This window comes from Leopardus geoffroyi, chromosome D2 (genome assembly GCF_018350155.1).
Source record: "Leopardus geoffroyi isolate Oge1 chromosome D2, O.geoffroyi_Oge1_pat1.0, whole genome shotgun sequence".
NCBI lineage: Eukaryota > Metazoa > Chordata > Mammalia > Carnivora > Felidae > Leopardus > Leopardus geoffroyi.
This window is the reverse complement of record NC_059334.1, coordinates 79,447,015-79,590,309: the sequence shown is the minus strand read 5'-3', so window position 1 is coordinate 79,590,309 and position 143,295 is coordinate 79,447,015. Positions and strand designations below refer to the sequence as shown.

General features: G+C 47.8%; 3 protein-coding genes across 7 annotated transcripts; all 3 read right to left on the bottom strand.

Moving 5' to 3' along the window:
* Window positions 1–88,804: 88,804 nt before the first annotated feature.
* Window positions 88,805–100,027, bottom strand: BUB3 (BUB3 mitotic checkpoint protein). 4 transcript variants are annotated; one of them, XM_045439784.1, is made up of 8 exons: window positions 99,803–100,027; window positions 99,144–99,338; window positions 98,477–98,546; window positions 96,501–96,652; window positions 93,728–93,886; window positions 91,864–92,041; window positions 91,380–91,596; window positions 88,805–90,401 (listed from the first exon to the last, which is right to left on the bottom strand). In XM_045439784.1, the coding sequence occupies exons 2-8, from the start codon at window positions 99,336–99,338 to the stop codon at window positions 90,386–90,388; spliced, it is 987 nt and encodes a 328-aa protein (XP_045295740.1). In that variant the 5' UTR covers window positions 99,803–100,027; the 3' UTR covers window positions 88,805–90,385. The 4 variants fall into 4 exon arrangements, with proteins under 4 accessions (XP_045295740.1, XP_045295741.1, XP_045295739.1 ...); XM_045439785.1 differs by having other exon boundaries at window positions 88,805–89,151; window positions 99,803–99,914; XM_045439783.1 differs by having other exon boundaries at window positions 88,805–89,151; window positions 99,750–99,872.
* Window positions 100,028–103,602: 3,575 nt separating this feature from the next.
* Window positions 103,603–111,991, bottom strand: HMX2 (H6 family homeobox 2). 2 transcript variants are annotated; one of them, XM_045439781.1, is made up of 3 exons: window positions 111,885–111,991; window positions 105,624–105,892; window positions 103,603–104,688 (listed from the first exon to the last, which is right to left on the bottom strand). In XM_045439781.1, the coding sequence occupies exons 2-3, from the start codon at window positions 105,889–105,891 to the stop codon at window positions 104,135–104,137; spliced, it is 822 nt and encodes a 273-aa protein (XP_045295737.1). In that variant the 5' UTR covers window position 105,892; window positions 111,885–111,991; the 3' UTR covers window positions 103,603–104,134. The 2 variants fall into 2 exon arrangements, with proteins under 2 accessions (XP_045295737.1, XP_045295736.1); XM_045439780.1 differs by lacking the exon at window positions 111,885–111,991 and having other exon boundaries at window positions 105,624–108,315.
* A 2,962-nt stretch (window positions 111,992–114,953) lies between these two features.
* HMX3 (H6 family homeobox 3) lies at window positions 114,954–118,550 on the bottom strand. The gene is made up of 2 exons (XM_045439779.1): window positions 117,665–118,550; window positions 114,954–117,037 (listed from the first exon to the last, which is right to left on the bottom strand). Exons 1-2 carry the CDS (start codon window positions 118,062–118,064, stop codon window positions 116,364–116,366), a joined length of 1,074 nt encoding a protein of 357 aa, XP_045295735.1. The 5' UTR covers window positions 118,065–118,550; the 3' UTR covers window positions 114,954–116,363.
* Window positions 118,551–143,295: the final 24,745 nt, after the last annotated feature.

Here is a 143,295-nt window from a genome sequence, read left to right as displayed (position 1 = left end):
ATTTGTCCCTGTTGACACACCTAAGAGGTGGTGGGGTAGAATTCATCTACTTGAACAGTCAAAAGAGAAATAATGGAAGTTGACAAGCCCATGTCTTGAGAAACCCAACCCTGAGCTTAGTAATGAGAAACTAGAGAGACAAGACCATAGGAGCTTCTCCCATCTGTGGCCACACAAGCCTGTGCTGGGTAGGAATGGTGCTTTACTGGTGCAAATCACAAAAACAGTAAGGATGCATGGCATAGGGTGCAATTTGAATTTATCAGACCCAAACCGGAGAGTGTTTTGTTGTTTTACTTGTTCCCACTGACCCCCACAGAGATGGGGAAACTTTAAATCCCAGACATATGCTAAGAGCCTAAATAGATGGTTCAATTCTCAGAAGATGGGATAAAAAAAAAAAAGTAATATTATTATTTTATTACCAAAAACAAATAACAGACAAATAAAGTAAATGTAACAATTCTGGAGAATTGTCTGTTTAAGAAGTTGCAATTAAGTAAGTAAGTAAACATAACAATTCTGGATAATTATCTGTTTAAGAAGTTATAGACAAAATTCTTCTATTGGAAAGAAGAGTAGCTTCAGGCACTGAGCCTAGGAAATGTCTGGGGCTTGAGACCTTTTAGGGTCACGAACCATCCCAAATTTCCCTGAGAGTCACTGAGTTCCGGGAAACCAAAGATGAGTCGGTCATCCCACTGGTCGCCTTGAATTCAAGTGCACAACACAGCTAACTCTGTCCGACAACCTGGAGCATTTGATGTGGATACGATCCAAACTTAGGAATGAAACTAAAACCCACCTCCACAAGACCCACTTGGCTGCCTCTGCAACAAGAATTCTGGGATAAATGATATTTTTAAAGAACAATAAAAAGGTCACTCTTGAAATTGCGGCCTTTCTCAAAAACTGTGGGTCAGAGCCTCCGGCATCCCTGGGGACTATTTTTAATGGAGGAACACTTCTGGAATTCAAGTCAGGCTTAATGTACCCACTTTCACTTTGCTTCCCTGATCATGCTCATTATGAAAAGAAAAATTTTACCGAAGGACAGGCAACTTAAATCCCTATAATCATAGGTCCGTCCCATGAATTAAGACCAAGCCTGGGCAAATGTGCTGAGTGAGAAGAACAATTACCAAGTTCATGGCTCCAGGTTCTGTTTACCCTGATATTGTCCAGGACAATCATTTATTTCTTGCTGCCTTCTAAGTTTTATTAAGCTGTTCAGAAAAGTTTCAGCCATGCTTTATGGCCATGTGAACTGCCCGTGTATCCATTTCACAACTTGATTCATTCTGATTAAATTGTTCAACTGTTAATGAGTTTTAGATCGCAATATGGAGAGGCAAACAATTCAGAACATTAAGGCAGTAAAATATCTTAATATTTCACAAGTTCTTGCCGAAAACATAAAACAAAAGGCTCGTTTCTGGAAGGAGAGACTGTAATAATTACCCTCTGTAAAAATAAATGCGCTTGGCTCCCTATACATTATCCAAGCATCTGTGTAAGCACACTCACATGTAGAGAGCCAGATGGTACCTGGAAATCTCATAAATATCCTTAGAAATTCTGATATTTTCAAGCCAGTCGCAACAGACAAGATAACGGTTTTGACATATTTTTCCAAAGCATATCTGAGGCTAGACAAAAAATTGATTCTTACTCGCCTTACTTCATAGTCTAATGAGTTTTGCAATCTGGAGGCAATGGTGCAGGGTGAGGTGGTGAAAGATCTCAGGTACTGAGGGCTTCAGAGATGGATGGAAATTATGAATCAGGTCACCAAATACTGTTTCTCAAACAGTTCAACACCTCCACTTCTCCCTCCTCCCACCTCCTGCAGGCTCCCGGCCCACTGTCTGTTTTTCATGCAATGCAGTGTTTGTCTTGAGAGTGATCGAGTAAAGATTCACCAGCCTTAACCTTTGAACATTTTTCCTTGGAAATGCCCCCTTCCGGTGAACCCTCTGGAAGTATAAGCTTATGGCGAGTAGAGGCCACCAAATTTCTGAGAGTTGTGAGGCCTTGCGTGGGTCGCTTAAGCTCTAGAAGTTCAATCACTTCATTTGTATCATGGGAATTAAAACACATTATCATCCTAAATGCGAAAAGTTGAAATTGGTGATCCTCAGTTCCTTCCAGCTTCAGACGCCATGCCTGTAATATACACACGCCATACTGGTAATATACACAGGACTTCTTTTCAAAGCAACCTTTCAGTTGAGCAGCTGTTCAAACTTAGGAAAAGGGGAGGAGTTAGCATTTGACCACACAGGCTCGAGAGGCCTTTGCGCATGTTTCTTAAAGGAAAGGCATTTCGGAACCTGGAAAAGTCGTGCCTTGCAATCGCAGCCTGTGAGGGGCAGTGGGGCAACTCTGGTGCCAGCAAGGCCGGTGATGCTATGTTGCAGATGGGAAAACTGAGGCCAGAGAAAGCAAATGACCGGCCCACATCTGGGACCAGCCAAAGCAGGAGCGGCGATAAAGGAAAGCTGCTAAGGGATGGAACTCACAGCCCAGATACCTGGCCAGAGCTTTCCAGCACGCTGCTTCATCCATTCCCAGCTGATTGGGGGGAGGGGGGAATTTATTAGCAGCATTTTACAGATGAGAAATGTTAATGGATTCTTTCTCTTGGGCCATATCCTAGGAAAATGCAGAACTGAGACTGGAACTCAGATTTTCTGGCTCCAAAGACAATGTTTACTCCTCTATTCCATGTTGTCTTGTAGAGGAAAACTTGCATATGAATCTGTGCTAAGAAGAGTATGGAGACAAGACTGTGTACAGATCAAGACATCTTGGTACCTTCAAGTTTTATTTCCATCACTGCCATCATTTGGAGCTGGTGGGACCCTACCCCTGCATTTCCTGCTCTAAAGAATCCCCTATTCCACCCCAAAAGGAAAAAGCCCTAATTGACATGAGTTTTTAAATTAAATTAATATAAATCGATTTTGCTTTAAGAATTTGAAAGGACTGGGAAGCACCCTCCATCTGCCCATAGCGGCTTTGGCAGTGGTGATCTACCACGGTGAAAGGCAAGGCAGTTATGGGGGTAATTTCTATGGAATGAGCTGCCAGGCCGCAATATCCAAAATGGGACCTGAGTTATTGGGATCCGCCTTCCAGACTCCCGCGTAAAAATAGCAAGTGTCCCCTTTACTATGTTCTCCACCGTCCCTCCATCAGCCGCAGCCTTAGATATGGGACAACTGTATTTCGTCACAAGTCCTCTTTGAAACATCTTGATTGTCTCTAGAAAGAACCGCGAGTGCTTTTTGAAATCGTGCTAACTCCCAGATACCCGACAAGAGCATAACAGCACAACCTCTCACAGCATCTGTCCTGCCTTGAATTCTTGAGCATTCTTGGTCTTCACCTTCAAGTGGCCCATATTGGCCTACACTCGGGGCACGCCATGCCCAACCACAGAATTCTCCTGGAGACCATCCAAGATGGCGGCCAGGGTGCCCTCAGAGATACCACAGAGACCAGGCTTGCAAGAGAAAATCTTAGTTAGGAAAATATTAATAACAACAAAACAACCCATGGGCTGTATATAATTGTAGATACCCATTTCATTATAAATAAATGGAAAAAGTAAGATGGTTATGAGAAATGTTCCCTTCATGTAGTGTTTGTATGCTCCTGGAAGTCTTTTTTTTTTTTTCCTTCTCATGTTGGTAAAGACCAAGATATCTCAATAGCAACATAAACACCATATTGTCTACTAGTTACTATAGCAACTGCTATCCATGTAATTTGCTCATGCCTAAATTAAAGCTGCCTGGGGTAGCTTTAACTTGCATCTCTCACATATGACTTTTTGATGTTTTTCTTTAGTGAGAATTGTGTCTCTTCCATTGTAGGCAGCCTGGTATACCACTCTACCTGACCTGGAGCCAACTTTTGCCATTACGTGACTTTGTATACCCTATGACTTTTAGGTATTCATCAAAGAGAGAACATGCTTTCCTAATGGTATATGTGTCTATATGGCACATACCTAGTATATGTGTATATATAGCATATCACTCCATGAGAGTAGAGGAGGGGGGATGAAGGAGAAACAAATTTTCCATCTGAAAAGAACATGAGCATCTGCCCAGCAGCAATCTTCACTGCTCTTCAACTCGGCAATTCTTTCCTACCTCTTCATTCAACACATTGCAAAAGGGCATGAAGGAACAAGGACCCACTAAAGAAAAAGGCACAATGGCTACTCCCCTCTTCTCCGGCATCCTTCCTTTAGCCCCACCAAATAAACAAGTTGAGAAGTTCTTCAATTATTTGTCACTGTGGGCAATGTGGTGAATTCATGGTCCTAAATGCTAGCACTGGATAAAGGAGTTCATTGTTGAGACGGTTCTGGATGAGCCAGTAGCCAAGTCTTATCAGCTCTGTTATATATGCTTGTTTGTGCCCACTCTGGCATGAGCTGGGAGAGGAGCGTTGTCCTGAAGAAATCCGTAAATACACCTGCCTTTACATAACATTGCATTTCAAACTTAAGATTTATTGTGCTTTTCTTAAAGAACTCAAAATTTTCAGTGGCCCTATCAAGATATGCAACAAGTTTCTCAAAAACCACATTGGCACAAAGATGCTCACAATCACTCAATGAATTTTCGACCAGTAAACAGGCGCCAGGAGTTAAACCAAGATGGACTCCTTAGAAGAACTGACAGGATCACTGTCCAACATGGTAATCCTCAGGGCAGACAGTGGGAAAGTCTCTAAATGGCTGTTTGCGGGGTTTTCAAAGGGCTCTAGGTTCCGGTGTGGGGAACCTTCTCTATTTTAAAGGTGTGGGAACGGTGTGGGAAACCTTTAGTATTTCATAAGTGCTCCTGAAGCATTTCCAGGGTCATTGATTTACGCGTAGCATTTCTTTCAATAGGATCCTCTTTGCAAATAGTATTTCACATCTTCCTTTTTCTCCGGCAAAGCGTTATCTAAATCCGAGCGCATTCTGTGTCAGCTGCTTGCAGCAGCATGGCAGCTTGGAAACAGTCAGAAAAGCACCGCGTGCCTCCTGCTACAGCGAGCCTATTTGCCAGTTTAATCCTCCAGACTTCAGCCATTTCCCATTTGGTCCTTCACATCATCTCGGGCTAATCCGTCAAACATTTTAGACAGCCAAGCCAATCTCTGATCGCTGAGGACTTTGCCACAAGCACTATGTCTGTTAATAAGATTTTCATTTGGAAAGATGCCAGGGCGCCCATGTTTTCTATCGTATATAAATACTAAGACTGAATAGCTTCAGGTTTTGTTTAATGGTAACGTCAACTATTCAAAAAAAGCAAAAAGGTCTTCAAATGCTTGGCCCGACTGTGAAATGCCCCACTGACAGCCATTTGCAAGGGTAATGTTGTGGGAACAACATCCATCTTGGCAACGGCTTCATTAGCCCCATCTAGCTGACCTCTCCACGTAATGTTGTCAAATGTGACGGGCATCAGATTATTGGGAATATGGAGATCAATAAATATGCAACACCGGCGCTTAGAATGCTTCTGGCATCGGAGCCATACAAATGCCATCTAACATGGCTCAGACTCGCTGTCATCCGTCACCCCAGCTAGTAAATAGACAAGCTTAAGGGGAAGGCTATCCGTAATGGTAAAATATATGGGTGAAGATGAATTAGACAGGGAGCATGCAGTCAGGGTTCTGATGCATGACGGTTCCAAATGAAAAACACCAGGCAAACGCTCTGGAGCAACAACAGCCTGCCTTCTTGGGGGAATCGATGCAAATCCTTGCCGCGTGGTCAGAAGCTGCTCTGTGGTCCTGCTTCTGCGTTTTCGACGTCAGCTACCGAGGAAGTTCTGTCTGCACCTGGGATGCTCGCCAAAAACTTGGGAGTACCTCAAGTATACCAGAGACAGCCAGACCACCCACTCCTGGAAAGTTCCTGTGTGTGTCAACCACACCATCTCTTTCCCTATGATCTCCACCCAAGGCCCCCAAAATGCCTCCAGGGTCCAGTTACTCTAGCCTCAAACGCCTGCACTTTGCGGTCCCCAGAAGAGCAACCTGGTTAACTGCTAAAAGAAAATTCGACCCCAGCTGGTGGTCCTCAAGTTGCCCAGATAATCAGACCTTTGGAAACCACCTCTGATGACAAGTGCTCGGCCAGGCCACCCCATCTAAGACCTCTGCGTGCTGCCAGGAGCCGGATGCCATTGCCCGCTCTCTGCACATATCACTGCCCGGAGAGCCGAGCCTTGGGCCCTTGCTCTGCCCACCAACAGTGTTTTCCAGATACCCCAGGACAGGGCACCCCTGTTCATTAACCCTCCTCCCCCTCCAGAAAGTACTTGAGTCCAGCCAAGTACCCCTGGAAATTAAAGAAAAGCAAATTCTCGGAACGGCAAGCACAGAGGATGTAAGCCACACTTGGGCATACTATACGGAGACACCCTGTGCCAGAACAAACACGTTCCCCAAACCCGATTAATGTGGGTGACCAACGATGACCAACATGCATCCATCCCTCCAGGTTTTAAGAAATGTCACTCATCTCCACGGAAAAGAGAACAAACAAGAAACATAAAGGTATTTTTGAAGTATACTGTTACGAAGGTACTTGGCTAGTAATCTGCAGCCTAGGTACACACGATACCTTTTAGCACGGCTGTTTATCTCCCAGGGAGAATGCTGCCGTACTTACGATAAAGGCTCTGTTGGACCTCTTCATCAATAGCAAACCTTTAAGCACAGCACATCTCATAAATAGGAGTTCCACTAACACAGACTTCAAAAGGCTAGAACTTGATAATTCAAAAATAGAGCTATATTAAGTGTTCCAGCAGTCCATCCATAAAAGCCGTCGTATATTCTAAATGCCAGAGTCCTCCGAGCAACATGACAGGTCTATTAGAATAATAGCAGGGGGAAAGCATAATTACAAGTAATCATTGGCTGGAAAGGAGCTAGTTGTTTTTGTAGAGCAAAATGCCGCTCTGAGTCCCGCAGAAAATGCAGCCTGAGCAGCAGTGGCGAGGGCAGATAACCATCGAAAATAACCACGGCGAAAGCCCAGCACTATTTATTTCTATTTATTAAGAACTCTTTGTATACCTTAATGTTTTCCTGGTGAAATCATCTTAATTTGAGCCCCCCATTTTCTTTGGATAAGATTATTATGTAATTGCTACTTACCAGCCACTATTTTCTCTACATTTGTTGGTCAAACAGTTAGGGTGTCTGTCTTTTCCAGCCTGACAGATCATTCCGTCAAGCAGGAGCTTCTGGTTGGCTCCATGGAGCCATATTGAATATACACCATGAGCCAAGAAAAAACAAAGAAAGCTTGGCAACGCATTAACGTTTTCATCCCTAAAGTAATGACTCTAGCTACGAGAGCACAGGGCTGTTGCCTCATTAGAAAGGATGAGGCATGCGTGGGCTATTTCCTTACGGATGGGACTGGATGGGACTGCATCTGATACCAGGAACTTCATCCGTCTGGCAGCTTGTGTGGACCTTCCTCCTTAGTTAGAAGGATCCCCTACCCTTTGTCAAGCACTTTAAAGCTTCCAGAATGCAAGGAGGATAACAGACCCCATCTGAGCCTTGTCGAGCTCAGAAGGGAGTCAGGGCAGGGGCATTAGCTCCACCTTGCAGATGTGCAAGTTGAGGCTCAGGAAGGGAAGGGACTCCCCAGAGGTCGCACAGTTGATGATCTTCCCACTCTGTCATCCCGCCCCCACAGTAAGCTTCCTTTACACCTGATTCTCCATCTCACTTACTTTGTGGGACGTGCCAGCGAAGGCGAAAGCCACCTGCTTGGCGCTGTGGTGCAGGTGCCGATCAGGTCGCGACACACTGAAATGGGCCACATGCCCGGCCTCCAGACGCCAGGAAGACGGCGCAGAGGCTCACAACTGACATGGATGGCAGCCGTGCTCTCTGCATAAAAAGAGACACAATCGGGTCAGATTCGCCTGGGTCTTGGCATCATTCGCTTACCTAACATTTATTGATTTATGGACAGGGCACCAGAAGTGGAGGGAGGGGGGCAGGGAAGGGGAGTAGGGAGTGGAGGGAGAGACTGAAATCTAATTTGCAGCCCCGTGATGAGAAAAATGCACCTCTGGTGACCTCTAATAGCAGGTAGAGTCGATGTGGACCACGTGGGGACACACAGTGGGGAGCCGGTGACGTGTACAGGAAGGCACTTGGGACTCCAGCTCTTTCAACGACTTTCTAACCATCAGGATCTGGGCCATCGACTTAACCTTACTGAGCCGTGGTGTCCTCATCTGGAAAATGGGAGTGACCATACCACCCGCCTCACAGGGCTGTTGTACAAGCAGGAGGTGACCCAGGTCACACACCCAGCGTAGCGCACGCTACACGGGAAGCGCTCATTGTGTGGCCTTTCATTTGATGTGCCAAAGAAAGCCAGAGGAGGGAGTGACCCACAGTTCCTGGTTCTTGGGCCTCCTGGAGGCTGTGGGAGCCTACCTGGCCCTTAGAGGGTAGGAGGCATTTTCCCAAAAAGTTATCAGCCCAGGCCTTGTCATGGTGGTCCAGAAACTCAGCTGGCCTCCTGCCAGGGGTCCATTTTTAATAAAGCCAGGACAGAAGACCCTGTTGGAGCTCGGGGTGATTGGTACATTTGCTTCTCACATAGACTCCAAGTGATATTGTGGGAGGCAGGACTTAAAAGTCTTTGGGATTCAGTGGCATTTTAGCATTGCTTATCAAATTACAATACGCACGCCTTCCTCCCACTCAAAGCATTCGTGTTTCAAATTAACTTGGTCTTGAGATAGCAACACCAGGATATTATCAGAGCTTGCTCTGAAATCTCAAGCCAGTGGATACACGTAAAATTCAGGTTATTAAGGGATATCAGCTGGTGCAGAACTACATCTTCACCCTCTCTGGTGGAAAGGGTTCCCATAATGCTCAGCAAGACCGTATCATACAACCACGTGCACGCCGCAGAGATAAGACATCGGGAAAGAGGATGATGACGATGGTGGTGGTGGTGGTGGTGGTGGTGATGTGACTGACTATAATGACCAGGCACATGGGGGAGAAGGTTAAGCTCAAGGTTGGTTGGTCTTGAACAAAGGGTACAGTTGGGAAAGAAGGCTCACATCAGTGTGAGTCAGAAACGCTGGACGTGAACTGAGTGAACTGGTTTACTTCAGAGTCCTGAGACCTGAGACAAGGCACTTGCCTTCAGCTTCTGTAGGATGAGGGGTTCAGGCTAGACTAGCTGTGCATCTGCAGATTCAGAAGCCCCCCAAAAGGTTTTACTCTGGAGGAGATTGTCAACCCCCGAAATAACCACCTTAGGCATACCTTGGGCTTGGAAAACACACACCCAGAAGTTAACCCAAGAAAGCACGAATCCGTAACAAGGTTATAAATGCACACGCCTCCTGTTTCACTGAACGCCATGCGTGTCCCTGCCACTCGTTCCACGGAGACTAGCACGTCGCCTGGCCCTCCCCTCCTTGGCCCCACTATTGGGTTTGTAGGATGATTTCTGAAATCACCTCTTGAAGGAAAGCCTCATTACCCAGTGACATGTTGTAATCCCAGCCAATGCTTCCAGAAAAGTTTCAATGTCCATTACATTAGCTAGCCTTAAAATGGAATACAAATCCATTTTAATCAATATGTTGTAATAAATAGATATTAAGGCGCCATAGCACTAATGCACAGGTAGACTAATTAAAGCGCCCACATGTGCAGAGCTCACATACCTCAATTTTCTCTACAAAATCCTTATTGAACCACTACTTTAAAAAAAATAATTGCATTTGCAATTAGAAACACTGAAGTTACATTATCGATTTTCTGCTAAAAACCTTTTTAGTAAACAAGCACAAACTACATTCATTAAATGTAAGTGCTTGGAGCTATGGTGTGAAATTCAATTCAGCCATTATCATGAATTACGCTGATTATTGCTGTAATTATTTTCTCTTGGATACAACTGCATTTCTGTCCCTTGCTAGTTCTGTTGGACATATAACCATGTTCATTTTATAGCTAATAATACTCAACTGTAGTCCCGGCAATTACTATCACTTATACAAATCATTAAGTTAAGCTACGGGTACCTAGTAAGATTCAAAAAAATTAAGTAAAACATCCTTTTTTACCCTTGAAATAACTAATAGCATTAGAGAACAAGGAAAATTACAGATGTTAACTGATTGACGTTGCAAGCTTTAATCACCTGTACTTGACTTGTCAGAAATGTCTGCTGTCCTAAGCACACATTTTGAGAAGAAATTCACCAATAGAGGTTTTGAGGTGGGGGGGGGGCAGTTTTTTGCTTTTGGTTTTGGTTTTTAGAAATGAAGAGTCGATGGACTGGATTCTGTGTCTGCGGCATTCTCAGGGAGGAAAAAAGCCAAGATCATCCGGCATGTTGCAAGAAAATAGATTCTATACTTTAACCAGAGAAAAAAAAACCCAACAGCCTTACATTTTATGCATTTGTTTGCTTAAGACTCTTATTAACTAACCAGATTTTAAGAGAGAAAACTCACCTTTACTTTTTTTTTTCCAGAGGCAGCTGCAGCTTTATACAGTCTTAAAAGTGAACCCTCTAGGGGAAGAAGGTATTTTCAAAGGAGACCTCCCTTTCTCCCCTGGGGAGAGGGCATTGCACAGATGGGGCAAGATGCCATGCATCTGGGCAATATTCCCTCAAAGCAGATGTGGTCTCTGAGGGTTCTGAGGAGGAACACCCTCAGTAGGAATACTGGCAGGGTAGAAAGAGGGAGGGAAGGGATGGGGGAGTAGACTGTGACGTTTTCAAATTCGTGTGTACATGCATGTAAACGGAGATGGAAACAACCTAGGTTGTTGCCACAAGAGGGTTTGCAGACTGGGATCTACCCACGCTCGCCAGCCTGTAAGGCTCTTGTCCCATTTACCAAGGCCACGCTCCAGAAACCTCTAGAGGTTATAGCAGAAATCCTTCCTCCCATTAAGTTTAAGAGCCCTTTGGAAAGCGAGATTTCTGGGCCTCCTTGCTCAGCAGCCCTCAGGCTCCTTATCATCCGCCTGTATTTTTTTACTGTGCTCATCCCCAGGCACTGGAGGGCCCAACACTGGGTGAGGCCCAGAGACAAGATGTAAATGAAGCAGAGACCCCCAGGCTGGGTGAGGCCCAGAGACAAGATGTAAATGAAGCAGAGACCCCCAGGTAGGAGACTTCACCCCCGGGTAGAAATGGGAGTCACCTTCTCGAGAACTTCACCATTTTCTCAGTAAGCAAATTTGCAGTAACACACGCCATGTACCTCGTTCATTTTCTAAAATGTGGAGGAGAGAGGGAGGTGGCTTATAGAAATCCATAAACAAAATTTTAATGAATAAGAGTGAAGTTAAGGGGAAGTGGTGTGGATTGGAATCCAGAGGTGGGGTTCATACTCCTGGGTAAGCACCATAGGGACCTACAAGTTGCTAAAAGCCAGCCACAATTTTGGCCCAGAGCTTCCTAGTGGCCAAAGCAAAATGGAAAGCACAACCTTACAGACATAAGACTCACTGTTTCCAAACGAAGACATATATTTAGAAATAAGTAAAAATCTGAAACATCTGAAAAGAAAAACAGAAAAAAAAGTCTGAAAGGAAAAATGTAAACAAAACCCGATGTAAGATTCAGAAACCAAGAATTAAAGGCATCTTTTTAAAAGCCAGATATTACTTCTTTCCTAATTTTGCTTGGTTGTTTCATGTAATATAAACCTCTGAAGTGCATCAGTGGAAATTCCGATGCTATTTTTAACGATAAGGAGGATAAAAAGAAAGAAAATAGGACAAAATAGTGTTGTTGGCACATCTTAAAAGCTGAGCTTTAGTGCGTGTTCACAACATTACAGCAGATTTAAATAACTCAGAATTAACTGATTTATGCCATCATTTTGGACTAACTGGAATTTTTCCAAAGCAGATAAACGAATTTTCTGACCATTGTTGGTCATTTAAAGTATTAATTGGTATTACACGTTCAGTATAGAGAAGTCATCTTACATTCTTAAACATTTTTAAGAATATTTTTTTAAAGAATATTTCTTGCAGGGCGCCTGCGTGGCTCAGTCAGTTAAGTGTCTGACTCTTGATTTCTGTTCAGGTCATGATCTCACAGTTTGTTGAGATTAAGCCCCACGTCAGGTTCTGTGCTGTCAGCTCACAGCCTGCTTGGGATCCTCTCTCTCTGCCTCTCTCTCTCTCTCTCTCTCTCTCAAAAGAAATAAATAAACATTAAAAAAAATATTTCTTGCTTCTTCTGCTATTTGAGAAACTACCTGCAATAACTGAATATAATTTTTAAATAATCAGAAGTCAGATTTTTCAGCACCCTCCTTTTATCAATTTTAAATGAATGGGCATTCTTTAATTAATGGGATTGATAGCAATGGTATACATATATCAAAGGAAGCAGTGAAAGGAAGAGACAGGCACCACTCGAACACAGGCAGGGGCGTGCACGCGTATCTTGCACCCCCAGGGAAAAAGGGATTTTTTTTTTTTTTTTAAATACTACCAATTTGGCTCTATCCGGTTATCTGTCTGGCTTTGGGTGTCTCCTGGGGAACCACACTGAAGATTTCAATAGGTGGGCTTGAAAATTCAGAGCAGCAAAAATTAAATTCCTGGAGAGAGTCAAGAAGAACTTACTCATAAAGAGCCTTTTCCGCAGGAGCTCGGAAGCATGTAATACGACCTTCAAAGTAAAAACGGTTTGTTGCATTAGTTCTGCTCAGCTGACCATGAATACTAATTGCAGGAAGAATTGACTGTGCCCGATACCTGGGGGCAGGAACACACAAAAGTGGCTGGGCGAGGCAAACAATGAAGAAGGTAAAAAACCAGTATCCACACTCCTATTCAACTCCACGTGATCTGCACCCACACCCGAAATTACAATGAAGCCAGTATCTGCCTCTGGCCCCCCGGAGACTAGAGGAAAGAAGAGAGGCAGGCCGCAGAGGGATTGGGTTTGGGGGGATAAAAAATCATGCATGCTTTTGCTCCTGTATCTCTTGTTCAGACTTTCTTCTTTTACCCCCTTTTCTCTATTCGCTGTGAGGAGGAATTGTTGCAATTCCCACACAGGGTCAGGAGCTTGACTACTGCTGGCAGAGTTTTTTGGCACAGTTTATCTCCACATGAGAGACAACTGGTTGGTGGAAGGAAGCCTCGGGGTAAGATGGGCTTGACTATGAATTTCAGCACTGTAATTTAAATTTACACTGTAATTTACATCTGGAACCTGAGCCAGTCACTAAACCTCCCTGGGCCTCAGTTTCCTCATCTGTAACATGGAGACAAGAACGCCCAAGTCACAGAATTCTGAAGACAAGAAGAGAAGATGTGTTTACGGTGTCTCGCACATAGTAAGTCTTGAACAGACACTACCTTCTGAATATTTCCCACAGAAATATTCTGTGGAATATTCTGGCAACATCCCTGCCCCTTCCTGGAAAGAAGAGCCTCCAATCCACCCCCAGCCACAGCTAACTGGCCAAATTAGAACAGACTCAACCAACTAGATTCCGGCTTCCTGGAAGGTGGAATTGGGCTTGAGGTCCTTAAGGAGTCCCTGTAGGAGAGGGAGCTGGGGGCGGGGGGGGGGGGGGGGGACTGCTGCCTTGTGTTCCACAATAACGTGGAAAAAACCTGGCCATGCGCTGGAATCAGTTCATACGTGCTAGCTCACGAGAGCTGATTATTAAATCATCGGGGATTTTGCGAGCAAAATTTGCTAACATGACCACTATTAAAAATTAAATTATGGGGGCTCCTGGGTGGCTCGGTCAGTTGCACGTCCGACTCTTGATCTTGGCTCAGGTCATGATCTCGCAGTTCATGAGATCAAGCCCTGAGTCGGGCTCTGTGCTGACCGTGCAGAGCCTGCTTGGGATTCTCTCTCTCTCTGCCCCTCTCCCACTCTCTCTCTCTCTCTCAAAATAAACTTTAAAAAATTAAATTACGTAAACGTACGATTAATAAGCCATATTAAAAACAAAGGTAGTACTCAAAAAAACTCATCACTTCCTAACTATTTGACCTTATTATTACTTTACATTTTATTAGTATCTGTGCTCCCGAGAGCCCGATGGAAATGCTGTGCATTTCCAAATGCTGTTGAACACCTTTGCCCAACACCGCCTTCATGGGGGTGGCTGCGGATCAGCCGTGGTGGGAAGATTTGCGTAATGGGAACTGGCAACGCTCCGAATCCAGGCTTTGTCCCCGCCAGAGAGCAGGTCAGTGGACATCAACCTGAACAATGGAAACAAACTTGTACACAGAGGGAAAACGGTGAGGCAGCGACTCCGTGAGGAAGTGAGACAGCAGATGCGGAGTGAAGGCGGCAAGCTCTCCTATTCCAGGGCAACTCCTTCCCAGGGATCCCGCGGCACCGTTCTTGGGTTCTAGAAAAACAGCCCTTCGTGCTCACAGAGAATCCTTTGTGAGGCTGAAACTCGCTCAGGTTGGTTTCTGCATCCCAATCTTAACCAATGAACAAGACATAAAATCAACGAGAACACTGCACTCTCTTTTGGGGTCATTTTAATCTGTCCTTGGCTAAGCATAATAATAAAGCCCTAATCACTAGTCAACCACTGTTGAGATTTTTTTTTTTAAATCTCTGTATAATACACCACGTATCCTGGAGATATTCTTGCTATTTCTTCCTCATCGCCAAGAACAATCGTGCGAGAGTCTTGCTGGCTGGATCCCACAAGCCCTCTCTGACTTCCCAGCAGGACTTGGTGCTGCTCACACAGACATTTATGTGACTACTCCAAGCGGTGCGTTAATTATTGTGACACCACACCAATGATCCAATTAGGCCCTAAATGTTTACTTAAGAGAAAGCTCTGTTCCTCAAAGAAAGATTGGGTGGCTGGGGGGACATCTGAACGTCTGGCATGCTAGGGGATCCAAGAGCTTGCTTTTTCACAGATCAGGTGGGCCAATTACATTTCCCAGGAAGAAACAAAACACACACACACACGCACATGCACACACACAAAGAAAGAAAAAACGCTTTTAATCTTCAATGTTTCCTTCAAAGAAGCAGGGGCATCAACAGCTTGCTTGTTTCTTCGTCTCTGCCTCCCCCACCCCAACTTTCCCCCTTTGCTAAATTTTTGCTCGCTTTTCATAATGGTTCCTTCAAGAGTGAAGTCTGCAGCCTTTCAAACCTGTTGGTTTTCAAGATATTGAAATGGCAGGTGCCCCCTAAATGGAAAAGAAATGGTAATGGCAGGAGCCCGTGCAGAGTGGTTCTCCTCATTGAGCATGGCGGGCGGACTGTCTTGTGCCCGCACAAGGTAAACTTGAATACAAACAGCTCATGAAGGACACACAGAGATTGAAAAACGCATCGCCACCTCTCACACATACCACACACTCCTACCATTAACTAATGCCTTCTGAAGCAGGCAGAGGTAGGAATTGCTAAAAATGTACATCTCGGCGGCAAATTCAAGTTCAACTTTCTATCTCATCAAAATCCTAAATACGTTCAAATTCCCATTTGTTCATATGCCTGAATTAAGATTTGGAAAACAAGCTATTTAACCTGCCGTTTGACCTATTCAGTCGTCTGAACACAGGTGCGCCACCACAGAAATCATACAGAAGTATTTGGATTAATAGATGACAATCCATTTCTCAAGAGTCGTTAGGGTGACCACAGTTAAAGGCAGCTCTGCTAAAGCTCACTTTTTCCCCCTGCAAGCTTATTATTACTCATGTACGATTTCTATCCAGCTACAAGTTAGGGTTTTTCTTTATGACGAGGGTCAGTAAACCGCAGCCTCAGGCCAAATCCGGACTTGCCACCTAGTTTTGTACGTCCCACGAGCTCAGAACGGGTTTTAGTTTTTGCCTTTCTTAAAAGTTTTCTAACTACCAAAAGAGTTTCCGAGGACATATGGAAATCACATGAAATTCAATTCTCAGTATCCCTAAGCAATGTTTTATTGAAACACGATCCCATTCCCATTCGTTTATGTGTTATCTGTGGCTGCGTTCACACTTCAGGGGTAGAGTCGAGGAGTTGAGACAGAGATCGTATGGCCTGCCAAACCTAAAACACGGGTCATCTGCCCTTTACAGAAAAAAGGTTGCCAGCCCCCGCTTCAGGACACAGAGACTGGCCTGCACAAACCAAATTTGCACTCGAAGGGCCGATGATACCGTGAAAGCATTACGTAGCTTTTCCGCATTTCTTTCTTTTCCTAGGCTAGAATTGTTTCTGAATGGAGGGGCAGAGGTAACTTTTTGTGTGAGGGGTCTTGAAACAGTGCCAGTACACAGGGGGTACGAAATAAATACTCTCGTGTGGCCCTCGCTCCCTGCCTTCCTTCACAAGGGCTCACCCGCACTTGTGTTTTGCTCGTGTATTTTCGTGCTTGTCCTGAGCCAGCACTTCTGGTCATGAAGCCTGTCCCGACCCAAGATCTGATCGCTCTCAGCTTGGCAAAAGGACCTTGTCATGAGCCGGGCAAATATCACTGTAGAGATACCAACTATTGTTTCTTTGAAACCTCACGTGGATCACAGAAGATTTGGGGAAAAAAAACCCAAAACACTCTGATTTTTATTGAGTGTAAGTATGTATGGTAACACACTTATTGGTCAGATTTTGACCAAATAGACCTCTGGAGTTGGGTAAACTTCTAAAGAGCTGACAAATGTTGAGCCCAGATACCTGCAGTAGTGAGAGGGAGCAGCTGATCCATAAGAACTGGGAAGTTTTTTGAACTCGAGGCTTTTCTGAAGCCCACGGGATTTGCTGAGAATGACAACATTCCCACACTGGGAATGAGAACTCCTGAGCACAAATGTATACAACAATGACAGATGGCAGACGGTGGTCTTCTGTGGCCTTAGGAAAATCACTTCGCTTCTCTGAGCCTCAGAGTCCCTGGATGAAAAATGGGGTAATGATGGTCCCCACCTCTTAGGGTTTCCTTGAGGATGAAAGGCAGTCACTCATGCCCGTTGAACCCCAGAGCAGTGTCTGGAATAGAAGAAGCACTTAGTAAGTGTTGGCTGTCGTCACTGGAGTTGTTGGCGTTAATCTGAGGTCCAGGGATGAGCCCGCGTTACTGGGTCCGTCGTCCAGCGTGGCTCCCGTGCTAGACGTAAAAAGATCGAGAGTGGAGCAGGGTTCATCTCAGCATCCCCAGTGCCTGGGACACCAGGGGACCCATTAATGTCTGGCGAACAAACGTAGGGGTGGTCAGAAAGTGTGTAACTGAACTGCAATAGATTTGTCTCCACCAGTAAGCCAGCAGGTAGTAGGTGTGAACTTCCCGCGCCCAAGCAGAAACGGAGAGTTCACGGCCTTACCTGCAAAGGGCAGAGATGAATACACCTGACAAACATTAGTGAAGAGGGACGGCCACTCCCTCCATTTCCTGGATACGCCGCGTCACAGCTGCTATCCCTGTGGGGGGCATTCAACTCCCGGGCCGGACATCAAGTCAGACCTTGAGTGACCACTAGCTAGGGAGCGTACCAAGCTCACAGTAAGCCTGCAAGGTAAGAACTTGCATCAGCCCTGGTTTGCCAAGTGAGGAGACCGAAGCACAGAGAGGGTCAGTAACTTGCTTGCGGTCACACAGTTAATAAGTGGCCGAGGAAGGCTTCAAACTTGGAAGAGCCTGGCTTGAGAGCCCAAGACCTTGAAGATTACGTTGTATGGGGCCACTTGTACAGCAGGTGCCTGGGGAGCTGGGTCATGTCTTAGTCGTCGCTGTATGATCAGAGCCTGGCCCAGGGCCTGGATCACAGGAGGGTGTCAGCAACAGCTTATTGGTTAAGCAGGATCGGAGTATATTCACCTTCAGCCTAAAATGGGATCAGTTTCCCCCACCTCCACGCCCGTCTGCTGCCCACCACACCAGCCCCAGGTTCATGTGAGCAAGACAGCCCCCAGGCTCCAACACTACCCCCCACATCGTCTCATGTCTCGGCAAGCGTCTCTGAAAACAATTTGGCACAATATCCTGACCAGCCCTCGCTGGCGAGGACGGCGGGCATATCTGTCACCAACGAAAAAGCTGTATTTATGTCTTGGCAAAATCCATTCATTTCCTTTAAGTACCGGAATGCTCCAGGGAGTGTCACAGAGCCACCTAATGCAGCCGGTTCTCAGCTTTGCAGCTGAGTCTCTGCCTTGGCAGACAGATGTGGAAACTCACTGGTAATCCCAACAGCCAGGACAGGCAGATAAATCCCAAGTGGCCCGTCGGAGGACCAAGGGTATAAGTTCTGGCGGTTGAGATCAGTGGAACTCAGACTCCCAAGGTCCCCCTGGAGGCCCTCTTTAGCTCTCCTTGGTAATCATGACTCCCAACAATGCAGAAATGTTGGGGGTTTCACGGCTTCACCCCCAGGGTGTCTCACGCAAAGGAGCCCAACAGACCTCTTCCTTCCACGCGGACAGCCACTGCTTTCCAATCTGGCCACTGTTTCCACACTCCACACTTGGCCTTTCCTCCACACCCCTGATCGCGCTGCTCACTCACTTAGAAGGTTCTTTGCTCTCTTCCTTCTCTTTTCTTGGGTGTTTCATGGCAGCACCTTTCCTAGACATCTGTTCATATCCTCGATCAAAGGTCACCTCCTATGAGAAGCCTTCCTAGATCCCCAGAAACCTTACTGGAATTACTTTCTCAGATCATGGAGTATATACCTCTATTATAGCAGATATCAATCCATTCTGTAATTATTGATTTACCTGCCCCTCCTCCCATCTGTGAGTCCAGCACCATAGCCCCAGAACCCAGGTTGGAGCCTGAACCGGCGGGGGGGGGGGGGGGAGGAGGAGGGGCTGTTCAACAAGAACATGCTGAGTGAGTTAATGTCCACAGCCTCCCTGAACCTCACATGCATGCGGCTCCTTTATAAGCACTCACCATTCTCTTAACCGGCAGATGTGAATGTGTGCTGCCTCTTGGACTGGACCACAAATTCCTCGGAGAAACGATCAGGTCTTTCTTTTTCTTTTTCTTTTGTAATGTTTATTTATTTTTGAGAGAGGGTCAGAGTGCGAGTAGGGGAGGGGCAGAGGGAGAGGGAGAGGCAGAATCCGAAACAGGCTCCAGGCTCTGAGCTGGCAGCGCAGAGCCCCGCGCGGGGGCTCGAACTCACAGACCGCGAGATCATGACCTGAGCCAAAGTCAGAAACTCAACCAGCCACCCCGAGAAACGATCATGTCTTATAAAACGCCAGCCGCTGCCCCCACTACAGTGGCTGCACATACTATGCGCTCAGTGCAGTAGGCAACTCTATGCAAATTACAGTCTTGAAACCAAGATTTTAAGTTATCACAGCAAGTAAACTGAACTTCCTATTTAAGCACCAGGTTTTAGCCGGTCAGTGTTTTATGAGAGTGTTCTTAGGGTCACAGGGGATGGAGGTGGTTCCCAGGAAGCAGGAAAGTACACAGCACTCACCCTGATCCGTGCAGCAAGTCAGGGGTGGGGGTCTGGCCAAAAAAAAAAGAAAAGAAAAAGAAACAGAACAATTTTCCAAGGTTATTTTTTACCCATTCGATTATGCTGCCTGTTAAGAAAACATTGATCCCGGACAGACTGTTTAATTAATGACCTTTCTGTTAACTACCTTTGTTTCTCCTCAAACCACAGAGCCCTGAGGAATAGAAAGTGTTCGCTCTAAACTGTCTCTTTTGGAAACAAAAAGGATGCATTTCTTTGGAAACGTGCCTCCTTTGGAAAACTGGACCACGCTGATGGCAGTTGGGGCAAAGCACAAGGACGGTTAAACTCCACCTCAAGGCCACCAAAGCACGCCAGGCTGTGTGTCAGAATATGACACTCTGTCAGAAATCATTGCCAGATCTTCAGAATCTGGAAAAGTGTTGCTTTTGGCTTCCGTGGACAGTAGCAAGGAGAGAGGAGGTCATCATGCCCGCGTGACCCTAAACCCGCATTGTGTTGTGGGCCAGCGCTGTGCAGAGACTGTGGCGGAGGCTGGGTGGGCCGACCGCCCACCACGCATCCGCCGGGTTAGAGAGGCCAGTGGGACGAAACAGGCTCTCTGAAAAGAAACAAACAGAAATGGCCTGATTTACAGATTCCCATGGTGTAAATAACTCCACTGTGCCAATTCACGCTGTCCACGTGGAGCCCCGGACTCGGAGCTGGGCAGGGGCGCCCAGGATTGGTTCTCACAAGCCAGTGTGAGCTGCGATGAGCCAGTACCAGCTGGGGGTGGGCGGACATGAGTGGCTCCCGACCCCACTGGATGCGCCCTGCAGCCTGACAAGGACTCTGAGCATGACAGAAGTCCCTTGAGAAAACATCAGACCCACACTTGGAGCAGCAGGGGCCCAGGGAGGTCTGTGGAAGGAAACTGAGTCCTGAAGGCCAAACAGGAGGTAATCAAGGAAAGAAAAGGAAGGCGGTGAGGAAGGACATTCCAGGCAAAGGGAACAGCATAGACGAAGACCATGCGCAGAGGTAACAGAGAGCATCCATGCGGATTTCACCACCAGTCGGGAGGCACGAGAGAGAAGACCGGAGGAGAAGCAGCTTGCAAGGTGAAGACGAGTTCCCCTCATCTTGGGACGGGTGAGGATAGCGGCGCCACCCGGACATTCAGGCGGAAATGTCTAGAAGGCATCTGGGTCTACATGTGGAGAACTCAAGAGAGGGACCCGAGCTGCAAGCACACAAGGGTAATTTAAGCGCCAGAGGAGAGCCACGGTGCCGGGGCAGGTGTGGAAGTGAGAAGAAAAGAGCAGAGGAGACACCCTGCAGAGCCAAGTGACAGAAAGAGAATGTGCATGTTGCTAAGGACCCATTTGGTTGGCAGCAACACAACAGTCAACTCAAACAATGAAGGAAAATCCATGAGGCTGAAAGAAAGCCACGAGGCGCCAAGGCTTGACGAAGGGACTGAGCCAGGTCTGCGGCGACCCCTTTTCTTTCCATCACTCAGCTCGGCTTTCCTCAGTGTTGTTCACCCAAAGGCTGGCTCCTGGAGCTACATCTTGCCTCAACAAAGAAAGAGCATCTCCGCCCCAGTGCAAGCCCTGAGTCCTTCCATTTGAACGGGCTTGGATGGACGCCGACGCGTGAACCAGTCACCCTGGCCAGCGGCACAGGAGGTGCTGATCGGCTTAACCTAGGTCATGGGCCCCACCCTTTAAGACTTGGGGTGGTATCGGCCTCTCCTGAATTTTAGGACTCCAAGGAAACTAGGGCTGGGAGAGAAAGGCAACTTGATGCTCAGGGGCACAGAAAAGAGATCAGACTTCTAGATCCTAGAGGCCAGGGGAGAGAGGGAAAGGGGAAGGAAGGCGTCCAAAGGAGGTACAAACTTCCAGTTGCAAGATAAATAAGTCCCAGGGATGGACCATACAACATGACGGCATGCCCAGCTGGGTGGTACATAGGAAAGTTAAGAGGGGAGATCCCAGGGTGCCTGGGTAGCTCAGTGGCTTAAGCATCCGACTCTTGATTTCTCACAGTTCAAGGGTTCAAGCCCTATGTCGGGCTCTGCAGTGCAGGGCCTGCTTGGGATTCTTTCTCTCTCTCTCTCCTGCCCTCTCTCTCTCTCCCTCTCAAAATAAGTAAATAAACTTTAAAGAAAGAGAGTGGATCCCAAGAATTCTCATCACAAGGAGAATTTTTTTTCTTTTCTTTTTATTGTATCTGTATGAGATGATGGATGTTAACTAAATGTATTGTGGTGATCATTTCACAACATATATCAATCAAACCATCGTACTGGATGCCTTACTTATACAATGAGGCATGTTCATTATTTCTCAATAAAAGTAGGGGGGAAGTTATTAAAAATGCACAGGGAGCCCCCAAAAATGTCCATCGTCAGTGAACTAGCAGAAAGGTGGTTGGGATAGAAGACCCAAGGCCTAGCAAGAGAACCAGCCGAGAACAAAAAGTTCAGAAACCAGGGAGGAAAGGGTTTCAGGGAGAAAAGTTGTTACAAGGGCTCTGTGCCACCGAGAGGTCAAATAAGGAATAGGGATTAGAAGGTCTCCTGGGTCTGCTGATGAGGAAGGTAAGAACCTGCTTGCCAATCAGCAAATACTTCTCAAGACCCAACCCTTGCCAAACCCTGTACTAAATCCTGGGACAGAGTGGTGACCAAGTCTAGAGTCTGGTGGGTAGGCAGACACGAACACATAGGTAAGCACGGTCATCAAGGTGACGTGAAACATTTAGCAAGGACACCTAACACAGACTGGAGGACGCGGGAGAGAGTTACCAGAAAAAAGTCGCAGGTCAACTAACATGTGAAGGATAGTAGGAGTTGGGTGGGCAGAGGACAGAGAGTAGAGGGGTGGACTGGGAGTCAGGCTCGAGGCAAAAAAGAGCGTGTGCAAAAAGCTCAGAGATGAGAGGAAGGGTGTTGTTGATAGGGAGCTGCATGAAGCTAGGTATGGCTGATGCACAGAGGATGGGTCAACCGTCCCCCATCCAACGCCCTGGATGGAAGAGGCCAGAGCCTTTGGCACATCTCCAGAGGCCCGGCCCACCCAGGCCACAAATTACCTCTCCTCATGTAGAGTTTCAAGGCAACCTGTGGTGCCAGTTGTCCCAGGGATCTCAAGGGAGGAGATGCAAGGCATTTGACAGTAACCTCCCCAGAGACAGGGGTCATCCTCTCTTTCGTCCATTGTCACATCCCTGGCACCTAGGAGGGTGCCAGAGACACAGTAGGCTCTCAGCAAAAAAAAAAAAAAAAATAGTGGGGTGAATAAAGGAAGCAAACAAGGAAGGAAGGATACCATTGACTTCCCTGCCTGGGTCACCCTTGCAGTCACCCTATCAAAAACAATAAATAACACAGGTTAGTGAACATACCTGGTGATCACATTATTCCTAAAAGGTCCTAAGTTACCCTTGAGATCCTGTGTGGACTCTTTCATTTTGTTGTAAGTGTGGTCTTCGTTTGCCTGTCTCCCTTCATAATGAGGCCTCAGAGCAGGCAAGGATGGGGGTGGGAGAGGACGGAGATCTCATCTCCAAGCTCCACGTGATGCCTGCTATCTCCACGTGCTTTTTTCCACGTAATAAGAGTATTGTATCTTGAAACGGAGCTGGTCAGGATCTTTCCACCTTCCCTTTCAATGAGGCTGTAGTTTAATTAAAAGTAGAATAACATTTACATATATAATCATCACACCTCAACAAGAGGCAACTAAAAGCTTCTTGTGAATGCACACGCTGCCACCTGGGCATAGGTTTCGAGAAACATCCCTGAAGATCGGCTGGTTTTCTGTGTGGGTGATATCGGTAGGCTAGATCACTACAAAACTTTGACGAATTCGCGTATGTGTCGGAGGATTAAAGGAGGTTATTTTCTAGTGTTGGTTTCTCGTATCTGCAACAAAATCGATCAGGATCCTCTGTATCGTAATCATTTATGTGCACACAAATGTTTAGCGTTCTTCAGGCTCTTCCAGGCAGCACTCTTCTGTTTGATCCCTAGAACAACTCAGCCAGATGCGGAATGGGGAGGCATCGCCCCTCAACTATCAGTGAGGAAAAGAGAGGCCCTGCAAGGCAAGGTGACCCATCCAAGGTTAACGGGGTGACCAAGGGCCAATTCTTACTTCAGGGCCCTTTCTACCACTTTGTGTCATAAGACAATACATCCTATCGCTTTCGGGAATCATTGTTTGCCAAAAGTTAGGTACAGAGTGATGTTCTTAGTGAAGAAACCATAAGAGATGTGTATAAGATATTCATTACAGGACTTCAGGGAATGTTGGAAGGACCATGGCTTAGAGAATGGGCTCTTGAGTAAGGCTGCCTGGGTTCAAATTCAGGCTTTGCCACAGAATTGCCTGCGTGAACCATGGACCAGTTACTTCATATCCCTATCCCTGGTGGACATCACCTGGGGTTGCCTCCATTCCCTCAGGCTTCCAAGTCCTCCTGGATCCTGACCCCAATGCCCGCTTCCAGGGTGGCTAAAGCGATTTAAGCTAGGCCTATCAACTCGGTCCATCCCCCAGGCCGTGTCATTGATTCAGTCATGGCCATGTGACCCACGCTAGTCCAATCAGAGTGAGCCCCAGGATCTGGAGGGAATGCTGGGGCAGAGACACCCCGCTGGGTGTGAAGAAGGAAGCACAGAATCCTGGGAGTCGCAGGCAGTCGTCTTGGGCTCTGGAAAAGAATCCACCCAGGAAGAAAGTGGCCCCTGTAGAAGGCAGAGCAGACACAGAAAAAAAGTGGGAGCCTAACAACACTGTTCACTGGCTGACTCAAACCTATTAATTCTGGACCTTTCAGTTACTTGAAATAGTAAATTAGTATGTGAGCCATACTAATATGGGTTGCGTTACAAGTAACCAAAAACATCCTGACTGATTTACGTAGTCTCCAATGTAAAATAGCAATAAGTAATATTCATTCACCCTCACTAGTTCGTTGTGAGGCACAAATAAGGTAACACACAAGAATCCTCTGCACGGCCCCGTCCGTGGCAAGCCCTCTACTCCACCCACGGACAGCAGGAAACGTCTCGTCACCTTTTCCTCGCTGTGACATCTGGTTCTTTGTGCCAAAAAAGCCAAGCCTTTCCAATATAAATAGCACACGTAAGCCGAGGGCCCCAGACAGACTACACTTACCCACATTTTTACGCGTGGGCTCATTTAGGCTGTGTTACTTTAAAATCGTGTCATATTAGAAACTGCCGTGGCAGGAGGGCAGGGCTATTTTGTCACAATCACATTGCTCGTCGTTTCCAGGCATTTGGTGATTTTACTACCTTTCCCCCCGTATCCCCTGGGTTGGTGTCCTTAACCTATTATGTAATGATATTTCAGGGTGTGGGAGATGAATTGCTCTCTGCGTAAAATACGGCAGTGGATCTATACCCCTAAGCTCTGATAATTAGTTTTTAATGTAACTACAATTCTTTCGAGGAGATGTTTTTGCACTCTAAAATCTTCTTAAAAGCATCCCTTAGGCTGAAATTAAGTTGGCAGGAGTGTCATGGAGGCCCGTGGCGAGGGGTGAGTCGCGCTCAGGTTACCAGCCAACCTGACATGATGCATGGGCCTTGGGCAGAGAGGGGCCAGCCCTCCTCTTGCCTCCGCGGCCAGGCCCGCTCCAGCCCGCAGCCGCCAAGGCAAAGGGCGAGAATGCACTTCATCACCCAACATGACACCCAAGTAATGGTTACAAATGGCTTTTCGAGAAGGGGGAGGCGGAGCAGGGGGGCGGCTTAGAGAGAGGATGGAAGTGAGCTGGGGGCGGGGTGGGGAGGTGGGCACCTACCAAGGTCTCCTTTTTCTCTGCATCGGAGAGCTCCTCTCTGTCTAAACGATTGTGGGTTTCTCTTCTATTCGGTCAACGAATATTTATTTCAGTCAAGGCATTTAAAATTCATCAGGGACACAGCTGAGCTGTTCCTTAGGAGGAAATGCCAGATTCCTCCTACAAACGTTTAAGAGCTGCCGTGGCTTCCCAGCATCCTCCACTTCTTCCCCTCCTGGGCGAGCGGAAGCCCTCTCTCGCTTTGCCCCAGTATTCTCCAAATTCGGGTTTTTTGTTCTCTGCCAAGACCAACTGGCCGTTCTCTCTATACGCAGGATCACATACAGACCCAGGGGTCCCGTAGCTGGGACATCATGTGTCACACTATTGCTGTTAGCAGCTCTGCAGGTAGTTCACCCATGATATGTTCAGTTGGCTGCATAGACGAAGGCGAGCAGGAACCGGCATGAACATCAAGACCCAGAGGGGACAGGGTACCAGAGAAGGCTAAATTCTCTGTGAATTCCAAAGAAACTGCAAGTCCCCAAATGCCCAACAAATCTGTGAAAACATTTCCTTGCCCTTTGCCTAAAGCTACTTGTAGAAAAAAAAAAAAAAAAAAATGCAAGGTGGTTTGAAAATAATACAAACTAGGGCACTTTTAGATCTTCAGACACTCACAGAGGCCCTTTCTCTCGGCAGGTCAGGGGATGCTTAGCCCTGACAGCTCTTGTCAAAGTGTGGTGTGACCGTCCAGTCGGGGAGCCTGATGGGGGCAGGAGCCTCAGGACCACGGAGGCCTAGTCCGTCCTCGTGGGGTGAGGTCCCCACGACCGTGGACAGATTCCTAGAGACCCGGCCAGTCTTCCCTCTTCCTTGTCATTTTCTTCATGCCTCGGGCAGAAGGCCGCTCGCCAGATAGCGAACGCTGAGGCTCAGGAAGGAGCCCCTGGGCTTCCCCTCCACACCGGCCCGGTCCTGGCTCTGTCCCCTGCCTTGTCCTCTGGCCTGCTTGGGGCAGCCACTCTCACCCCTCCCCTCCAGGGGAAGCCAGACAGGAGCACAACACCCCTTCGAGCGTGCTCCAGGTTCAACACATGACAGCAGCAGGGAGAACACAGACTCTGGGCTGTGGCCAAATCTGCACCAGAAGGACTGACTGTCCACCATCTTTTCTCTGAATGGATGGCTCGGGGCACCTGGGTGGCTCAATCCATTAAGCGTCCGACTTCGGCTCAGGTCATGATCTCACAGTTGGCAAGTTCGAGCCCCGCGTCGGGCTCTGTGCTCAGAGCCTGGAGCCTGTTTCAGATTCTGAGTCTCCCTCTCTCTCTGCCCCTCCCCCCCCCCACGCTCTGTCTCTCTCTCCTTCAAAAATAAACAAACATCAAAAAAAATTAAAAAAAAAAAAAAGAATTGATAACTCTACACTAGTCACTGAACTACACTAGTCACAGAATCACGAACCTCGAGTCCTAGACTAGCGGTTCTTACGCCTGGTGGCTTTAGGATCACTTGGGGAACTTTCAAACATCCCAATGTTCAGGCCACACCCTGAACAATTGATTCAAAAGTCCCAAGGATGGCCCCACGACATGCAGCGCTATTTTCCTTTTTTAAGTCCTCCAGATGATTCCAAGGGAAAGTTCAAAATTGAGAACCACTGGCCTGAAGCCAACGTCTCTGAGAAGAGTTCAGCATCAGTTCAGGACATATGGGAAGCTCTGAAGAAGTCACTTTTTTTATTTTATATATATATATTATGTATATACATTATATATATATATATATACACACATATATATACATATATATACATTATATATATATATATATATATATATATATATATATACACACACACACACATATATATATTATATATATATAATTTGTTGTCAAATTGGTTTCGGTACAACACCCAGTGCTCATCCCAACAGGTGCCCTCCTCAATGCCCATCACCCATCACCCACTTTCCCCTCTCCCCTGCCCCCTATCAACCCTCAGTTTGTTCTCAGTATTCAAGAGTCTCTTATGGTTTGCCTCCTTCCCTCTCTGTAACTTTTTTCCCCCTTCCCCTCCCCGCTGCATGCGATCAAATTGTTCCCAAAGAGAAGGGGAAAAAATTCACCACCACAACCTACTGTCACCCACAGGAGGCTGTGAGAGAAAGTAAAAGTTAGAGAAAAACTCCAGCAAAAGACGGGCACCTAGGTGGCTCAGTCAGTTAAGTGACTGACTCTTGATATCAGCTCAGGTCACGATCTCCTGGTTTACGGGATTGACCCCAAGTCAGGCTCTGCGCTGACAGCACAGAGCCTGCTTGAGATTCTCTCTCTCTCTCTCTCTCTCTCTCTCTCTCTCTCTCTCTCTGCCCCTCCCCTGCTTGCAAAGGAGAAAAACATGCACATAATATATAAACTATGTCCTGAACTTATAAGAATCCCTCCCAGGTCACTAAACAGACAATGGTGGTACTTATGAACCTGTTAGGGACCTTCTGTTGACTTCTGAGTGGGATAGAACGATGGACTTCATCTAGTCCATCAGTTGAGGCCCATGCCATGTAACCCCACCCATGGGAGAACTCCCCTCCAAAAGAAGATACCATGGGTGGGTTTAGCTCTATTTGGAGTCTAAAGCAGGAAAGGAATATAGTTGCATCACTTGGGGCAGATGGATAATATGACCCTTTTCCATCTCAAAAGAAAAGGTGATTTTCAAAAAAGGAAACAGCAGAGTATTCATGGTTAATAAGAAACCGGGGTTGTACAAAGGCTCGGGATCATTCAAATTGGTTCAAGCCTTTAAGTGCAAATACATTCATCAGGACAGAAAGAGAACTTGTGGGTTTATTCTGAGAACGACTGTCAGTATTCACTGGAAAACAGGTTGAGATAGCATCGCCACTTTCAAAGAAGTCGTACCCTAGAAAGTCTGGGTTGATGAATTTGAATTTACAGCTTCCTAAAATTCTTATATGGATTAATTAATAAATAGCTGGCCCATCCAAATGGAGGTGGGGGGGAAGCACTCACTGTCAGGAATCAACATGGAGTCACTCCAGAATTCACTCTAAACAAAAATGTTTTGTGCGGGGTTGCTAGACAAATAGATCAGGAAAAAATACAGAAATGGTACTGTGGTATCACCAAGGCTACCTCCCTGGTAGCCTTGTGAACAAGGACACGGCATGTGCCTTGAGGATAATATCTGTACCTGGGATGAGGTGAACCCCCAAAGCCACAACCCCGCTACCTGGTCAGTCCCCCCTCAAAAGACTGCTGCTAAATGTGGGAAGGCTCAAGTACCTGGGCCCATCCTAGTCACGGAGTGTCATCCTTCTCTCCCTTGTCTGTCTATCTACCTATCTACCTGAGGCAACTTACTTTAGAAGGTATGTGAGATAAGGTTATTAAAAACAGAATCAGAAAATCAAAACCACAACAAGGAAGAAGAAATGAATATGCCAACCAGAAACGTTTCTAAGAGTGACGATTAACTTTGACCCTGAGCTTCCCAGCAGCCAAGGCAAGAAGGGAAGCACGATTGGTTTCATTTGTGCCCACAGAAAGATGATCCACTTTTATCTTGGTACCAGATGTTGAGAAGAATCTGGCAGTTGAAACCTCACACAGGGAATACAGAGTTTATCACAACAATGTCTTCAGTGAGGGTACCAGCAGTCACCGAGCCAACTCAGTATGGGACAGTTTGCAGGAAGTTTAATAAAAGACTACTTACAAAAGATTACTTACAAAGGGGCGGGGGTGGGGGGGTGCATGGAAGCCACGAGGAGTAGTGAACACTCCAGGGCCTGGTAGCAGTGAGGCTTGACCCCCTGGGCTGGAGGCAACTATAGAGGAATGCACCAGCCCAAGGCAACCTTGCAGAAATGGAACTCACTCTCCTCCTGGCCTCCAGTCTCCTGCCAGGGCTCTCACGGAGCCCAACCGGAAGCCAGAAGGAGTCCCTCTGAGGCAGTCCACACAGGCAGCCTCCTGGGGGTGAGGCAACTGGGACAAATGATTTCACAGAAAGTGCAAACAAGATTTGATAGCATTGCTTTTCAAATGAGAAAAGTGAGAAATGGATTTCCAACATAATTCAGAGAGGCCATTCTACAAGACCATATGCTAATGTGATGTGGGCAAGTCACTTGGTGATGATACAACATGATACAAAAAGTAGAATTTAGAATTCCCGGACTGTTGATGGACCACGTGTCCTTCGTACTATATGCTAAAACTGATACTTCCTGTTGTGGGGTGGGGGATGGTACTGGTCATTGAGGAGCACCTGCTGGGATGATGTGTTCAGTTGGTGGCTGAAGATAGGTCTGTAAGCTTTAAGTGCCAAGGAAACAACTGGCAGGGTTCAGGAAACCTCTTTCAGGAAAAAGAGATTGGGGGGCCTGGGTAGCTCAGTCGGTGAAGCGTCCGACTTCAGCTCAGGTCATGATCTCACAGTCTGTGAGTTCGAGCCCCGCGTCGGGCTACGTGCTGACAGCTTGGAGCCTGGAGTCTGCTTTGGATTCTGTGTCTCCCTCTCTCTCCCTGCCCCTCCACGCTCATGCGCGCTCTCTCTCTCTCTCTCTCTCTCAAACAAATAAGCATCAAAAGAAAATTTTTTTTAATTTAAATTTAAAAAAGAGATTGTCTGGACTTCTGTGTCATTCGAGAGATGGAACAAGGGCCAGTGGTTTCAAGGTAGAAACAGATCAACTGCAGCTCCATAAAGGGAGAACCTTCTAAGGTTCTTTTGGGTCACCAAACTAAGGAATGGCCTTCTGAAAAATACAGATGGCCTCACAGCCTTCAAGTAGAGGCTGGAAGGAGACGACAATGGAATGAAGACAGTGGCCTGTGCTTGAGTGTTGACTTTTTCCCAAGCTCCTTGCTACACACTTGACAGGCATATATTCTTTTAGTCTTCTAAGGATGCACTGATCTCCCCAATTTCAGAAGAGAACACCAAGGACTATGGCTGGTAAGTGACAGAGTCAAGGTTCCGTCCTGCTAATCCAGCTGCAGAGCTCGCGTGTTCAACCAGGCTGCCCGTTCGTTCCCTCCTGCACTACACTAATCGTCCCTCCTTAGTCCCTTCTGACTCCTGAACGGAATATAATGTTTTTAAGTTTCTTCATTTATTTTGAGAGAGAGAAAGAGAGGGAATGTGCACGAGCAGAGGAGGGGCAGAGAGCGAGGGAGACAGAGAATCCCAAGTAGGCTCTGAGCGGTCAGCACAGAGCCTGACTCGGGGCTCGATCTAATGAACTATGAGATCAAGAGATGCTCAACTGACTCAGCCAGCCAGGTGCCCTGAACTCAATATCATTGTGCTACAATTCAGGAATCCTCTTGAGGGCATAAGGGCGAGATCCTTACGGGAAGAACTGATGTGGGTACAGGTGAAAGAGGAAGGACATTCTAGGTAAGGAACCAGGGACAGCAGAGGCAGAGCCACAACAAGGACCAGAGAGAAAAACCGCAGCGGCAGGGGGACTAATTTTGAGCCAGGGCACAGTAGGCCTTAACTTTGGAACAGGTGAAGACTGGGGCGAGACTATAGAGAGCACTGAATGCCAAGTCAGGAGTTTAGATTTTATTGGTGGATAAAAGAAAATCGTTGTAAGTTTTAGGGCAGAAGAGTGCCAGATAAAAGCACCATTTTAGAAAGATTAGGCTGGCAGTGGGGTGGAGGATAGGTTACAACAAAGATACTTGGGAAGGGGGAAGGCCATTTGGGAAGTAATGGAACAGTCTACCAATAAGGTGTGAAGGCAAGATGAGAAAGGAGTCAACAATAAGTACTCAGCATCAGATCATGGTTGCATTTCAAGCTAGGGATTCGCCTCAGGGCTAAGAACAAGACTGCATACCTGTGCTGATCTCTGTGGTCAAGGAGGTGAGCTAGCTTTGCTATAGTTAGCACATGCGCCGCACCCCTTCTTGGAGCAGCTGGTCAATTAAATAAAGTGGACCTGATCATCTTCTGTAGTAGATGCCCTTGGGATAGCCTGATAAAGCCCAGTGAACCACACCTTCTAGTGTCCAAGTCTTAGCCCCCTCCCCTTAAATCTGGGCTGAGCCTGCAAGCATTCTAACCTATGAAATGCAGAGGTGACATCATGCCCGTTCTGAGCCTAAGCCTACAGACGGCTTGGAAGTTTCTGCTTTTTGCCTCTCAGGAGGCCTGGATCACCATGTGAGAAGTCTGGCTCGGCCATCCTGCTAGAGACACCAAGTGGAAAGGCCACATGGGGAGGTGCTGGGGACAGAGAAGCCCTGAGGCCCCCCGGAGGAGGAAGGAACCCAGATGCCAGGGAAGCTGGCACAGCACCAGAGCCTGCCTTTCTAGCTGAGCCACCAGGTATGAGTAAAGAAGCCGTTATGGCCATTCCAGCCCCGGTGGAAATTGAGTAGAAGACAGACAGGCTGACTCTCCTGTACTCTGTCCAAATTCTCAATCCACAGAACCATGAAGAGCGATTAAGTGGCTGTCCTTTCAACCTGCTAAGTTTGGGGGTAGTTTCCTGCACGGCAATAGGTAACTGAAACAAAGGCCTCCCAAGCTGCTTCTGTGCGAGCTGCTTCTCTCAACCCAAGAGGAAGGGCCCCAGCACAGCCTTGTTGGTAACACTTAACTCCATCTCTCGCCACACGTGATTGGTCGTGGGATGAAATCTAGCAGTAAAGCTGGGAGAGATCAGTCTTGGTCCCTGAGACCAGCAGGAATGGAGGCAGATCAAGTCTCAGAGTTGTGGGACAGCCATCTGCAGCCACGAGGAGACAGTGAGAGCCAAGTTGAAAAGGTGGTGGCCTCTCTGCACACGACAGTTTCCAATTCCTGCTTCTCCTCCCTCACAAGGCCCCGCAGTAGTTCGTGGAACAGAATCACTGGGTTGTGAAACACAATCCTACTTTTAGCCACTCTAGGGTGTAGTGAGTTGCTCTGACTAGCAACCAAGAAAACAAATCTTAAAACTAAGCCATCCTCCCTTCCACCCCTTCCTCACAAAAGCAACCAGCTGTTCTCCTGAATTGCACCTGTTTGCACCAAACACAGCTCAATTGGGTTTTAAGGGTAGAGAAAGGGACTGATCCATAGGCCACGGGACTAAGGAGACCACCCCGCCGAGACCACCCTGAGAGGTTCTCCAATCAGAACCAGAATAGGACCGCCTCAACCTGGAAATAGCCATTTCTTAGTCATGTCAGAGAACCCAGCAGCTCTAAGAAAGCAACCACTTGGCCCTGTACTTCAAAGATGCTCCAGAAACACGTAAGCAGACAGAGCAGAAGATTGTCATGACAGATGTGATCATAAAGTCCCCACCAAGTGGAACTTCAAGCAAATTAAACTTATCCAACCTGGCACAGAGGTGGAAGGTCGAGACCCATTCTTCACGCCAGTCTCATCACTGGCAGGTTAATGGAAGCTACTCGTTACTCTCAGCTTTCAGCCGGCAGCTTCGTCCCCTGATTTGTTCTCAGGCAGTCAAGCCATGACCACAGGATCTGGGCAATTTGGTTAAACTGCCTGGACATTGTGAAGCGTGTCCTGATGTGTGACAAACGGGGAGAGACATCTGCATGATAAAGGTTTACTGTGCTCTAGGGTGTCTTTCCACTCTGAATGCCTGACCCTTCTGAAGAAATGACTGAAAGTTGATTTACTCATGAACTTTTGTTTGTTTGTTTCCATTCAGACCTTCTCCTCCAGGGAAGGATGTTAGTGGCAGAGCAGATGATATCAACGTCTCTTTCTCCCTATCCTATGCCTTGGTCATCCTGGAAGAGAGAGTTATCATGTGGCTGTTTCAAAGGCTGGAAACATGTACTTGATTGGTGATTAAATGACCTGCATTTATTTTTTTTTTAATTTTTTAAAATGTTTATTTTTTTTAATGTTTATTTATTTTTGAGAGAGACAGAGATAGAATGTGAGTGGGTTGGGGCAGAGAGAGAGGGAGGCACAGAATCCGAAGCAGGCTCCAGGCTCCAGCTATCAGCACAGAGCCCGACGTGGGGCTCGAACTCACGAGCTGTGAGATCATGACCTGAGCGAAGTCGGACACTCAACCGACTGAGCCCCCCAGGCACCCCAAATGACCTGCATTTAAAGCAGCCTTGAGTCTCTCAATAGAACACTTCCTTTCTACAACTACTTTGTGTATAGAAACCCACAATTCCCAAAGTACTTTCACATATGATTGTTTTTGATGATGATGGCTAACACTTGGAGAGTAGACCCTCTTCAAATGCTTTTCATCCACGAGGGCATTTCGGCCTTACAGAAGCCTTATTAGGTAGGGATGTGATCATCCCAATGTATAGATGAGAAAACTGAGGCTCAGGGTAGTTATTTGCCCTCAAGGCCATACGACTAGGAAATGGCAGAGACAGCCTGCAGGTTTCCCCAACTCTAGAACCTCCTTCTTGAGCTGTTCTCTATCTACAGGTGGATGCTTCAGTTGAAGGATGGCAGGGAGACATCTGACCTCGCTGATGATAAGCTGGGAACTTCCCAGACCTTCTCTGACGCTCCATCCTGCAGCACTTGCCCCATGGCCTATCCTGGGGGACTGGCAGGAGGAGGAAAAGGGGATTGGAGGTTACAGAGGAGCAGGGGACAAAATCCATGTCCCCATCCTGCTCCTCACCCCAGAGCACACTCTGAGCTTGAAACCTCTTCTGTAGGAAGGTGGAAAAGCCAAGAGGAACACCTGAGATTCTCTCTAATATACAAATAACTCCTGCCCTGTGCCCCATCTGGGGTCACAAAAGACTCTCTCCTCTGCTTTCCCAGCCCCTATGCCTCAGTAATTGGTCTACACTTGTGTTTCTCCATTGGGGTGATTTTGACCCCAGAGAGGGCATTTGACAATATCAGGGACATTTTTAGTTGTCACATCAGGGGAGTGGTGCTACTGGCACCTAGTAGGTAAAGACCAAGGATAATGTTAAACATTCTACAATGCACAGGACAGCCCCCACAGCAAAGAATTATCTGGTTCAAACCATCAATAGTGCCATGATGGAGAAAGACATCCCTACCCCAATCTAGATCCCATTGGACCCTCCTCAACAGCTTCCAGGGCGTCCACAGCTCAAGTAGAAGCCCTTTAGTAGACTGCCCAATCAGGGGCACAGAAGTGGATTAAGGGGGACACCCCTCATGTCAGACCCAGGAGTGGAATGGGACTATGGGTGGAACCATCTAAGACCAAGGGTCGGAAGAGGCAGCTCCAGCCCATTTCCACTGTGGAGAGAAAGAATTAGCATCACTGATATCTTCATGGATGGCAGACACTGAGCTCTGTGTTCCTTTCATCTCCTTTAATCTTCATAAAGAGGATTATCTCTGAGGCAGATTACATTTTTAGTTCCATTTTCCAGATGATCAAGCCAAGACCTAGAGATCTAGAAGTAACCAAATGAGGCCAAAGCACTTGTCCAAGGTCATGCAGCTACGGGGATGACTTCACAGGCATCTTGCCTGTTTCTCCCAGGCAGGACAGCTGTCTAAATGTTTGGCTCCCAGTGGGAACAAATGAGGACACTTTAACTTGCCCTTTTAAAAAAAAAAAAGAAAAAGAAAAAAAGCACCTGCCAGATCAACTACTGCTCACACCTCCTGACGGCTAGGTCACTCTCCTCTCCTCTTTTGCTCCTACATTCACATGCAGTCCCTTGGCAAGTGCAGCCAGTTCAGCTTTCAAGACAGATGTGGAGTCTCCCCGCTCCCACGATCCCCACTTGCATCATCCTGGCCCCAGCCACCATCTTTTCCCCCCGGGAAGTCCTGATTCCACCCTTTGCCTGTCTCACACCCAGTCCTTTTTCCACAAGGCAGTCCAGACGGAGTCTTCTAAAACTGCAGTCAGGTCTTGCCACACCTCTTCTCAAAGCCTTCCAATCCCCCCCACCCCCCACCCAAGGCCAACTGGGGAGCCTAGACATCCACCCTCACCAGGCTGTAACAGGGCATCCCGATACCCACCCCGGACAGTATCAAAGGAAGCCAGGTGGGAGCTGGAGCTTTCATCTTTCCCCACGCCCAGAAGGCACCTCCACATGTGTCGGTGAAGAGCACATCGGGATTCTAGACTTCACCCCAACCCGAGTGTGAGAAAGCACCCTTTGACCCCTCACAGAGGTGGTATCAGAGGACGCAACAAGACCACCTCCATCCCAACACACACGCACACACACACACACACACACACACACACACAGTGGAGTCCATGTAGAGAGCAGAAACAAGGCATGAATGCCCATCCCAGCAAGTGTGATATATCAGCAGAGCCCTAGTGGGACAGGGAACTCCCACCCCTGCCCAGCAATAATGAGAAGCCCCCCACTTTGGGTATCAGTGAAGGCTAAGTGGAGAACCTGGCCTTTCACCTCCATCTAGCAGTGACAAGGCAGCCCCCCTTTTATCCACTGGAGGGGTGTTAGAGGAAGCCTTCTAAAGCACAAGTTTTAAGTAATACACAGAGTCTATAACATAATACCCGAAATACCTAGGGTTTTTTTTTTTTTTTGAATGTTTTTATTTATTTTTGAAGGAGAGAGAGACAGAGCATGAGCAGGGGAGGAGCAGAGAGAGAGGGAGACACAGAATCTGAAGCAGGCTCCAGGCTCAGAGCCGTCAGCACAGAGCCCGATGCGGGGCTCGAACTCACCAACTGCGAGATCATGACCTGGGCCGAAGTCAGACACTTAACCGACGGATCCACCCAGGCGCCCCTCGAAATACCTAGGTTTCAATCAAAGTCACTCATCATACCAAGAACCAGGAAGATCTCAAACTAAATGAGAAACAGACAATTGATGCGAACACCAAAATGACACGGATGTTAAAATTATCGAACACAAACTTTAATGCAGTCATAATCAAAATGCTCCAATGAGCAATTAGAGACACACTGGAAATAAAGGAAAAAATAGGAAGTCTCAGCAAAGAAATAGAAAATATCGTCAAAGAAATAAAAGCCATAAACAAGAACCAAAAGGAAATTTTCGATATAAAAAACATACAATAACCAAAATTAAAATTCAATGGATGGGCTCATCAGCAGAATAGAGAAGACAGGGAAAAGAATCTGTGAACTGGAAGAGAGAATAACACAAATTATTCAAACTGATCAGAGTGAAAAAAAAAAAAAAGACAAAAATAATGAACAAAATCGCAGAGACCTGTGGAACTATAACAAAAGATCAAAAATTTGTGTCACTAGAGTCCCAGGCGGAGAGGAAAAAGTGGATGGAGCTTAAAAAGTACTTACAAAAATAATGGTTGAAAACTTCCCAAATTTGGCAAGATACGTAAGCCTAGAGATTCAAAAAGCTGAGTGAACTCCAACCAATTTTGATAAATTCAAAAAAAAATCTATTTCAAGATACGTCAGAGTCAAACTTATAAGAAATAAGACAAAGAAAGTCTTGAAAATAGCCAGAGAAAACAACACACTTATCAACACTTATAGGGAAAAAAACAATTCAAATTACCACAGATTTGTCATCAGAAACCATGAAAGCCAGAAAGAATTGGCACATTTTATAATACTGAAAGGAAAGAACCGTCACTCCAGATTTCTATATCCAGTGAAAGATATCCTTCAGAAATGAAGTGGAAATCAAGACATTCTCAGATGAGGAAAAACGAAGACAATTTGACACAATTTAAAGTCCTACCTTAAAAGAAGGACTAAACAGGGGCGCCTGGGTGGCTCACTTGGTTAAGTGTCTGACTTTGGCTCAGGTCACGATCTCAAGGTTGGCAAGTTCGAGCCCCACATCGGGCTCTGTGCTGACAGCTCGGAGCCTGGAGCCTGCTTCTGATTCTGTGTCTCCCTCTCTCTCTGCACCTCCCCTGCTTGCATTCTGTCTCTCTCTCTCTCTCCCAAAAATAAATAAATGTTAAAAAAATACATTAGGGGCACCTATGTGGTTCAGTCATTTGAGCATACAACACTCGCTCAAATCATGCTCTCACAGTTCGTGGATTCGAGCCCCCTGTCGGGCTCTGTGCTGATAGTTCAGAGCCTGGAGCCTGCTTCAGATTCTGTGCCTCCCTCTTTCTCTGTCAGATAAGCTCTCTACACTTGAATTAATAAATGGTGACACCTCTAGACTTCGGAAAGTTCTGTATATAATGTAACATCTAGAGCAACCGCTTAAAATAAAAGCTATGCAAAGAGGTACACTCAAAAGCACTATAGAGAAACCAAAATGGAATTCTAAAATATGTTCAAACAAACCACAAAGTGGCAGGCTTAAACTTAACATAGCAATAATTACATCAATGTAAATGCTCTAAACCCACCAATAAAAAGACAGAGATTGGTAAAGTGCATAGGGAAAAAAAAATGACCCAACTATATGCTATCTATAAAAATTTCGTTTTGAATGTAGTACATATATATGAAAACAAAAGGATGGACAAATATATACCATCCAGGCATTAATTCAAAAAAAAAAAAGGAGAGTGGCTATATTAATATTAGAAAAATTAGATTTTTCAGGAAAAAAAAATTGCCAGGGACAGAGAGGGAGATTACATAATGATAAGAGGGCCAATCTACCATGCAAACATAGCAATCTTAAAAACTAAATAGACACCATACAACCCTGAGATTGTATTCCTGAGTGTTTATCCCATAGAAATAAAAGCTTAGGGCAGCTGGGTGGCTCAGTCGGTTAAGTGTCCAACTCTTGGTTTTGGCTCAGGTCATGACCTCATGGCTTGTGAATTCGAGCCCTGCATCAGGCTCTGTTAGCACAGAGCCTGGGAGTCTCTCTCTCCCTCTCTTTCTGCCCGTCCCCCATTTATGCACATGCTCATTCTCTCTCTGTCTCTCTCTCTCTCTCTCTCTCTCAAACTAAATAATTTTTTTTTAATTTTTTTTTTTTTTTAACGTTTATTTTTGAGACAGAGAGAGACAGAGCATGAACGGGGGAGGGTCAGAGAGAGGGAGACACAGAATCCGAAACAGGCTCCGGGCTCTGAGCTGTCATCACAGAGCCCAACGCGGGGCTCGAACTCACGGACCGCGAGATCGTGACCTGAGCCAAAGTCGGCCACTTAACCGACTGAGCCACCCAGGTGCCCCATAAATAAATAAATTTTTTAAAAAGAAGTGAAAGCTTATGCATCACAAAAACCTGTACATGACTGTTCACAGCAGCCTTATTTGTAATAGCCAAAAACTGGAAACATTCAAAATGTCACTCAATAGGCAAAGAAACTGTCATACATTCATACTATGGCATACTACTCAGCAAAAAAAGGAATGAATCATCGATATGCACCAGTTGAAAGGGCATTGTGCAGAGTGAAAAAAGCCAATCTCAGAAGTCACATAAAGCATAATTCCATTTGTAGAGAATTCATGAAACAAAACTGGAGAGAGAGAAATCAGTTTAGTGGTTACCAGGGGTTAGGAATGGGGGAGAGGAGAGAGACAGTGAGGACAGGATGAATAGGTGTGACTATAAACGGGGAGGTATTTGTGGTGATGGAATAGTTTTGTATCTAGATTGCGGTGGTGGATATAGAAGTGCTCCCTTGTGATAAGAGAGCCTAGAGCTTTATACACACACTGTACTAATGGCATTTCCCAGTTTTTATATTATATTGTAATTATGTAGGATATAATCATTGGGATAAACTGGGTGAAGGTATGTGGGACCTTTCTGTATGACCTTTAAAACTTTTATGAATTTATAATAATTTCAATATTAAAAAGTTCACAAACAAGTGACCTCAGTGAAGCAGTCTCCCCAAAAGCCTGCCCTCAAATCCACAGCCCTGTCCCCATACCGCCAACCTCCTGCCAGCCTCTGACACGGGACTGGGTCTTCTTTTTGGCATCTTCTCAAACAGTACCTCACTCACAACCGACTCGCAGTAGATGTCTGTTGAGGACCAAAGGAGGGTATGATTTGCAACCTTAGTTCCGTGACGGAATGAACTGAACCCAATGGGAGAAGAATCTCACTACGTAAGGCAAGAAAAGTAGAGTGAATCCCAAGTCACCCAGATTAACTGGCTTTTTTTCTGGCCTGGCTGGATCCACTTTAGCTGCTCAGAGACACATTATTTCGCCCAATGCCTGCATCTCTAAACCTCCAGCTGTTGTGTCCCACTCATTAGAAAAAACATGCATGTGAGAATCACCAACGGATGATAAAAGTACTGTTTTACCAGAGTGTGATGGGGAAACAGGATATTTACAAGTCTCGGATTATGTACTGATTACAAAGGAGAAAGGAATTCTTTGTCAGTGGCCGATGTCAACTAAGCAATCGAAGTCAACGGCACCTGTAGTGGGACAAATCGACATCATACCTGAGAGGATGTTCTGAAAAGACAGTATCTGTGGTTTACTGCCAAAAACACATAACCTGAGTTTATAAGGAAACGTCAGACAAATCCAAATTGGCGGACATTCTACAAAATGCAACTGGCCTATATTCTCCAAAAATGTCAAGGTCATAAAATGCAAAGAAAGGTTAAAGAACCATTCGAATTGAAGGAGGTTAAAAAAGATAGGACAATGCATGTCATGTACGATCCTTGATTGGATCGTGGATCCAAGCGGGGAGAGGGGCTCCGGATACTTGTCGTAAAAGGTATTACTGGGAGGAGCGCCTGGGTGGCTCATTTGGTTGAGCACCTGACTCTTGATTTCGGCTCAGGTCATGATCTCTCGGTTCATGGGCTCGAGTCCCATGTCGGGCTCTGTGCTGACATTAAGGAGCCTGCTTGGGATTCTCTCTCTCGCTCTCTTTCTGCCCCTCCCCTGCTCTCTTTCTCTCTCTCTCTCAAAATAAATAAAATGAACTTTTTTAAAAAAGGCATTATTGGGAAACCGTAGTAATTTGAATATGGACTGTGGATTAGATAACGGCATGCATGTTATCAGTGTTCCGTCTCCCGATGTATACAGCTATGGTTGTACAAGGGAATGTCCTTGTTCTCAGGGTACACACTGAGAAACTGTAGACATAAAGCCAATGTGGCAAAATGGTACTGGCTGGTGTATCTAGGAGTTCTTTTCTAGAAATTTTAAATTATTTCAAAATAAGCGTTTTGTAAAACACACACGTGGACATTTATAAGCCGAGAGGAAAGACAATTTTAGGACAGGCTTTGAGCTGCTGCATCCTGCAGCTGATCAAAAACAGAAGACGAAGAAGAAGAAGGCTTCTTTAGATTTCCTCAAGGTATTCAAATGCATGCCCGCCCCTCTTTGCACCCCACCGCCAGAGCCAGCGTGCTCCTGGGAGCAGGGAAGGAGGAGGCCTAGGAAGGCCCTGAGGCAGTGAGATAGACACAGCCCCTGCCTTAGCCGTGGCAATTTGATCAAAATGGTCTCCGGATGCTCTCTCTCACCTCTCCTCACAACGCCATGATAGCCCTATTTGGCTCAAGACAACTCATAGATTTTGCTCATTACTTTTCCTGTTGAACTCCGTGGTCCACAGCGGAGATTATTTGCAAATAAAGCCCGTGGTTTCAAGAGGGTTTTATGAGGCAATCAACCAGACAGGAATGCCGTCTCCCGTGTCAAATCAGCCTCTGACTATCATTTTTTATTATTTTTTTAATATTGCTCTTTTTTCCCCCCCTCTGATAAAGTTGTTTCTATTCATCTCACTTTAGCATCGCCCAGGCAAATCTCCCTTAAATTAGCAGAGGCCTGCAGCACCCTGCATGGAGAAGGGAAGGGGAAAAAAAAAAAAGACAGACAGACTGTCTGCTGCAAAACTATTTAATTTGAGCTGGTTGCCCTTCTGAGAAATGATGTCCACACCAGATAAGGAGACGGCCAGTTTAAATTGTTCTATCAGAACCAAGTTGCCTGTTTTTGAAGCTCATTCCAGACAATTGGAAACTGTTCTCTTCTCCTTTTTTTTTTTTATAAGGCAATTGCCCAACTTGAAGTCTGTTTGTGATTGAACCACAGGCCACAATAATTTATACAGTAAAAGCCTCTATCTAGATCAAATTGTCTATTTGCTAGGTAACTATGCTGGGTAAATATTCCCTCTGTTTTATCTTTAATGCAATATCTTTATGCATTCTGTCAAGCTACCACTCCCTGGGGAATATTTTACACACGGGTACACAGGCAACTTGCTACTTATTACATTTAATGTGGTTTGTCTTTTCAAAGATGAGAATATTAAGTGTTATATCCTCCTTCCATAGAACCAGCTTGCCCTATGAATGTGCATTTGTTGCCCTAATGGGTCTCTTCCTGTTCTAATTAATATGACAACATAGTATTGTCATCGACCAATATTTATGGAGCAGCCCTCTAAAGCTTGGGGTCTGTGCTGGGGGCTTTAATTAAAAGGTCCTATCTTATTCTAGGGATCAATGAAACCGAGATACTCACACAGCTGTGCAAGGGCAGCTGTCCAAGGAGCTGGGCTGCAGCATCGTTTGCTATGGCAAAACAATGGAGCTGACTAAATAGATTATTATACAGCCATTAAAGAAGCAGACTGATGAATAGAACTGAAATGATATACTGGGGTGAGGGGGGTTGAAAAAAGTAAACTGAAAAACATTACTGACAAAATGATCTCATTGTCAGGGGAAAACAATCTCAGTGTATGCAGTGTGTGTACCTGTAGGTGTGCATGAAGCTCATGTTGACCTTTGTTAAGTCTCTAATAATACCCACCAAACTGCTAACAATAAGAACTCTTGGGGCGCCTGGGTGGCTCAGTCGGTTAAGCACCCAACTTTGGCTCAGGTCACGATCTCACGGTTTGTGAGTGCGAGCCCCGCATTGGGCTCTGTGCTGACAGCTCAGAGCCTGGAGCCTGCGTCGGATTCTATGTCTCCCTCTCTCTCTGCGCCTCCCCCACTCGCTTTCTCTCTCTCTCTCTCTCTCTCTCTCTCTCTCAAAAATGGATAAAGCATTTAAAAAATTTTTTAAAAAACCAATAGTAACCCTTGATGAGTGGGACTAGAGCAGGAGACAAGGAGACACTTATACTTTGTTTCGTACACTTGTATATCATTTGAACTTTCTACAAACAATATGAAACTATTGTAAATAAGAAAAATAAAAGAATTTTAAAAGACAACGTTCATTCAACAGTCATGGATTGCATGCCTCGGACATGCTAGGCACCATGCTATCTTTATAACCACAGAAACAGCACAGAAATGAAAAGAATTAGATAGAAAACTTAGTCTTCACAAAGAAACAAAAACTCTTCAAGTTAGCGGTTTCACTTTATTTTAAGATGCCTCCTAGCAACATTAACTAATAGAACTCTAAGAGCTGAGAGATAATGGCGTTTCTCTAAAACAGAGCACACTGTGGGACGCCCTTGAACGTTCAGGACGGGGCAACCGTCAACACCTAATGATAAAAATGATGCAACAGTGACACCTCCCTGCATCTAGGGGTCGCTGTTGTTTCCAGTTCTTCCAATGGACACAGACTGCCAAGAGATTAGGGCTCCCTGAAAGGCTCAAGAGAGGCAGAGGATCCTAACAATGGGAAGTGGAAGAGAAATCTGGAGAAAAAATAGTAATGATGCAATTCTCTCAAAGGACTGAGGACTTCAAACTCTCAGTTATATAACAGATATGGAATTCAGGACACATTATATTCTGAAAACACCGTCCTGTGCAGACCATAAAAACCATCAAATTTCAGGAATCAATAGCAACTGTGTGGAGCAGAGGGGAGGAAGGCAAAAAGCCTGATCACAACCTTGAGTATGCCCTGGACTATCATACAGAGGAGATCCCCAAAGCATCTGAGGGCACCAAGCCATCAACCTAAAGAGCAGTGGAAACACAGGGGCCTCTCAGGGTTTGTTTTGTTTTGTTGTTTGTTGGAAAGGGGTAAGTTAAAGACACATAATGACTGAAATCCACACAATAATGAGTGGTATACAGTGAATATGGTAGAACCTCATATACAAATTTAACTTAGGAGCCTACTCTAGAACCTGACCCTCTGGGAAGATAAAGTTCTCCTGGACATCCTGAGACCAGGGACCAAGGGCTCTAGAGGGGTGGCATTTTCTGTTATGGCTCCACTGATCAGCCAACCTGGAAAGGCAAGAAGCAAGCAGCCCTGGTCTTCTCTGTAACACTGTAACGAACCACCGCATGTGGGATTAAGCAAGTTTTAGATTCAAAACAAGCGTTTATTGAGCGTGTATTATGTGTTGAACACTATGCATGGTGCTTTCACATTGCTCACCTCCTTGAGTCCTCAAAACTCAGTAATACTTCAGTGTGTATTAGAGGTGATGATCAGAGAGGGTGATGCTGAATTAAATTAGTGTGAATCCTGCAGACAAGCAAGAGCCCTTTAGAACACCCAATTCCCATTTACCACCTGAGATTTCAGGGGGGTTTGTTTGTCTTTTGTTTTCTCGGTTTGTTTGTTTTTTGTTTTTTGTTTTTTTTTTTTTGGATTTTTGGAGTTTGTTTGTTTTTGAGAGAGAGAGAGCACAAGCAGGAAAGGGGCAGAGAAAGAGAGTGAGAATCCTAAAAAGGCTCCACGGGTGCTTTTTTTTTTTTTTTTTTTTTTTGATCAAATCGACCCAGGGCTCCATCCCACAACCTTGAGATCATGCATGACCTGAGCCAAAATTGAGAGTCAGACGCCCAACTGACTGAGCCACCCAGACACCCCTCAGGTGATCTGAAGTGCAGAACACTGAATACTCAAACATCTGAATATACATTCCCTTTCAGTCCTTCCTTTGGTCCACTCCATGTTCTCGGTATTTAGTGACTATGAGCATTATTGTACAGGATTATTTTCAAGAATGCTTCTCTTTTGGGGGGTGGGGAGCGATGAACTAACACCCAGCCTCCTCCCGGTCCTGGGAAGCAGTTGGCTCCTCCCCACACAAAAGATAAGGGAGCCAGAGCCTCCCTCCCCCCAGCCCTCTGGCAGCCTGCTCAGTCGGTCAGACACCTCCACCCAGAGCTTTGAACTAAAACGAACGGGACAATACAAGAGAAAGTCAGAGTCCAGATGTGGTGGTAGCAATGGTGGTTATGTGGTGGAAACAGCAAGGTCATGGCCAAATGATTACGATGAAACATAGCTGCTCCACACCCCAACTCCTTAGACTAGCATAACGCTGATATGAAAACCTGATACAGACAGCGCAGTGAAGGAAAAATGCATCCCAATCTTTCTCATTCACGTCGGTATAGAAGTCCCAAACGACATATTAATATGCTAAGTCCAGAAATACATGAAAAGAATGTCATGACAGAGTTGAATTTTTAATAGGAATTCAAGGTTGGTGTAACTTTAGACAATGTGGGTTTTACCACATTCACAAACTAAAAAAGAAACATGAATTTTTTTCATAGACACAGAAGAAGCACTTGATGAAATGTACTGTCCCTCAGGGTGCCTGACTGGCGCGGTCGGTGGAGCGTGTGTGACTCCTGATCTCGGGGTTGCGAGTTCAAGCCCCACATTGGGTATAGAGATTACTTTAAAACAATAAAATCTTGAAGAAAAAGTATTGGGGCATCTGGGTGGCTCAGTCAGTTAAGCATCTGACTCCCGACTTCGGCTCCGGTCATGATCGCAGGGTCTCAGGATCGAGCCCTGCATCGGGCTCCACTCGGCATGGACTCTGCTTGGGATTCTCTCTCCCTCTCCCTCTGCCCCTCCCCTGCTCGTGTGTGTGCTCTCTCTCTCTCTCTCTCTCTCTCTCAAAAAAAAAAAAATTATTGTTCCTTCTAGATGGAAAAAAAAAAGTGGCAGTAAACAAGGAACTTCCTCAAGCTGATAAAGGATACGTACATTCTCCAAATATTATACTTAATGGTGAAATGATGAAAGTTTTCTCTTTAAGGTCACAATGAAGATCATAACGTCTCTTATCACCCTTCTATTCAACATTTTAACAGAGGTCCTTGGGGCGCCTGGGTGGCGCAGTCGGTTAAGCGTCCGACTTCAGCCAGGTCACGATCTCGCGGTCCGTGAGTTCGAGCCCCGCGTCAGGCTCTGGGCTGATGGCTCAGAGCCTGGAGCCTGTTTCCGATTCTGTGTCTCCCTCTCTCTCTGCCCCTCCCTCTGTCTCTCTCTGTCCCAAAAATAAATAAACGTTGAAAAAAAAAAAATAAAAAAAAAAAAAAAAAAAAAAAAATAACAGAGGTCCTAGCCAGTGCCAGAAGGCAAATAAACAAATAAATAGAGTAAGGAACAGAAAGAAAGATATATAACTGTCACTATCTGTTATTGATGGTATTATTGTCTACATAAAAAAAAATCTTTAAAAATCCTTAAAGAAATTATTATGATTTACAAGGGAATTTGGCAGGTTTCCTTGATTTTAAAAAATCAATATGTAAAAACAATAATTGTATTTCTGTATAGAACACAAATAATAACGTTTTAATGATACAATTTTCAATAGCGTGAAACCAGCAAGTACTTACAAACGTGTCTAGCAAAAGATACTCAAGTCCTAGAGAAAGCTGTGTAACTATGAAAGAAATTAAAGAAGACTTAAGTAAAGGGAAAGATACATCATGCTCATGTATTGGGAGACCCAATCTTGCAAATATCAATTCTCCCCTGAAATAATCGAGAGATTCAAAGTAGTCCAAAATCTCAGGGCGCCTGGGTGGCTCAGTCGGTTGAGTGTCCGACTACGGCTGAGGTCATGATCTCGCAGTTCGTGGTTTTGAGCCCCATGATGGGCTCTGCGCTAACAGCTCAAAGGCCTGGAGCCTGCTTCGGATTCTGTGTCTACCTCTCTCTCTCTCTCTCTGTCCCTCTCCAACTTGTGCTCACTTTCTCTCTCCCTCCCTCCCTCCCTCTCTCAAAAATAAACATTTTTTTTCAAAAAGCAAAATCTCAACAGACCCTTTTTTGTCAATTGAAAGATGATTCAAAAATTTACGTAGGAAAGCAAAGGGCCAACATCAGCCAAGAAACTCTTGAGAACAAGTCGGAGTGCGGGGGGGAGGTCACTATCCTGTCAGATATTAAAAGCAGAAAATAAAACTTACTAGGAAGCTGTCAATGCAGTGCTGTACTGGCTTAAGGAGAAAGAAACAGACCAAGGGAACGGAAGATAAAATCAAGAAACAAATCCATACATATATGGACACTTGATCTACTTGATTTATTGTAAGGTAGCTGCAAAGCAATGGATAAGGACAATAAACATAGGTGGGACAATTTGGTATCCATATGAAAAAAATTTTAATGGGACCTCTACTTCACACCACACTCAAAAATCAACTCTAGGGGCACCTGGGTGGCGCAGTCGGTTAAGCGTCCGACTTCACCCAGGTCACGATCTCGTGGTCCGTGAGTTCGAGCCCCACATCGGGCTCTGGGCTGACGGCTCAGAGCCTGGAGCCTGTTTCCGATTCTGTGTCTCCCTCTCTCTCTGCCCCTCCCCCGTTCATGCTCTGTCTCTCTCTGTCCCAAAAACAAATAAACGTTGAAAAAAAAAAATTAAAAAAAAAAATCAACTCTAGGCAGATTATAGACCTACATGCAAAAGGCAGAATATCTTTGTGGGAAAAATTATAAAATAAGACAAAATATTAACCATAAAGGAAAATGCTGGTAACACTGCCTACATTAAAAACTTCTGTTTATCAGAACGTGCTACTACGAAAACAAGGAGGCCCCAGGGCAGAAAAAAAGGTGAAACACATAAAACCAAAAAAGGACTCATACCCAGAATATGTAAAGAAGGCTCAGAAATCAGTTTGATAAACTCAAACAATCCACTGGGTTTTTTTTTTTTAAGTTTATTTTTATTTATTTTGAAAGACAGCAAGTGGGAGACAGACAGAGAGAGAAAGACTGAACCCCGAGCAGGCTCCACACTGCCAGCGCAGAGCCCAGTGCAGGGCTCAAATTCCCGAACTGTGAGATTGTGACCTGGGCCAAAGAGTTGAACGCTTCACCGACTGAGCCACCCGGGCGCCCCTCCGATGGTTTTTAAAGGACAAAGAATTGGAATCGACATCTTCCAAAGAGGAAATCCCAATGCTCACCAACGTACGAAAAGGCAAGTAACCACTTTTGTAATCAAGAAATTCAAATTAAAGCCAAAATGAACAACCCCTACATACCTACTACATAGGCCAAGGCTGCTAAGAGTTTTTGCTTTACTATGAAGGAGGGGGCCTGGGTTCCAGGCAGCAGGCCACCCTCACCCTTTGTCATCAGTTCTGACAGTGATTGCCCCCACATGACCTACAAAGAGTCCTAAGATAAGAAACTCATCCTTAGTATGAATGATCCTCCAGGGCCATCTTTTGTAGGCATTCTATTTAAGCTGATTTCCTACTCAAGTCACTAAGTCTCAGGATTAGAAGTACCACGCATAAAATCCTTTTTCCCCCCCTAATTCTTCTTTGAAGCAATCCACCCCAGCACCCTGGCCCCCTCAAACCTCTTTCTCCCTATTAGTCCCGGACTTTGTTCAGGCTACCGTGAAACTGCATCTTTCAGACCTTGATCATAAAGGTCACCCGCGACAAGTACTAAGCCATTTAGTGCTGTGGGCCGATGTACACGGTGTCTCACGGCACATTTTCCAACAGAGCCTCCGCCTGGGCACCGAGGACCCTGCCTTTTCTCTCACGCTTGCTCCAGGGACCAAGGAAGGCCTGTGGCTTCAGGGAAGCAGGACACGGCCTGGCCTCCCCTCCTCACATCAGTGGCTTCGTTTTTCCTCCTACTCTGGGCACTTGATTTTCAGATAAAGTACCCATCTCCCACGGCCAAGAAGAGGTCAAATTAAAAATGGTGCTCTCTTTAGCAACTACAAAAAGTTCTCATTTTCTCATCGAGTAAAGTTCCCTAATGGCTGGTATATGAGCCCAATTTCTAACCGGTCCTGAATTGGACCATTTCCCTCTTAGTGACTCGGGCTCCCTGAGGGGCAGATTGCCACGGGAGCCGCGGGTGCTGGGAGGAAGCAGCGGGAATCGTCATTTCTCCTTTCTAGCCTTCTTGCCTTTGGTGTTTTAATTCATTCCAAGTCCTAAACCTTGTAAGAGAACTGAAGAATCACCAGGGTCCTTAGACTGCCCCTATTTGAATCAGATGCAGCAGCCCGTATTTACTTAAGGAAAACCAGTTCCTTTCCAGGCTGGTCTAGAGATGACAAAGGGTAAAACCAGAGGGGGAGGGGTTCATGCTGTATAAACGATCTAAAAATATCACTGTCCATGAGGCTCTTAAACCAGGGCCTCTGTACTTACAGCTTTTAAAAGGCTCTGGAAATTCACCCCACCCACAGGACAGCCTTTGTACTGAGATGCATTCTGCCTCTGGACCAACGAGTCCCCCAGATGGGGTTTCTGGGCCCCCCACTCTGGCCAGTGCATGCCATGCCTGGCCGTGCCTTTTCCTACCCAGTCTAAAGCCACGAACACATGACTCAAGGGCCTGTGTTCTCTAAGCAACAGCTCCAAGTCCACCAAGAAGCATCTGGAACACATAAGAAGCCTTAATTATAGGATTTTAATTTAGGGCATTAAGGCAGCTGCATGTGACCTCGCACTCCTGGCTCCTAAATCCAAGTCTCAGGACTCTTGGCTGTAGCCAGTGCCGTCACCACTGGCCTGGCATCTCCTGACATCCGCTCAGGCCGCTGGATCAGCACCACCCTTCTTCACACACTCCAGAATATCTGATGCCCACTCTGCACGGGCAGTGGGATGAAGTGGACGTCCTGGGCACTCACCTTTAGAGCTGCTTCCACTCACATCTTGCGGGGCAGGCACTAGGCTTCCTTCAGCCAAGGAGAGCTTTACCCCGTCCCTGAATCCTGGAGAAATCTGAAGTGACAGACTCTGATGTCAGACTCCCCTGTGTGTCGCTTTTAACTGGGAACAACAGGCCCCACGTTTTGAAGACCCACGGGCAGCGAGCACTCGCGATGTGCTTCCTGCAAGTGATTTTTAGCTCTTCCTCGTGCGAAAAATGAGGAACCCGAGGCTCAGAGAGGTCCAGTCACTGTGCACGGCCTTCGGTAGTGGGAGCGGGTGTTCTCTGAGGCCATTCCACTCTGCCCATCAGGACCCCCTTGTGGCCACAGCACAGGTCTCGACCCCACAGGGGGACAGAGGGGCCATCTGAGTTTTTCCAGCACAACCCGGCTCGGCAGCCTCTGACCTGGCTCTGACCTACTTGGCAACCTTCCGTGGCTCCCTATCACCCACACCACATACCATCCGTGCCCCTCAGCCTGACACTTCCTGGACCCTACAACTTGCTCCTGGAGCTTCACGGTCCAGGTTAAGCAGCACAAGCCCCCACACACCGTGCTCTTGCTCTCGCCTCCACGCCTGGGCTTGTGCCACCCCGTCCACCAGACTCTTCCTTCCCCCCTTCTCTGGACTATTACTCAGGCAACCCCTCCTCCAGGAAGCCCTCTCAGATTCCCACCCCCCCCCCCCGCCCTTAGCCATTTGTCTCCCACACCCCACCAAAGTCCTTATCCGCTATTTAGTAGCAGTCTGGCTGTGTGTGTCTCACCCAGAAGCCCTGGAGTATGGGGACGACATCTGGTCACAGCTATGTGTGACCCCAGCACCGCCCTCAGGTGTTATAGGCTGGGCCAAGCCTGCTCTGGGATCGCCTGGCGTCCAGGCTGGAGAGGTCACTGGCCCAAAACAAGCCACAGGCATCAGCTCTACTGAGGTCCCAAGTTCCTGCCCCTGGAGCTGCACACAGACGCCACACTCAGAGGCACAGAATGGTCGCCTCTCCTGGAGCCAGGAACAAAGGAACGACACGTGGGCATCACCCTCAGCAGAGATGGTCGCTCCGAGCCCAGCTCCCCGCACCAAGCTGGTTGCCATGGCATGTTTTAATTAAGTGTAAGGATTTTGTGTCTTGATAACAGAAAACATATCTCCCTTCTGTTTGTCTCCCTCTCCCGTCCCTCTGGAACTGAGCTCATAGGGTATGGAGCTCAAAGCTGGTTCTTAGCGGGGAGGTAGAGGAGGGGAGGTCCCCCGGGGAGGGAGCCCTGGGGACATGGGCTGTCCCTCTGACATGCCCTGGGATCAGTCTCCCCTGTCAAGAGATGTCTCCTCCAAGCTGTCTCCATGATGGGCTAAGGGGATGGTTCGGTGCTGGACAAGCTGATCCGCTGACGCCTGTTGGTAGTCTCTGCTTCCATCAGGGATCAAGACAAGCCCACAGTAGGGCACAGAAACAGAACGGGAAAATCAGAAATCAGAAGCCACTTCTGCCAACAGCCAACATGTGGCTGGTGGTGCCGGGTGGAGGCCTGCACACAGGTCAGTCCACTCCCTAGCCTTCCGGTCACAAGCCCCAAGGTGCTTTCAGCCTGAGGCCCACAGCCATTTATAGTAAAGCACCTGCACAATGAGCCTTCCCATCAGGGCAGAGCCACACTTCATCTGCATTTTCATCTGAACTGAGCAGAGAGGAAGGTAAGCAGACTGGCTGGCCCATGTCACAGATGTGGGATCTCCGGTCAAGAAGTTAGGGACCCTGGGAATTTGTGTCAGGATTTGAATCTGGGTTTCTTTGACTCCAAAGACCTAGGTATTCCCTCTCCCCTAAGCTGCCGATTCACCATTCCTCGGATGCCCACTGTGTTCCAGGCACTCACCCAGACATATGTGGACAGAACCATGCACTGGGCCTTTGGCAATTAGAGGCAGAAATGGATGAGGACACCAGTCCCAGGCGCATGGCCTAGGCCGGTACTACCTGATGCAATAAAATGCCAACCACATGTGTAATTTTAAAATTTCCAGTAGCCACATTAACAAATGAGAAGAAACAGGTGACATTAATTTTAATAAGAAATGTCTTTAGCACGCTATCCAAAATATCATTTCAACATTTAATGAGATCATTTACATTCTCTTTTTCATATTAAGTCTTAGAACCCCAGAGTGTGTTTTGCACTTACAGCTCATCTTAATTCAGATGCCTCGTGCCCCAAGCCCAAGATTCCCACACTTCTAACCCTTCCCATGTTCTCACTTCTCCTAGCTCTTTTCCATACAGGGCCTACTTTTATCCTCACAGTAGGGCAGCTGGGGAGACACAGTTGCTCTCTGAAGCCAGGTGGAACTGCCAGCCACCAAGCTGGTCCCCAGTGATCCTTACCTCTGGGTATTTGCATCCTTATGCGGTCCCCTCTATCTGAAAGAGGGCTGTCCTGTGAAGCCAACAGTATATCTTAAAATGTAGAGTGTGACCTCTGAGGCTGGTCCTGGAAGTCAATGCTTTCACCCTGTTCTCTCTTGGATAGCTCACTCTCAAGAGAAGCCGGCCACCATATTGTCAGGACACTCAGGCAGCCCCATGGAGAGGTCCCCGTAGTGAGGAGCAGAAACCTCCTGCCAACAGCCAGCACCAACTTGCCGGGCAGGCAAGCAAAGTCACCTCGGAGGTAAATTCTCCAGCCCCTGTGCAGCCTTGAGACAACTGGACAAGGCACCAACAGCTTGGCTGTGGCCTCCTGAGGGACCTTCAGCCTGAACCATCCAACTAAGCCACTCCTAGATCCCTGGTCCACAGGCCGTTTGAAATCATCGTTTTATGTTTGAAGCCACTGACTTTTGGGGTGATGTGTTATCTGGCAATAGATAATTAATATACCAAGACATCAAGGACACCTACACAAGCTGACCTTCCTCAGAAATCATGAAACTGAGCAAACCCAACTCAGTATTGGAGAACCCCAGCTGTGATCCGGGCCCCAAGGACCCCAGACAGGCGGCCCTCACGAACCATATGGGCCTTCCCCAACTTCTCTGTCTCTAGCTGAAACTCCTTCATACACCGGGCATCACACTGCTTTGGGACAGATTCCTTCTCTCTCTCGCCCGCACGGAATCGTGATTTGGCCCATCTTAAGGCCCAGTTAAGGCCAGGAGGAGTGCCAGAGGCAAATGCTGAGCAAGCAGGACAGGTGCATCTCACCACCGAGGCCTCCAAGTGATAAAAGAGTCACCTTCACCTTGGCAAACTTCTGCTGCCTCTTGCCAATCCCTCTCCTGCTGATGACTTCCGCCGGAGTGCTACCAGCAAAACCAAGCCTCCCTCTTAAACTTGACTGGTCTGCCTCCAGTTCTGATACCGCAGATCACTCTCTCTCACTCTCCTGGAGTGAAGCAGCCCTCCTGGAGCACGCCATGGAAACCCCAGGGCGATGGGGCACACGTGTGTGACACGGGAGGGCGCCCACCCCCTCCCTCAGATTCCCTCTGCTTTAGAGGGACCCCGAGTCTTTAATGGTACAGGCTCCACCCTTCATTCCCCATTCCCGTAACATGGCCCTAATGGCCCTAACCCTTCTCCCCCACTGTGTGTCGTAACCCCCCTCACTTCCTGCTTTCAGCCCCAACACCATGGTCCCTTATAGCTGACCCAAGGGAGCTCAGGCTTCCCTTCCCCATTAGTCTCCTTTCTGGTCCTTCATCACTTCCTCAGGGAAGCTCCCCCAGTGGCCTTTTCTAGCCCCTCATTCTATCACGCGTCTGTTAATGGCGGGAGCTTTTGCCTCCTCAGCGCAGCTCAGCTACACATCTCCTTCGTGCGGGACTCTTTGTTTCACCTCCTTCCCAGCCCAAGAGCCCCAGGAGGGCCTGGAACTGTATGCGATTTTGTTCGCCAAAGCACCCAGGCCAGTCCCTGGGACATAGCAACTGCTCAACAAACATTTCTTAAATAAATGAATGAATTACGGACTCTAGACCCTAGCACCGGAAAGTAAATGTCCTCAAACTCTTCTCCCAGCATGATTTCTAGATGTATCAGGCCCTCCCTCTAAGCCTCAGTCTCCCCATCTTTTAAGGGGGTTATTAATTCCCTCCTGGCCTGCTGAACAGTGCGATTTTGAGACTCACGCAAGTTAACGGGGGCTCTGCAGTGTGGTGCTTAAGGACATGGACTTTCATCTCTGAAGGACTGGCTGTGGTGACTCTGCAGCTCCTTTAGTATTTGCACCCAAAAATGTAAGATATTCCCAGTTTTCCTTATGCGCTGGTGCATCTCTTAATGTCTTCATGAGTTCTTTTGGCAACACAGCTTTGTGACACTGTAATTTTGTGCCCTGTATAGCACGAACAACTAAAACACAGTTTTTTTTTTTTTCCTTTAGAGAGTACTTTCACATTTCATCTCCCAGTGAGGATCATTACCCCCACTTCTCAGATGAAGAAACTGAGGCTCAGAGAGGTAAACGGACTTGCCCAAGGTCACTCAACTGGGAAATGTCATAGTCACAACTCAGGTCACCCTGCAAATTGAAGACGGTAAGGGGTCTGTCGAGTGCATGGCATAATGCCTCACATACAGAAAGCATTCAATAAATGACAGACACCAGCCGCTGCCCGAGGAAGAGCCCAGGAAGGCAAAGGTGGTGGCTCTATACCCACCACCATTCCCCAAGCATTGAGTCCAGAGTGTTCAGAAGATATTGGTCACCGACACATACTCTGTCTCTGTCTCTCTCCGTTTACCTTCACTTAAGGGCCCAACCCCTGTCCCTGCAGGTCAATCCCGTGCCCCAGAGAGGCACGCCACAGGCCCATTCACCAGCCACCTGCAGCTGTCCTGACCTGCAGACAGACTTTGCAGCACTGTGAGGCTCCTGCCAGCCTTGGCTCACCAAGGGAAGGCAGCGGGCTACACCAATGAAGAGGAGTCCCTCCTCTGCGCCTTGGTCACTGCCTCGGGACAGCTCGGGATCTCTAGCAGATCCAGAGGGGCTCTCTGTGCTGGGGAACTAGAACCTTCAGGTTCCGTCCAGGCCTTTTGCCTTCAGAGAGGCCTTTTGCTACAGAGAGAGGGTTTTGTGGGCTGGGACACTGTGTCTTCTGGAACCCCTGGCCACCATTTCCACGCAGGACCCCCCAACTGGCACCCCAGGCCCCATCTGAAGGGCAGGTGTTGTTGGATGGCTTGGTGTCCTCATGAGTTTCGTCGATGGCTAAAACAACTCATTGCAAATCCGAACTGCCTGGTTCCTCAGACACAGCACTTGGTATATTCAACCTGCTCGTCGGGGACCCTGTCCCACACCATGCCCACACCTCTGCCCAGAGAACAGTTCATTACTTGTCACAGCGGGTCATATGGAGACAAACTTATATTCCATTCTTCGGTCAGAATTAACCAAGAAAGGCATCAGAAGGCCGCCACCTTCACCTACATCATGCCCTCCACTTCCCTAATGCTCTGGTCACTGGAACGTGAGCACTCGGCTTCAGAGATTTCCTGACTATTTACTAAAGAGCAGGACCATGGTCAGCATCATCATGGAGCAAAGGTAAAGGACTGCGTCGCTCCTAGGCCTTTCCTTTCCTTCTTCCCCGACTTGGAATGAGTCTTCGTTAAGCCAAGGTGCCTGTGTTATTTATGGGAAGAATGAGATTATTTGCCTAGTGGTTAAAAGTGCTATCTAAAAATGGGGCACCTGGGTGGCTTAGCCGGTGGAGCGTCAACTCTTGATTTCCACTCAGGTCATGATCTCACGATTGTGAAACTACGCAGGGCATGGAGCCTGCTTAAGATTCTCTCTCTCTCTCTCTCTCTCTCTCTCTCTCTCTCTCCCCCTTAGCGTCTCCCCCTACCCTGCTCACACGTGAGTGTGCTCTCTCTCTCTCCAAAAAAAAAAAAAAAAAAGCGCAGTCTAAAACAACAAGTGTTGGCAAGCATATAGAGAAAGTGAGGCCTCGTACATTGCCGGCGGGGTTGTAAAATGTTGCAGCCACTGTGGAACAGTTTGGCAGTCCCTCAAAAAGTCAAACAGAATTATCATATGACCAGCAATCCCATCCCTAGGGATGTGTCCAAAAGAATTGAAAGTAGGTACTCAAAAAGATACATGCACATCCGCGTTCTTTATAGCACTATTTGCAAGAGCCGAAAAGTAGATACAACCCAAACAACCCCATCTGTCCACTGATTAATGAATCAGTCCACTGATTAATGTCCACTGATTAATGATTAACCAAATGGTGGTCTATCCATACAATGGAATATCATTCAGCCATAAAAAGGAATGAATTTCGGAAACCTGCCACGGTAGGGATGAAACTTAAAAACACGCTAAGGGAAAGCAGCCAGATACAGCAGGACACACACTGTATGATTCCACTTAGATGCCATACGGAGAATCAGCAAATTCATAAAGCCAGGAAGGAGAAAGGAGGTGGCCAGGGGCTGGGGGAAGGAGGAGAGGGGAATTAGTGTTTAATGACTACAGTTTCAGTAGGGGATGATGAAAAGTTCTGGAAATGGAGAGGGTGATGGTTGCACAACACGGTGGGTATGCGTAATGCCACAGAACTGTATGCTTAAAAATGGTTAAAATGGGGGCGCCCGGGTGGCTCAGTCGGTTGAGGGTCCGACTTCAGCTCAGGTCATGATCTCGCGGTGAGTTCAAGCCCCGCGTCGGGCTCTGGGCTGATGGCTCAGAGCCTGGAGCCTGATTCCGATTCTGTGTCTCCTCTCTCTGCCCCTCCCCCGTTCATGCTCTGTCTCTCTCTGTCTCAAAAATAAATAAACGTTAAAAAAAATTTTTTTTTTAAAAAGGTTAAAATGGATCGGGGCACGTGGGTGGCTCAGTCAGTTGGGCGTCTGACTTCGGCTCAAGTCATGATCTCCCCATTGGTGGGTTCAAGCCCCACGTTGGGCTCTGTGCTGACAGCTCAGAGCGTGGAGCCTGCTTCGGATTCTGTGTCTCCCTCTTTCTCTCTGCCCCTCCCGCGCTTGCAACTCACTCTCTCTCTCATTTAAAAAAAAAAAAAAAGGGTTACAATGGGGGATCTGGGTGGCTCAATCGGTTAAGTGGCCGACTAAGGCTCGGGTCATGATCTCACGGCTCATGAGTTCGAGCCCTGCACCGGGCTCTCTGCTGTCCTAGAAGAAATCCATGCTTTGGATCCTCTGTCTCCCTCGCTCTCTGCCCTTCCCCCACTAGCACGCACGCACACACTTTCTCTCTCGCTCTCAAAAATAAACACTTATAAAAAATGGTTAAAAAGGTGAAAAAAAGTGCTGTCTGTAATTAGAAGGTCCTTTCCTTTCAAGGTTTGGTTTCATTGTTTATTCACCAGCCGCTCATTGGGAATCAGCCTCAGGGCGACCCCTGCTCCGCTGGGCTAGGCACGGCTCAGGTGTGCAGAATGCAGCGGGCCGTAAAGTGTTCGGTCTCCTTAACGAGCTCATCTTCACGCAGATTCTGGGTATAGACGCTTAAATCACAACGCTAGTGCAGCGAGATCACGAAGATGCGTCTGAGGGTCAAAATCAAGGTTCAGGGAAGAAGGAAGCTGCAGTGTGGTCACCCAGCTCCTGCCGGCAAGTTCTCCCAGGTCTGGGGACAGAGGCTCAGAGGGGCTCAAAAAGAACTCTGGACCGAAGTCTCTCTGCTGCCTCATTCTGGAGAAACTCCAGCTCATGTTCACTCCAGTGAGAGCTGGAAGCTGCAGATGGGGGAGAAGACAATCTCTAATAGAAATCCCCGGCATTGGCCTTGGGCTTTAGAATTGATAAGGCATTCACGGGCATGCTCTCATTTAATCCCCTCAAGAATCTTATGAAGTGAAATATCTTATCCCCACTTCACAGATGAAGAGTTGAGGCTCAGAGAGGCAAAATAATTGCCTCAGATTTCCAGAGAGAGTGCAGAACCGGCTACATAATTTTCCGGGCCAGGGCATCGTGAAACTGCACAGTCCCTTGTTCAAAAGTTATTAAGGCCGCGCCTGGGTGGCTCAGTAAAGTGTCCGACCCTTGACTTCGGCTCGGGTCATGATCTCACAGTTTGTGAGTTCGAGTCCCACATCAGGACTCTGTGCTGACAGTGCAGAGCCTGCTTGGGATTCTCTCTCTCCCTGTCTGCCCCTCCCCTGCTAGTGCTCTGCTCTCTCTCTCTAAATAAATAAACTTTTTTAAAAAAGAAATGGGATTAAAAAATTATTAAGAATTTCAAGATAGAGAGAAGAGAACACTAAACTGAACTTGGGCCCTTTGTCAATGTGGGAGCAGGTCACACGCCCATGATGTCAGCCCTGGGACTTAGGGACTGAGCCGGGACTGCTGGGGGCATGTTCCAGCACCCACAGCTGCCTCTCCTGCCCCCTGAACACAGCTGCCCTCTGGTCCGCCGTCTGCAGCCTCCAGAATGGGGAAGGATCCTCTGAAGCGAGACAATGACTGAAGGCCTCGACAAGCCGGGTCACAGACTCCAGCCCCTTGTCGCTGATCACATTAGCTCAATTCAATTGTGATTCTCTCCAATTACAATCCTTTTCTAGGAACAAGAGGCCCAAACTGAATTAAGAGGGGGAAACAGTCCATACTTTCATTCAGGAAAAAAACAAAAACAAAAAACTGGAATAAACGCAAAATGAGATTTCACTCCGCGGGTCCTGGATTTGGGAGCCAGAGGACCCAGGGTTGTGTCTTGCCCCTGCCACTTCCAACTTGCATACGACTTAGAGCCAAGATTTCTCTCTGAGCCTCGGTTTCCTTATCTGTGAAATGGGAATAAAAATAACCTTCTTTTTAAAAAAGAAACTTCTATGAAGATTAAATTAGGTGATACGGTGGTAATCTTCTGGAGGACGCTGGCAGAAACCGCATCCTCCTGTTTAATTTCAGGGAATTTCATGGTCCCCTGAAGTACAGGCTCAGCATTCCTGGAAGCGCCTGGAAGTCGAGTGAAGAGCTGCTAAAGAACATGAAGGCACAATGCAATTACGATGTTTTTTTGTTGTTGCTGTTAGTTTGTGGGATTTCCAAACACTACAATATGAATGCACCGAATTAGAAAAGCTTTGTTGCGGAGCGCCTGGGTGGCGCAGTCGATTAAGCGTCCGGCTTCAGCCAGGTCGCGATCTCGCGGTCTGTGAGTCCGAGCCCCGCGTCGGGCTCTGGGCTGATGGCTCAGAGCCTGGAGCCTGTTTCCGATTCTGTGTCTCCCTCTCTCTCTGCCCCTCCCCCGTTCATGCTCTGTCTCTCTCTGTCCCAAAAATAAATAAACGTTGAAAAAAAAAAAAATTAAAAAAAAATAAAAAAAAAGAAAAGCTTTGTTGAAATATTCAGACTTTTGAACAAATCAGCCAGAGGACCTATGCATTACTTTACTCTGCTCTAGCATAAATATTTCATAAATTACATGCAATTATTAACAACATCAACACTAGCAAATTAATTACTGTCAATTCATATTAATAAAATTGCATTTTGTGATAAATAAAGTTAGTTTACTGGGCCTCATCAGTCTCAGAGGTATTTACATTTGTCAATTGTCCTCTACTTCAGGCTAAAACAAAAGTAATCAAATAACTAATTATTGTACTAAATGTAGCTCCGCTTACACATCAATGAAAACTCACATTATTTATAACCCTTAGGACTGCATATTCAAATCTGTGTTGATTCCTATGCTAAGAAGAACTTTCCAACCCTCTCCGCTGTTACCTGCTCCCTCAGCCTCCACTGCTGGCTACCTGAGGCCCAAGAGGAGGGCACCTGAACCTTGGTGAAGATGTTTCAGGGAACAGAGAGTCCATGGAGGCTGCGGTGAACAAAAGAACTCAGGCAAAGGTTACAGAATCTTTCAGGATGTCCCCGTCACCAGTGGCCAGCTGCTCTATTTCTTGAATTCAGTGCCACATAGGCCTCCTCTACCATTTTTCATTCTTACAGAGAGAAAACTTCCTTCTCCTTTAATAATGGCTCCTGGGTTGTGGCTTGAGATTGCAATGCCAATTTTGTCTCCGTGTAGATTTCAAAACTTGCCAAGAGTCGGCTCGCCAGAGTAAAACAAAAATAACAGCAATGAAAACCATCTACACAGCCCAGCACAGCAGAGTTGAAACCACAGTCTTGATTTCGTCTCATGCTCACTCACAATTCCACGTGTGAGCAGTTCCATTTCAGAAGTGGAAAAACTGAGGCGGCACGAGCTCAGGAGCCTGCCCTACTGACCTCCCCTCCCCCTGAGATGTCCACTGAGCATCCCCGAGGTTCCTTCAAGGTAGCAACAAGCAACTGGAAGCCTGCGTCCGGCCAGGCCGGACGCTGGCTTCTTCCCTCGGGATGCTCAGACCTGCCTGGGCAGACGCGGGACCTGAGATCTGGCCAGTCCCACACATGGCCAAGAGGCATCTCGTACCTTCAGTATCGAACCGTAAGTTTTAAAAATGTGTCGGCACAAGTGCCAACAGACACATAAGAAAGATGCTGAACATCTCTATTGGTGAGGGGAAAGTGCAAATCAAAATCACAATGAGATACACCCCCTCACACCTGTTAGAATGGCCGTCATCAAAAAGATAAGAGACGACAAGTGTTGGTGAGGACACAGAGAAAAGGGAACCCTCATGCGCTGTCTGTCGGTAGGAATGCAACCCGCTGCCGCCACTGTGGAGGGTCCTCAAAACATTAAAAAGAGAACGACCGTACGATCCAGCAATCCCACTTCTGGTCATACACGCAGAGGAAATGAGATCAGGACCTCAAAGGGACATCCGCAGTCCCAGGCTCACTGCGGCATGATTCGTAACAGCCAAGATGCAGAAACAACCTAAGTGTCTGTCAACTGATGAAGGGATAAAGATGTGGTGCAAATACACGTTGGAACGTTACTCAGCCACGGAAAGGAGGAAATCCTGCCATTGGCAACAACATGGAAGGAGCTCGAGGGCATGATGCTAAGGAAAATCAGCCAGAGAAAGACAAATACTGCACAATCTCACCTACACGTGGAATTGAAAAATGCCAAACTCGGGGCGCCTGGGTGGCTCTTAATTTCGGCTCAGGTCATGATCCCAGGGCCATGTCAGGCTCTGTCTTGAGCGTGCTTGAGATGCTCTCTGTCTCTCTCTCTCTCTCTCCCTCTGCCCCTTTCCCCCGCTCGTGCTCCCTCTCAAATGAACAGATAAAGATTTAAAAACCAAACTCCTAGAAACAGAGAGTAGAACAGTGGTTCCCAGGGTTTGAGTGTGGGGAAAATGGAGAGAGAGATATTGGTCAAAGCGTACAGACTTTGAGCTTAAGTAAGTTTTGGGATGGAATGTACCACATGGTGGCTATAGTTATTTACTTGAAAGTTGCTGAGAGTAGATCTTAAATGTTTTCACTACAAAAAAAGAAATGCTAATTATGTGAGGTGATGGGAGGTGTTACCTAATGCTAAGGTGGGCATCATTTCATAATCTATAAATGTATCAAATTAACACATTGTATAGCTTAAACTTATATATGTTATGTGGCAATTATATCTCAACAAAGCTAAAACAGACAAAAAATTAAATTAAAAAAACTAAAATGTGTCAAGACCATTTTCCCCTAGAGGGAAATCCTTTTCTAAGATTTATATGGATGTTTGGGTTTATAGATACCAGAAATATGTCAAACTATTCACAAAATCAGCCTCATCAGCAGATTTTCTGCCTAAATGCAGGATTATCAAAATGTGACTCAGAGCCCGTATTAGTTTCCTATTGCTGCTATCACAAATTACCATGAACTTGGTGGCTTCAAACAACAGAAATTTATTTTCACAGTTCTGGAGGCCAGAAGTTTAAGGCCACAGTCAAGGTGTTGGTAGGGCTGTGCATCCTCCAAAGCCCCTGGGGGAGCATCCTTGCTTCGTCCAGGTTCCAGTGACCCCAGGCGTTCGTTGGCTTGTGGCTGCCTCACTCCAATCTCTGCCTCCGCCTTCCCTCTGTGTGTGCCTCCATGTCCAAATTGCCCTCTTTTTTTTTTTTTTTTTCAACGTTTATTTTTATTTTTGGGACAGAGTGAGACAGAGCATGAACGGGGGAGGGGCAGAGAGAGAGGGAGACACAGAACTGGAAACAGGCTCCAGGCTCTGAGCCATCAGCCCAGAGCCTGACGCGGGGCTCGAACTCACGGACCGCGAGATCGTGACCTGGCTGAAGTCGGACGCTTAACCGACTGCGCCACCCAGGCGCCCCCAAATTGCCCTCTTCTTATAAGGACGCCAGTTACACTGGATTTTAGAGTCCACTGTAATCCAATATGGCCACATCTTAACTCGACTACACCTACACCTGACCCTACTTCCAAACACGGTCACGTTCACGGGTTCTGGATGGGCATCGATTTGGTGGGGACATATCCAACCCAGTATAGAGTGCACTTCATAATGTAACACAGCGGCATCGGACCCCACAGAACACAGGCACCTGCCAGTGCCAGAGGCATGCCCCTCGCGATTTCCCAGGCGAGGCACCAGACCCATCCAATGAGCACAAGGCAAACACATGCCCAGGATCCATCTTGGCACTTCTGACTCAGGAGGTCAAGGAAGGACCCAGAAGTCTATGTTTAAGAGCTGTCCATGAGATGGGTAGCAGCCAGGTTTGAGAATCTCTCTTGTAGAAAAACCAGCAATTGTAATAATGACAAGGGCAGCTCACACTCAGGGAGCCTTTCCTGTGTGCCATGTTCGAAGCTAAATGCCTTACCTGCCCCACTCCATCCTCCCACAAGTGCTCCAATGAGAGATGTGGTCAGGTCAATAGTGTGAAATTGACAGCGCAGAGGGGCTCTGTGACTCACCCAACACCACACGCTAAGTGGGAACCTGGCTGGAAGCCTGTGTTTGATCATTTCACCATGTACCCAGCCATGGGACCAGCAGTGAGGCCCAAGAACCATCATAGGGAGTCTCACTGCCAAGGGAGTTCAGAAAAGGGAACTCCGTTGGCAAGACAGCTCATGCTCCAGACAGGCCTGGGGGCAGTGTTGGGGTTCCTAAAGTGATTCCGTTCACTTTAGTCCTTGCTCCCACAGCACCTCCAATGGAGCCACCGTGCTAGCACTGAGTCAGGGAAAGTAAGGACAGGAGTGACAGAGAGAGGGCCCCTCCCACCAGGGTAGTCAACAAAGGCACGTCTGAGATTGGCCACCACAGACAAGTAGGACTGGCACACACTGGGTGCTCCATAAATATCTGATGAATACGTGAACGAGAGTATGAATGAGTTAATGGCACAAGAAGAAAGTAAAGGATGCTAGACAGAGGAACCCATAGAGACAGAAGCACAAGGACTGGTGAGCTTGGGGTGAGTGAGGGGAACAGGGGCTGGAATGTAGCATTCAAACATCCAAGCATCTACACATCTAAGCCAACAGTACAAGGTGAGATCGTAATACTAACAACGATAATAGCAGCTCACATAACTCAGCAGTTAAATCCCAGGCTCTGTCCTAGGTACTTCAGATGTATGATCTCATTTTATCCTGTTAGGTATCACTACGATACCCATTTTGCAGATGAGGACACTGAGGCTCAGAGAAGTTAAGCAATTTGCTCACGATCACAGAGCTTGTAAATGTTAGATGGAGACCCTTGTCCACCTAACTCCAAAGCCCACCATCTGGTCCATGCTGGGACATGGAGTGTAGACTGTTCTGGGGTCAACAGGTAGCTCTTGCGGGTTCTAAGTTGCAAAAGCACATGCCTGAGGAGGATCCATCAGGAAGCAGCACAGGAGCCTCCTCAGTGATCCCAAGGGCAAGAGTGAAGTAAGCAACACAAATATCCTAAAACAGAATTACCCCAAACAGCAGTTTCTTAAAATAAAAACTCCAGATGGGAGGTTTTTATTGCAGGCTGATTGCACAAGCAAGAAAGACTCATCATTTTGGTAAACATCCTCATTCCCAAAACATGCAGGAGGCAGCCCACATCAGACAGGCTCCTTCTATTTATCTGAAAAAGATAATGTTGTTTTCAGTGCACTGCTGTTGATTTCAGACATGCAGACAAAGAGTCTTTGGTCATTCTTATGAAGAAGAAAATACTGGGACACCGGTCAAAAGCCACAGGGACACATTCCTGTTGCAGGTAAACAATGCTGAAGGATCCTGGGTTCCCTGGCAGGTGAACTTGTCCTGTGTGGACGCTCATGAGGCTGCATCCCTCTGCTTTCCAGGACCACAGTTTACCACGCACCAGACAGGTACTGCCGGGACACTGGGAACCAGGCTCACTGTCAAGGTCTGGTGACGGAGCAGAGGACAGCCACAACACACACACACACACACACACAGACACGCACCCTCCAATGTAGGCTGCTTTGGAATGACCCCACCGCATGATCCTTTCACTAAAGTGATTTGAAGACCTTCTGAGTTTCTAAACACTTGGCGATCATCTGCTGGAACCCGTGCACTTTCCAGGGCAGGAAACCGAGGCTCAAATAGTTGTCTTGCCCAAACCACACAGCTAGGTAGGGGTGGCCAGGGTCTGCCCGAAACCTCGAGTCCCTTGACTCCCAATCCTAGCTCTCTTTTCTTCTTTGCAGCCCATTCTACTGCTGCATTCTAAGATATGTTTCTTCTTCAGAAACAAAAACCAAAACAGCGGCAGACACACACACACACACACACACACACACACACACACAGATGGACGTGCACGCACGCACACACTTTTCTTAAAATTTAGTAGAAAATCATTGAATCCGGGAAACCGAAGTTCAACATGACATTGTACTTAATTAATGATGCTCTCTTATTTTTCTCTCTTCAAATTTGCCTTTTAACAACAGCAAGAGTTAAGTCGAGTGACTGTATTAACTCTGAATTTCTTGCCTTTCGATAGTTGGTGTCACCACCTTCATGTGATTCAAATTTAGTTGCTTTGCATCTAATTGAAGCATTGCACAAAAAAAGGTAATTTGACATCCAAAGAAGGAGTGAGGGGAGAGCAGAGAAAAGAGGGGACATATTACTTAACTTTGTGATGATAATTACCCGAACACAAAGACGCTTACAAGAACATTCTACATTGGATATCAGCCAGAAAAATTAAATCTATGTTGCTGCTTCCATCCATCTGAATACTAGGAATTGGCAGAAAAACATCTATTCTATGAATAATAGCCTCTACAGTCCCAGAGGACAGCAGTACATGAATTATATTAAAAAAAAAAAAAAAAAAAAAGGAAGAAAGAAAGAAAGAAAAGCAAAAGAAAAATAGTCTCGAGCTTTTTCCAAAATGGTGCTAATGCGCCACTGAAACTTAATTTTATAATTTACTGGCAGTCAAGATGGCAGGAAATAAAATAATTTGCTATATTCTGCACAACAAACCCTGCTTTTCCTGGGAAGGGGTAATTATCCCCATGGAAAAAAAAAAAAGAGAAAAACTACGCCATCTCATATTAGGCTAAAGTCTCATCAAGAAGAGAAAAAGTGCCTCATTACACGTAATTACCAGGGAATTAGAAACATCATTTAACTAAATGAGCGAATAATGCTCAGGATATTGAAGAAACTTGCCTGCACTTCTGCAAAGCACTCTAAGTCCCATTACAAAAATTGCCCCTCTTTAATGGAATAATTTTAGGCCTTGTCTGCCTTGCTTTAAAAATAAAGAGGCTCCGAGAGGCAGAAAGAGGCCAAAGCTGCCATAAACAACTGTTGAAAGGGACTGAAGAGAAGGCCCTGTCTCTCCTGGAGACCGAGACTCAGAATGACTCATAATCTACCGTAATCATGAAAATTAAACCAGAGGGCTCAAAAAAAGGATTACCCCCTTTTTAATTGTGCTTCCTCCAGACTGCGACGTACTTGTGAGTGTGTATTAAGGGATGACGGATGAAAGATCTTCGGGTTCGGGTACAGCTTCCCTGCTCCAATACAAAAGCAGTTACAGCCGTTCCATGTTCTCTTAAAAAACAGAAAATTGTAACATACCTGCAGATTGATGTCATTGTGGCTTAATACCGTGATTTTTCTAGGCTTTCAAAAGCCTCCAGGCTTGGGTTGGGGTCCCCTCCCCCTTTTCTGTTCACTTTTAATATTTGTCAAATTTTAGCATCGAAGCAGTGAATTTAGCGCAACTACAGCTCCCCCCCCCCCACCGCCGCCACTGCAATAACACCCGTTATTCACACAGGAACCAGGAGAGGAGGGGGCACTGATCCCGCTGCTTTGTCAGTTTCTTTTTTTTTTTTTTTTTTTTTTTTTAATTTTTTTTTCAACGTTTATTTATTTTTGGGACAGAGAGAGAGCATGAACGGGGGAGGGGCAGAGAGAGAGGGAGACACAGAATCGGAAACAGGCTCCAGGCTCTGAGCCATCAGCCCAGAGCCCGACGCGGGGCTCGAACTCACGGACCGCGAGATCGTGACCTGGCTGAAGTCGGGCGCTTAACCGACTGCGCCACCCAGGCGCCCCACAGTTTCTTGACTTTAGAGCAAGCACAATCAGAAAGGAATTGGTACCGGTCAGATTCTTAGCAAATGGTCAGAAGAAGGAACTGGAAGAAGCCACTTTAAAGAAGAAACAGGAGTCAGGGCAGACTGCAGGATCATCCTGAGCGTCCTGCCCCAAGACCCATCCAGGGGCCATCCCCAACCTTGAGCGAGAACAAGTCCCCTTCCCTGGGAGAGGCACAGCCAGAGCAACAAAAGGTGCCATTCCCTTTGCCATGGACTTCCAGCCATTGGCAACCGCAACCCCCATTTCAGGGGTGAGGAAGCTAAACCCAGCCCAAGGCTACAGGGCTCCCTGTTGGGGTCCTTTGTGTCCAAGTCCAGGTTCTTACACATAAACCAGTTGCCTTTCAGTAGGGCAGGAACGCTGTTCCTGCTTACACACCATGTCTGAATTCCCTGTTGCCTCAGAGATCCTGTGGTCCACATGCATCCCTTCCTGGTGAACGACCTCAGAAGAGAACCGACAGAGGGCCGGCACTGTGGGTGTGCCCTTCACAAGCGCCTGCCCTTGGAAAGCTTGCAGATGGCGAGCAAGGGAGGCAGGGGTGCTAGGGTGGGAAAGACCCAAGGCTGCTCTTTCCTCTACCTCCCAGAGCCCTTGGATATGGCCCTCTGGACCACTTTCAAGTTCTAGGTCCTGTACCCAAGAAATCAAAAAGTAATGAAAGGCAACTGGTTGGGGATGAGAAGAGTTTTGTACAGATAAAGCCCTGGAAAGAGAACCCACTTTGGGGGATGATAGAGGGCAAAATGCCCTGGGCTTCTTTAGTCCCCTCATTTAATTCCAACATGGAGCTTGGCACTACTGAAGTTTCCAGATGAGAGGAAACAAGAGAGAAGTTGGCCTCCCGTCCCAAGCCAATGGAGCAAAAGTCAAGGGGCACAGTGGTGATGGCTACTGCTTCTCTCGTTTAAGGAACAAGAGTCTGGTTAACTGATTTACCCACTAGGATCACACGGCTAATGAGGGTGGACCCAGAATCAGAACACAGATCCGTCCACCTGCTTCCAAAATCCTTCCCCTGGGCCACACCACACCATCTTCTCCAACGAGAACCGCCAAGGAGTATTAATAATACCACTCACTGTGGCAGAGGACCTCCAGATGTCTTTCGAAGGGCTTTCACACCTACGACCTCCAGTGAAGCAAGCCAGGACAGCACAATATCCACGTCACACCAAACCACAGGATGATCTGGAGAAAGTCATCTTGCCAGCAGGAACCAAGACAAGTGACACTTCCTCCTGACCTGGTGGTCGTATCGACAGTGGTGGTAAAAGGAATTCCAAGAGGAGATAACACCTGGCGTAAGATCTGTAAATCCAACTCCTTGGTTCAGCTCATCAACCAAAATTAACTCTCTCAAGGCAGGCAATACCAGGAGACTGTAAACATCTGAACCACCACTCTTCTTTTTCTAATTGCTTCCAGTCTGTTCATCTATCGGGCGCAATCAAAGCAAAATGTTTAAAGCACATGAGCTAGCTGACTTGTCAAGAGGACACATGCTGATTACCCTCTGCTCCAGACATCCCAGAAATGATGGCTACATTGTAAGACTCTAAAACATTTTGACTCTAAAACAAGAAATCCACATTCCTGTGGACGTGGACAACTGATCTCTGGGGCCGTGGCAGGGAGTTCAGTATCTGCTGGGTAAAAGGGGACTGCTGGCCAGCAAGAAGGAAGTGTCAAGAGAGAAAAACCCACAGTAACAACAAAGGACCAAAACTAAAGACCTGTACTCAGAACTCTGATGGGGGAAATCCTGTCACAATGTGTACATATATCAAATCATCTCATCACACGCTTTAAATATCTTACAATTTTATTTGCCAATCATACCTCAATAGAGCTGGGGGAAAACAGGAAGCCTAAAAAACAAAAGTTTAAGTCAGCCATCAAAATCAAATTGAAACATATATTTACACCAGATGACATTATTCTATAGCTCCATCAACCAAAGACTTTATTTAGGTCTAAAATGTCCAAGGAGGTAAAGGAAGGCATGACTTCATTAAAAACACTTCAAGAGGGGCGCCTGGGTGGCTCAGCTGGTTAAGTGTCCGACTCTCGGTTTCAGCTCAGGTCATGATCTCACAATTGGGGAGTTTAAGCCCCACATCAGACTCTGTGCTGACAGGGTGGAGCCTGCTTGGGATTCTCTGTCTCCCTCTTTCTCTGCCCCTTCCCTTCCCCTCAAAAATAAACATTTAAAAAAAATTTCAAGAAATTATGTAACAAAAATAGGCAACATATAAAACAAGAAGGGGCAGATATTTTTAAAAAAAATAGAAACCCTAGAAATAAAAAACATTTGCTGGGTGGAATAAATTCTCCACTAAATACAAAGAGAAAATTAGGATATTGGAAGAGAGTTCTGAGGAACTCACCCAGGACATAGCATGGAGAGAAAACACAACATCCATCATGCACAAGTGCCAGAACAAGGGGATGTAACGAATTTGGGCAAGCAACAGTCACAAACATAAATGTTAAAAATCTTCAAGAATTTTAAATGTGCACACCTTGAGTACTAAGCAGGGATATATATATAAAGATAAATTACAGTGAAACCAGAGAATATAAACAGATGATCTTAACGGCTTCAGGAGTGTGACAGTTAATTTTATGTGTCAAATTGGCTGGGCATGGTAGCCAGATACCTGGCCAAACATTTTCTGGATGTTTCTGTGAAGGTGTTTTTGGATGAGATTTACATTTAAATTGGTCGACATTCAGTAAAGCGGATTACCCTCCATAAAGTGGGTGGACCTCACCCAATCAGTAGAAGGGCTGACTAGAACAAAAGGTTGACCTTCCCCAAGCAAGAGAGGATTCTACCAGCAGACCTCCTGCAGATTTCACGTGCAACATCAGCACTTTCTGGCTCACCAGAAGACTGCCTTTGGATTTGAAGTGCTTTCTCCTGAGCGTCCAGCCGGCCGGCCTCCCCTTATCGGATTTTAGACTCACAAACCTCCACAAGCACATGAGCCAATTCCTTAAAATAAATCTCTTTATTTATACATATACACTTACTCTGTTTTTCTGGAGAACCCTGACTAACATACAGAAGAAAAAAAGATAATTCTATAAAGAAACAGTACTAAGACTCATAGCAGGCCTCTCAACAGGAAAGTACACATGCTAACACAAAGAAGGCTAAGGGAACAGTAACTGTCAACTTAGAATTTTATACACAGCTAAACCACACTTCAAGAGCAAGCACAAAATACAGACATTATCTATGAAACATTATCAAATACAGACTTTTTCTAGAACACAAAGATATACTCGTTCTCACTATGGGCAAGGATTTTTTATAAAGTTAATACACACTATTAACTGCTGAACTATAAAAACAAAATAACTAACTTTGATATTTTAAAACTGAATAAAACCAAAACTTAAACATCAGTTATAAGATAGTGGAAAGGGGTGTTCAGTGAACAGGTAATATGGGTGAGACCACTGTTGTTGGGAGGCGGCAGCATAACTATAGAGTTTTATACTTATTTATGAGTGTTTAAACTTTCGGGGTACCTATCAATCCATGGCCTTCACACTGGAAGTGAGGTGGGAGGGCGAGAGGAATACGAAAAACTTTATCAATCCAACAAAGAGCAGAGAAAGAGGAAAGAAAAAACAAGCATGGTAAATAAAAATAATCAATCAAATAATAGAAACTGTGGGAATGAACTGATATAAATGTAATCATAATTTCAATCTTTTTTTTTATTTTTTTTTTAAATTTTTTTTTCAACGTTTATTTATTTTTGGGACAGAGAGAGACAGAGCATGAACAGGGGAGGGGCAGAGAGAGAGGGAGGCACAGAATTGGAAACAGGCTCCAGGCTCCGAGCCATCAGCCCAGAGCCCGACGCGGGGCTCGAACTCACGGACCGCGAGATCGTGACCTGGCTGAAGTCGGACGCTTAACCGACTGCGCCACCCAGGCGCCCCATAATTTCAATCTTTTAATTGACGAGCTTAATCTATGATTATATAAACATCTAAATGGATTAAGCTCATCAATTAAAAGCCTGAAATTATAAGATTGCATTTGTAGTTTTCTAACATTTTTAAAATTTTTTTAATGTTTTATTTATTTTTGAGAGACAAAGTGTGAGTGGGGAAGGGGCAGAGAGAGAGGAGAGAAGACGACACAGAATCCAAAGCAGGCTCCAGGCTCTGAGCTGTCAGCACAGAGCCCGACGCAGGGCTTGAACTCACAAACTGTGAGATCATGAGCTGAGCCAAAGTCTGATGCTTAACTGATGGGAGCCACCCAGGTAACCCTGTATTTGCATTTTTCATTTATTCAGTTTATGATGCTTACAACAGACATACATAAAACCCACAAGGTTGAAAATATTGAAATATAAATATATATCACATGCAAATGCTAGCCAAAATAAGCCCACAGAGTAATCTTACATCAGATAATGCTTAAAGGAAAAAAATGTATTCACATGGATGAAGAGCCATGCTTTATAATAATCAAAGGGAAAAAATCCACCTAGAAAATATAAGAATTATAAACTTGTACATACATAATAACAAAGCCTCAAAATAATATAATTTGTAAAATATATAAAAATATATAAAGAAAAAAATTACACAAAAGCAAAAACAGAATTACAAGCAGAACCTGACAAATCAACTTAGTGGGAGAGCTTAACACATCAGAAAATTGATAGCTAAAGTGGTTCAAAATTTAATAAGAACATAACAAATTCGAACAACAAAATTAACAATCTAATAAATATAAAAACCGAACTCTGCACCTGACAAACAGAACATTCTTTGCAGATGTACATGAGTCATTTATAAAACCAATTTGTGTCACAGTGGAAAACATAACAAATCACAAAACCTGGTATCATTCAGACCACTCTCCTTGACTACACTGTCATTAACTAATAAATCAACAAATAGCCCACATGTTTGGAATTTAAAACATACATCTAAATAAGTCATGACTAGTAGAGGAAGTCTCAGTGGAAATTATAAAGTATGTGGAACAAAAAACTATGAAATCACTCCTTTCAAAACTGGTGAGATCTAGCCAAGATTGTACTTAACAGTAAATAGAATACAGCTTTATGTTAATTTATTTTACAATCAGAAAGACTGCTTATTAGTGAGCTCTGTGTTCAACTCAAGGAGCAAGAAGGAGGACCAGGGAGAAAACCTACAGAAGATAGAAGAAAGGAGAAATTAATGGAAGAGGAGAGCAGCAGCGGGCAGGAGCAACGAAACCAAAAATGTTCTTTGGTGAGAGGCAGGAATGAAACAGAGAATCTCCAATCAGGACCCGTCAATAAAAGTCACAACCAATATGAAGAATAATAAAATAGGCAGTAAAGATTTTTTACAAATCCTAAGAGAAGGCTGCAAATGATAAATGTGGAAATGTACACGAAACAAAGTGTGTGTGTATATATAACCAAAACTGACACAAGAAGAAACAGAAAACTGAAGAAATCAAACTGAATTGCTAATCAAGTCTCCCCACCATCCCGAACACTTAAAACCGACAAGGTCCAGATGATTTTCTAGGCAGCTTTCACCAAATCTTTAAGGACCACGTAATCCTTATTTTACATTGTTTCAGAGACTAGAAAAACGGAAAGCTAGCCACTTTGTCTTGCAGGACGAACAATAAACTGCATGGTACAACTGGACAAGATCCGCGCGGAAAAGGAATCCCAGAGCACACAGGAACAGCACATTCTAGAATGGAAAGAAAGCACTGCCACCCAGCAGCACCAGAGCACCCCAAAACTCCAGGCCAGAGAGGCTACACCCTACCAGCTTCGAGAAAACTTCAAGTAGAAATCCGGCAAGAGTGAAAATTCTTTTTTTTCCTCCTGTTCAATCTAGAAGCTGTGTTTTCTTGCTCTTCAGTACAACGGGGTGAATTCAGGTGGTTGTGAAATCAGCCAAACTCTACTCAGACACTACCTCTGGTCTCACGCACACCCAGAGGGCCTTTTTCATTTTCTAACAGCCAGCGTTGATTCAGACTGTGCACTGGGCACTCAACAAAGACTTGTGTGTGGAGTGTGATTGTGGTAAAACACACATAAAATTTACTATTTTAGCCATCTGTAAGCATACAGGGCAGTGGCAGTAAGTACATTTTCCCGTAGTTGTGCAATCATCACCAGCATCTCCAGAACTCTTTTCATCTTCCCAAATTCAGCTTCCGTTAAACAACAGATCCCAAATTCCCCCTCCACCCAGCCCAGGCAACCGCCATTCTACTTTCTGTCTCTGTGTATCTGACCAGTCGAGGTGCTTCACATTAAGTAGAGTCACAGAGTACTTGTCCTTCTGTGCCTGGTATATTTCTCTTAGGAGAAGTCTTTAAGCTTCATCCATGTTGAGCAATGTCAGAACCTCCTTCCTTTTCGGGACTGAATAGTATTCCATTGTGTGAACTGACCACATTCTGTTTATCCTTTCACCCACTGATGGACGCTGAGCCACTTCCACCTTCTGGCTGCTGTGAACATAAGTGTACAAATGTGTCTTCAAGTCTCTGCTCCCAACTCTTTTGGGTGGATACCCAGAAATCAGTTTGCCAGACCATGTGATAATGCTAGATTTCATTTTTTGAGGAACGAACCATACTGTTTTTCGCAGAGGCTGCACATTTTCCATTCTACTAGTAGTGCACGAGGGCTCCGACTTCTCCGCATCCTCATCAACACTTGTTATTTTCTGGGTCTTTTGTAACTGCCATTCTACGGGGTGTGCAGCAGCATCGCACTGCGGTCAGCGAGATTTTAATTGCAACAGAGAGCACGGCAGGCATCTGTGGAAGAGGGCTGCTGCTCCCCCAGTAACAGCTCAGACTTTAGAGCTCAATTTGTTTAAAAAAGACTGGGGAATAGGGCAGGGGTTGGGGGGGAGGGCTGTAGTTATAAAATGCACTCCCTGAAATAAAAGTCCTTGTGGATCAGAAAGACTACTAGATTATTGAGTCCCATGAGAGTCTAACACTACAGAATGATACTCCTGTAGACCATAAACAAACAAATGAATGAGTGAATGAATGAATGGAATTTATTTTTGGCTTTGTTGGTCAAAGATCACCTTCAAAACATATATATTCTGGGAATGCAACCTGGCGCAGCCACTCTGGAAAACAGTACGGAGGTTCCTCAAAAAACTAAAAATAGAACCACCCGACGACCCAGCAATTGCACTACTAGGCATTTATCCACGGGATACAGGTGTGCTGTTTTCGAAGGGACACATGCACCCCCATGTTTATAGCAGCACTATCAACAATAGCCAAAGTATGGAAAGGGCCAAAAATGTCCATCGATGGATGAATGGATAAAGAAGATGCGGTATCTATATACAATGGAGTATTACTCGGCGATCAAAAAGAATGAATGCCATTTGCAACTATGTGGATAGAACTGGAGGGTATTATTATGCTAAGTGAAATTAGCCAGTCATAGAAAGACAAATATCATATGATTTCACTCATATGAGGACTTTAAGAGACAAAAGAGATGAGCATAAGGGAAAAGAAACAAAACTAATATAAAAACAGGGAGGGGGACAAAGCATAAGAGACTCACAAATATGGAGACCAAACTGAGGGTTACGAGAGGGGAGGTGGGAGGGGGGATGGGCTAAATGGGTAAGGGGCATTAAGGAATCTACTCCTGAAATCACTGTTGCACTATACGCTAACCAATTTGGATGTAAATTTAAAAAATAAAATAAAAAAACAAAAACAAAAAGCGGTATACATTCAATCTAATCGCCAGTGTAACATATTATCATCATATATTATGTAACAAATTAGCATATATAGCAAATAGAGTTCTCACTATATTTCAGGCACTAGGCTAGGTGATTTTCCTACATTTTCATTTCATTCTCCTAACGACCACCTTTGCGGATGAGGCAGCTGAAGCCTGGGACCTAGGAAACTTACCCAGGATCACACAGCTAGTCATTTGCAAAGCCAGGATTTGAGTCACAGGCAGTCTGTTTAGAGTTTCCGAGTCCGTAAGTCATAAGACTTCAAGATCTTTTTCTACTGTTCCAATTTTCTCTCTTGTAAAATTTAAGTTGAAGCTCTGCTGTGCTCACCAAGTTAGCTCCCACGCGCTTCAGAAAACGGGAGCTCCTCTGAAGAGGAAGGACTTCGAGCCGCCACACTGCAGTTCTCACATGACCTTGCTGTGCTTCCCAATTATTGACAACGCTCTTTCCTCAGTGGAGACTGTGGGTAGCAGGCACCCAACCGCTTCCCTTTGGATTGTGGCACACGTCAAATGTTGAAGGCTCAGGACTGGACTACCTTACAAACTCACAGGACAGCTGGATAGGGTCTGAAGCTCCAAAAATAAAGCTCCCAATTTTGAAACGTAATAGCAGACATCTGGCAATCAATAGTCAACCAATTCATAACTACACTGCAGGACAGCAAAAAAGGCCTACATGTGGCCTGTGGAACTTCATCCCAGAGACCCCAACAAGAAAACCAAGAAATGCAACAGCAGACACAGCCTAGATGCCACTGCAAAAAAATACACCTAGACCCAATGTCTCAACGGAAGCATATCTCCATTTCTCAGGGGCTCCATGGTTCTGCTCCTCAACGTACATCTCTGCCTCTTTCTCCCCAACTTACTTGCCCGCTTGCACGTGCACCAGAAGGGGCTTTTTCCCAGCCATCAAACGAACAAGAGGCTCATCCAGCTTCGGAGCCCACCACCAACTGGCCCAGTCTGGTTAGGGCCCCAGGAATGAATTCCAGTTGACCGGACTCCTCTTCCCTGAGCGGGACAATGGAAGTCTACGGTCGCCACCCTAGCTCCAATCAGAAAATCTGATGCTCTTAGGTCAAGTATCCTTCTCAAGCCCATTTACCTGTGCCAGGGAGGAGGGGGAGGCGGTGCATATAGTTCTGCGCCTTTAGACAGCATCCTAAGGAAGGGGACTTGGTCCAGGACTGAAAGAGCAATTGTGCAGAAGATATGTTGGGGAGGTGATAATTTGGGAGACTTTTTCTAACAATGATTATGACTACATATTTAAATTCGTACGTATCCCCATACTGCTTATCTACCTATACTTCCGATATCTCTAGGCTTAAGAAAAAAATACCTAATTCGTGCCTCCTTCCTCTTAGCCTCAGGCCACTTTGCTGGCTCAGGTGTCTGCCCCTGCCCCACCCCAGTAAACTGTAAGCTCCTTGAAGACGATGATTCTATGTGATCCATATAATTGACTAATAATAGTTACATATCAATAAGGCTGGAAAAAATAACAGCAGTTGACAATGTGTACTATCAATATGCCATATACTGGGTGCGAATCATTTTACACCCATTAGCTCATCTAATCCCTAGGCTGTTATCACCACATAGATTAAGGACACACAACTCAAGTTATTTAGCAACCATAGTTACTCATAGTTAGTGAGTCCTAGCATCTGCATTCAAACCTGACAGGTCTACTGCAGAGCCCATCCTTCTAAACCCAATGCTATGTCCAAGGCAGGTCATTCGGCAGTGTGAAGATCGGGGATGGATGGATAGACGGATGACTGCATGCATGGATGGATAGATGGATGGATGAATAAGCAGGAGGGTGGGTGGATGAAAATGTTAGGAAAACAAAAACAGTGACCCACAAAGGGAATACTTTGGTGGCCAGCGGGCTTAGCAGCATTAAGGCATGTTCCCGAGTGAGGTTAAGGCTATGGGTTTGCTGTATTCTTGCTAAAACCTAAAATCCCCACCACTGGTCCTAAAAGCGTAAGAGGTCACATGAGAAGGAAAGGATGAAGGATAGACATAAACATGTGAGTGTCTATTCTCTTTTATGAGCTTTCACAAATCCAAACTTGTCTGGATCAGCATGAACCCACCTTCACAAATAGTAGGGAGTCAGAAGGGTCATCTTCATATAAAAAAGGACATCTCATTATGTCCCAGAGACCATGGAAGCAAGGCAAAAAGGTTTTAGCACTTTTGTCCACCACTAAACACTTGCCCTTAACAACTTTAAAAGCAAGAGGCTTTGAAAGAATGAGAGCCCTTTCGAAAAAAAGAGTTCACACTTGCTTCTAATTCTCTTACTTCTTGTGTTAGTCAGGGTTCAGGCGGAGAGCAGAGACCCCACGAGAAAATGGAACGGGACTTTCTTGTAGGAATCTGACTGTATACATACAGTTAGGAGAGGAGCTGGGAGAGGGGTATGAAGATCCAAATGGGTGCTGGAAGATCAGCAGTCACCTGTCAATCAGAGAGGGCAGGCATGTCCAGCTACAAAAGGACCACAAAGGGGAGCTGGACAAAGGCCTCTGCGTAGCTGCTGTCCTGTGGGTCTGCAGCCACACAACTGGCGGTGGGTCTTAGGCTCTAGCTGGGCATCAGGGCTTCGGGGCTTCGGGTCAAGAAGATACACTGGATGCAGATGAGAAGACGGCAAGGATAAGCAGGGCACCCATTACACACTTCTGCAGCCATCCATCTCCGCACCTGACAGCCAACAAACCCTGAAGAATAATGGTCATGTTTCTGGTCTGTGTATATTCCTCTTTGGGCCAACTTTAACCCGGAACCATACAGGCAAGGGGACGCTGGGAAACGTAGTTCTCAGCTTAAGCAAGGCAACCCAGCCTAGTCCACCAGACTCCTTTAATTAAATATAGAATACTTAACGTTATTATTCATATCTTTGGGGAGACTGTACATTTTAATCATAATTACGTGATAAATATTTCATGGTATATATCTTTGTCATATAATTAGGAATAAAAAATGTAATCTCAAAAAGATTCTAAATAATTCAACTGGCTGAGGATGTGATTAAAGCCATGATTGAAATATGGTCAGAGGTAACTCAAGGTCTTCAAGCATGATCTCCCAAGAAACATGTCACAACTAGGTGTTTTACAAAGGGCACTGAAATGGAAATGACGCAAAAGGAAAAAATCCGGGTGCTTTAAGTGTGGGGTAAAAACCTAAAGAACATATCCAGCTCATGTTATAATCTGGCAAGAAATAATCTAGTCAGTTTTATGAAATCAATATCCATTCTTCTCTGGCCATTGTTGAGGCAGGGGCATTCATTTTACTCGTTCATTTTGAAGATTATCTTCTTTTTTTTTCAAACCCCTTGAGGTTAGGGGCTGTGCTGTTACTTCTAAAGGCCCTCACAGCACCTAGTACCAGGATGACTGGCATTTAGAAAACATGTCTTGACAAATTTCAATCTAATTCCGTATTTACTGCGTCCTACTTCACGCAAAGCACTATGTTTGGTGATGGGGAGCTGTGAACCAGTGGGGTTCCTGACCTCTAGGGGCTCATTAGCCAGTACAAGAGACAAGAGACTACTCGTGCACAAAATATACTCTGAAACAGAAATAAACTGGACTTTGAAAAGTACAAGGAAACATGCTTTGGGGAATACGGGAAGAGGTGAGATCAATGTGATGTGAGAAATCTGGGAAGGCTTCTTACAGGAGGTGGCAGGAGCAAGGCCTTGAAGATTAAAACTTCAAAAAAAGGTTATACATGTGTATGAGAGACAGACTGGCAGAGAGACGAGAGGGAGAGGAGGTAAGGAGGGAGGAGGGAGACTGAAGAACCTGTTTGGGGGTAATCTGGGGCCTGACTTATCAGTGGATCAGCTAAAACATTCTCCATGTGTCTCCCTTAACCTACAGCAAAGTGAGTGCCCATGGCTTCCCCCACTAGATCCCAAACATAGTAATAAACACTTCTATCAAGTGTTACACCCTGGGTTTAAAGAACTCATGCCCTATGGAGGAAACTAGAAACTTTTAGATGGGTCAAGCAAACCCTTGTACCATCCAACGACATCCACCCTTTCAGGCAGTCATTCATGCAGCATACATGTATTTACTGAGCACCTACTCTAGTCCAGGCACTATAGAAAAAATAAAAATCAAGACACAGTCCTCGTCCCAAAAGAACTCACTACCTAGCAATCTGGAACTTAGTATGGGTCAATAAATATATAGAAAATGAATGAGTGAGTGAATGAACAAATGAATGAAAGGGAAATAATACACGTCATCATCTGGGGCGCCTGGGTGGCGCAGTCGGTGAAGCGTCCGACTTCAGCCAGGTCACGATCTCGCCGTCCGTGAGTTCGAGCCCCGCGTCGGGCTCTGGGCTGATGGCTCAGAGCCTGGAGCCTGTTTCCGATTCTGTGTCTCCCTCTCTCTCTGCCCCTCCCCCGTTCATGCTCTGTCTCTGTCTCAAAAATAAATAAACGTTAAAAAAAAAATTTTTTTTTTAAAAATACACGTCATCATCAACTATTTAGATACAGAGAAACAAAATCGTGTAGTGGGTTAAGTGCTCAGGCTCCAGAGTGAGGCCAGGTATGAATCCTGGTCCTACAGACAGTAGCTGTATGACCCAGAGAATGTTAATTTCTTGTTGACTTGGGGGGTTATTAATATCATCCTCAGGGCGCTTGGGTGGCTAAGTCAGTTGAGCGTCCGACTTCAGCTCAGGTCATGATGTCTCAATTCATGAGTTCAAGCCCCATGTCAGGCTCTGTGGTGTCAGTGCAGAGCCCACTTTGGATCCTCTGTGCCCCTCTCTGTCAAAAATAAACATTTAAAAATATATATTTGTTAAAAAAAATAGTAATAACATCATCCTCATTGATTTGAGAGGTAACACTATGCAAGGAAGAAATGATCCAGTGTCAATTAGGAAAGATGGATAAAATCATTTAAGGGCTCTGAGCAGGTAGAGGTAAATCATTTCGGTTTTTAACTTTCAAGCCACTCAAACATTTAAGAAACATTACAAGTCCGTATTTGTAGAAGCTGAGAACCCCTGCCTTCCAAAGGCAAAGGGACAGCGTGTTAGGCCATGCCAGCATGGAGAGGAGCCTGAGAGAGCCAGAGAAAAAGCTACAGCCTCAGGTGCCCCCGGCACCCCAGGGCACCCAGCTGAGTGGGCCACCAGAAGCATGTTCTGTTCTATGTGAGCCATGCAGAGAAGCAGGGATGAGAGTACCTCCTAAGCGATTGCCTGGAAGAATCCTTCCACGATGCATGTTGTTTTTTGTGTTTTCGTGCACTGAAGATAAAATGTGCTATTTCACGGTTCCCTCAAATAGCCCAGTTATTTCACGGCATCACATACGCCAGACTGGATCCAACACTTGGTCTCATGGGCATACACTGGGCTGACTGTCCATTGCCACCCACCAGCGCCTGGACCAAATGGCACAGTGGGGTCTTGAGCACCTATTTCAGAAATCCACCAATGGCCTTACTTTCCTAAGCCAACTTTTACACAACTGCCGCTTTTTTTTTTTTTTTTTAATCTTATTTATTTTGAGAGAGAGCACGAGCAGGGGAGGGGCAGAGAGAGGGGGAGAGAAATCCCAAGCAGGCCACGCTGTCAGCGCAGACCGTGACATGGGGCTCAATCTCATGAACCGTGAGATCATGACCTGAGCTGAAATCAAGAGTCACATAACCGACTGAGCCACCCAGGTGCCCCACAAATGCGTTTTATGATCTGCCCGTGGATTGAAGGGAAGGGAAAAAGAGAAGTAAGAGAGGAACAGAGGGAGAAAAAAAAGAAAAGTGAAGGACTGTGACCCCTGAATTACAGATCTGCAAGATCAGCCCTAAGCAGTAGCCAAGAGACCTTGAATCCTGTGCCGTGAATCATTCAGCCTGGCACAGCTTCTGATCTCTGAGGATGAGGATGAGGAGGCTCTTGCGAAAGACCCCTGTTATTCTTTCCAGCAAGCACTTAGCAGTAATGGATACTTCCATGAGAAAAATGGCCGCGACTTCATGTGTTCTGTACGGCCCTCAACATTCAGCAAGAGGCCAGGCCTTCAGAAGCTTTTCAGATCTCTGTTCTCCAGATGGCCAAGGCTTTGGGTACCCCTCGCTCAGCAAGTTCTGACAGAGGTTGAAGGCGGCTTGTTTCAAACTGATTTCTTCAGTTTCTAGTTCCTGACCTTTGTATTTCTGGAGGGCTAAGAAAAACAAAGAGGAATCCCCTTCTGCCAAAAGTAATGACAATGCCACCCACAAATATTATAGGCATAGGCTCTGGTACATGGTCGCCCCTTCCAACGTGTCCACTTCTCTCTCTTGCCAGGTTCGTCTCCCAAGTTGCCAAAACAGAACCTCTTACAGGCATTTTTGTCTCTTTAACTCCCAATCTACAATTAGGTGCTCAAGGCAACAAGAATTAAAAATAACTTTCCCTAATTTTATTTTTTCTTCTCCGCTAAGAAGCTCTAGTCAAGGAAAAACCCTTAAAAAGATGAAGTCAACCAAGAAATTTGCTGAGAGAGATCTAAACACTGTCCAAAAGGAAATAGAAATCATCTTCCCTTCTGGTTTTTACCTTTTCTAAAATAGTCACTTGGTGGCCAAATTAAAATTTTGCTTACAGAGCCCAATTTAAATTTCAGGTTAGTCCCACTGTTTCCCAATGAATCCCAAGAAGTTAGTCTCTGCAAGTTTCCCAAGGTTAGTCCCCACTCACCAGCTGAGAGGTCTGGGGTAAATCAAACTGTTTCACTATTTTCACCCAAAAAGTGTTTCTTTAGAAATATTAAACATGCCCAGCCTCAGTAACAGAGATGGCTACCAAGTGTTCCCAGGCAGTAGCCCTGTTTGATGCACGGATCAAATTATTACTACTATTACCAATAATGTGTTAATCGCCATGAAGAATCCACCTTTCAAGAGTTCAGTATATGTCCTCTGATCTCATTTGCTTTTTCTCCTGTTGACTTACCACAAATTCTCTGTGAGTCCAACTGAGTGGTATTTCTCTTCCTCTTCAACAGCTTCAGATCTGAGTCAAAAGTAAACCTCCGGGGGTGCCTGGGTGGCCCAGCTGGTTAAGCGTCCCACTAGTGATCTCGGCTCAGGTCATTTCACGGTTTGGGAGTTCGAGTCCCACGTCCAGCTCTGCATTGAGAGCACAGAGCCTGCTTGGGATTCTCTCTTCCTCTCATGCCCCTCCCTCGCTCGCATGCACACGTGTGTGTATTCTAAGTAAAGAGACATTTTTTTAAAAAATAAAAGTAAATAAGAGCGCCTGGGTGGCTCAGTTGGGCAGCCAACTTCAACTTCGGCTCAGGTCACGATCTCACGATTCAGGAGTTCGAGCCCCACATCTGGCTGGTTGCTGTCAACGCCAAGCCTGCTTCAGATCCTCTGTCCCCCCTCTCTCTTTACCCCTCCCCCATGTGCGCTCTCTCTCCCTCTCCCTCTCCCTCTCTCTCAAAATTAAATAAACCTTTAGCAGCGCCTGAGTGGTTCAGTCGGTCAAGCCTCCAACTTTGGCTCAGGACATGATCTTGCAGTTTGTGAGTTCAAACCCTGTTTTGGGCTCTGTGCTAACATCTCAGAGCCTGGAGCCACTTCAGATTCTGCATCTCCCTCTCTCTCTGCCCCTCCCCCACTCGCTCTCTCTCAAAAATAAACAAAAAAACATTCAAAACAATTTTTAATAAAAAATTTTTTAAAATAATAAACCTTTAAAAAATGAAATAAAAATAAAGCAACTCCTGGATAATGATGGACAGCACAAGCACAGGATGTTTTGAAATAGTACATATTACTGCAAAGCAAAGATGAAGTCCGGCATTGACCAGTACGCGTGCTTGGGACAAGCAGAAAGCCGAGCCGCCAAGGAAGGACCGAGCTCTCAACGAACAGTACCCACTCTAGGCTTCGGCTAGGAGCTGAGGTCAACGTTCACCTGCCCGACTAGAGCAACAAAGGGCAACGTGCTGACAGCCTACGTGTTAACACACTTGTCCTCCACGTGTAGGACCAGCTACGTCAGTCACATCCGGAAGGCTGTGCTTCTCCATGACATCGCCAGCAATCTGGGTGAACTAAGAGTGAACCCGGCCACAGAGCTGCTTCCACATCCGAAGCCTGAAGGTGCACACTGCCATTATTCTGACCAAGGGTATTTCTGTAAATGGAGAATGCTAATAACTGACTGCCATGTTAAGCTGTGAAATAATGAAAGAATTGAGTGATTTTTGTCAGGTGATTCAATAAGAATGTTAGGCCTTACCGGCTGAGGGGATATGGCTAATAAAACACCAAAGACAAATCGTCTGGGCTCTTTAAGAATACATGGCTGGTACTAAGAAAATCTTCGAGAGCCAAGTATTTTGAGAATTATAAAGTGATGTTATAACAAGGTCAGGAGTCTAGGTACATAGGTTTTAAATTACTGCAATAGCCTGTAACAGAGTCCTATAAACGGGATGAAAGGTACTTCATTACAACATTGGAAAAGCAAAGTTCGGTGCTTCTGAGACCAGGAGGTATAATTTGTACGGCGTCTTCGGGTGTGTTGGCTAGGATGGTCAGAGGTCAAAGAATACTTCTTGGGAAATTAGCTAATGAAATAAACCACTGGAAATGAGCCTTCACGTACTCTGGTCCAACGCCCTGCTACATTAAAGCGAAGGAAGGCAAAACATCTCTCTTGCCATGTCTCTATTCAAGTCAGGGGATTCAGAAAGTCATTCCCCCAGCGGTGTATTCAAGGAAAGCAAAACAACAAAATAAAACCAATTGCTTCTCATTGAAAATAAGTTCTGAAAGCCAGCTGCCAAACCCTGAGTTACACTAAACGGCCAAGCTAACTTGTGTTGTATTCTCTCAATGACCACTCTCTGCCCAGTCAGTCACAGCACAGTCTAGTCTTTACCTGCAGATTTCTTTCCATCGGGATACAAAATTCTTCCCAGCTAAGAAGCCAACGCCCCACAACTCCACAAGTTCTGTGGGCATCCTTCGAAAACGAAAGCATTGTTGCAACGCGCCTCTTCTCAGGGGAAAAGTGCCCTTGTGCGACCAGTCCGACGGGCGTTTGGGGGCAGCGGGCTAAGCAGCTTTCGTTCCTCCTTGCGCTAGTTCCAAAGCAATATGGCCAGTCAGGTGCCATTGGTTTAAGGAAAGTGCTAGAAGTAGGCCTAACAGCTTAAATAAGTTCTTTCCCAGGAGAAAGATGGTGGCTGATCTCACTCATAGGAGAAAGTGGGCACTTAGCTCAGGCACTCCACTGTATAACCTGGCTCAGCTGTTTCCCTACGAATGATCCTGTCTTTGTCCCTTTCCTTCTACATAGTCACCACTTGATGTAGAATAGGGTTGGGCTCATTCCGGGATAGAAACAGTATACCATCTCTGCACCTTTTAAAAACAGGAGCATTACCACAGGAGCATGAAGGCCTAAGTGAGTACACTTCAGAAGAATGGAAAATGGGAATGCGGTGAGAGAGGGCTACAGATGAGGCCTCAAGTGTGTGCAAAGCTTTATTTTAAAGATAAGCAATTAAGTAAATATGGCAATATTAACATGGCAAAATCTGGATGGTTCTGAGTATTTCTGAAGGCTTGAAAAAGCTTGTCAATGTTTTTAAAAAGATACATATACTGACAAACTTAAGAACTAGGAATCTTGCTCAACGTCACTCATCATCAGGGAAATACAAATCAAGGCCACACTGAGAAACCACCTCACGCCGGTCAGAGTGACTAAAATGAACAACTCAGGAGACTACAGATGCTGGAGAGGATGTGGAGAAACAGGAACCCTCTTGCACTGTTGGTGGGAATGCAAACTGGTGCATCCGCTCTGGAAAACAGTGTGTGTGGGGGGGGGGGGGGAGGGTCTTCAAAAAATGAAAAACATGGGGCGCCTGGGTGGCGCAGTCGGTTAAGCGTCCGACTTCAGCCAGGTCACGATCTTGCGGTCCGTGAGTTCGAGCCCCGCGTCGGGCTCTGGGCTGATGGCTCAGAGCCTGGAGCCTGTTTCTGATTCTGTGTCTCCCTCTCTCTCTGCCCCTCCCCTGTTCATGCTCTGTCTCTCTCTGTCCCAAAAATAAATAAAATGTTGAAAAAAAAAAAAAATTTAAAAAAATGAAAAACAGAACCACCCTATGACCCAGCAATACCACTGCTAGGAATTTACCCAAGGGATACAGGAGTGCTGATGCATAGGGGCACGTGTACCCCAATGTTTACAGCAGCAATTTCAACAATCGCCAAATTATGGAAAGAGCCTAAATGTCCATCAACTGACGAATGGGTAAAGAAGATGTGGTTTATATATACAATGGAATACTCCTTGGCAGTGGGAAAGAATGAAATCTGGCCATTTGCAGCAACGTGGATGGAACTGGAAGGTATTATGCTACGTAAAATAAGTCATCAGAGAAAGACAGATATCGTATGTTTTCACTCATAGGTGGATCTTGAGAAACTTAACAGAAGACCATGGGGGGGAGGGAAGGGGAGAAAATAGTTACAAACAGACAGGGAGGGAGGCAAACCATAAGAGACTCTTAAATACAGAGAACTGAGGGTTGATGGGGGGGGTGGGGGAGAGGGGAAACTGAGGGATAGGTATTCCGGGGGGCACTTGTTGGGATGAGCACTGGGTGTTGTATGTAACCGATGAACCACGGGAATCTACCCCCAAAACCAAGAGCACGCTGTACACACTGTATGTTACCCAATTTGACAATAAATTATATTTTAAAAAATAATAAAAAATAAAAAAAGCAAAACCAATATAAACTCCTTACTATGCACACGCGCGCGCGCGCGCACACGCACACACACACACACACACACACACACACACACACACACACACTAGGAATCTTATAGATAACCTGAGAACTACATTAGTATATTAAAATGAAAAAAAAAGGGGCGCCTGGGTGGCGCAGTCAGTTAAGCGTCCGACTTCAGCCAGGTCACGATCTCGCGGTCTGTGAGTTCGAGCCCCGCGTCGGGCTCTGGGCTGATGGCTCAGAGCCTGGAGCCTGTTTCCGATTCTGTGTCTCCCTCTCTCTCTGCCCCTCCCCCGTTCATGCTCTGTCTCTCTCTGTCCCAAAAACAAATAAACGTTGAAAAAAAAAAAAATTTAAAATGAAAAAAAAAAAAACTTAAAAGTCAATTATTAGGACGTGAGAGCCATGAATTGAATATTTTTTATCCAAGGATTTGCTATTCATGGACACTGTCAGGCCAACTTTCTGCTATATACTCATCTGTAACTCCATGAATTAGGTGTTTTCTCCATTTTCTGGCTCAGAGATTACCTGACCACAGGGGCACCTGGGTGGCCCAGTCCGCTGAGGGTCCGACTTTGGCTCAGGTCATGATCTCACAGTTCGTGAGCCCAGCCCAGAGCCTGGAGCCTGCTTCAGATTCTGTGTGTCTCTCTCGGCCCCTCCCCACCTCATGCTCGGTCTCTCTCAAAAATGAACAAACATTAAAAAAAAAAAGGAAAAGAAAGGAAGAAATTGACCTGACCACTGTTACTCAAGGGGTCAAGCAGAAAAGTGAGGATTCAGAGTCAGGTTCGAAGGCTGGACTCAAGCTGTCTCATCACACTTCCCAAAAAAAAACAAGCAGGCACAATTCTGGAGGAATAACAGGCCAAACAGGTGAGGGGACTCTAAGACTACAGGAGCTCGCAACACTCTTTCCTCTTTAAAGTACTAACCAGAAAGTTCTTGAACACGAGCTCTCTGTCCACACTGCTCTTCCTGGTGCCCAGGTTGTTACAGTGTCTGCATTTTTAATGAGTTCAGGTTTAAGAGCAATCACCAAACCTAACTGCCCCCTTCACTAACAGGATAGGTGTGAGGACCAAAGGTCAGCCAAGTGCTTGAAAGCAAAACTTGGTCACACTATGGCGTCACAGCACTTGCCAGCCAGAATTGCCTGCGTGCTCATCACTGCCCGCCACAATCCCTGCCCCAGACTGGAAACCCAGCAAGAGCAGGTACTTTATCCTACTTCCCACCGGAGCCTCGACACACAGCAGTGCCTGGCACATAGCAGGCATTAAATATTTGTTCAATATTCCTACTAGGTGGCAATTAAAAATAAGACAAGAAACAAACTATGAGAAAATTTCCCCCATGTAAGTGTATAAAGCAGGGTTCTTCTATATGACCCAAGTTTTATCAAATGATATATACCAAAGCCCCCCCCCCACCCCTCCCCCACCGTATCGCTCAGGAGCATCTTAGATGTACGTAAAGTAGGCACCTGCAGCCTCTCTGGAAAAGCCGAAAGAGGGAGGCCATGTGAGAAGCAGCTCATTTACCAACTGTCACCAGCCATTTGGAACACCTGCCCAACATGACACTTGGGGGTGCAGATTTGAAATCCGTGTCTTGAGTTCGCCAGGGCCAGACTCCTCTCGGCCACCGCCGTAAGATCGCTCGCACCCAGGCTTCAAATGCTCTAGGGGCTGACCAGCCACCGACGACTTCAAAGCACGCCTAGGACGCCTCCTCAAAGTAAATGTCACAAAGACGCATGGCACGTACCATAAATCAAACCATCTCAAAGAAAATCTCCAAACACGTTCACCCAGGCATTTTCATTTGATGTGGTTAACAAAAACTCTTATTTACAGGAAGATGTGCACAGAAAATTCTGAAGGACGGATATTCTGAGTAACCAAACTGTCATCTCCTATTGTAGGACCAGGTGACAGTACAATTCCTTTTTTGCATGCAGTTATCCAAATCTGTCTACCACAAACGTTAATTCTGTACCAGTTGTCAAGTGCTTATTGAATTAACAAAGCTAAAGATCACATGTCCAGCACACTGGACACCGAAGGGCTATTCCAAAATTACACTGAAAATTATTCTGAAAAAGAGATCACCCCGATCATTCGACAATACCGAAGTGGTGCAGTGCTCATGTGCCAGAGCATACAAAACCGTGTGCTCCCCACTTCTGAGGGAACGTAACAGGTGAGGTAAGGTGCAGACATACAAAACAGGTACAATGCCAGGCAGCATATGCTAAAGGTATAGAGACAGGAGGTGCTTCCCGCAAGCTTCGAGGAATATACTCTCGTGAGCTGCAGTGACGAGGGTTTCATGGAAAAAGGGATCTCGAACAGGACCTTACAGAAGGATTCAAATGAAAACTCAAAGAGCAATTCAGGAAAGGGAAAAGTCTGAGCAACACTCTGAAATCTGGCAGTCAGCATGTGTATCTGAGTAACAGTAAAGCAAACAGCCCAGCACTGAGTACAAAATCCTGATCTTTTTTCTGGGGAACGGTAAAATGTACAGTGATGGGGGGATGGGGAAGGGGGTGTGGGAACAAGGGACAAGGGGAGAGAACAGAGGCTCAGGGGCAAAGAAATTTGGCAAAACTAGGTTTAACAAAGTTAACAGGCACGTCTTCGTTGCTGGAGTTCTCCACGCTCTTAACAGGATAATGTGCATTGAGCTTCCTCGCCCCTGGAGAAGAAATCTAGTCGTATTTGACCACACAATCCTTTTTCACTGAAGAGATTAATGGACAGCAAAACACCTTGGGAAACACGTTTAACAGATAACAAAGGCAAAACAATAAAGGGCTTGAATGCCAGAGGCCAAGTGTAGTCTGGCCTCGGTCCTTCCAACAGGGCCAGGATTTTCCCCAGAACAGAGGAGGAACTGATGTACCCCTAAGTTTCTACACAGAACTCAGAAGCAGGCGTCGCTGCCACCACATCTCCATCCACTTGTCAGAGTCCCCAGCGGTCAGCCCCCTTCTTCTGCGAGCACCGGGACAGTCAGCAGTGGCTTCCTGGTGATCTGCAGGCCTCGGACACACACCTTCCCGTAAAGTGACGAAGGGATGTCTATGAGCAACGGGGAGCACTTGACAATCCCAAGTACAGCATGAGAAAAAAAGCAAGTGTGTTTAAAGTCTTGAGTGGTATAGAGCAGCTTTTTCAAATTAGAGGTGGCAAGGCATTTGTTACACACACAGTTCAAGGGGCCGTAACCAGCATTTCTTTAGAAAAAGAAAAAAGACAAGCAGATGCGTCCCAGGCACAAAGGGCAAGTTTATGAAACTTGTGTCTGTTACACATACTGTATCGACCTCTGTGTTTCGGACTGCGGTTCAAATAGATTTCCTCCTGGGATCACAGCTAAAAGGTCTGAAAGTCACTGCTCCACAAGACGGGAGAACTTAGGACAGAGACCGAAGGCTGCTGCACGCCCCCAGATGGGCGGAAGACCCTTTTAAGACAGTAGGAGAGCAGCAGCACAAAGAATCATCGGAATTGGGGCACCTGGGTGGCTCAGTCGGTTGAGCGCCCGGCACCTGACTGCGTGCGGCTCAGGCCATGATCTCCCGGTTCGTGGGATCGAGCCCCAGGTCAAGCTCTGTGCAGAGCCTGCTGGGGATTCTCTCGCTCCTTCTCTCTCTGCCCCTCCCCAGCTTGTGCACACACACTCTCTTTTCTCAAAATAAACAAATACACTTAAAAAAAAAAAACAAAAAACAGAAGAGAAACTTAAAAACCATGACGAGACTGTGGAGAAGGGAAATCACTGAAAACACTAAGGAATTACACTGGATCATTTGGGGGGGAAGCAGCTGTCATCATAAGCAGGCAAACCGCGAAGTGGCTAACGGTCCGCAGGGGAGGCAAGGAGACACATTCAGGCTGAGACGAGTTTCAGGAGAGAGGAGAGGACATCCACACAGAAGTACCAAAAAAAGCTCTCCCACACCACCTACTTGAAACAGGTCCCAAACGTTGCTATAATTTCAGTCACCTCTGACAATACCGTATTAATTCTCTTTCAGTTAAACAATGGTTTAAATTTCTGCTCTGTCCACGACCAAGTGGTTATGACTCTAAAAAGCACATAATCACACTAAAGAACCAATACCGTCAGTTAGTCTCTGGCTGTTACATTATTGACCATCCCAAGGGCTTCACTTTGATTTAGCATCTGATGGATAAGTACAGCCGGGTCTGTCATCTGGCTCTGTGTGCGCGCGTACGGGGACCGCGCCAGCCCAGGGATGTATGGGCCACATGTGCCCTCCCGCACCAGCACCAGGAGAGCGCCACGCCAAAGGGCGCCCGTCAGCCGTGCACGGTCCGTGCCCCCCGTGACGCAGCCCAGTCGGCTCAGGGGCCCCGCCGATCCAGAAGAGGGCACCAGGGAAATGGCACAACTCCAACAGATCACTTTAGCCAGGACTGAATCCCCAACGTACACCAAAATAGGCATAATTAAACGAGGCAGTGTGGACTTAAAGGTACAATGTCATCCCCACCAGGCCCTTGATGGAGGGAGTTTTGCTTTACAGAAGCCTTTTTATGAAGTAAATTACATTAATTACCAACGTTTAAAAACATCCAACATTTAAGGGTTCTGAATCTCTGATTTATTAGGCAGCACGGAAATAACAGGTTTAGATTATTTTACAAAAAAGAGCTCAAGCTGCTCATAAACAACCACGGGGCTTGCTGGGGTGGGGACAATTCTTCAGACCACCGCACGAGGACACAAAGACTCCTCACCCTACACAAAGTCAGCATGAAAGGGCACACAGACAAGTTGTTTTAAGACAGAAAACTGGGAAATCCACATACTAAATAAGGTGTCCACAATGACTATAACGCATCCCTTAGGGGATAAGTATGCATTTGTAGGAAGCAAAACAAAGCTTTCCACAGAGAAACCACTTTCACGAGATGATTACGTGGACCTGCAATGAAGAAAATACATTTCAAAAGATGGGTTCAGACCTGCACTAAGTTTCCACTGAAACACTTAAAAATAAGACCTTTCTCTGTTATCAAAAGAATTTTTTTAAAAACACGTCATGGATCAATTTCAGTAGACGTCCAAGTCCCATTCAAAAACGTACATGTGCAAAGAATACATATGAAACACCAAAAGTTTGACAACAGAAATACTATCTGGAACCAGCTAGAACAGGCCAAGCCAAGTTCGTGTTCTGCTTCAGGGCATTACATTAAAGTGAATCTCATTCTCACTATAATTTTTTTTCTTTTTAACCTTAATCACCAGCGGCTGGGCAACTGAAATGGACATGAGAACTATATAAATGTCAGAGAAATATGTAAACCTCATTAATGTTTCCAAAAATTCATTTAGAGATAGAAACAGGTCCAAATAGATGCCTGTCTAAATGTACTGCAATTACGTTACAATTATTTTTCCAAATACACAGATATGCTCTGTCTTTTCTCAGCTCATTACTGACTCAAACAATTTGCCCTTCTGGGATCAATTGTTTGCTAATAAATAATTGTTTACAGTCACAAAATGAAGTTAGGAGGTTTTCTTATTAGTTTTCCTTCTGCACCCTAATAAGATTGAAAACTAGCTGATTCCCAGGAGTCTAACCTTAACCTCGCTTTGTTGAACAGCCCAGGAAACGATGAACCATCTGCTTCGGAAAATAATGGACGGCCAAGAGGAAATACTGTTTAATTGTAGATTAACCTCCTCATGAGGCAGTCTGAAGCAGCTTTAGAATTAGCAACTACAACCAGCAAAAGAAACAAATGGCTCAAGAGCCTTTTCCTCCACCATTTAAGGTCCAGAAAGAATGCAAAGGGGTTTTTATTACCTGTGTTTATTTACAAACATGTTTATTTCCACAGTGGAAACAAAAATTATCAAGGTCAAAACTGACTCTCAAAAGTGCAATCACTGCCCTCCAATTTTGTTTGCCCGAATACCTTTAATGCAGCAAACCATCAACCGTCTCATGCACTTAAGAGTGTTCGGTTTAAAAGGAAAAAAAAAAAAAAAAAAATCAATAAAAACCACTTTTCCATTATTTTCAGGTTCTTATAATATTAAGATTAATATATTTCCCTGGTTTCTTTGTTATTAGTAATAAATCCACCATTAGGCAGTACGAATTGTTTTATTATCATCAACATGGCACTTAAGTAAATGAAATCTTGTCAAGTACATGGTGACCTACAAGTTCAAAAGAAAAAAAGAACAGCATGAGATCAAAATGGCCGGCCAGGACAAGAAACACAAAAGTGAGAGATTAAATGCAAACACAGCCCTTTATCCAACAGGCTTCACACACTAAGTCTTTTCTAAAGTCAAATCTGTAAAAATATGCATCATATGAAATATTTGACACTCTGCCCCTTCTCTGGGACTCAACCAATTTAGCAAGGGTGTTAAACCATTTTAACTCAGAAAAGTAGAAGAATCTTGAAAACATTCAGTCATTCTATATTTACTGAGGCCTGGGTAGAGAGGGACAGAGAACAGGGACAAAGACCCGCGGGGGCAGGTATTATATGGTTTAACAAGCGCCTAAGTATCAGTTTTCCCTTAGGCCTGGTACAGGTAATTAAGTAAAGAGCTTTGCCCTGTTGGTACCAAAAAAAATGTCAATTGTTCCTCTCTGTCAACAGTTACAACCAAGAGCCACAGACAGCTATGAAAATTTCAAAACTACGGAAATCTGCTATTCCAGGCAAGGCCATATTATTCTGGCTTTCCAGTAAGACCTGAAGGTCATTCCCTTTGTGTAAATATTAAAGGAACAACCTCGGTGGAGAGGAAAGAGTTTTGGTGGTTCAAATTCTCAAATATCTTAAACAGATTCACTAAAATAAATTATTCTTGAATTCCTCAACTTAATTTTGAAGCAATGTGCTAGTAATAACTCCAGAGATTCAAATAATAGTGCCTGTTCAAGAAGAATGAGAGTTTGACATTCTTCTCTACCCAACAACTGGGCACAATTTTATCCATCAGACGTCTATCAACCTACGGATATTGAAAGCTTGGGAGGACAAGATAAAATCAACTCCGACCCTACAGTCGGCTGTAGTATCGAGCAGGCATCAACAATGCTATTCGTGAATTTAGAAAAATTAATAAATCCTGGCTTGAATGCAAGAAAAGGCTCAAATACAGGCGAAGCATACTCACTTGGGTTTTGTCTCGGCATCTGTCACTTGGCGAATGAAGATACCATCTTCGGGATGTTCCGTGTCATCCATCTCATACATATACGATGATGCTATTGCGAGCGTGGTCCCATCATTACTGAAGGCAAGCGACGCGATGCTGGTGGGGTACCGATGGAACTGGCACAATCGCTTTTTGTTAAACGGATCCCAAATGTTGACAAATCCATCAGAGCCGCCTAGAAGTCATTTCAAAAGAGGTAAAAGGGTTCTTAAAAAGCAGACACAGGAAAAAAAAAAAACCAGGACCTTTAACGGTTAATTTTTAAGGTCACATGAGGTACATTTTCCCCACAGAGGATCACATAAAATTTCTGCTCCCTAAATATCAGAAAAAGCAAGCACAATGTTTTTTTAAACTCTGCCTAAGTATAAATGCCTCATGTTCAATTACAGCAAAATCTGTTATCTCAGTGATGCGATGCAGGTTCACCTGCCATCCGTACCTGTAGCAAATGTATTATGGATGTTGTGAAAGGAAATGGCATTGACCGGGTAAATCTGCTCAATGTTATTCTCCTTTAGTCTGTGACACTTGAAGGCATACTTCTTCTTCTGCACTTCAGGGCTCGGGTCCAAGTACTCAACTGCCACTCGACCTTCGATGGAGCTTAATACATAACCCTGCCAAGAGGGAAGCAAAGAAGGACAAAACTGGTGACTCCAGCTTCCCAAAACAAAGCACTGATTCCCAAATTCAACCTGTGCTAAAGACGGTTATTTCAGAAATGAAAGGTAAGTACAGCCAGGTTTTAACCAGGTGTAGGTTTTAAGCTGTACTAACAAAGCTATGACCATTCCAGAACTTAACATGAATACCTGTTCTATAGAAAAAGAACAATAAAGCTATCACATCTAGTAACTTTTTAAAATATAGACAAGAATCCTAAAGGGCTTCAGTATCATTTATTCGTCCTGTCCAGAGGGGGCTCAAATGGGGCTCAAATGTGTTCCATCAGTTGGATATAATTTGCTATGCCCTGGGCCTCTCTACCTCCAACAACTGTAAGAAGGGGGATTCCTCCAGTGGGGGGATCAAAGATCCAAATGAGCTAGAATGTCAGCCTTCCATCTCAGTCATCCTGCCCCTTGCATTGAACTACAGCAAGCTGAGCTCACACATAAACAACACAGATTTTCAACAATGTTCAAAAGTGGGTTACCATTTCAAACCTTTTCTCACCTTTCCTTGAAATGACAGTATGTCAAAGAAACTGAAACATAAGATAAATAAGGAGTCTGTATTTGATTTTTTTTTTTTTAATTCTTCAAGGTATGAAAACAAATTATTCCTGAAGAAGTACTTAGGGAGAAAAAAAAAAAAAAAATCAGTGAAATCTGAAACTTCCATGACCCACTAGAGATAGTCTAACAAAGTTTTAGATGTGACCTAAAAATGAGATTGATAAATGCAAGGATATTTTAATCACATGCTTAGATCTAGAAAAGTTTCACATAACTGCCATTCCTTATCTTCAATGGAAATTTACAATTTCCTGAGAAAAAGAACAGTGATCACCATTTGAGGCACTAGCCTTTTGAGATAAAGGGCCAAGAGAATAACCAGCATAACTGCATCCAGCTCCTCAACCATGAAAGGACAGCAGAAGATTCCAAAGATAACTGCCGTTTTTAATGACTTTTCCTCTTGTAAAATTCTTACAGCAGCTGACCACACCACCAACTCTCCTTCAAACTTTCAGGATCTGAGGGGAGAAGGGGCTCAGTAATAAACAGGGCAGTCTTGTTTAGCAGTGATGACAAGGGAGGAGAACCTGTATGTCAAGAGTAAGTCATTATGTAAAGAGCATGGCCTCTCTAACTTCAGTGGCTTTTTTTTTTTTTTTTTTTTTTTTTTTTAAATCCACGTGCTGCTGTCAGACCTGCTAAAGAACTCCATTCGTGTTAGGGTTACAAAGAGGCCAAAAAAAAAAAAGAGAAAAGCCAATTCCATAATCCTGAGTTTCCAGACCTAAGGCCGAATTCATGGGTTTGGTGAATGGAAATGTCTGCAAAACCCTCTTGGATTACCGTATACCTGTCAAGCATCCTGGACCAAGGAATCAGAAGACCTCTGTTCCAACCATGGTAGATGATTTGATTTCTCTGAACGTCAAGGTCTTCTCTGAAACTGGGTTAACACACTACTCTGTAACACAAGGCTGCTGAAAACGTAACAGCAAATTCTAAACCACTACTGATTACAAACAAAAGAGAAGCGAAGCTTTAAAAGGCAATGACCAGTGAGATCCTCTTATTTTCAAACTGAAGGAAGGTTGGGGGGGGGGGGGGGGGGGGACAGGTGCGCACCTGCTTGTTGGGAAAAGCCCGTATGCAGCGGGTCTGGTACTTGAGGCTGGACTCCCGGCGCTGCTGTACGTAGCCCATGTTCCGCAAGTCCCACACCAACACCCTGCGGCCTGCAGTGCCCACAATCAGCCGGTCTCCAGACACTGAGAGGGTATACACCTTTCAAGAAAGACCAAAACTCACTAAAATCCACCTATTTGCCAGAAAATATATTTGGTCCCCCAAAAGTCCACCAATCATAAAACCATAAAAAAGTTAGCCGATCAGGTTCTCAAACACCAGTATTAAATTCTAAATATTACAGCTTTACAAACCAAGTAATTTGCACAAAATCTTGAACCCAATATATTCTTAATACTTAGTGAAGTATTGTATTATGTACATTCTAACTCTGCAAAAACACTTTGGAAGATTTAATTCTCTTGGTGATAAATTATTTAACAATTTTTCCAGTCTTCTTGTTTCATTTAGTGACAATATAGAACTGTAAAAACTACTCAAAAAGGAAACAATAAAGCCATAAAACAATTCAAGAAACCTCTCCACGGGCATCTAACTTTTCATAAGATAAATCATTTTCAAAGTTATTTTTCTATGACCACCTTTTGAAAAAAGATTTCATGTTTGACTCTAAAAATCTTGATTTTTCTCAGCTGTCACACTGAATAAAATTAGGCCTTTCTAAGAAGAATGAAGAAGCCATCGTTAATTAGCTGCTTAGTTGCTTTTTGTGGCATATGAACTCAAAAGACGAGGACAGTGGTCTGGCATGTGACAAAGCACATTCTTGTGCCCTGATGTCATACTAAACACTCAAGACAAAGTTCATCATTAGCGAAAATTTAAAAAGCATTTTCTCCCCTAAAAGCATCTATCCCCCGCCCCCATCATGCCCTTCTTGCAGTATTACAACGACCTTCGCAAAAAATTCCTTTATAACAAGTTACAGAATTTCCTGCAAGCAAGCATTTCAAGTGGTTTATTTTCAAACATGCTATTTGGGGACCAAACAGATAGCAAACTGATGAAAAAGGTGGCACAATGTATTTTCCTGACCACGTTAAATAATTTTTTTAAATCTAGACTTTAGATATATAATTGTACTCTGGTTATTACTTTCAACTAATAAGCAACTCTATTTGAACCTGATTTAGTATTTTAAAACCTGAAGAAACACTATTAAAAAATGAAGAGAACCCAGGCCCTGCAATGTAAGACACCTCTCAGTGGTTAAAACACAAGGTTAGTAGCCACCAGTGTGTTAACTGCATACCACCAACCAAAAATACCAAGTTAGGTTTAACAATTAACAATCAAATCATCTCCACAATCTGGCCTTCAAATTCAACCAACTGATCTGACTAAGGGAAATTACAAGGAATTAAAAGATTCCAAACAGTAGATTTAGTTAAGCACATTTAAATAAGAAAGATGTAAAGCTTTACCAGTTTCTTCACAAAACACATTTGCAGAAAACCAGAAATTAACCTAAGACATGTGAAACGCCAAACTTAAACAACACAGAATCCAGAAAGAGATCGATTTATACTAGCACGATCAGATTGGGAATTTTATCTTAAATCTTTACTATACAGGTGACACACAAGCTTCTAATAGGGCTTTCTATCCCCACTGATCGTAAATCAAGTGAAACCACTGTCATGCCACTGACTAGGTCTATACATTTATCAAAGAAAGTATTAAAAAAAGTGACATAATGAACCTTGCTGAACCAATAAGCAGCTTGATTCAGTGTGGCTGTCCATTATACGATATTCTGTCTGCAATTTATCACAGCTCTTAACATGTTACATACAACCATAAATCAAAACTAGAAACAATGCAATTATTTTATTCTGAACAAAGGTCTTGCCAGGAGTAGATTCGACTGTGATGTGACAAAAATAATGGCTCTTTGGATGCACTACAGTATATAATGATGGCTAGCAGGAACTGAATAGTATATTTACACTAAGGAAATAGATTCAAGTGAAGGATACCTTTAAACTGCTAAAACAATCAATCTTTAAAATCAACTACAACCTGATAAAGGCTGATGAGGATACAGCAAGAATGCTCAATTACTTTCATTGTCCAGATGAAAAGGTTAGAATAATACACAGAGTTTCAGTTTTAAAAAGCTTCCCTCAGTACAGCCTTCAAACTACATCTATCAATAATAAAAATAAATACACAAATGGCAAAAACCAAGGAATGCAGGACACCTTTCGCACCTCAAGTGATAACCCATTTCACCCTCTTAACAGTCCGCTCAAATGAAACCTCGGGTCCTAAGTGAAAATGAGTGACACTCCATCCTACTCCCTGGTTTGGGCATGTCAAACCCAATTTAAGGCAATCAAACGGTCTCTGCTAAATGACTTCTCTGAAAAGGCACGGAGTTGCTTCTCAGTCCTGGGATTTAAAGCATTAATAATATACAGCAGTGGGTTTATTTACTAGTGCCATCTAGCACAAAGAGGACCACAGAAAAAAAACAAAAAAAAGTTAACCCACACACCAAAATTCATTTCCTTTTGCTTCAAAACATCTGTGTTGTAAAACAGACTCAATTAGGTATTCTATATGCCCAGCATGGGGTTTGAACTCACGACCCTGAGATTAAGAGTCACCTGCTCTACTCACTGAGCCAGCCAGGCGCTCCTCATCAACTGGTAGTTAACCTTCAAGTTCAACACCACCTTCAGCAAACGTGTACCAAGTCAAATCACCCGTGAGACTAAAATTCCTGTTACGAATGGAAAGAGCCTACCTTTTCAGGCTGAGAGAAGGTCCCTGCATTACAAGGAGTTCTGGGATCCCACAATTTAACCGTCTGATCCCAGCTCCCTGTAACCATCACATTCACTTCTGGACAGTATTCAACACATCTGATAGGGGCATCATGGGTTCCAACAAGATTTTCTACAGTGGGGGGGAGAAAAAGAAAAAAAAAAAAATCACCCACCTTTACTACCTCTCCTGAACAAAGATTCCTCAAGTGAATAGAAGGAAACATTCATTAAACTGTAATGAATCCGCTTCCACCAACTCGATGAAAACGTCCGCACACAGAAAAATGTCTCCATGACTACAGTCATCCATTCCTCTGTTCACCTTACAATGCATAGTTTGATTCACTGGCATGACACATACCAAAGGCTGACTTGAATTTCACATTGCATTAAATGGGTGGCATAGCTGTTATTTTCCTCACTTGATTCTAGATTCCTTAAAAATCAGAAACCTTGTCAAACTCTACAGTTCTGACTTTATCTACTGCAGGTTCTGGTACATGGAGGTACTCAAATATCTGCTGAATGAATGAATGAATGAGTAGAAAACTCTGGTCTTCTGGAACTGGATAAAACTTGCTGCATTAGATTAATATTTGTAAGAAACTTATTTATGTGGTAACAGTATCATCTGAAAGCTAGGGGATAAGGAAGGCAGAGAGTCTCAGGATGAGTCCCCTGGCTTTCAAATGGTGGATCAAGTTTCCAATACACAATTTCCTTCCTTTCAATTTCAACTCTTCACCCAATCTCATTCATTCATTCAACTAACATCTGCTAAATGTCTAGTATGTGCCAAAATCTATACCACATGCTAAGGACACAACAAAGATTATGTGGTCCTGATCCTCAAACAGAAAAACCACCTATTTAAAAACATATCACTGACACACACAAAAAAATTCCTCATGAAGTTCGGCAATGACCTCCTGCAAATAAACAGCTAATTCCCTTAATTGTAGTCTCCATATCAAAAATCTTTGTATTTCAGTGTGTTTTTTCTCCGAAGTTTTCCAACAAAGAGGACCCAAACCTGCAAGCTAACTTACTGTGTGGAATAAGCTGCTAACAAACAAAACCAAACATCTGCAGTTCTAAGTTACATGACAAGGGGACTTTCATGAAATATCCTCTTCTGAGTTGTTTGGGTTTTTTTTAACTCAATATTGTGCCCATCCTCTTTCCATCCTCCCACTGTCCAGCTCACCCTCATGTAGTCATATCTTTGTACCTCGCCAACTGCTTCAAGTACAACTCTACCTAACAGATGCATATACAAAAAAGACATTTTTTTAATGCTCCAAGAACTCTGTGCATTTAAGTTCCATTGCACTTCTGCTCTGCTCCGAAGTTACCATAAAAAATTGAGTAAGTCATTTCCTATCTGCACCTTAATTAATTTCTTAATTTATTCAGTTAATTTCTTAAATTAACTGTAAGAAAATGGATCATTTTATTATTCATTCAATAAATGCAACTCAGGCATATTCTAGGCTAAATAATCACACAAGTGGAATTAATATAGAAGCTGGAGATGACTGGCTATTTTTATATCTAGTTTTTAAAATCCTATCTTCCTTCAGAGCTTCAGAACAAAGAACACTCAAATATCACCACTTTCCTGGAAAATCCCAATGTACAGGAGACTACTGTGGAATCCAGTCCACTTCTGAGGACAGGTTAAAGTCATATCCTTAAGGGCAACTTCATGTAAAGACTTAGAACGGAGATCCTAATGGAACTGAATTTACTGAGAAAGTAAATGCATGGTATTTTGTGATCAGTAACTTACGGTTATTATTTTTAAAAAAATTCCTAAATTTAAGCCACTTTTACTTGTACCTAAACAACTTGGGAACTAAGCAATTCAGAAGCCACTTTTCCTAAATAAACATTTACACTTTAGTACCTGAGCTGAGAAAACAATAAACTGGTAGAAATGCGGCCATATTACCTTGATCCGTGTTCAAATCATGCATTTTCAATTGATGGTCTAACCCCCCACTCCAAGCATGCGTTGGATCCTACAAAATAAAAGTTTCAAGACATTTAAGTGATAGACATTTACACAGTGTTTCAAAATTCCGGTTCCTACAGCCATCTGTTCACTTTATGTTCAGGATGTGAGCGTGCTCTCGCTCTCTCTCTCTCTCTCTCTCTCTCACACACACACACACACACAAAACCCCAAGCGCACAAAAGAAAGCAAAAACTACAACAGCAAACTAAGGAGAACTGTTTTCAGCACATTGGCTGAGAGGAAAACAGGCATTTCATTTCTATCTCCTAGTGGGAAAAAAAAAAAAAACAAACCTTCCTTTTTATAAGGCAACCAAACTTTACCGTCTGGTGGCAAATTTCAAATACAAGTGTCACGTATCCAAAAAGTTTGCAGGGTTACTCCACTGGAAAGGAGACCGAGTTTCCGACTTCTACATAACCCCAACGCCAAAAGTTAAAGTAAAAAACGGTATTTGGCTCAAGACGGGTGTTCGGGGAAACGTTAAGAGCTACCCGAATGCCTACGGACAAAAGCTTCCACCCAATGCTGTTAGAAGGACGCTATGAATACAGGATTCCCGAAAACAAAGAGGGCAGGTGCGCGAACTGAGAACACGTACGTAGAAGGCACAGTCCAGGACGGCGCCGGTGTGCTGGTACTTGAGCCGCATGGAGTTGGCCGGCACATCGTACAGGCGCACCGACGTGTCCCAGGAGGAGACCAGCAGGAACTGGGACGTGTTGGGGCTGAACTTCACCGAGGAGATGCCGTCCTCGGGTGGCTGGTTCAGTTTGAACTCGTTAGAACCGGTCATCTACGGAACAAGCGACCAGTCAGTCCCCAAAGGTCCAGGACGGGGTGCTGGGCTGGCCGAGCACTGGGGGGAGAGGGGCGGGGGGGTCACGGTGAAGGGGTGCCTTGCCGGCAAGGGGCTGTCTCACCGGGGAGGGAACTAGCGAACGTAGGCTACCGGGCGTCTGCGCCTGCGCGGAGCGTGCGCGCCCACCGCAGTCGGGACTCACCCGCTCCTCCCCCGCCGCCCCCGCTCAGCGCCCCAACCGGCCCGACCCCTACCGGCGCACCCCTAACTCCAGCCCCCAGCATAGCCCGCCGCGGGCTCCCGCAACCCGGCCCCTCCGCCGGGCCTACCGCCCCAGACGCTCCGAAAATAAAGAGCGATGGAAGCGAAGCGGGCTCCCTGCGGACGGCTCTGGCAGCTCCGGACCTGGGGAGTCCCCGACGGGTCCGTCCCTGCGCCCAGTGGCCTCGCCCCGCTACCTTGGGCTCCCTTCAGAAGCAACTTGGCCGCCGCTCGCGGACGCGCCACCTCCTCGCTTCCCTCCGAGCACTCGCGGGCTGGGCGAAAGAGGCGGAGAGGAAGCTCCGGCGCATGGCTGCAATTGGCTAATTTCAAACGCCAACGTCTCATTCGAGGCCGCCAATTGGTCCGCTCCGAGGCCCGGCGTCGGTCAACCCAGTCATCTTGTTCCGGCTCAAAGGCAAACCACGGTTTTTCCGATCACGTGGTCTCCCCTTATTACAAGGCTGAGCCCCCCGGCCCGTGAAGAAGGAGTGGAAACTACAATTCCCAAAGAGCATCACGCCAAGGCTGAGCTCACGCTCTCTCCCGCCCGTGTGCGGCACGCTGGGAAATGTAGTTTCCCTGGGGCCGACGCCCTGCCGGTTTTCTGGATAGTAAGTGGGATAGATGCTCTTTCCAGTTTGACCCTTAGGGCCCCCCCCACCCCGACTCGGTCTCTCAGACAAAAAAAAAAAAAAAAAAAAATCCCATTTTGGTCAATACATCTATAGAAATAAATTATTCTCCCTTTCACTGGACATGCATATAGCCATGAAGTTAACCAAGATTAGAGTGGAGAAGGAAATATTTGCCCTAAGCATTTGCATTATTTTGCCCTGATTTGCTCTCATTTTCCTGGAGTTTCCATCTGTGAACGAGGGTCTCACATTTCCCATTGTCTTAAGATCTATCGATATCACAGAAATTCACCCTTATTTATACTAGGCTTTATCCCTCCATTCCATCTTTTTTGCAAACAATTATTGAACAGGCCTGGTGAGGGACTCTGGGAAGATGCATCAATCACACAGTTCTTGTTCTTAAGGAACTCTGTCCAGAAGGGTGGACAGACTGGAAAACAAACAATTGTTCTGCAGTGCATTAAAGTTCAAAAGCCTCTTTTAGACATATGTTTCAGCAGAGTCCGAAAACGACAGCTACAATGACAGCTTCTCCCCATCCACCTCCACCCCAAAAACTCCCTAGAGTTTCTGTTTCTAGACTCCTCCAGAAATAGGAGAATCAAGAAGGTTGCTTCTGTAACTGACATAATATCCATGAAAGAAAAGTAATTCTTAATTTATACCTAGAATGCTGTGACTCGATTACTCTTGAATATCAAAAACTCACTGGCAATATTTAATCCATACTGCAACCGCTTTTTCACTACCTTTTATGACACACAAAAAACTTACTTTCTTGTGTGATTTTCTATGAAGTGGAAGGAAATTGTTGGAGTTAAAGTGTTTAACTTTTAAGGTACACTAATAGAGAAAAAAAAATGTTGTTGGCCTTTACACATTCACATACCCTATTCAGGTGCACTTCTTTTTATGATTCTCAGCACAATAAACACACTCACAGTAACCACCCTTCTGCCCACTGTGCTGATATTACTCCTAAAAGAACAGATTCTTGCCCTCCCTCCTCACCAGTCCTCATACTTGGTTCTCTATCTGTTCTCTCTCAACAAGTTAATGGTGAGGTTAAGAATTTTAAAATGCAGTGCCTTGCCCCCATTCTAACTTTGGCTAAATAATTTTATCTCCAAATAATTCTATTTGGTTCCCTCTTCCAGTTGTTTATTTAATTCTATTAGAGTTTCGAGATTCTGAACATGAATTATCTGCTAATAAAATCTAAGTGTATTTCATTATACAGTGTGTGTATGATTCAGGTCCCTCTGGGCAGGCAGTTGCAGCTGAACTCTATTTGAGTTTTAAGAACCGTCAATCTTTTAAATCCAGTTTACAGCCTGAAAGGAGGCTGATGATTTTGCTGATTATTCAAATGAATTGATAGTCTCGAGATAGGAGATCTGGCCACAATGGAGTCTTGAACATTTTAAATCCAAATTCAAGTCGTGTGTGTGTGTGTGTGTGTGTGTGTGTGTGTGTGTGTGTGTGTATTAACAATCAGTTACCTGTAAGAGAGAGGAATTCCTAGAAACTAATTACACTGTTGGATCACCTTGGACTGCTAATTTCTGGATTAGTAAAAAGATTGAAATATCCACTATATGACAAACTTGAAAAGTGTCATCCTTGATATTTTAAGGGCAAAATCACTGCCATTTAAGAGCCTAGAGTGGCTAGAGAAAAGCACTTCCTATAAGAGTAGTAAGCATAAGGAGGATATAGTGAGCCAATGCTGTTAAAACCATCATTGCTCAACGAACACATAATCTATTGAAATGCAGACAATAATGATATGGATGGAATATTCCTATACAAGTAGTTCCTGGAGAAAATGGGTTATTTCTCCATGGAATATTCAAATAACAACTTTAAAGGAAAAGAAGACTTTAAAGGGGGTCATCTGGGAAGAAAAACTTCATGGAAATAAAATATGTGGACCAAATAAATTAGAAGAAAACGGATCCAGTGTCTCTTTTGTTTTCCCTCTCTGACTATACAATAGTCAGCAGAGTTCTCAGCAAGTTCTAGGGCTCAGTAAATATTTACTGTATTTAACTAAGCTGAAATGAAATAAGGAGACTAGAACAAACTTAGAATAGGCGGATGTATTCTTGGATAACAGCCTTCTGACGTCATCTTGAAAGAGATTGTAATTTTCATGAGAGCTTAGGCGAGAGGAAAACAATGACCTCAAAATGTGGACAAGAGACCCAGCACTTCAGGCAGAATACTGCGGGTCACATAGACGGTTAATAGGTATCCTATATTTTCATAAAACGCTGATTAATTTCGATGCCTCTCGGCTCAGAGACCAGTCTATCACGCAAATGTTTTCCTTCCAGAGGGTGAGGTCCTACTTCCGCGTTGCGCACTTCCAGCACCCTTGCCCCGACTAAGAGGACCTCAGGACCAGAGGCTGGAGGGCCGGGGAGTTCTCCCCACGTGACACCGAGCCACCCTCCTCCTCTAAGGTCCAGCCATGTTTTCCGACGTTTTACAAGGAACAGGCGGCTGCGGTCAAACGTTGCAAAACTCTGCGATTTACATGCCGCTCGCGCTGCTATTCTCTGAGCGCCTCGCCCTCCCATCCCGTGGCGCGAAAGCCTGTGGGCGAGCAGGCGGCGCGCCGCGTTCCCTTTCAGCGCGACCGGCCAAGTGCTTGCCCTTGACCCCGCCGTTCAGCCACGCACAATGAAAACTATAAACAACAACAATTTTTGAAAGTGCGGGGAAGCGCCTCTGCCTCCCGCGCTTTCTTTGCCGAGTCTCCAGCCTCAGATCCCTGCTCAGCCGAATCGTCTCTTTTCGGCGCCCGGTTCCCGCACCGCGAGGGACGCTCAAGTGTGCCACCGGCTTCGGAACTGTGAGCGGCTGCAAGCCTGTCGCGCCAGGCTAAGGGACGAGCAAAGCGGGCTCTTTACCTGGTTCAGGCAGCGCCACCCCACCTGACCTTCGCCCTCGGAAGGAGGCTCGTGGCACGGGTTACACGACGTCGCAGGGCGCCCTGTTGCGGACCAGCCCAAGGCGCTCCTAGTGCTGGGTAGATACTGGGTCCCGGGAGGCAGCGCTTCAGCAGTGAGGCTCCCGGCCTTTGTCCCTCTCCGCGCGGGCTCCGGAGCTGGATTCCCGTCCAGGTGCACCGTGGCCTGAGCCAGGACTCTGGGCATCAAGGGAGTGGAAGGGGGTGCAGCTCCAGCCCACGTGCCGCCTCGGCGGCGCCAAGGTCGCCACCTTTAACCCCTGACCCCGGTCCCACCCTCCACGTGGGGAGAGCCGACCTCTGCTGTCGCACGCTTCCATCAAAAACGAAGAAAAGACGCGCGTCAGCGCGCTGGGCAATCAATCTCACCAAAGTTGGCAACGATGCTTAAAATGTTTTATTTTTTTTTTCCTCTTTAAAAATATTTACAGATCTGAAATCTCCCCCTTTCGCCCCTACCCATCCTCGGGACGAGGGAAACGAAAAGGGGCGTTGAGCTCATTGTCCAAAGCCCTCCGCTGGCTTGGCCGGCTGCGTGTGCATGTACCTACATACAGGTGTCTATATGGGGTGAGGAGTGTACCTGGCTTGGTTGGCGTTTTTCTGATATTTCTTTTCTACCGGTCACTGTCGATCTGGCCGAAACCCCCTTTCCCACCACCACCCGAGGACATCCCCTCCGACATGGTTTTCAAAGCGTACCGGTTTTGGGGGGCGGGGGGGGGGGAGGCGAGAGCAGGCGATGTGGCTGGAGAAAAGGCCGATAAATACCCGAAACGCTCGAAACGAAAAGTAGGGCAGAGGCCATAAATAAGAGATAACGAATACACATGGTGTATTTCTTAATATTTCCGGCCGCAGCCCGCCCCGCGCCGGGGCCCCGGGGAGCGCGGCGCGGGGCCGGCGGCCGCTCAGTAGTCGAGCTTGTTGTAGAGGTTGTAGAGAGGTAAGGCCGAGAGGTTGCCGCCGGGGTAGTAGAGCGGCGCCGGGAAGGCGAGCGAGCGCGGCACCGGCACCCGCAGCAGCGAGCTGTCCCGGAACACCAGCGGCATCCCCACCAGAGTCTGCGCCGACGCGTGCGCCATGTTGGCCGCCTCCAGCTCGGCCGAGAGCTGCCGCTTCCACTTGTTGCGGCGGTTCTGGAACCAAGTCTTGACCTGGGTCTCGGTGAGCTGCAGGCTGGAGGCGAGGCAGGCGCGCTCCGAGCTGCTCAGGTAGCGCTTCATGTCGAAGGTGGACTCGAGCTGGTACACCTGGCTGCGCGAGAAGACCGTGCGCGTCTTCTTCTTGGCGGCGCCCGCCTGCCGCTCGGCGCCGCCGTCCCGCGGCCGCTCGGGCCCTGGCGACGGCGAGCCCGCGGGCAGGAGCCTCTCTTTCTCTTCCTTAAAGTCCGGGTGCGAAGGAGAGAGGAAAGGCGTGCGCTCCGAGCTCGCCGGCCCCGCGCCTCCGCTGCCCTTGGGGGTACCTGGGGAGTGAGAACAGACAGGAGGGCATGGAGTTGGGGAGCCTCAGAAAGCCCCAGCTCTGGCCAGGACCCGGGGTGGGAGGGCGGGGATGGTGATGTGGGCGGGGGGGGCGGCGGCCGGCGGCTGCAGGCTTGGTCCCAACCCCTTTCTTTTCTCCCTCTCGCCGGAACCCGAAGCCCAGCACCCTGGCCTTGGAAAGCAGCGGGAGAGGGATCCAGCCGCTTCGAGTGCGGGGTCTCGGTGCCCCCAGCTTCGTGAAAGGACGTGTGGCCACAGGGGGAGGAGGTCTGGACGGTGGGGGGGAGGGGGACATTAGCATCATTTTAAAAGGTGATTTTGCCTTGTAATAACTGAGCTGGCAGAGTTCCCCGAGCTTTATAGTATGGCATCATTTCACAGGCCGTTTGTTCGGAAATCACGCTAAGGACTAACGCGGGGCTCCCCTCCGTCAGATGTTGTAAAGAGGAACCGTCTCTGAAAGGCACCATTGTCAATCATCTTGGAGTGGTAATCAGGCCCAGGGTGGGGGGCGGGGAGGGAGGGAGAGGAGAAAAAAGACGCTGGAAGAGATTGCGGTAGAGACAGACGGACCGCTGGCACCCGACTTCCAGACCTCTTGCTCGGAGAATATCCGACCGATGTACGAGGGGGATATTGAGGGCAGAGCCGTGTGTGCGGCCGGCCCTGTACCCAGCCCGCTGTGCTACACTCTCCCTCCAACCCAACCTTCTCCAAGACCGCGCCGCGCGAGGTCTGTGTTCCCAGTCACCTCCCGGGCCCCCTCCGGGAGGAGGAGACAACAACGCGCGCGTCCCCTCCCCTCCTCCCTCGACCCTGGGCGGCCGGGGCTCTGGCCAGAGGGGGCCTGGACCCCGGCACAGCTTCCCGCCCCTAGAGCTTGCTCGCGGCCGACCCGGCGGCGTGAGATCCTTACCCAGGCAAGGAAAGGGGATGGGGGGGTGATGCTTGGAGCCCGGCTCCTTGGGGCCGTGCGGGTCTGGGCAGAAGCAGGCAGGTGCCTTCCAGCCGTCGTCCGGCTCCTCCTCCTCCGAGGACACGGACAGGCTGCGCTTCCTGGCCGGCCAGCCGGCGGGCTCCCGTGGCACCTCGGAGGGGCCCCCGCCCAGGATGGACTGAATGGTGAAGCTGGAGACGCCGCCGGCCGCCGGACACCCCTTGCCTGCATCTTCCTTGCTGCCCATCCTGGGTTCATAAGAAATCGGAGGAAACCAAGAACTCCCTTTAGAGACGATCTGGGTGGAAGGTGGTGCAGGCAGGCAGGCGGGGGGAGGGGCGGGGAGGGGAGCCAGGGGGAGGGGGCGGCGAAGCTGGTGAGGCGTCCCCTTTGCGCGGGGGACACGCGGGCACAGGATGGCTGCGCGGGGATCCTTGCCCGCCCGACTCTGGGTGCGCCCGCCCAGCCCCGGCGCGAATGCCCCTTCCTTGCCCGCCAGCTCGCGGGGTCTCCGCCGGCGCGGAGGTGGTGCGGCCTCATTTGCATAGAGGTTACCCCGACGCGGCCAATCGCAGCGCCGCCGAGCGGCCCCGGAAATTTTCAAAAAGCCCAGGCCCGGCACGCATCGACTGTGCGCCCCGGAGCGCGCCGAGAACCCGGCGGGCATCAGCTGTGTGCATCCAGGGACAGCCGGGCGGAAAGCAGCATAGATTCCAGCCCCAGGTTCCTGGCCGCTGTGGCGACTCTGACCGCTCGGACTCCGGCCCTCCTGAGGGGCAGGGGCAGCGCGGGGCTCCGAGCTGGAGCGGCCCGACGCCTCCCTCAGGCGACGGTCCTCGCACCGCCGGATGAGCTGGTACAAGCTGCTCCAAGATCCTCCCTACCCTCCCACCCCTCCGGCCCCCGACCGGCAGGCAGAGCCGGCGCCCCGCAGACCGCTGCGCCCGGCGCGGGAGGGAGGGGGGTTAAGAGCATGCGCTTCCGAACTGATGCCCTCCCTGGGACCCTAACTGGCAGGCCCGGGGCAGACAACTTCTGACCATCCCAGCCTACAGGTCCCACCCCTGTCGCAGGCCCAACAGGGCTGCAAGATCCTTGGGGGTGTGGAGGAGAGACCTAGATCTTGTGGCAACACATGCTGGTTCACGTCCCAGCCCCACCATTTACAGACTGCGAACCAGGACGAGTCAGAGCCTCACTGCCCTCCCTGGCGGAATGAACTTCTCATTAGCATCTCCCCCTTTCTCCTGTTTTGAGGATGTCCTTAGATAGGGATGGAAAGCTGCAGAAAGCCCAGGAGACCTAGGAGCTCATAGTAGGGACTCAGTAAACTTTTGCTGAATAGCCCACAGGCCACTCTCTATTTCACAAGTTTCTGGGTTTGTTTGTTTGTTTGGCAAATATCGCAGGTCACAGAATTGCTGCAGAAATAGAGGCGCTTTGATGCTGGGAAAAGTAGAAAGAGGTGAGAACGGGTCATGATTTTAGAATTCGGCAAAGTCCATTCAAATCTCATCTCAGTGACCTTGAACATGACACTAAAACCTTCTGAGCCTGGATTTCCTCCTTTCCTAAACTTGGGGGAAGAAATGCCTACCTGGAAGAAGTTGTAGTTAGGTCTGCATGGCCAACTCCGAGGCGGCGAGGGGTAAGTGCTCAATAAACCGTGGTTCCTTCCCTCCTCCCGGCGACCTCTGAGCCCTGGTTCTTGCCCCTTTAATTCCCTATCAGCTGTTATTGGACCTCGAAGCAGCCAGGCGCAGGCAAAACATTACAGGGGCACAGTTGTCTACACAAGCTGAGAGGAAAGGAAGGTGAAGTAAGGCCCCGAGGCACTCAGGCAACACCAGCTCGGTTTGCGACCCCAGGACCGCTCCACCAAGAGCTCTTGGGAGCCCCCTGCCCCTAAGATATTCCCCCAAATGCAACCAAGGTGATAGGAGACTCTGGAATCAGCCCCCACAAATGTCCAGACGCTGCACCATGACGGTGCAGTTCCCTCCTCGCCTGCGCCGCGCGGGGTTATTGAGTAAAGCGCTTATAATATCATTAGCCTCGGTGAGTTACCGACTGCAGCCCTACCCGTGGCAGAACCTCTCGCTACTTAACTCCTCGAAGGGCTCGTTAATGGGCTAATTGATTAGGAGTCGGCGGAGCAGCCGAGCAGGGGCAGGCGAGGGGGTGGAGGCTAGGGGCTGTGCGCCACGGCCCGGGAGGCCGGCGAGGGGCAGGTGCCGGCCTCCGTCACCGCATTAACCTCTTCAGGGCTCGGCGGCGGGGTCGAGACACATTACAAATGGTCAGCTTTAATCATGGTGTCAGCTCATTAACCCGGAAGGACCCGGCGCTGAAATACAATTTGTGCGTCCTCTGCGCGGCCGCAGCACAAGCTCCAGGGCCATGTCGCGGCCTGTCCCGCGCGCTCCCGCATGGCTGGGGGACAGAGGGGAGGTTCCTGGAAAGACACAGCCGACTCTCAGCCGCCTGCGGCCTTTCTGCCTCCTCAAACACCCTGAGTGGGCGTTATCTCCTGGCCTTAGCGAAGGCTACCCTAAGGGAAATTGGCCAGCCCGGGGAGTAGAACCCACCACTCTCTGGGGAAGAAAGCAGAGTTGGGGGGGGGGGGCGGGTGTTGATTGGACCCTTCCAAATTAGTAAATACCTGGTGCCAGCAACCTGGAACACGCCGGGAGCCTCCCATCATTCTTCACGTTAATCCTCATAGCCAACCTGTGGTGCAGATCTTTAACCCCATTGTACAGGTGGCGAAACTGAGGCTCCCAGGGAAAAAGTGACCAGCCCAGGCAGGGTAACCAAGATTGAAGCTCAAGGTTGTTCCACTGCCAATACCAGGCCCTTGGGAGGGGGCGAGGGGTGGAGCAGACGTTGGTATGGAGTTTGGCATGGAGTCCGTGAGGACCTCAGCTGTCTTCCGAGCACGGGGTCAAGGGCCCACGGGGTTGGCCTCTGCCAGGGCTGGGACCCTAAGAGGTGGCAGCAGGGCTCTGGGGTAGGCTTCAGAGATGCAACTCCAAGACCGGAAGCAGAGAGGGACTGAGCTCAGGTGGGGAGGGGTATGAGCTGACCCATGCAGCCTGGTTTGAGGACTCGAAACTAGGAAACCACGCAGCCCCGCGACCCCACAACTTTGCCCCCACCTCCACCCCCACCCCAGGCTAATTTGGGAGGTCAAAAGGAGCCATCTGGCCTCGTACTCTGCTTGCACCCTACTTTCTCTCGCATTGACCGTCTGGTCTACACAGAGGTGCGCTACAACTGAGTCCTGCGTAGCTTCTATCACCTGCACACCCTGCACTTCACGCGCACGCACTGAGCTGTATGCACGCGCTTGCATAAACGGTTACGCGTTCACACGCATTGAGGCAGCAAACGTTCTCTGAGCTCTGACTAGTGCGCGCGCACACACGCGCGCGCGCACACTCACACTCTACACTTAGCCAAGGAAGTGATGGTGGCAGCAGGACGGAGGCCGGGAGGCCGTGGCGGAGACCAGCGGACTCCCAGCTCTGCTACCCGAAGGACTCTCCTCTGGGCTCTCCTCTGCTATTCTCAACGGGTCACCTGCGTTGTCTTCCGCCGCCCCCCCCCCCCCCGCCCCGTGCACCGACCGCAGTCACACCGTAGGGGCCGGAAGGCCAAGACTAGATCTTCCCACCATCCCTTTGGGGCATCCGGGGGTCCCCGAGACATCACCCGGAGCTCAAAGGCCCAGACGCCCTCTCCTGGGCCCAGCACAGCTATAAAACACACTCCCAGGAACCCTTAGCTCCAGGAACCAGCACCCACAGACACCCATTCTCTCTGCCCTCGAGTGTAGCAATCGTTCAACTCCGCACCACCTCCCACCCCACCCCTCGGAGTCTCGGGATAGCTCCGCCCCTCCCTGCTCCATTCAGACTAACCGCGGAAACTCTGGGCTCTGGCCCCTCCTCAGTTTGGGGATCGCTCCCTCCCTAGGAATTAGACACAACTGGGTTCCAAGGAATGATAAACTTTCCGAGATTGAAAGGACGCTTAAAGTTTAGGTCTCGAGATTATGCCACTGCTCAATATTAAAGCGGCCCAGAGCAAACTTGCCGAGCCTAATAAAAATTGATCCTCTCTGCTCTGCAGCAGTTGGGAAATAGGCTGGCTGAGCCGAGTAATAGTGGAAGAAGGCTCCCTCCGAAATGACAGATGAAGTCATAAACAAGTTTGATCTTGGAATCAAGCTTCGATAAATATTAAACACAGTCTGCCCCCCCACCTTTACGGGACTGGATTATGATATATGGCGCGTCCAAACTTTAAAATAAGGAAATACCAGAGAAAATGATCTCAATAAATTTTCTAAGTATAAACGTTGATTATGTTTCGATTTTCATTCAAGGACCTCTGCTGTTCGTTCTTTGGTGCAAATGACATCTCGCAATAGGCTTTTGGGGAAAAGGGCTCCCTATTTGAAAAAGAGAGCCCCAGAGGTGTACAATTTATGTAATCTGCGGCTGGAAAATGAATTGTGTAATTTATTGGAAAACAGAAAGTCATGAAGATTGGATCAGCATAGCCGAGCCCCGACACCGCCCCCCCCCCCACATCCATCAAGTTCCAATTAACAGCCTAACCAGAGAGCTTTAATGGGTTTCCAATCTAGTGGCCTGATAGACTCATCAATTCCTCTGGGAGAAATTAAGAAAATCGACCGCCCCTTGGCGACGCAGTGTCATTCCTTTCTGCAACTATATGTCAAATTAAAAACACAATTAAAATTTAAACTGTTTCAATCAAAGGGTGCCCTGCAACCTATGTTTCACTTAATAGAACTTTGATGAAAATCTGATGCGTGCACTCCATCACCACGGGGGGCGAGGGCGGCGAAGGAGCTCAGGAGAGAAGGGGATTCTTTCTATTTCTTTAAGACATTTGCGCTCGGGTGAGGCACACCAGGTGACTCCACCTGACCGCTCCTAAGTGATGGGCGCAACGCGCTCTCCGGGGCGCTCGCTCGGTCGCTCTACACCTCAACCCCAGCTCTTTTTCCTCTTCTTCCACCGCAGCCAGAACGAATCCTTCTGGAACCCCAGAAGGGACCCAGATTGTGGGCAGTTTCTCCCGGCAGATTCGTCTGGAGCAGCAGCCAAGGAAGGGTTTGGGCGAGTACAACCCGTGTGCACCTCCTGGGAACTCTCCAACGAGGCACGCAGCCTCCAGCTATCCCTTGCCTCAGGTCTCCGAAACTGCCCGACGCTTGCATGTAGGTCTACCGGATCGCAGAGGCACGACAAGGGTGGGAAGAAATCCCAGGCGGTTAAATGGACCCCGGGGAGAGCTAGGACTGCGCTGCCGTCTGAGACCAGATTCTTCAGAAGCTGCCGCTCCCCACCCGAGCAGCCTTTAGGGTACTTCCACAGGAGGGGCTCACACTCCGGGACAAGCGCACCCAAATCTCAACTCGAGATCCGGGTCCGAGCACCAGACAGGGCTCCAAAGTACAGCCGGCCTAGCTATCTTTTGCGACCTTTTCCTCTCTTTCGTCACCCATCCAACCCCCAGTTGTTTATAGATCAAAGGGTCAACATCCGCCCGGCACACCTCGACCGGGGCACGTGCACCCTGGCGCGCACACTTCCAGAGGCGTACGCCGGGACGCACGGATCGCTCGCACCCAGGAGCCTGGGAGAGCGGGCTGGCAGGGCGAGGTGGTGGGCAGAGAGTGGGCGGGAAGCCTGGAGGAGGAGCCTGGCGGATTGCCTCCTCGGGGCCACGTGTCCGCGCCCTGGCAGGAGTAGTCCCCCGAGCTTGCCCAGCTGCGCTCCGGATCCCAAGAGGGGATTTCTATGGAGCTCAGGGTTCTTGCACCCTGACTCCATCTTGGCGACCCAGTGGAGGCATCTTTTCCTGGCTGCTTTGCAGAGTCTGGTTTTAGATAGCTAAGGGGAGAGGCCCTCTGGATGGGTCACTGGGCCGCGGGGCGTGGAAAATCGAAAGAGGTGGGGCAAAATGGAGTCTCGGAGGCGGGCAGTTAAGTCTGCACCCCGCAGCGCCCCTCGAGGGAAGTTGAGGTGCCCCGCGCACACGCAAGGGCGCGTCGCGCCGGCTTGGGAAGCCCAACAACGCGAGGCCTCGCCAAAGCTCCCAAAGGCCAAAGGCTGCGCAGCCCTCGGACCCCGCTCCCATCGCCCAGGCCCTAGCTGGCCCAGCGTGCGCCCGCCCGCAGAAGAGAAAGCACATCTCACCGACCTTGCCTTCTCTTCCTTTCTTCGGGCTCTACCCTCCAGACGCGCGCTCTGGGAGCGAGGAGAGGACGGCGCTCTGGGGTTCTCGCGGCGGGGCCTCCGGCTCTGGCGTGCCGGGAGCCTGCCAGGAGGACGTCCCGGCTCAGAATGAGCGCCCAGTGGCGGGTGGGGGGGCAGTTTATATCTGTCCTGCTATTGTTTGATGTACACACACCCGCTCTATTTACTACCAAATAAAAGAAATACATCTGTGTTGCCAACAGAAACAGCTCGCGCGCTGGCTGTGCCGTCTCCCAGGGCCCGGAGGCGATCGAGGGCGCTCAGAGTGGCAGAGCCCCACATTGTGCGGACCTCGGCTCCGAGTTCGGTCCCAGCCCGTAGGAGCGTGGGAGTCCGTGGTGGGGTGTTGGCAGGCTCCGCTAGTTTGTCCCAGATGGGAGAGGAGGAATGCACGAGGCATTCCTGCTGGAAGGATTTCAGGCTTGCCTTACCTAGCAAGGGATTCTACCCAGCTTGCCTTACTTAGTCTGAGGCCGTAGAGAAAACCAGCTGCCCAGGGTCCCCTCAAACAAGGTGTGCCTGACTTTGTGTGTTAGCAATAGCTGTGATGATGAACACATATGCGGGTGGGTGTACCACAAGCACCTGGGTATGGTGTTCATTAGGGTCTATCTAATGTGTTCGTGTGTGGGGCGAGTGTTTATATCACACGGGGGTGTCCCCTATGTGTGGTTTGCTGGTGTGTCTATTTGGGTAATGCACAAAGACAGTGTCATTTGCACTGATTTGAGGACTGACAGGGAGTGCAGATAGGGAAGGGTCTGAAGTTAGGGTAGGTGGAGAGAAGGCTAGGTTCTGTGATGGGGGGGGGAGGGATCGAATGAATAAAATCCGGAGTGATGGTTCAGTGTCCTAGGGTAGGGGACAGGGGCTGCCCTGGCATCCTGCAATGGAATGTCCTGGAGGAATTGGGTAGATGCACGGTGGCTCCTTCAGACACCCCCCCCCCTCTGCTGAGGGGTTCCAGCAACTCCCGGCAGTCCCTGCGGAGGCAGGGGTGGGGAGGGGCATTCTTTGTAGGGGAAGATGACCCCAACAAGCTCTTGGGGTGTGACAGTCCCACCAAGAGCTTTCTTGGACTCTGGGGACACTAAGGCCTCAGAAAGCCCTGCAGTAGAGCCGAGGATGCTTCCTGTGTAGAGCGATGCATGGTGCCCCCACACTCTGGCACAATTCTTTCTCTTGCATTGTGAGAAATACCACCACTCCGACTTGACAGGAGGGAGGTGGAAGTTTCCCGCCTGGGCCAGCTTCAGGCTCACACAGCGGCCAGTCCCTGGAGGTGGCCAGATGACCCTTCTCCCTTAGGGCAGGCACGGTGGCTGGGGGGAGGGGGGGCGGGAACACGTGGGTGCAGGGCAGCGGAGCTCCCCGATAGGAGGGAGAGAGAGAGACGGGGAGAGCAGGACAAAGGATAAACGCTGCATATGGGAAACCAGTTATTTCTCGACTTGGGAAAGACTGGGTCAGTCAAGAACCGTTTTCTAGAATCCAAACACAAATAAAGAAGTATTTTCTTGGCATTTGATAGCATCGTGTTCTGGCTGTAAAAATCTAAGGATGTGTTTGCTATTGCAACATTATTTTTAATGAGCTGTTATTGGCCTGTCCCACAGTTAGTATTGCCAACAGTAAAAGGCATCACTGTGTTTTCAGGTAACACAAGGAACAACATATTTTGACCCTGAATTTCTGTTTATTTTTCATTTACGACACATGCCCTCGTTTTTATTCCAAACCACAGGGAAATAAAGGGAGATCTATCTTCACTGAGGTTCAGGCTAAAATTGTGCCATAAATACGCATGCCAGTTTATTTGGGGGCAGTTTCCCATCAATAGAAAACGACACCCAACATTTCAGCCACAGCAGACTCAACTGTGTGGATTGGGTTTGAAGAACCCAGCAAAGCGCTGGGAGAGGGAATGCGAGCGCGTGCAGGCGCTCCCCAGCGGACGCGCCGGGCGGTGTGCTCTTCGGCATCTTGACCGTCTACAGGTTCTTCATCTCCCCCTCTGGCTCCCCAGCTTCAGACTTGCCCTGCCTGGAGTCGGGCGTACGGACCCCACGCTCTAAGGCAGGCAGCCGCACGGCCGGCGAGGAGCGCGCAGGCACCTGCTTCCGCCCGCAGACACGCGCTGCGCTGGGGCTCCCCGCGCGCCGCGCCTCGGCTGGCCGCCCACCGAGCGCGTGGGAACCGCCAGCGCTGCGCTTTCTGGCACGGGCCGGGGTGGGGGCAGAAGACCAGAGAGGCCGCCGCTGAGGTGTCGGGCGCCCGTGGACAGAAAAGGGTCTGTCCGGGAGGAGACAAGGGCCTTTCAGTGGCCGCGGCCACAGTAGGGTGGTCTCTGTTCCCCGACCGGGACCGCGCGCATACCCGAGCCTCCCCGAGAGCCGCAGCTCCTCAAGGCTGGCGGAGGCCTCCCTGTCCGGGAGCTGGCAGCCGCCTTCTCTAGGGCCCTCTCGCGATCCGGCCTCTCCCAGCTGGACTTCGCGACCCGCCTCCGGCCACAGCTAAATTCTAAGTCCACTCCCTTCTTTCCTCCCCCCCCCCCCGGCCCCCCGCCCCTGGCTGCAACCGAGCCCACCGCGTTGCAGGCCCGCTGACGAATGCCTAGGAATGTCCTGCCCAGAATCTCGGGGCTTCTGAAGGGACCGTGGCCTGGGAACGGAACACGAGGCTGTAGCACAGCGTTCAGAAATTTATCAGCCATCTCGGAGCTGGCGGCGGCCGCTTCGCTCAATTTCTCAAACTAGATAAGCCTAGGTCCTCGCCCCGCGTTACCCTCTGAGCGCAGGGCTCTGCAGGCTTCGAAAAACACTGGGGAGAGCGCAGCCCTGGTCAGGAACAAAGCCGCCTCTGTCTCTGCCGCCTCCTGGATTACGGGGATGTGCGTCCAGCTCGGACTCCGCGAGCGCAGAGGCAGCCAGAGAGCAAGGCAGAAAAGGCTTCCAGAGACACCTGCCCTGCGGAAAATCGTCCGAAGTTCACACACTCTAGCGACACGAAACGCTTCGCTTTTCTTTTCTTTTTAATTAATTCGATTTCACGACAACAGTAAATGTAACAATATTTTGTGGGCTTTTTTTCTCTTTTTCTTAAAAAGGGACTGAACCCGGGTAGTGGCGAGGGAGATGGGGGGCAGGGCGGGGAGAACACCAAGCTATCGCAGAACAACAGGTGTAGCCGACAAAAAGAAAACAGATTGGGGGGCAGAGCCAGGAGCCCTGTGGACTTGAGGGTGAACTTTACAAGAAATCTGTACATATATCAAATAAGTTAAAATTCTCCTAAGTTGATTGTCCTTCACTTAAAGCGCTCCAGTATGCGTATCTCACTCCTTTGAGCATTGCTACCTATCTCTGTTTCTTTCCTCCCCTCCCTTTCCCCTTCTTAATTTTCTCCTAAACCAATGACCAAGATTACACAGTGAAAACGTCTGCTTCTCTCCCTGGAGAAAGAGGCAGGGCTCTCAGGAAATTTTGTACAATATTGCACAGCTCGAAAGTACAACAGTTACAGCAGAACAAAAAGGTAGGGGGAGAGGCTAAAAGACAGATTTTTTTTTTTTTAAATATTGGATGGACTTTCTCGAAACAGGGCACAAAGCAATACTAGTAATAATAATAATTTACCAACAAATGAAATCCCCAAAATAAATGCTACTAATAAATAAGACCACTCACACCGGGCCAGATGTGGAGCTGTTTCAATAATCAGAAGTCTGCTTGAGGCCTGTCTTATCTTTTCCCTTTAAACATTTAGAGAATTGTTCAGTCACGAAGCGGGACAGATAAAGAGGTCACCTGTGACACACCTCTGCCGGAAAAGTGGCCTGAGTCGGGGTTCCTCCCAGAGGCTGCTCAGATTCTGAAAATTAGGGAGGCTAACTGGAGGTGGAAAGGAAGAACCACACCCAGAAATCCAGGAATAAAAGTACCACAAGTTGAATTCTCTCTCTCTCTCTCTCTCTCTCTCTCTGGGCTTCTGAAAATAGTTCTATTACAAAAAAAAAAGAATAAGCTAAGGGGGTTACGTTTCTGGGGCGTATTTCTCTTCTCTAAAAATAAAACCAAAAAACCACAGCGCAATGCAAATTTGGGGAGAAGTGCTGCACCTTTTACATCTTTCAGCCAGCCGAAATCTTCGACCCGGGAATTTTGTCTTTTTCCTGCTCTTTCTTAATATAACCAAAACCAAAAGTAAGAGGAGAAGCGCCTCAAATCCATTAGGGGTGAATTGCACGAAAATGCATTGCAAATACTTACAAAACGCTACCGATTGGGGGAGGGGAGGCCGGGGCCGCGCGCCCAAGCCCCGGTTCCCGAAGGCCGCTGGACGTCTCGGCGCCCTCGGCCCGGCCCAGTCTCCTCCGGGATCTGGGAAGGCGGCCGGGCGCTCCCTCCCCCTCCCCTGTCGGGCCTCAGACTGGCCTTAGCAGCGGCACGGACGAGACCACCGGGTGCGAGTAGTACACGGGGTGCGGGAAGGTGAGCAGCGGCTGGCTGACGGGCACCGGGGCCCCCGCGGCCGCGGCCGCCGCGCCGTCGGCCGCCGAGTTCTCGTGGTAGAGGATGGGCACCCGCACGATGCGCTGCGCCGCCGCGTGGCTCAGGTTGGCCGCCTCCAGCTCGGCCGCCAGCTGCCGCTTCCACTTGTTGCGGCGGTTCTGGAACCAGATCTTGACCTGCGTCTCGGTGAGGTGCAGCGACGCGGCCAGGCCGGCGCGCTCCGAGCTGCTCAGGTAGCGCTTCATGTCGAAGGTGGACTCGAGCTGGAAGACCTGGCTGCGCGAGAAGACCGTGCGCGTCTTCTTTTTGCGGCACGCGGGCTTCTTCTCGGGGCTCTCGGCGCCCTTCTTCCAGTCCTCCGCGCCCGGCGTCGCTGCCGCCGCCCCCACGCTCGCCCCGGCCGCTCCCGGAGCGGCCTCGCCTTCCTTCTTGCCTTCCTCCGAGTCGCTCTCCTCCAAAATGATCTCGTCCGGGCTCTTGGAGTCTAGCTCCTTGTGGTCGGGGTCGGCCTTGAGCAGTGGCTCCGGGGAGTCGCGATCGGTTCCCGAGGCGGGGGAGGAGTCTCGCAGGAGGGCCTTCTCCGAAGCTGGGGAGAGACAGACAGACGGACGCGCACACACGCACACCGAAACAGCCTTCAGAGAGGCCTGGCGCCTGGGGGCCGCAGGCTCAATCCGCGGTAGCCTCTGGGCCCCAGGCCTCGAGGCCTCTCCGTTCCCATGGGCCTCCTTCCCGGCTGGGCCAGGGCAGGGGCTCCGCGCCCTGGGATCCCCTTCCTCCCGAGGGCAGGCGACAGACCCGGACAGACCCGGTGGCGGCGCAGCCACTTCCTTTCTTTCCCTCAGCTCCCCCGCCAGGGGCCCACGGAGAGATTCTCCTCTGGCTTGGGCCCCACCGGCTCACTCCCTCCATCCAGGCCCTGTCCCCAGTCGCAGCCGGCTGAAGCCTCCGCGTTCATACCCCAGGCCACTTGTCCCGGGAAGCGCCGCGCCCCCGGCTCCAATTCCACCTCTTTTCTCACCAAGTGGGATTGGATTCCCTGGCAGCGCAACAGAGCGCGCGGGCGGTAGGTGCAAGCCAGGGGCCGGAGGAAGTTGGCCAAACAGCGGGTTGGAGGGTGCAGGGGTCCCAGGGTTGCGGTGGGAGGCAGCGCGGGGCGGGGGTGGTACTGGCGCACAGGGAGGACAACGAAAGTTCAAAGAGAGGTCGGTACCTTCAGGTCTCGAGAGGTGGCCGCCGGCGGGGGTCAGGGTGTAGGGGTACCACCAGGCCGGGGAGCGCTCCAGGTAGTGCGCGGGCAGGGCAAACCTCTGCGCCGGGATCTCAAAGCGGGGGAAAGCCAGGTCGCCCACCTGCGAGAGCGCGAAGCCCGCGGCGCCCTCCAGAGCCCCCTTGGCCGCAGCGGCGGCGGCGGCGGCCGCGGCGGCGGCGGCGGAGGCCGGCGCGAAGAGCGTCCGTGGGGGCGGCTGCGGCTTAGGGGGTGGCCGGTGGTGGTCTCCGTTGAGCAGGTTCTTGATGGAGAACGGGGACTCCTTGGGCGCGGGAGGTGGGGGCGGCGGCGGCGGGGGCTGCGCGCTAGCCGTGCCAGGGGCGTCCGGCCCGGGCTCCGGCATGGTCCCCTCTCCTCCGGGTCCCGGGGAGGGAGGGATCGGGACGGGCGGGCGGCCGGGCGAGCAGGCGGGCGGCCGGAAATCAGACCATAAACGGAACTCAACTACGGGGCGCAAAGTCGGGGGCCGCCCCAGGCGCAAATCCAGCGGCGGGAGGGCGGGGTGAGGACCCGGCCGGGGCGGGCTCGCATGTGGGAGGGGTGCTGAGGGGCGGGGAGAGGCCCAGCCGCGGCACAGAGGGAGCGAGGCGGCTCGGCGGCGGCTGCAGCTCCCGGGGAGGAGGCGGCGGGAGCAGTCCCCGGCTCGGGGCTGCGTCAATCCGGCGCCGGATGCTAATGATGAAATCAAAATGTCATCCAAGTTAAATGCGGGGAGTATACGGCGATTGGGCGCGTACAATGGCAAATGGGATTAGGCAGGCGAAGGCGCAGCCGAGCCCGGGCCCCGCAGCCGCCTCCACCACCGCCCCCTCCTCGCCTTCGCTCGGATTTTGGCGCTTTGGCTTCGGGCTATAAGAGCCTGCCTGTTATTGGCTTTATATAGTCCAATTAGGCAGCAAATGAGGACAAGCCTATTAGCACAAAAGGATATTGGCTCCCGCTAAAGAGGCACTCGGAGCGCTCGGGCGAGCGCAGGAGGCGAGCGAGGGACGCAGAGCCGGCGGCGTCCCCCGGCCCGGAGCGCACTGACAGCCAAGGCGCCGGGAGCCCGAGCCTTCCTCTGCCCCCTGCAGTTCGGGGACCCGCTTCCAGCCGCCAGGCCTGCGGGAGGGGGAAGGGGCGGGCCCGGCCCGCCCGGGTCACCTCGGGGTTATCCGCGCTCGCAGCTGCGGATCCCCCCTCCCCCAGGAGCTTGACAGGGTCCCGCCGCCCCCACGCAGCTGGAGAGCCACGCAGCCCCGACCTGGGAGACAGGACACGACCTCCCGCCCTCGGCAAAGTCAGCACTTTCCTACCCTTTGGGGTCCGGCGGCCTCAGCATACTCCCCAAAGCCTGCTAAGGGCGCGGCCACGAAGAGGGGGATTTGGGTTCCCATCTAGTCGTTAGGGAAGGAATCAGGGTGTAAGTCCTTGGACTGCATCAGCGGGCTCAGGAATCAGCGTGGCCTTGGCCTTTGGCCCTGGGAAACCGAAGAGTGAGCCTTTCCTCTGGAGCAGGAGTGGGTGTGAGTGTCTGTGCACCTGGGGGTGCGCGCAAAACGGGCCGACACCCGCGCGTCACTTGGTGGGGCTACTGGGGCAGCAGAGTCGCGGCACCGACGGCTACGCTCCGAAGGGCGCTCCTCTTCTCTGGCCCGCGGCCCAGAAGACAGCACTTTCTCCCGGGAAGTCTCTCCCGCCGGCGCTTAACAGCGGCGATGCGAACCAAGGCACAGCGGCGCACCTTGCTCAGCCCTGGCGGTGGCAGCGGCACCGCAGCGTGTCCCCCAGGGCCGCCGAGTCCCTAGAGAACCCTGCTGGGCCTCTGAGGGACAGCTGGGGGAAGATCACTCTTCTCCATCGGTTTAAAAAGCAACTCCCCAGGTTGCACAAGAAGCCCGTAAGGCAGGCATTTAAGACTCTAGATTTAAGCATCAAATAAAGTAGAATTGCTTGTGGGGTCCCTTCCCGAGAGACAGCTCTCTGGTCAGAGAAAGGCGGCGAAGTGGCCATCACTCCCCTCCAACCATCCTGAGCTTTCATGCACCCAAGGTGTTTTCATGGCCCCTTCGCTTCCCCATTGCCTTATTGGCAGATGCATTGGACAGATGCAACTGCTTTGGTTCCGCTGTTGAGAACTGGGTTTGTATTATTATTTTCTGATCCGGGGCTTCAGACCCCGCCCCCCCCCCCAATCTCGATGGGCGCATTTAATGCTTCTTTCAGCAAACATTCATCCACCGTAGTGAACCCAATTTTTGCTTTGGGAACCTGGAAGCATTGTAAATGGTACTTCCGTAAACAATCATTATTCTCATTATTATTACTCCCTTGAGTTGGTACAGAGCGTTAATGGAATGCAAAACGCCATACCGTCCAAAATCTGAGTTTGAAAGCAATCACCGCCCTGATTGCCCGCCAAGCAGGGTGGGTCTCACACTTGGGTTTTACAGATGGAACAGGGCTCCCGGAGAGACTGGGTCAAGGTCACCCAACTGGTGCCGGACACCCAGAAGTCCCTTTTTCCCCAGCTGCAGAAAAAGCTCGTTGCGCGCAGCGCCTACGCAGGTTGGGTGGGCTGGGCTGGGATCGGCCCGCCACGCGGCGGAGCCTGTGACAGTGAGGCCCCTGCGTGTCCTCGCGAGTGTCGTGGGAGCTCTCCTATCCGAAGCGAACGCGTGCAAAGTTGGCTAAAGTTCTGACTCGCGGAAGCCGCCTTTAAACTGAGACGAACAGAAAAGCTGCTCATCCCCCGGGGAAAAAAAGAAGCGACCAGCAGACATCGCTGAGAAGTTCTGGCGGGGGGTAGTGGGCTCTTGGCTGATGGCAACTTGAAGACTAGACCCAGATGGGAAGGGGTCCAGGCTGGCAGGAGAAGAGTCTGGACAGCCGCCCCCGCACTCAGGCCGCTACCGGAGCCTCACTCCCTCTAGTCCTCCCAAGTTCTCCCGGTGTCTCCCTCCCAGGGGGCGCGCAGGTGCGCAGGTGTGCGTGTGTGTGTGTGTGTGTGTGTTCACCGGAAAGAGGAGTTTCTTGGGTATCAGCACCTTCGGCCCATACTCTGAATTTCAGGGATGCTGGGCTTGAATAGCCTGTTGCAGAGAGTAAATCTTTCTTTCCTTTCCGCTTCCAGAAAGCTCTTGGATGTGGGGCCGCTGGCGCGGACACAGCCCTTCACTCGCTCCCTGGCGAGGGGTGTGGCCTCTGCTCACTCGCGCGCAGGACTCCATTCAATGGCAGGCGAACAGCGCCCTCTATGGGACATCCTCTAGGCCAAACGGCAGGCTCGGCGGGAGAAACCTCAGCCCCCGCGAAAAGGAAAAGCGTTTAAAAGCCATCGCTTGTCTAACCCTTCCGGGCCAAGGCTAGAGAACAAAAGCATCCCCCCCTCCTCCCGCCGGATTCCTGAAAAAGCAGAGAGTGTAATCGCCTGATCTTTACCCGGCCACCATAAGAAGTGGTCTCACCTTCATCCCACCCTCCTTCCCTCCTTTCCTGCCCCTGTTTTGGGGCCCATTTTCTGTTCCTGCTAGTAACTGATCGCTGAGGTGCCCATCCTGACTGCAGGCTAGATGTGACCCCCTGGGAGGGTCAGTGGTGTTCGGTAAGCGCTTGTGTTCGTATCTGAATGCCTGAGTGAATGAATGAATTCATAGTTCCCATTTCAGAGGATTTGTCCAGTTGATTATAGTTCTTCCGGTAGCCTGATCATATCCAATAGCATTTTTCAAAAAGTTTAGTGAGAACCTGAGGTCCTTTGATGACACGTTTTACAACATCTAAAGAGCCCCAGCAATAGGACTATTGAAGGGGTCTTTCCCGGACTGATCAAAGGTGGGTGAACGTTTAGAACAGGGTCTCTGCAGCCCAGTGGGACAAAGGCAGAAGGGGCCTGGAGAATGCTAATGATTAGCATCCAACTTTCACAAAAAAGAATGAGGCCTGGCAAAGGAGTGTTTAGAATGGTGTTCTCACCTGCCTCCCCCCACTCCCACCACACATACAAAGCACAGCTATACATATGCACACTTAGAAGTCAGTAAGTACTGAGCTCCCAAGGGGAACATTTCCATATTCTTCAAAACTTCACCTGCTTTCCTCCAAGGGTCCTCCTTGGAACAGTTTCCTGGGATAGCCCACCTGCTTACCCATGGAGTGGGGAGGGACCGCTCAGGCCTTTCGCCAAGGTGGCCAAGCTCACAGGCACGGAGTCTCCCCACAGAACGGGCACGGGTCCTGCTGACCGCATGAGCACTTAGCTCTTCTGACAGGCAGGTCCTTGATTTGTAGGCAGAATGGATAATAGCTTGGAGTTATGATCCTGGGGAAACTGTGCCCCAGCCAGCATGTGCTTTGGCCCTCTTTACTGGAAAGTTCCCTTATCTGTTCCAACACTGCCAGGAATGCTACCAAAGACCCCTCCCTTTGGCTCCTGATTGTGACTCTGAGACGCATCCTGAGTCAAAATAGAATTTCCTTATAGTGGCCGAAGGTCTAGTCCTTTCCTGAGAGTTAAGGGTGATAATTACTGGAGGTAATGTCTGCCAGCAGTTTTTGGGTCCCCACTATATGCCAGGCACTATAATCTGGTGAGGAAGATGCTGTTATTATCCCTGTTTGACAGACAAGGAAACTGAGGCACAGGGGGTGTGACAAAGGGAAGGTAGTCTCAGAGCATTGTTACAAGGACCGTGCAGGCAATCAGGAAGTGCTATGTAAGCTGTGTCTCTTACTGTTCTTATTCTTTATTCAGTTTTTCGGATGAGCCCGGAACGGGCCAGAAATCCATTCTTACAGGGTTTCTCCAAGAAAGCTAGCAGTCTTACAAGGGAAAGATGCCCCAGGAATTGTTGCCTTGCCCCAAGGCGGTCTTACTCACTCACTATCAAGGAGCAAGCTAGCTCTCCCATCCCTGACTCCTGTTCTCTTCCTGGTTCCCTCTTTGTCTTCTCAAAAAAGCCTTTCTTCCCAAAAAGAATCTCTCACCTGTTCTCACTGGGGGAAAACAAATGTTTTTTTTTTTTTTTTTTTTTTTTTTTTTTTTGCATTTTGCTCTACCATATCTTACCGTTTGTAAGTGTCTGGATACCCTCTGGGCTCTGGCTAATAATTTACTGACTTTTTTAAAAAGTTTTTTAAACATTTATTTATATTGAGAGAGAGGGAGAGAGAGAGAGAATCCCAAGCAGGCTCCACACCATCGGCACAGAGCCCCATTCGGGGCTCGAACTCACCAACCGTGAGATCGTGACCTGCATCGAAATCCAGAGTTGGACGCTTAGCCAACTGAGCCACCCAGGTGCCCCAATTTGCTCTGACCTCTGATGAGACTCTGAACTTCTCTGTGTCCCAGCCTCTCCATATGAAATACAATGGGGTGCACCAAAACCACTCTGTTAGGCAAGCAAGGCACCCGTCAAGTCTTGGAAGAAGATACTCTTTGTAGGGGCACCTGGGTGGCTCAGTCGCTTAAGCTTGTGACTCCGGCTCAGGTCATGATCTCGCAGTTGGTGAGTTTGAGCCCTGCGTCAGGCTCTGTGCTGACGGCTCAGAGCCTGGAGCCTGCTTCAAAATCCGTGTCTCCCTCTCTCTCTGCCCCTTCCTTGCTCGCACTCTGTCTCTCTCTCTCCAAAATAAATAAACATTAAACATTTTTTTATTTTTTTATTTTTTTTAATTTAAAAAAGCAATTTTTTTTTTTAACGTTTATTTTTGAGACAGAGAGAGACAGAGCATGAACAGGGGAGGGGCAGAGAGAGAGGGAGACACAGAACTGGAAGCAGGCTCCAGGCTCTGAGCCATCAGCCCAGAACCCGACGCGGGGCTCGAACTCACGGACCGCGAGATCGTGACCTGAGCTGAAGTCGGACGCTTAACCGACTGAGCCACCCAGGCGCCCCTAAACATTTTTTTAAAAAAAGGAGCTACTCATTGTAGAAAAGCCTTCACAAGCTGTTAGACTTCACCCCTGGGTCTTCACTCTAGGGTCCAGCCCTTTGAGAACTGTTGTGCTCTCCACCCCTCTGCTCAGCGGGGGCTGCTATCCCTGAAGTGCATTAAGCCCCACTGTGGACACAGACACTCTTCTTTGCTTTCTCATACACTGCTGAGACAGGCTGGGATTTCCAAAGCAAGGCTTTCTAGATATCAAGAATATCATCGTAATGTATCCAATAAACCTTGAGCACCTAATATGTGCCAGACTCTGTTCTGGGCACTTGAGATGCCTCAGGGAAGGCATTGTATTGAGATGCCTCAGGGAAGGCTGAGTATTACTCAGCAATCTTTATTACTGCCTCTCAGAAAACAAAACAAAAATTCGAAGTCTTGGGAGAGTGGACACCTTGCTTTTCTCTTCCTCGTGCAACACAAAGTTCCCCGCCCTCCCTGGGAGGCTTACATTCTGGCGGAGGGAGCAAGTAAATGACAAGGTACATTAGGGGGTGATAAATATAATAGGTAAAACTTAAAGGGGGACAGAGCACTGAGGTTGGGGGGGTGCTATAGCATCAAATCAGGTGGTCAAGTGAGGCTGCATGAGAAGAAGGTGAGGTTTAAGCAAAGACTCTGAGGAGGTGCATTAGGCTGAGTGTTCCAGGCAGAAGGAAGTGCTTAAGGGCTCAAGGCAGAAGGGTGTCTGGTGTGTCGAAGGAGCTATAAGGAGGTGCGACCAAAGGGAATGTAGCAGGAGAGATGGGAAAGGTGGGAGTGCAGCACACGGGACTCTGGAGACCTTGATAGGAATTTGTCTTTGTTCTGAGCAAAATGGAAGATCACAGCAGAGTTGTAAGTTTTACAAAATCAGCTTTTTTTGAGGCTAGTGTACTGCACAAAAGAAATGCACACAGTCTGCACCCCAGTGTTTATAGCAGCACCATCAACAATAGCCAAAGTATGGCAAGAGCCCAAATGTCCATGGATGGATGAATGGATAAAGAAGATGTGGTGTATATATGCAATGGGGTATTCCTCGGCAATCAAAAAGAATGAAATCTTGCCATTTGCAACTGGATGGAATAGGAGGGTATTATGCTAAGTGAAATTAGTCAATCAGAGAAAGACAAAAATCATAGGACTTCACTCATATGAGGACTTTAAGAGTCAAAACAGATGAACATGAGGGAAGGGAAACAAAAATAATAGAAAAACAGGGAGGGGGACAAAACAGAAGAGACTCTTAAATATGGAGAACAAACAGAGGGTTACTGGAGGGGGTGTGGGAGGCGGGATGGGCTAAAGGGGTCAGGGGCACTGAGGAATCTACTCCTGAAATCATTGTTGCTCTATATGCTAACTAACTTGGATATAAATTTTAAAAAGAAATTAAAAAAAAAAATAAAGAAGGGTGCACATTCTGAGAGTATGGTTAGATGGGTTTTGACAAACGAATTCAGTCTGGTGGTATGCTATGGTCAGTGGAGGCTTCCTGGAGGAGGTGTTCAGCTAGAGTGTTGATGAGGACGTTATCAGGTAGAGCAGAGAGAAGGACAAAGAGACAGAGGAAACAGCCGGGATGTGGCCGTAGAGGTTGGAAAAGGGCTTCGCATGGTGGGGAGGATGCACAGGAGGCTAGAGGAACAAGCTGAAACCTGGCCAGAGAAGCTGTTTCCCTTGCGTGGGCCCTTGACTTCCTGCATCGAAATCAACAAGACTCCGCCAAACCCACCGAATCACATGGTGGTGGTGGTGGTGGTGAGTCACGGGCTCAGGAATCTGTCATTTCTGTCACCTGGGATCAGCAGACTTCTAGCCGTGTACTCGTCTGCTACGACTGCTGGAACAGAGCGCAACAGAGTTGGGGCTTAAAATAATGGAAATCTCTTCTTTCACAGTTCTGGAGGCTATACATCTGAGGTCAGGGGGTTGACAGGACCATGCTGTGAGGTTCTAGAGAAGAATCTGTTCTAGGGAAGGATGCCTCTCTCCTGGTGTCAGGTGGCATCTCGAAGTCCTGGTCATTCCTTGGCCTGTAGCTTTATCACTCTCCTTTCTGCCTCTGTCCTTACATGGCCATTCTTCCCTCTATGTGTGTCCCCGGGTCTTTACAGGGCTTTCTTATTAGCACCCCAGTCATTGGATCGGGGCCTCCTCTAACCCAACATAATCTGGTTTAACTTGACTCATATCTTACATCTGCAAAGACCTTAGTTCCAAATGAGGTCACATTCACAAGTACGCGGAATTAGGACTCCAACATATCTTTTTGGGGGCCACAGTTCAGCTCACAGCGCCCAGTGATCCCTCCTCCCCTTGAGTATGGGCTGGGCCTAGTAACTTGATTCTAACCAATAGAATAGAACAAAGGGGACGGATGTCACTTCCATGGTTAGGTTACAGAAGACTCGAACAGCTGTCTTATTCACTGATTAACTCTCTCACCTTCTCAGCTTGCCTGCTTTCAGGAACTAAGGGCAGCCTCTTGAAGATGTAGGCAATGGGGAGCGATGGAAGGATTTTGCAATCAGAAGCAAGAGGGTGTGCTTGGGTTTAAGTTCTGGAAAGGTCACTTGAATGAGTTGAAGGATTTGTCAGAGGAGGGAGGAACAGAGAGCTGGGAAGGCCAAGGTCAAAGTACCAAGATCAAGAGCCCTCCTTCTGGTTGGCAGAAGGCTGCCTTCTTGCTGTGTCCTCACATGGAAGAGAGAGGTCTCATGTCCATTATGAGGGCTCCATTCTAAGGGGCCCAAAGGCCCCCATCTCCAAATATAACCACACTGGGGACTGGGGCTTCAACATATGGCTTTGGGGGTAGGGGAGAAGGACACTATTCAGTCCACAGTAATAAGGAAGCAAGGATCCAGGTAGGGTCAGAGTTGAGGTACCACAGAGCTCCTGGTGCACCCAGAGATCTCCAGATCACCCTGGCCAGGCCTCACATGTGCTGCACTTTAAAAAGCACATTTTGGGGCACCTGGGTGGCTCCGTCGGTTGAATATCCGACTCTTGATTTCACCTCAGGTCATGATCCCAAGGTCATGGGCCTGCAAACCCTGCATCAGGCTCTGAGCTGAGCATGGAGTCTGCTTAAGATACTCTCTCTCTCTCTCTCTCTCTCTCTCTCATCTCTCCCTCTGCCCCTCTCCCCACTCGTGCTCTCTCTGTAAAAATAAAAAAAATAGAAAAACATAGAAAAGCACTTTCTCACCCAACCTTCCACATCTTCCTCATGACTCTGTGGCCAGGGGTCTTTATTACTGCCTCTCAGGAAACAAAACAAAACTTCGAAGTCTCGGGAGAAAGTGGACAACTTGCTTTCCTCTTCCTCGTGTAATTTGCTGAGCCTTTACCCTCCCTGGTCCCCTGGTGCAAATCCGTTCATTAGCAGTCGACACCGGGCCCTCAGCTGCTAAGAGTTACACCAGGTTGAACCAAAGGTCTTCACGCAGGGCTCAGACTTTTCCCCTGAGGTCACAAAAGAAAGTTCTCTCTTCTTGTTTTGGTTATAACGGGCCTGACAGGAACTGGGAATCCGTTTGGGAAGTGGAGTGCTTTAGAATGTAGAGCTACGCAGGCCTCGCCTCTGATCCCAACCTGGCTGCTTCCGGGCTGCATGGATTCTGGCAAGCAGTGTGCTGCCCCGACACGTTGGTCTCCTCATCTGGATGACGGCCACGACAGTGCCCACTTCTTGGCCAGCTGTGAGGCTGACGCGAGGTCGTGAGTGAGGAGTGCTCCGCGTGGCACCTGGCTCAGTAGATGGTGGCCGACAAAATGTTGGGAGTGTGGACGGAGGGCAGGAGGGAGGTGACAGGGGGTACGCGTCCATGCAGGCTGCTAGAACAAACATACCGTAGACTGGGGGGAGCTTAGCAAATATTTCTCTCTCACGGTTCTGGAGGCCAGAAGTTTGAGATTACCGTGTCAGCATGGCCGGGGTCTAGCAAGACCTGGGTTACAGATGGCTGCCTCCCTGTTGTATCCTCATGTGGCAGAAAGGGAAATCTTCTCTCTCATGTTGTGCCTCTTCTGAGGGCACTCGTTCCAGTCATGAGGGCTCCTCCCTAATGACCTGGTCACCTCCCCGAGGCCCCGCCTCCAGAGGCCATCACCTTGGGGGTCAGGGCTTTGACAGATGGATTTGGGTAGGAAGGGACACAAATAGGAAGTCCTATTTGGGGGGACTAAGTCCTATTTGGGGGGAAGTCCTATTTGGGGGATCAGTTTAAAAACATTAAAAAAAATTTTTTTAATTTTTATTTTATTTTTTATTTTTATTTATTTTTAATTTTTTTTAACATTTATTTATTTTTGAAACAGAGAGAGACAGAGCATGAATGGGGGAGGGTCAGAGAAAGAGGGAGACACAGAATCCGAAACAGGCTCCAGGCTCCGAGATGTCAGCACAGAGCCCGACGCGGGGCTCGAACTCACAGACCGCGAGATCATGACCTGAGCCGAAGTCGGACGCCTAACCGACTGAGCCACCCAGGCACCCCCCCAAAAAAAATTTTTTTAAAAAAGAAGTTCTTGTGGTGAAGGGGAGAAGAGGAAGGTGGTATGGAAACCAGGTCTTTAAAGGAGGCGGGATTTCAACAAGCAGGGGTGAGAGGGGATAGAGGGCATTCCAGGGAGAGAGGACAGCATGTGCAGAGACCCAGAGGCCTGCAGATAGAGGATAGGGTGGACCCATCCGCAGGGCATGTGAGCAGGGCAGCCGTGGGAGTGAGGGTTAGCTGTAAAGGCAGATTGGGTCCGAGTTACGAGAATCCTAACACTCAGCCAGGGGAGCTGGGATACTCTTGTGGCAGTGAGGAGCCAGAGAAGGTGTTGGAGCAAGAGCATGGCAGGATTAGAGCTGTGGGTCATACAGATAAACCTTTCATCAGAGTGAGGCTGGGTGGAAACAGAGCCTGGTGGCTGGGAGACCAGGCAGGAGTTGCGCCTACAGTTCAGGAGAGAGATTACGAGGGTCCAAACAGGGAGATGGCCATGGGGATGGAAGGAAGGGCTCGATTTGAAGTTTTTCAAAAAGGCAGGGCCACAGAACCCAATAACTACTTACAAGTCAAAGTCGGGGAGAGGAAAAAGCTGAACGCGCTCAAGATTGCCGTGTCTGGCAGGACAGTCATAAATTACTGAATTTCCCCGATTCTTTTTAAAAAATTTTTTTTTAACGTTTATTTATTTTTGGGACAGAGAGAGACAGAGCATGAACGGGGGAGGGGCAGAGAGAGAGGGAGACACAGAATCGGAAGCAGGCTCCAGGCTCTGAGCCATCAGCCCAGAGCCTGACACGGGGCTCGAACTCACAGACCGCAAGATCGTGACCTGAGCTGAAGTCGGACGCTTAACCGACTGAGCCACCCAGGCGCCCCTGAATTTCCATGATTCTTAGACACTATCAATCTCAAAGTACACCAGCAGTTTAGTAACAAGATATTTAGGTAAAAGAAAAAGCATGAAATCACTACAATAAATATACACAGTAATTGTCGTCCATTATCTCAACTTCAGAAATATTAAATATAAAAGCATATCTACTTTAGAATCAAGGGAATCTCATCATTTGGGGAACATAGAAGAAAACCTGGTTCGAGGAGGGGGCGTATGAAATTGATGTTCAAAATAGCCTGTCTACAGGAGGGTCGCTCCTCCTACTCCGAGGATATCAAGCTGGGGCCCCGGATTTACTTTGGCCTCATGGTGATGCGTGTACTTGCCTGTCCCTTGACTTCAGGCGTGGCCATCTGACTTGCTTCAGGCTTGTTGCAAGCAGGGGGTTGAAATGTACTTGTACAATGAGTCTTGCCCTCTTATGCCATAGAGTTGAAGAGAATTTCCCCAGGGGCCACTGCCTCTCTTAGCCTGGGCCCCAGATTAAACAGACCAGAGCCGAGGCTCTGGTGAGGCACCAAGCCCGATCGCACACTCAGCTTGAAGTAAAGTTTCTCAGCCAAACGGAGGCTCCATCAGCCAGCTCACATAATGAAGAGCGGTTGATTGGGGTGCCTGGGTGGCTCAGTTGGTAAGCATCTGTCTTCAGCTCAGGTCATGATCTCACGGTTCGCGAGTTCGAGCCCCGCATTGGGCTCTGTGCTGACAGCTCAGAGCCCGGAGCCTGCTTTGGATTCTGTGTCTCCCTCTTTCTGCCCCTCCCCCCCATCAAAAATCCCCATTAAAGTAAATAAAACAATTTTTAAACAGATTACTATTTCTTAAGTACTTTCTCTGTGCCAGGTGCCAGCCTGTGCTCTGGGGAGTCAGGGATGAATAGGACAAAAGAGAGATCTGATCTCCCAGGGTTCACACTCTCGTGGGGGAGACAGACTAGCAAATGAAGTAAACAAGACTTGAGACTGAAAAAAATAAGCAGGATAACGATATGAATTTTCTTGACGGCCGACCGTAAAAATACTACTATAGAGCAATTCTCTTGTTTGATAATGCTGGCGTATAGCCTCCCACATAATTTGACTTTAACTGCAGATTTAATTTCCAGATTGTCAAACCCAGAGATTAAGCCCAGAGATCAGGGTTCAACCCTTTCGCGGGAGTGACATTTTTCTCCGTCACCCTCTCATCAAAATGTCCTGGGTATCCATTCCAGGGCAGGCGCTGGCTAGGCATATGTTGGATGAATGTTATCGCGTTCAATTCTCTCCCACCTGCAAGATTACACCCGAGGAAACAGAAGCTGGCCAACGCGCCCAGGACCCCAAAGCTGGGAGGGGTGGGACTGAGACACGAATTCCAAGCCCAGCATTTTATCCACAGAGCCCTGCTGTCTTCCCCTGTCCCCACAGCCTTCTACTCTCACTGCTGGCATGCGATGGATGTCAGGTTATTGAGACACCTCCTGGCCCAGAGATTGCCCCTTCCCTTCCCTTCCCTCCCCTCCCTGCATTCCCAGTAGCCAAGTTTGTGACACACGGCCACGCCCACTGACTGGAAGTATTTGGACACGTTTTTCTAGCCACATGCACGACCAAGTGAAGGAAGTAGGTCCGGAGAAAGAGAAGCAAACAGTTGCCCGGCAGAGACGAGCTGGCCCTATCCCTGATGACTTTCTTGTCGCTGGTTGCACCCACTTCCTGAGGCCTGGCTGCATTTCCATCTTTAGGCTCCGTGTATCCTTACACTAAGTGTCCCTTTTCTGCTTAGGCTAGCTTGAGAACTTATTCTCACCTGTCAATTTGGAAAGAATTTGACTGATTCTTACTAAAGTGTGCATGACTAAACAACAACAACAACAACAACAACAACTCTCTCTGATATTTGTAGCACGTGTTTATAGACGAGGAGTCAGTTGTGATGCTAAATGCTTCATGCACCTTATCTGACTTTAAGCCCATGCTCTTAAATGTATGCCACACTGTGTCCCTGGCAGGCAGAGAGTAAGTGTGGAGCTGTAAGCGTGGGAAGTCAGACCTGAGAGGTCAGCCTGGGTTTGGATGGTCGGGGAGAGTCTCAGCAGATGCAACCAGCGAAGGCTCCTTGGCTGACCCAGCCGAGAGGCCTCAGGAGGTGCAGACACCTCACGAGGGTTTTCTCTCAGCAAATCTTGGTTGTGACGTCAGGACATAGCCACCACTCTGTTATGTTGCACTGGTGTTTGTTTGTTTTTTAATTTTTAATTTTTTTTTTAAAGGAGGCTCCACACCCAACGTGGGGCTCGAACTCATGACCCCAAAATCAAGAGTCACGTGTTCCGCCGACTGAGCCAGCCAGGCGCCCCGGTTGCGGTGTGTTTTGTGTGTGTGTGTGTGTGTATGGGGGGGGCGGGTGTCTTCGAGCTATGCAGGAGCCTCTTGAGGCAGGAGAAGCTTCGGGATTTGGCGGGGGGGAGGCATGCTTCTGCCTCCCCCGGTGAGACTGGGAGGTCTGCACAGAGGCAGTAGTGACACGGCCATGCCTGTGACCTGGACAAGCTCCCCTCTCTTCCTGGGGACTGTGGCGAGACGAAGCGCTGGGGTGAGCATCCAGGGCCCCTGCACTGCACCCACTGCGTCCATCGTCCTGTCTGGACCAGGCCCTGCTGGGTGGGCTGGGCTGTGCATGAGGACAGGGCGAAGGCGGGGGTTGCCCTGGAGCCGGACCGCCTGGGTTTGAGTCCTGTCCCTGCCACTTACCAGCTGGGGGAATACAAAGTGCTTAACTGCTCTGCGCCCCAATTACCCATCTGTAAAATACGGATAATATGAGTATCTTCGTCCTAGAGCCGCTGAGAGGATCAGACGAGAGAACGTGTGGAAAGTGCCTCACGGAAGGTTCCTGGCACAGACTCCCTAAATGCCAGCCTGATAACAGGTGGGATCAGTGTTACTATTTTCTCTGCTTCACAGGTGATGGCTCTGAGGCCCAGGGAGGCAAGAGGCCTGCTAAGGTCACCCGGCTATATAGCGATTGCCCTAGATTGGGGTCCCCCAAAGTGGATCCTGAGGTAGGGGTTTGCTTGATTCTGGCAGTTGCCAAGGGGGACTGGGTAGGGATGGGGAGAGCTAGGCAGGAAAGACAAGGAGGCTGAGTCAGGTGCGACTTCAGGCCAGGTTCTGCAGCGGATGGGCTCACTGTGATCTCATGGGGGAGCCCTGATGAGTCAGGTATGCCCCCCAGTGCCTGTGTCAGAGTCAGGCATCCTGCACCTGTCATGTTCCTGCTTCCCCCGGAAGGCCACCGGGGGGGGGGGGGGACACAAAGTCCCAGGTGTTCACCCGCAGCAGCCTTATCATTGGGCAAAGTGGTTCCAGTAGCCCCAAGGCAGGCCCTCCCAGTCACAGGTGCTTGCAGAGAGAAGCAGGGGCAGCTAAGGCCGTCTGGGGCACCGGCACCGACCTCTTCCATGGTGGAATTAGGACCCCAGTCTCTCGCTTCCCGATCTAGGTTTGCTCTGCACCAGGCCCTTCCATCCCTCAAACCACCTAATCCAGCAAGACCCGCGCTCCAAGACAGAGGCGATCCTTCCGCGTTTGCCCTTTGGGGGCTATCCGCTGGCTTGCCCCCATTTTCGCAGCAGTATTGAAGCAGTGGGGAACCACCCCCACTCTGAGGACAAAAGAAGGCCATCTCCTCGGTCCCGTGCCTTGTCTCGGCAAATTTGTGAGAACCATTTCAGTTTAAACATATGACAATTAAATCGTTAAGACTTCCGATGCCGAATTAATTACCCAGTAGAAAAGGGATCAATTGTGTAAATATATCATTTATGTAATGAGTCCTGGCTGTGATTTAGATGTCCAGATTGTTTTTTTTCTTCCCACTTTCTGTCCTGAAAACAAGTCTAGCCTCCGGGCCAGGGCCAAACAAACAGCCTCTATCAGGTCCCAATCCAGAGCATTAAGTGGCCCAAATAGACAGGTGGGGGCAGGTGATACAGGGGGCCGAGAATGTGGGAAAATTGGAGCTATTTGCCAAAATGAGCCAAGTTCCTCCTATTATTCTTCATGTCTCTGCAGAAAATTACTCTTCAGAAACAGGGAGTGGAAGTTAAACATCCCCTTCAACGGCATTTCAGGTGCGTCTCATTTCACACCCCCTCCATTCCCTCCGCCAGTCCCCACCTCTCGTCCAATCGTGGCAACCTTTGCTGAGAACAGGGGCCACCGCTGGGGGCTCCAAGAGGTGGCAGGGCACCCCCCCTACCCCCCCCCGCCCAAACATTGAACATTCTTGGGATCATCAGAGCTGACCTTCTCTGCCTGCCCAGCCCAGGGGCCAGGGAGCAAATTCCCTCCTATGCTGCTTCCAGACAAGGCATTAGGCGGGCTCCTCTGGGTGAAGCAATCCCGCTTCAAATATTTTTAATCCGTTGAACGCTCTTTACTGAGCCTTCACTTTGTGTTATTGTGTCCCTCCCTCCCTCTACTCCCCCCAGGCGGGGAGGATCCTCCCCCCAAACCCCATGCTCTCCCCTGCGCACAGCCCCACACCAGTCCCCAGGATGTCTGAGAGCCAAACCGCCCAGGGGCCATCAGTCTTCAGGGTCTGCATGGAGCCCAGCACCTAGGGGACCCTCACGCAGCTGCAAAATGTCAGCCAGCCTCAGGGGGCTTGGAGTGGAGAGAGGGCCTCCTCAGCCAAGTGCCCATCACCCCCTGCATCTCCCACGGAGCCTCCCTTCTCTGAGATCCAAGCCCATGCGTTCTGGGCTTTCTCTGGTTGTTTCCCTCCCTCTGCCTGGGGGCCTACCCTGCCCTGCAGTCACGAATCAGTGCAGCGGAAATGAGCTCGCTTGAGTTCCAACCCCAGCTCTGATCCAGGGAGGTGGGGGTAGAGGGGACCCCAGACAGGACTTGCAAGGCTTTTGCCTCCCTGAGACTCAGTTTCCTGATCTGAATGACAAGACCACAACTCTGTGATTATAAGATCCCCACCAGCTCAGCTCCTTCTGGGTGGGATGTTTTGAAGGAAGATACCCATCCTGGGGGGGGGACAACGGGGTAGGAAGCCCAGGCTTGATTTCAGAGGGGGAAACACAGAGCATAAATGGTCCAGGAAGCCTTGGCCTTGGGGAAAACGAGCTTGGAGGGGGCAATTATACATCAAATGCCATGTATTTGTCACGATTTCATTGCTTAATTGATGTTTTAGTGCTCCCACTGACACGTGTGATCGAAATGAAATTGCATCTACAGGAGGGGAAGTGAAATTTATTTCTGCTTGTATCTTAATGGGGGGAATAAAGCGTCAATTAAACAATGAAGATGACATATATTTGATGTATGATCTGAAGAAGGAATATTACTCACTAAAATGTTATTTTACAATTTACAGTAATGGAGCACCTGGCAATAAGGAGAAGCACAGTTCACACATTTTTCCATTATTTAAAAATAGCAAAAAAAACCACATCATTATTAAATAATACAAGAAAATTTCACTTTTAATAGCATAGTATAAGAATTGTACCAGCAGCTGCCCTGCCGAGTTACTCAGCTAACGAGTCATAGGTCTGGGGCAGAGGAACGGGACAGGCAATCTTGAAATACGAGACGGTGGGGTGCCTGGGTGGCTCAGTCCATTGCGCATCCGCCTTCAGCTCAGGTCATGATCTCTCGAAGTTCATGAGTTTGAGCCCCACGTCGGGCGCTGTGCTGACAGCTCGGAGCCTGGAGCCTGCTTCCGATTCTGTGTCTCCCCCTCTCTGTCTCTTGCTCACTCACACGCTCTCTCTTTCTCTCTCTCAAAAATAAGTAAACATAATTTTTTTTTTTTTTAAATAAAGGAAAGAAAAGAAAAGGAAATGAGATGGACATAAGCTCGGGAAGCCACAGTCATAACGGGAGCTGCCTACTGAGTTCCTGTGTGCCAGGCCCTGTGCTGAACCTGACCTTGATCCTAAAGTTCACAGTAACCCTGCTTTACAGACAAGGAAGCTGAAGCTCAGACACCTTAACTGAGGTCAGAAGGCAAATATGCAGCAAATTCAGGATTTGAACCAGGTCAGTCTGACTCCAAGGGGCGCCTCTGGTCTTAATGCCAGCAGATACTTAGCATACTCCTGAGGAGAACATTCCCGGAATGTGGAGACAAAGGTGAGAGGAAGGAATTTAGGTGAGATCAAAGGCCATTGGAGGGAGTAGAGAGGGAGGAAATGGGAACCACAGGGGAGCACATGGAAAGTTCTGAAAAAAAGGAGAACCCGCTTGGACATATATCTGAGTTATGTGCCTTTCGTAAAAGATCACCTTTAGTTCAGAACTTACGTTTATGAAGGAGAAACCGTGGCCCATTAAGGCTGTACGTACTTCAGGAAAGAAAGAGATTCTGTAAACTGAGTGCCCAGGAATTTTGCATTTATTTTGATTATCAAATTGGAAGTTGAGTCCTTCTGAAAAGATATATGAGGTCAATATGCAACCACAACATGCCTATGACTATAGAAAAACAATCAGAAAACTTTCTGGCCTTAATAGGATAAAGAATTAATATCCTCAATGTTTAAAAAGCATTTACACATTGTTACAAAAATATTTACCGGATACAGAACTCTAGGCCAAGAATGTAATCGGTGAGTCACAGACACAACAGATATACTCTCTATCAGTCAAATAAATGCAAATGAAAACATCAGTGAAATACCTTTTTGTTGGTAAGTTAGCAAAACTAAGGGAAAGATAATGCTTGATGCTGATAAGGATGAAGAGAAATACTTTTGTGTCTCTATTGGGAATTGGCATCAGTGTGAGTTTTCCAGAAAAAAAAAAAAAAAGAGTTGGTGTAGATTTCTATTTGTTTTGAAATCTAAGGACAAAATGATTGTCAAAGAAATTCAAATAAGTTTATTTGAACAAATAATAGCATATAGGGAATTCATTTAGTGGCAAAGCCGACAGTAAAGAATAAATTAAACTGGCCGGGCCCTGACAAGACCAGCCAGCTCACTCAAATAGGGGGTGCAGGTTCCAACTCAATATCAGCAGGGAGTTACATGCGTGCAGAATATTTATTTTTATTTTGGTAGGCATGGTGGTTCCTGGTAAACGTGCAACTGTATTTGGGATTTGGCTCATTTTTAAAGTATTCTTTATTTTGAGTTTTTTTTTTTTAAATCTATTTTGAGAGTTAGAGAGACTCGGGGTGGAGGGGCAGAGAGAGAGGGAGAGAGAGAGAGAATCCCAAGCACTGTCAGCACAGAGCCCAATGTGGGGCTTGAACCCACGCACCGTGAGATGGTGACCTGAGCCCAAACCAAGAGTCAGACCCTTCACCGACTGAGCCACCCAGGCGCCTGGGATTTGGCTCATTTTTAAACCTTATGGTGACCTTATGGTCTCTTTTTTGGTAAATTAATGTCGATGAAGTTGGGCTTTTTGGTTTTGGTTGTGTTCCGTTTGGGGCGGAGGGAAGAGCAAGAATTTGGTTTTATTTCCATTTTATTTAACTTGAAAAAACAATGAGAAAAGAGGCAAAGAATGCCATGGTGTCTGTCCCCTTCTTCCCCACCCGGTGAACTGGACTGGAGCCCTGAAGGGGAGAGAGGCTGGGAACAGAAAGCGAAGGAGTCTTTTCCACGCAGACTTTGAGAGTCCGGGCTCCGGTATAGAGTCAGAGGCCAGTCTTGTACTTGCTTACAGAGGGGACATCTAGCACTGCCAGGTACAGGCTCCCGGCAGGGCCCAGGGGAAGTGGCAGAGAGAAATTCTTTGGAAGGATGCGGGACAATTCGAGAAGAGAGGGGAAGGCTGGAGACCTGGCTCAGAAAAAAGCAGGAGCCAAAGGAGTCTAGACAGCTGTGAGCACACAGTGTGGCCACAAGCACTTTCTAGTGGGAGCTCTGCTGTTGTAGAGGCGGACTGCACGGGTCTCCCCCGGCGCAGCCACCAGTCTCTGCTGGGAACAACCACCAACAGTCCCCACTCCCTCCCAAGACGAGAAGTCCCAGCAGGAGCATCTGATTGGTCAAGCCCGGGTCACATGACGGGAAGTTTCTCTGCAGCTTCCAGAGCGGAAGTGAGTCTCTTCCTTCACCTCCAAGAGCCAGGCAGTGGCGGGATTCCCTGTACGGGTTCCCACGCTGGGCGCCCGAAACACAGCAAATTTCTACTGCACAAGTTCAAGGTGGTGTGGAAAGAATTAAGTAAGAAAATGAATATAAGGCTGGGGTGCCTGGGTTTCTCAGTCGGTTAAGTGTCTGACTTCAGCTCAGGTCATGGTCTCTCGGTTTGTGGGTTCGAGCCCCTCGTCCGGCTCTGTGCTAACAGCTCAGAGCCTAGAGCCCGCTTCAGATTCTGTGTCTCCCTCCCTCTCTCTGCCCCTCCCCTGCTCACGGTCTGTCTCTCTGTCTCTCAATAGTAAATAAACGTTAAAAAAAAAAAAATGAATATAAAGCCCTTAGCACACAGCACCTGGAACACAATAGGAGCTCATGAGCTCGTTAATGTCTGTTGTTATCATTATTTTATATTTATTATTATTTTAACAATTATTGCATGTGAGGCCTAGACTTGGAATTGGATGATCCCGTGGGGAACTCTGACTCTTGAAGGTGTCTTGTGAGGCAGTAAGCGAGGGTGGTAGTTGATGAAATTCTAAAGTGACAGCTTTTGCGTTCCATTCGGAAAAGGAATCATCAATAATATCTCATTAATAACCAATATCAGTAATCGTGTGCTCTGAGCTCCACAGAACGGGTTTGTGGATGTCCTTGGATCCTCAGATCATTTGGGAAGAAAAGCTATTTGGGGCAGAGGCTGTTGGGTGCCTCCTGGGTGCCTCCTCCAGCATTCCCTCCCCTCCTCCTGGTAACAGACCCCAGGTTTTAGGGGGGCACTTGGCTGCCTGGAGTGAAGGACTTCCTTGCAGCAGGGAGGACCATGCTAGTAGATTTGAGGCAACCAGGTCTAAGCAGAAGTGTGTGAACGTCTCTGGGACATCTGCTTAAGGTTTCTTTCTTTTCTTTTAATGTTTTTATTTATTTTTGAGACAGAGAGAGACGGAGCGTGAGCGGGGGAGGGGCAGAGAGAGAAGGAGACACAGAATCCGAAGCAGGCTCCAGGCTCTGAGCTGTCAGCACAGAGCCCGACGTGGGGCTCGAACTCACAGACTGTGGGATCATGACCTGAGCTGAAGGCTAACGCTTAACCAACTGAGCCACTGACTGAGCCACCCCTGCTTAAGGTTTCTATTTGGTGCAGCCCAAATTAACCCTCCCCAGCACAGCCTTAGCATCTGTGTTCAGGCACGCAGAAGCGGGGCTCTGAGGGGTTAGGCAACATGTTCCTATGCCACGCAGTGGGTCCAGAGAATTGTGGGGCCAAGGAGGTCAGGTCCTCTCACCTCGGGGGCATGATCTCTTCAATATGCCATGCCATATCGCCTTGTTAAAAACATTACTGAGGGGCTCCTGGGTGGCTCAGTCAGTTGAACTTCCGACTCCGGCTCAGGTCATGATCTCACGGTTCTTGAGTTCGAGCCCGGCATCAGGCTCGTTGCTGACAGCTCGGAGCCTGGAGCCTGCTTCCGATTCTGTGTCTCCCTCTCTCTCTGCCCCTCCCCTGTTCACACTCTGTCTCTCTCTCCCCAAAATAAATAAACATAAATAAATACATACATACATAAAAACATTATTGAGGACTGCCTGAGTGGCTCAGTCAGTTAAACGTCCAACTCTCGATTTCAGCTCAGGTCATGATCTCGAGGTTCATGAGATCAAGCCCCGTGTCAGGCTGCACACGGGCAGCCGTTTGGGATTCTCTCTCTCCCTCACTCTCAGCTTCTTCCCCACTCATGCTCTCTCTCTCTCAAAATAAATACAAAAACTGAAAGCGTGACTGAAGTATAATTTGCATGCCATAAAAATGTAGCAATCGAAAACGCACGGTTCAGTAAGTTTTGTCAAATGCACACACCCGTGGCCCTACCACCCCATCCAGAGAGAGAGCATTGCCATTTCCCCAGAAAGTTCCTAGCCATTTCTTTGCAATCACCCTCCCTTTGGGAGCCTCAGGCAACCACTGACCTGCTTCGTGTCAATATAGATTATTTTTGTCCATTCTAGGATTTCATATACATAAATGGACTCACGTGATATCTACTCTCTTGTGTCTGGCTTCTTTGGCTCAGCTGAACGTTCTGGGGCTGGATCCCGATTGTTGCTGGCACAAGCAGTTCATCCCTGTTTCTTGCTGACTAATATACTAGTGTATGAAAGTACCACTCTCTGTTTACCTATTCACCTATTGAAGCACATTTGTGTTGTTCCTAATTAGCGATGCTATATGCACATTTTTATGCAAGTCTTTGTGGACATATGCGTTCGTTTTTCTTACGTAAATGCTTAGAAGCGGACTTGCTTGGTCACACGGTAGGGCTATGTTTAATACATTAAGTTTACATGACACTGCCGAACGGTTTTCAAAAGTCTTCCACGGTATTTTGCCTTTTTAAAAGCTGAGCCTGGGTGGCTCCTTCGTGTAAGTGTCTAACTTCAGCTCAGGTCACGATCTCACGGTTTGTGCGTTCGAGCCCGCGTTGAGCTCCGGGCTGACGGCTCAGAGCCCAGAGCCTGCTTTGGATTCTGTGCCTCCCTCTCTTTCTGCCCCTCCCCTGCTCACCTCTGTCCCCCCCCACCCTCCGTCTCTCTCTTTCAAAAATAAATAAACATTAAGAAAAAAAAAGAGAATCTCATTTATTGAGGTGAGGTTCAATGTACGCCCCTCTAAGTGACCCGCTGGGGGACACACAGTCCTTCAGATCCTGAAGATCAGTTTGAATTTGCTACAGGCTGAATGTTTGTGTCCCTCCAAATCCATGTCAAAGCTCTAACCACCAGTGTGACGGTATGAAGACATGGGGCCTTTGGGAGGGGATTAGGTTTGGATGAGGTCATGAAGGTGGAACCCCCATGATGGGATTAGCACCTTGTACAGAGAGGACGAGACCAGAGCTGGACCTCTGCCATGTGAGGACACAGCTGAGCCAGGAAGAGGGCTCTCACCAGAACCAGACCATGCTGGCACCTTGACCTGGGACTTCCAGTCTGCAGAACTCTAAGAAATAAGTTTCTGTTGTCTGAGCTACCCAATGAATGGTATTCTGTTACAGCAGCCCAGGCTGACTAAGCCAAAAATCTGTGTGCAGCCCCTCAACGTGACCTTGAACAAGTTACTTAACCTCAGTGAGAATTGCCTTCTGTAGCTATAACCTGGCCAATAACAATAATAATACCCACCCCATCTGGTTGTTGTCAGGATTCAGTGAGATACTATTTGCGGGAACGCTTGGTGCATCATGGTTGCTCCTTATCTTGACGTTAGCTTTATGGTGAGGGGATTTTACTGGAGAATAAGGCATCTTTTGTACTCTGTAGTTGGAGAGCAATCTATCATCACGTTTTATAAGTTGTAGAAATAAGTCCTTTCAAATGGATTTGCTTCAACAGTTCATATTGGAATTGTTGACACTTCTCGGAGTCATCAGAGTCTGGATGGCTGTGTGTAACTCAGCAGGTGGGAAGGCTGTTGACAACATTAATTGTTTCATAAATAGTGTCAGGATGGGATTTTTTCCCCCCTTTGGCTTAAGCCAAGTTACTGAAAAACCAATACTGTGCCATATGTTTATACTCTTCTTGGCACATAAACCAGATATTTTACGGACAGGGATGGGTCATAAAAGGCAAGTATTCACTCAAGTCACATGTTTGATTCTCCATCAAAGAAAAACAGCCATAACTATTCCAATTCCCCTGAAATTTTGTTAGGATTAGTTGTAAATTTCAGACCCCAGAGACAGCACTTCCAGCAGAAAAGGCTACAGTACTAAGGACCCTCCCAACCCCTTCGAGGTAGGTGACATGTCAAGTAAAATTCAGAGCACGCGCCCCGTTTCCTCGTGGGCTTTCCGTATAGCAAATAAGTTAGGTGAAACGACTTGGAATTAGGGAGGATAACCAAAGAAGTGTCACGATTTACCATGAGGGTAAATCCGATCACCCACTGGAGTTTTTAGTAGTTGGATGGTGATGAGTCGACGGCCTCCCAATGGACCTGTGGTCATTTGTCGTCACAGGGGAATTGTACTATGTGCACGTGCAGCCTGAGTTCGCTCCCCAGTGGCCAGTGATGGGTCTTGCCTGAATGTGTTCCCTGGGATGGGGGCGGGGGGGATGTCGGATCCAGGATGGACCCTGCTCCTCCCTCGAAACCCATGTTTCCATGCCCTTCTCGGAGTGTGGTTGAGCGATACCCCAGGATTTCATTTTCTTTTTAAGTAATCTCTGTACCCAACGTGGAGCTCGAACTCATGACCCCAAGATGGAGAGTCACACACTCTACCGACGGAGCCAGCCAGGCACCCCAACCCCAGGATTTCAAGCTCTGTCTCTGGTCCCTAAATGACCACCAACCAATTCGTGATGATGGAAAACCCTGGTACTTGAGCTAGGCTTGCTAGGAGGTGACCTTGTCAGTCTCCCAGGTGGCAAGTAAATGTGGCATGGATACTACACTTAAGGCTGATGTAAAGAACCTTCCAGAATGATTTTGTCCCTTAGCACCATGCTTATTTCTGACCCACGCTTTTGCTGCTTTGTCTGGAAGGACTAATTCCCAGGCAGAGTCCAAATCCAGTCTTTTTCCGGAGGCTCCCCAGTGACTGTAGGACACCCCTGCCCCTGCCCTGCCCTGCAGTCCCTTAGACGGGCATGCTAGGGGACTTCTCTGTGTTCGGGTGACGGGCTTTGGAGCTGTAAGAGCCCTCGTGTTTCGCCATGCTGCTTCCCACATCAATGAGTCTCCGTTGCATAAAGGTAGACCCAGAATCACAGTAGATGAAGCAGGAGAGGAGAGCCCCCCCCCCCACCCCGGGGAAGCTGGGGGTAGAGGTGGGGCTTCAAACACACCTACCATTTTACCAATGAGAACACGTGCCCACGGCTTCACGCTTCTGACATTTGTAAGCAGAGCACGGTGCTGTTGCCAACGTTTACTTTTTTCTGGAAGACATTGTCAGAAACTACCGACAGTGATTCCCTTAGTGGGAGGGGCCGGGGGAAACCAGTGGCTTTTGCTTTTGCTTTATAACCTTCCACTTACGCTACAGTGGAGCAAAATGGTTATACTAATTGGCACGAGAGACAGGTGGCTGGGTTTGAAACCCGGTGCTGCCCCTTCTTACCTGGGCGACCTTGACCGTGCCACTCGCAGTCCCTGAGCATCTATGCCCTCATCCATAAGCAGGGATGATGCCGTGTCTGCCCTGCACGATTTTTGTATGTTGAAAACCACATGAGTGCTCTCTAAATATTAGCTACTTTTCTCTTCTACTTGAACTTTATAAGTATACCTACCCCCTTGATTTGATAAAGGTCAATATGTATTATCCATGCAATAGGATTATTGAATTTTCTTCTTTATAATGTTCTCGATGTATAAAATCCTAGTTAAGCATTGAAGGAAATAAAATGTAATTGCCTCAACGTTTGCGCAGGAGATATCCGTGAGAGTGAGGGAGGAGGGGAGGCGGGGGTAAACACCTCTGCTTTCTGGGGTCCTGCAGACAGAGACCGAGCAAGAGGGTGCTGGGCCCCCAACTTCCCCGGCAGTGCTGTCTCGTTGCCCTGTTCTGGCTGGGCCTCCGCTAATCTCCTTGGCTGCTCTGGAGGTGAGCTGGCTGCATGAATATCTTTGGGGGTCATTAGTCTGGAAAGGGTTCATTCTAGAAGTAATCAGGCCTTCTGCCCCTCTGCCTCTGACAAAACTCCTCAGACTTTTTTTCCCTTTAACTTACATTTTAATTAAGAAAATCGCCTTTGGTGAAACTCACAAAAAATTCTTGTACTTCAGAATCAATACAATGTGCACAGTCTAAAATGAGATTAATAATGGCCAAACTATCTATTTTGGGTGTAATTATTTATTCATCAAAAAAACCCAGCTGCTTAAAACCATAGTCCATCATGAACGCATAAGACACTTCCACCTCAATTCTGTTGTTAAAATTCCCTTCTATTGCTCCGTCTGCTGTTAAATATAAAAAGCAGGAAGGCTCATTCTCTACCTGCATACATTTTAAATAAGAATTTCAACATTATCTTGTCCATTTAAAATAATTGTATGAAAATGTGAAGAAATATGATCTTGTAAAAGCTGCAGTCTGACGCACCCAGGGAGCAAAGCCGTTTTTATTTAAAATTCATGGAGACTGTGGCAAGATTG

Excerpts from the sequence above, each read along its gene's own strand:
- HMX3 (XM_045439779.1), bottom strand. The coding sequence starts at position 118,064 with ATGCCGGAGCCCGGGCCGGACGCCCCTGGCACGGCTAGCGCGCAGCCC. Across the intron at positions 117,038-117,664 it reads CCACCTCTCGAGACCTGAAG|CTTCGGAGAAGGCCCTCCTG; the intron begins GTACCGACCTCT and ends GTCTCTCCCCAG.
- BUB3 (XM_045439784.1), bottom strand. The coding sequence starts at position 99,338 with ATGACCGGTTCTAACGAGTTCAAACTGAACCAGCCACCCGAGGACGGC. Across the intron at positions 98,547-99,143 it reads TCCTGGACTGTGCCTTCTAC|GATCCAACGCATGCTTGGAG; the intron begins GTACGTGTTCTC and ends TTTATTTTGTAG. Across the intron at positions 91,597-91,863 it reads CCATAATACATTTGCTACAG|GCGGCTCTGATGGATTTGTC; the intron begins GTACGGATGGCA and ends AATGACTTCTAG.
- HMX2 (XM_045439780.1), bottom strand. The coding sequence starts at position 106,311 with ATGCCCGCCGGGTTCTCGGCGCGCTCCGGGGCGCACAGTCGATGCGTG. Across the intron at positions 104,689-105,623 it reads CATCCCCTTTCCTTGCCTGG|GTACCCCCAAGGGCAGCGGA; the intron begins GTAAGGATCTCA and ends CTCACTCCCCAG.